The sequence below is a fragment of the Mugil cephalus genome, chromosome 1 (genome assembly GCF_022458985.1).
Source record: "Mugil cephalus isolate CIBA_MC_2020 chromosome 1, CIBA_Mcephalus_1.1, whole genome shotgun sequence".
Classification (NCBI taxonomy): domain Eukaryota; kingdom Metazoa; phylum Chordata; class Actinopteri; order Mugiliformes; family Mugilidae; genus Mugil; species Mugil cephalus.
In genome coordinates, this window is record NC_061770.1 from 13,591,275 (window position 1) to 13,735,453 (window position 144,179).

General features: G+C 41.2%; 3 protein-coding genes across 6 annotated transcripts; 2 read left to right on the forward strand and 1 right to left on the reverse strand.

The window, feature by feature from the left end:
* The first annotated feature begins 6,700 nt into the window (after nt 1-6,700).
* On the forward strand, nt 6,701-65,644 carry opn7b (opsin 7, group member b). The gene is made up of 6 exons (XM_047571132.1): nt 6,701-7,221; nt 49,165-49,252; nt 49,360-49,522; nt 50,968-51,095; nt 59,058-59,392; nt 59,484-65,644. The coding sequence occupies exons 2-6, from the start codon at nt 49,165-49,167 to the stop codon at nt 59,982-59,984; spliced, it is 1,215 nt and encodes a 404-aa protein (XP_047427088.1). The 5' UTR covers nt 6,701-7,221; the 3' UTR covers nt 59,985-65,644.
* A 44,149-nt stretch (nt 65,645-109,793) lies between these two features.
* On the reverse strand, nt 109,794-117,414 carry spata2 (spermatogenesis associated 2). Of its 2 annotated transcripts, none has more exons than XM_047605144.1 (3): nt 117,317-117,414; nt 115,472-116,310; nt 109,794-114,613 (listed from the first exon to the last, which is right to left on the reverse strand). In XM_047605144.1, exons 2-3 carry the CDS (start codon nt 115,820-115,822, stop codon nt 113,258-113,260), a joined length of 1,707 nt encoding a protein of 568 aa, XP_047461100.1. In that variant the 5' UTR covers nt 115,823-116,310; nt 117,317-117,414; the 3' UTR covers nt 109,794-113,257. The 2 variants fall into 2 exon arrangements, with proteins under 2 accessions (XP_047461100.1, XP_047461109.1); XM_047605153.1 differs by lacking the exon at nt 117,317-117,414 and adding an exon at nt 116,661-117,252.
* A 775-nt stretch (nt 117,415-118,189) lies between these two features.
* On the forward strand, nt 118,190-124,063 carry rnf114 (ring finger protein 114). Of its 3 annotated transcripts, XR_007110782.1 has the most exons (8): nt 118,190-118,380; nt 118,921-119,071; nt 119,281-119,387; nt 121,478-121,592; nt 121,969-122,076; nt 122,165-122,267; nt 122,336-122,437; nt 123,131-124,063. XR_007110782.1 is itself a non-coding variant. In XM_047568784.1 (7 exons), exons 1-6 carry the CDS (start codon nt 118,244-118,246, stop codon nt 122,228-122,230), a joined length of 684 nt encoding a protein of 227 aa, XP_047424740.1. In that variant the 5' UTR covers nt 118,190-118,243; the 3' UTR covers nt 122,231-122,273; nt 122,336-124,063. The 3 variants fall into 3 exon arrangements, 2 of the variants coding, with proteins under 2 accessions (XP_047424740.1, XP_047424731.1); XM_047568784.1 differs by having other exon boundaries at nt 122,165-122,273; nt 122,336-124,063; XM_047568775.1 differs by having other exon boundaries at nt 122,336-124,063.
* Nucleotides 124,064-144,179: the final 20,116 nt, after the last annotated feature.

Here is a 144,179-nt window from a genome sequence, read left to right on the forward strand (position 1 = left end):
TACATTGCCTGCACAATCTATTTTCCTTTTTTTGTTTTGATTTGAAACCCGAATGAATGAGGCCCTCAGGATGAATGTTTTCATCTTCCCCTTGATCTAATAAATACGTCAGATACTTTAGTTAATGAAGACTACAGTGGACCTGCTGTACATCAGCATGTTGTGAGAACGTCAGTCTTCTAATATTAACATCTAGTTCAAAGCACAGCTGTGCCTAAGAACATGTTAGCTAGTATTTGTGTGGATTTAATTGACCCTTGCTTCAAGTTAAGGTTTCATTAAAGGTATGTCTCCACATGGTTTCACAGTCAATTTGATGACAAAAGGCTGCTTCTATACTACTCTTGCCTTTGTGTCTGAAAGTTTTTTTTGCCTTTGTGTCTGAAAGCATTTTGTTTTCTGCTATTATCCATTAGCTTGTTGCTTGACTGAAACCCGTTTCCTTGTTTTGGTAACCTGCTACCTACCTGTTATTCCCTGCCTCATGCCTTTAGCTTTGCTTCTGTGGCTGTTGCTGGCTCTTCCTATTTTAGTGACAGTTGCTACAAGCAAACGGCCATGGGTCTGCGTTGTTAAATCCAGTGAGCTCCTGGTGAGATGTGACAGTTGCTGCTGTCTGTCAGATGAAAGTGAGGAATGTAAGAGTGAAGCAAAACACACTTCAGCCTCATCCTACATGACAGCCATCAGAACGGAGAGACAAACCTCTTGGGAACCTGCATTCATTTTTCATTAAATGCAAACTGTTCTTAAGTGTTAACCACTTCAGGTAGCTTAATCTTTCTGTGTTCTTTATTGAACACACATGTTTAACATTCACGCTAGAGGTGGACTTTTCTTTTTTCTAAAATAAAGCACTGACTGCACGTCACACCTACACTGCAGTCAGGAGGATGTTTGGACTGTTGTTTTTCATAAAGCATCAGTTCAGCCATATTCTTTGTGTAAATGTGTTAAGACATTGGGTAATGACACCAGGTCTCCTGGTGTCATTAGCCCTATTCACACGGGTTTAGTTTTACTTGAGGACGTCCTGTGTTTCATGTGGCGCATTCACATGGGATAAACAAACTGTGTTTTACTCAAACTCACGTTCCATTGTTATGGCTCTGCTACTTTCCATCTCACTCCACTCCGTGTCAGAGACAGTTTTAATTACTTTGCAAGTTATAATGGATGAGAAAAATATATTTATGATTGCACATTAATGATTGATTTAATGGTTTCATCCGTATAAACGGAGGAATAGTTAGGCGACATCTCGACTCAGCATCTCGCCAAACTTTAAATTATAGTGCATCCTTCATATTTCTTAAGTAATAAAAAAAAAGCCGCAAATCAAACAAAAGCCGCGAAAAAGTAAAAACTCACCCCTAAATCACAGAGATGTCATTTCACACTGGATTTGTATTATCTGAGGACCTCTGTGTCACAAGAATTATGGTAGGGAAGTTGCAGTGTAATTTTTACCTTACAAATCATGGACATGGACGATTCGCACACAATTAACATCACAGATGACCTCCGTGATTATTAGAAATCATTGAGGTCATCCCAGGTAAACTAATCCCGTGCAAATAAGGCTATTTCCTCAGGTCTACGGCTCTGACAGACTCCAAGCTATTATTTGCGAGAGAAACATCCCCTACAATAAACTCAATAAGTTAATCATGACAGTGGGTTCTGTCATGAAACATGCATCTTTAGTGGAGTTGTCAGAGAGGATGCTGAGGAAACTTATCAGTGTTATAGGTAATGTCTCTCATGCCTGTCACTGGGGTGCGTTACAGAGTAGCAGCCATCACTCTGTATATCCGTATACCTCCTCCTCAAGGACAACTGAAATATTGGACTTTTGGAACAATAATGATCATTTATTTGTTGACAGCAGTGACTTTGCTTCTTTTTAATATCATGTGCATTCATTTCTTTTTTTTATTGCTTTCAGTAACTTTGCCACATCACTGTTAATATCACATTCAGTATTACTTAAGACTTTTATATGTTGCTTTACATATAAATGTTATTTTACTGTGCTAGGTACAGATGTAATATCCACTATCATATCGTATCAACATACCCATAAAGCATTAATCATCCCATACAATGCAAGATTTGCTTTGTCATACTACAAAAAATATTTTCACAGCATGAGAATCAGAATCAGAAAAAAATGTATTTATCCCCGAGGGGCAATTAGGAGGGCAAAGAGCAGCACTTTAAATTACTAGTATTCATATAGTTGAGATGTAAAGTAGTATATATGATATATATATAAAAAAATGGAAAATAGCAGATTCAATACAGCAGTAAATAATGTGTAGCGCGGATTAAATTAAAAGCAAGCTAATTAAAAAAGCAAATATATTACAGCAGAATGAGCAGTAAATCTGTCAATGATACTGCAACATTGCCCATAAGGGCATTGTGATATTGCACACAAGACAATATTGCACAAAGCATAAATCAGTACGGTCTTTGGCAAACATCAGGTGCGCAATAATTGTTTTCTCTGTGGTTTCCCACCATGGACACAATGTCTTTTCAGTGGCTTGTCTTGGTTAAGCACACGAACGGAGGTCCACCAGGTTTGTTTTAGGCCTTTGGTTGTTGCTGGGCGAGCTCTTCTCAGGAGAGCATCCACAGCGAATAATCATCTGCTGAATGTCTTTCACATTTCTTTTTAGTGACATGCAAATCATCATCTGAGCTCTCCTTTTTTTTCCTTTTGTCTTGCTGACAGTATTTTGACACAAATGTATAGATAATTGCAGTGGATTTCCGTGCTTTTTTTTCCCCAGCACTGCATAATCTTTTTGTGAAATACGTGAACTACTGTATCTGCCGTTACGGCTCTACCATAAAATTATCCTGCATCTTTTTCAAATGCAACTTGATGCATCAGAGACCATGACTTGACGTGGCCTAGGGACGGATGAGACATGCACATCGTCACGGAGAAATGATGCATTATATGCATGCATATATGGAATACAGAAAATAAATAACCGAAGAATTCTCTACACTTGTACTATACTTTAAGCTGGTCAACGTCTGATGTCAATGTACTACTATCAAAGCTTTGATTTATTAGAAAGCGCAGATATGCATTCAGTCCTTGTGAGCACCTTTTCTTAGCTGTGAGGAACATTTGAAGTCACATGGGTTATTCACTAACCATCTCCTGACCACGTCGTAGGAAGTGCACCTACTGGAGAGACTACGAAAGAAACAAGGATTCTTTTATTGATTTGTTATAGTCCAACGTGAGCTGACACGTGACTACAATCTTCTTCTCATCTGCCAACAAAACACTCCCACTATTCTTTTGTCAGTGCTTTATTCTCCTGGCTTCCACAAAACAAAACACAGAGTCCTGACCTACACAGGGTTGCTTTTGATAGCGCAAGACAAAGCCAGAGAGAGAGAGTGGCGCAAAGAGAGACGAAGGCCGGAAATGGTGAGCATTCAGGTGCACGCAGCACTGGTGTGATAAAATAAAGAAAAAAAAAAGAAAGAAACACTACGTATGTGACAACAAAAGCGAATATATGAGAGGTTGTGCTGGCATGTTATAAGTGAAATGATCATTTATGTATTTAAGGGAGGATCGTCACGATGACGCAGGGTGTGGACATTAACGAATTATGACTATCGTAAATAAATATAGTGCACTTTGTTGTCTGTTTATTATTTTAAATCATTGTATAAATTTATTCTTAGTGTGTTGATGATTCTGGAGAAAATTGAATTTAGTCACAGTCCATGTCCATGTACTTTCCTTTGAAGTCAAAGTTAAAACACATGACAGCCTGGTGTGTCTCATGAGGTGGATAAAAAGTCCCCTCACGCCCCTGAAGTCCACTAATGATTTATAGTTTTGCTCAATGTATGTAGACATCATGGTTGATGGGGCGGCCTGCCCCAGTAGTCAGTTTCAGACTGCATGAACAGCTTTTAGTGATGGGTACATATTTCTAATCTAGTTCAAAGCTACCACACCGCGGACAAAGAGTCGATTTAAAAGAATTGTAATAATGTGTGTGTGTGTGTGTGTGTGTGTGTGTGTGTGTGTGTGTGTGTCCTTGTCACACAGAAGAGTTGCCCGTAGGAGCGCTCTATTTTTAAACGCATGTGTTTGCAAGTGCATTTCCGTGGGTTGTCATGTGGCTCAGAAGTTCAAAGTGACCACCGCAAATTTCACTGGTTTCATTACAGCGACGACAACTCTGTGCCACAGGACACAAAACGAGACCTGCAGAGAGGGGATGAGGGAAGGTGTCAGTTTAAGCTGAATTCCTCCTCCTAGTGCTAAAAGGCACACAGCATTGTCAGACGTCCTATCGAGCTGCAAAAGTAACTCAAGACGTGTATTATGCAGTGCCGGTTTAAATCAATACATCGCAATAAACTGGAGAATAAATTGTATGGTTCCTCTCGAGTGTTGGTAAAATGAAAGCGGTGTGCTGGAGTTGTGTAACACGATCCTCGTCCTTGTTTTGAAAGGGCTTAGATTGCTTCCGCTCGCAGTGGTTGCCTTGCCACCAGGGGCATTTCCAGCTTACAAAAAGATCAGTGGCTCAGTCTACTCTGGGACTTGTTTTTTTCTTCTTCTTCTTCTTTCATTTTAGGGAAGATCGGAATCTAATAAATTGTTGAGGTTGTCTTCTTTTAAAATATTTTGACATACATGCATTCAGCGGCTTTTATGGTACCCGTCTTTAACAGTGACTTCTACACTGCTCATCATTTTCACTTCTTCAATTTACTTCTCAGCAGCCATAACATATCCATCAAACACTACACAGACACACATGTTAAGCTACATTATCATACAGTCTTACAGCAATGCAAAGTCCCAGATGAATATGATCATCATATTTGGAAAATATACTGTATATTTTCTGTATATGTCACTGTTAATCTCAGTTATACTACATTATCCCCTGGATTAAATAATAGGACGTTTACCCCTCTGTAGCTGCCTATGTGAATGTGTTTTGCTCCTCATGTGTGTTAGCAATAATATGTCGTAATGGCTGTGTCAATATGAGGTTGAGGAATTATTTGATGAGCAATTTAACCATTTAATTCAATTTCACTTTCTATAACAACTACATCATATTCTAACTCTAAATTGCCGAATTTGCAACATAACATTTAATATTAGTTGTTATTATTATTTTTACTATTTTTAAGTCCTTTGTTTGCAGTTAGGACACATTCTCCTAGCTTCATAAATTTACTTACCATCTTTCCGACAACAGTGATTTCGATGAAAAAACGCCCGTTTAGATGATGCCTTCAGTAAAACTCGGATATTCTATATTCAAACTCGGAAATTTCAGACATATCCGTTTTTTTTTTTTTTTTTTTTTGACAACTCAGAGCTCCTTTTTTTCCCCGATGTGTCTTGAATGTAGCATCAGCCGCAGGTGGTTCTCAATCACGCTTTCCGAGACCCACCCCGACCCTACGTCTGATAGGCTAGTGATGTTAGTTTGGAGAGGGAAAGCTGCGTTACCACTCCATTGGTAGGTGAACTTAATCTTTTTTTTAATCAAACGCCACACGAGATCCGGTAAGGTGCCAAGATACTTTAAGCCCTGCATGTATATGTAGGTAGGGAGACACACGCAATACTGGTTAAAAACTGTTGACTGGTGAAAGAGGTGAAAACTGATCAGATAATTTTTTTTTTTGGGGGGGGGGGGGTTATAATTCTCTATTCTGTCATGTTCAAACCTTTATGTTGTTGTCTGATCATATTTTGTCACTTTGTTGACTTGTATATGAGATACGGGAGCCAACTGCCAGACAACTGTTCACCAGGTGTGTTTCCATTACGGCCGTCCACGCTCACTGCTGATTCAGGTAAGCGTAGCGGTATTGTACGGGCTGAGCAGATGGTTCTGTGACGCAGGGTGAGACACAAAGGAAACAGGCTGCACAGAATAGGGTGGATGAAATGAACACTGCACTGGTGTGTAATTCCCTTAAAATGATGTATAGAAATATAACTTTCACGCATTACTATTACAGCATAACAGCTGCAAAATGTGTTGGGATTACATGAATACTGATTGGGTGCTACTTCGCCGACTTTATCTCCCCCTCATTTATTCATCATGTGGCTCTGCAATAAATGATGATGTTGCCACTTTTATTATAAATGTATACATGTATACAACTACGTTCTCTACGGTCACGCATTCATGTGTTTCTATCGTGAGCGACCAAATGATTGAGGCCGATGTCTTTTGTTTGTTTTCTTTGTCTCTGTGAACACTGCTCCCAGTGGATCCTCCAGTGCTTCGTGAAATTGCATTCAAACAAACCGGAGAACAAGGGTACACGCGCGACCGTGCCTTTGCTGGTGGCAACAAACTGCACTCACTAGCACAAATTAAGCATGACATTTTGCTTTCACTTGCACTTCAAAGCCAAACCCGTGCCCCAGTCACAACCCCACCCTGCAGAACTCTCCACATCCAGATATCCATTTTGTATCATGCTATTAAACCTTGCTCTTATCTTTATCTTTCCCTCTCTTCAGTGCCTCTATCTTCTCCCTGAATCGCACACCCCAACTGCATGTAGTCCAATATTTAATATTCATAATATGTCCAGGGACTGGGACTAAAACGTGAGAGTAGAAATAATTGAAAGGCACATTTAAGAAAAAAAACATATTTAAGATATTAAACCCCTTTGCAAGACATTAAGCACATGGAAACGGCAACGGGAGAGAGAGGGATGTGAGGGAGAAAGATACAGAGAGAGAGGAGATGCAGTGTGGAGAATGCATGTGTGTACAGGAAGGAGATTTAAGTGGAGAGGGAGAGCAGGGCAATAGAGGGAGGACCGTGGAGTGAGTCGGAGCTGCAGGCTGAGAGAAAGATATAGAGAGAGAGGAGGAGGAGAGACCAACCACACAAAGCAGCAGCACGTCTGTCTCTATCTGTCGCCTCTTGGATCTCCCTGAGCACAGCTGCCGGGCTGCTGCCGACTTGTGAGTGGATCCTCACGCTCAACGGCTGTTGGAGGCAGCGCCTGAGTGTGTAGTACGCGCTAGAGTTTCCCAGTGGCCGCGCATAAGCCTTTGCTCAACTGTTCTGGTTATAGTACTGTCACACATGAGTGAAGGTTTGGCCAGCTTCGCTCTGGACTTGACTCAACACCCATGATCCCCAGCCAACTCTGGCATACCCTCTCACTAAGGTAAGCAGATTAAGTGTTTTGTTGGCTGTCTCTGGCGTTTTAGCAAGCTATTTCTGGCTTCTTAAATGACTTATATTTTATAGCTCCAAACTCACTTAGAATGCTTGGCAAATTTTGTGAAATATATATATATATATATACACACGCATATCACATTGCTCTACATAGGGCTCTTGTTTCACTGTTTATTATGTCTCGTCTGAGCTGCTTTCTTCTTGACTGACTTGCTTAAATCAAATACTCACCAGTATTTTGCCTCTTCCACACTATTACAGTGCCCAGCATTGTTACATATTCTGCCTATGCCAAAGTGATACAGCAGACAGTTTGGGTGATTGTTTTCATGCAGCTTTAACAGATTGTGGTGATGAGTTTTTATTAGGTGTTGTTAAGTCTCTGCATCTGTTAAACACACATTTTAGGTTGAGCTGAGGCGATGCTGTACTGTGTATATAGCACAGTTCATTGAGTCAAAGTTGCTGGGAGTCCGTCATGTGGACAGCGTTAGCTGTGACATAACCTTGCTCTCACATGAATATGCAGCAGACAGCGGACGGTATGTGTGTGTTTGAGTATCAGCTGTCAGAAGTGGGTTTCAATCTATCCCGACAGAATCAACAAATAATCCCAATCCCAATGAATGTGCGTCTCTTAAAGGGATAATCAGTGCTCACTCCCTGAGCAGCTTTCCAAAAATATACTCTGTAATGTGAGTTGTAGTTGTTGTATCAGAAGCCTTCCACGTCTCTGCAGAGTAGAGCCACTGTATGAACAAGAATGTGCTAAGGATAATGTTTTTATTAAAAAATAAATAAATAAAAAATACACTAATTGGTTAGGGAACTCAGCAATTGAGTTCCCTAACCAGTTTAATGTATTAGTGCTGAACTAAATAGCTAATTTGATTTGTCAAATCGATTATGCTCAGTTTCAAAACCTTCCCTAAACTGTTGTATAACACAAAATCACTACCTCAGATGACTTTTGTGTGTTTTTGTTGTCTAATTAAGACATGGCGGGAATACATTTTCATTTAGGGTACTTGTGATTTTGTGAAAACAAGAAAAGAGCAATAAAATCACTTGGGTGATTGCAATTCTGAGAGTCACAGCACAAATTAGGACTGAAGGAGCTGCTCTGCCTGACTATGGTGTACACCCTCTACATCAGTGATTCCCAACCACTGCACCGTGGCACATTAGTGTGCCATGAGAGAGCATCAGGTGTGCCATGGGAAATTATCCAATTTCACTTAATGGATGAGAAATTTATTATTTATTTACTGCTAATAATTAGTCTTTGTTCATCTCTGCCAGCGGCGTATAGACCCATTCATGTCCTACGTCACTGTTATGTCACAGCATTAGCTGGAGGCAAAACAGAGGGAAGCTTGAGGCAAACGCTGTCACTGTCAATCACGAAAGTATCACCTTGCTGTATTTTTGGGGGCCAAAACTGAGAAAAGCAAAAACGCAAACTTTTGACGTGATTAAAATAAAGGACTGGAGTGAGACAATCTCCCGTGTTTGCAGCGAACACTTGATATTAGGTCAGATTAATATGTAATGCATCATCAGTTTAAGGCTGGATAACATTATGGGTTACACTAAATTGTGAAGTTGAAGTGAAGAAGAATTTGGGCACTTCTTGTTACATGTTAATGCTAACCGCTAACTAACACAACCTTAGTTGTATGTTTCAGGGGTGTCCAAGCAGAAACTGCGTTCGCTACGTTACCCTCCAGAGTGGTTACGCATACAAATATCTTTTTAGGACAGGCTTCACTTGACAAAGACAGCCCAGACTTCGTCCCCTCTGTGTCCTCATTTGGTCAAATCGTCCACCAAAGGAGTGACTGTGTAGGGGTCAGTGTATGTAGTCCCATCAGTCAGAGTCAACTTTTTAAAATAACATTCACGGTCTCTGGGAGTGAGTGTATTAGTATATTCTCTAAAATGCGCGATTTACTTCATTCTTGTCCATTCTTGCCAAAACAGTTGAAATATACTAACCGGCATTTACAAGCTAGCGTTTTTGAGATGTTTTGCCTCCAATTAAGCCTGCCCATCTATCTATCTATCTATCTATCTATCTATCTATCTATCTATCTATCTATCTATCTATCTATCTATCTATCTATCTGTCTAACATGCTATGCTGATGATATTCTACACCGATGTTACTGGCCACAACAACAGTTAAGTAGCCCGCATCCGAGCTCGATAACAAGTAAACATTGCTTGAGGTGCATTGCTGCGTGCCAGATTCATCCCTGATTCACATGATGTTCAGGTCCACAAAAGCGCCCTGTAATAAATATCTGTGGGAGGAGAGACTGCGCTGAGCAACAGTATATCAAAGCAAAGGACAAAGTTGTGTATGTACCACAATACCACAATACTTGTGGGTTGCCTGTGGGTTTTCTTTTTATTATTGTATATACAACACTGCATATACATTAAATAACTCCATATAATTTTTCTCAGGGGAGGGCAAAGTGTAACAGGGGTCACTAGAAAGTTAAAGCCTCATTTGACATTCACTCACTGGGTTCAAATCACAAAGCAGATGAACCAAAAATTAATCCCCAACCATTTTTAAGTCATTTTACATTTGTCAAGGATAACTCCCAAATATCTGCTGCATCTGGCTTCTCGGATGTGAGGATACCATTTTGTGTCACTTAAAGCTGAACGTGTTGAAGAGTTTAGGACAATTAATGCATTAATCAGTGGACAGACCAGAAACTGCAACTTTTGCGATGACAGAATTGTGATTTGAATCAGTCACAAATGCTAAATATTTGTTCATTCCTACATTTAAAATGAGAGGACTGACATGCTCTGGCGTTTTTGGTACATATGAACCACTGACAAAATAGGACAAAATAGAAATTTACCTGGAAAACAATGATGTATATTTATTGACCTTATATTCTGAACTTCAAAGTATCAAATAATTAACTGATTAATTAGGAAAATAGTCACAATAGAGTAATTTTTAGCAGCAGCTTGAACGTGACAATACATTAGTTGAAGTGACGCTAGTTTAATTTGACTGAAAGTCGATAGGAGTGGCATGTAATAAACGTCACTGCAAAGCTCAAAATTACATTTCTGTCTTCATGCGCATAGTCAGTGGCTCAAGTAGCTAATGAACAGAAACTCAGTCACCAACAGTTTCTAAGTCGTTGCATTCGACATTTAAAAGGTGAAGGTTTAAAATATCTTTGGTGGGCACTTTAGTTTAACAGGCCAACGAATTAGCAGTTTGACTCAAGATGAAGTAATTATTAGTAGCATCTCAAATATATAATTTTGAGTTTCCCCAATGGGGATCAATAAAGTATTATCTTAGTATTGTGTTAAATATAAAAACATGGAGACATTCTTTGTGACTCTGGGAAACTTTAATTACTATTCCCTTTTCTTTCTTTCTTTTCTTTATTTTAATGACCAAGTATCTGACTGTAGCTCTACATATTTCGTACCCATGTGAGATACATGTATTTATGCGTCTGTATGTTAAACCTGTGATGTAACCCCTGCTTGTTCCACTGTGTGACAGTGTGGAGGTGTCAGCGGCCTCCACATCAATGTGGGAGGCAAGGTGTTTTGCAGTGAGTGTGGGTGAAAGGTTGATTCCAATTAATCAGGTTTGTGGAGCAGAACGAGGAGAGCTCCCATTTAGCTTTGAATCATAAAGAAGATATTTTATTGACCGCTGTCCATTGGTTGTGTGTGGCTGCATCATGTTTGCGTGCTGATGTTCCAGATAATACCCTTGCTTCCTGTCTTTGTTCCTGGTTATTGTTTGCTGTCATATATTCGTTAAAATGTTTAGTTATGTAGGGAGGGAGTGTAATCTCTATATTTAGTTCACTGAGGCTAACATCCTAGAACAACAGTCAAGGGTGCACCATGGATAATGTGTAGGGGTTGCTTACATTCACAGACAGAAAATGCCTTGTTATCCTTGTCATTGACATTAAGTGGCCACTTACATCATGTCAGCGTAATGAATGGACATAGAATATTCACAGTGAGCAGGCATTGACACAGAGTTGTTAGGCTCATAAATACCTTCTCAGAGAAGAACATCCACGCCTTGACTTAGGAAAGTGACCACTACCCATAGTGTGATTCTGGGTGAATCCAATCAGGTGCCAGTTTTTCGGAACAGTGAGCTAAATATAACATGCTGCATGAAGGTTGTAAATATTTGTTTAAACTGTATCAAGCTGTTGGTTCAACTGTGTGTTTACTATCGAGGTTTCTATTGCATTTACCAATAAACTTGCACTCAATGGCCGGGGAGCAACTATGTTGTACAACTGCATGAAAGGGAATAAATCTTCATATGAGCAGGTGGCAGCAGTCTGTTACTAATATTCAAAGGAGGAAACACAAACTTTAAGGAAACACTTTACTTTACATTATACATATGCCTGTGCTGAATCATGCTGGTCAGATGGTCTAGAGTTTATTCATTCTAGTGATCATGTAATATTCAGACGAGATGAAGATGCATGGTGTGTGTCCATTTCAGTTTGTCATTTTGCATGTGTCCAAGACTGACACTGGCCAATTGTCTGTTTGGTATGCCACAGGCTTCAAACTGCTTCATTATAAACTACATTCACAGCAATCATGACCAGCCGTTATTTGTTGTGTATCTCAGGGATGTTTGGTAAGGTTTGTGGGTGATACAAATATGAACCAATGAAAAAATTATACATATATATATATATTGCAGTATTTTTGACTCTGTGAGGCACAAATTATGGCTGCCTCACCCCCAATCATTTTCTGGTGTGGTTTAATGTTATATGAGCCCAACTAAATATTTTACCTGCATACATACATAAAAGACGTTGCCTAGGCTACGGAAAGTTAGGACATTTGATAAAAGTGTGTACAGACATATATTGGTGACAGAGAGAGATGTGCCAATGGCGTGGGCACAACCCAGTTTGTGAGAGACTGCACAATTTGAGGCTCAGCTCAGTGTTTTTCACCACAGAAATGGTCTAAGTGACTGGAATCATACTGAAGTTACACTGCCTGGCCTGCCTGATTAGAGCACCACTCCCTGCGGCATTTTTCCAATAAGATGCTTCTGCAATGTCACAATTTATTTCCATCCAGTGTTACGTTACCTGTGCTATCAGGGAATAAACATGGTCAAACCTGGTAATTCAGTATATTCAGGTAGTCAGCTGACCTCATACTTTGTGCATAATGTTGCTAAACCTGGGCCTGAGCAACTGCAGCAATGGACTCATCAGACCACATGACTTTCTTCCATCTTTATGCTCCCTAGCAAACTGAAGCCTTTTTTCTCGGTTAGCCTCACTGATTAGTGGTTTTCTTAAGGCTATGCAGCTCACCAGCCCCATTGATTTCACCAAACTTTTAACCGCTTGCAGATCACGATCAATCAGGATTTTTTTACAACCACATTTCTTCCTTGAAGACGATGGTTCTCCACTATCCTTCCAGTTTTTAATAATGTCTGGAAGGACATCCTTAGATGTTTTCTCTGCTTGATGCATCCCAATGATTTGACCCTTGTCAACATCACACACCACGGGAAATGACAAGTTACTCATTTCATCAGTTGGAATTAAATAACTTGTTGCCAGCTGAAAGATAATTGCCCATGAAGTAATTATCCAATAGGAGGCTTGTACATATTTACTTTTTTTTGGCCGGTCAGTATAGATTTATAGCACAGACCATTGGACAAATATTTATGTTTTATTATTGTTAAGTGTCATGACGTATCATGCCTCTGGTGTACATTAAACGGTTCTATCCTTGAAAGAGGCTTTGTTCAAACAGGAATCACATAACATGTATCAGGGATGATTTGACACTGAAGTCGGAGGAGTACAATGAACGCTTTATGTCTTACAAAGAACCATAATAATTCTCTTACATTTCTTTAAAGATATGAAGCTACATTAGTAATATGTTTTACACAAAGGAATTCAAAGAACCTATTAGCGTGATGACCTAGAAACAGTGTAGGGTGTGTGTTTGACAAAGTATTCAATATCTCTTTGTGTTTTCCATTAATGGTTTACTAACCATTCTCTATGAAACCAGGTCTAGTGAAGAGAAACAGTTAAAGCAATGATGAAGTTTTCTTGTAGAACCCTCAATAAACTGAAGAAATGGGGCAATCTGTCTTCTTTCCCTTTACAGCTCCGCACTAATAGTTAAATTCTCTAAGTCTACTTATACTGAACTGAATTTAAAATCTAAACAAATGTTAGAATAGCTTGGAATATATATGTATTTTTATTGTGTTTAGTTAGAAATTAATTGGAGGAACAGTAAGCTACAGTTCAGGATCAGTGCTGCTGTGATGAGGGGTTGTGGGACTGTCACAAATTGTTCTGTGCTCCTGGCGCTGCAAGCAGTCACATAAAATATGTTATACGTTAACATTCGGCACATATCAATTAAATAAATTCCTAACATTATACGCCTAAGGCAAACATGTTGTCATGCTGCTACAACTCAAGAAGACCCCTTGTGTACCTAAAGTTAGGAAAAAATATGCTTAACATTCTGAATGGTGAATAAATATTTAAACAGAGAAGCTGTTAATAGAGTCAGAGTCATGAGGCAAATACACAGTGTGAGCGAAAAGGGACAACGGTGTTTTAAAAACAACTGGAAGTGTGGCTTGGCTCACTGATTTGGCCTACTTACGAACACTGACAGCATTCGGAGCTGCAGCACCGGCTGTGAGACGATAGCAGCGGTAACAGTGATTCTTTAAAACGGTGAGTGAAAAATCGCACTCCTTCTCTGAGTCTTAACTCAGCAGAATCTGTACTCACACAGATGATTCACATGGCTCTTCTTCTGAGAAGATGGACAAAGGATGGATAAAGTTACTTTACTTAAAATGTAAAATCATGTTCATTCATTAGTCTCTTTGGAGACATTATCATTTACGATGAATAGTGTAGGTTGTCTCGCTGTAGTGATCATGCAGTTAATATAATTATGTAAAAAAAAAAAAATACACCTGGTGATGGAGCGTTTGTTTTCATCCACCTGACAGAGAACTGAGCTCATATAATAAACGGCTGTGGTCACAGCTTTTGCTCACATTAAATGATATGGGGAAAGAACATTTCATTAATTATTCAGTCAGTCAGAATTAAATTCTTTTAGTACCCAGTACCTTAGGTTTTCTGTGTTTAGGTCCATTGGCATTGGTTTCCCACAATTCAGCTGGGGATTGTGAGTCTACCAAAGGCGGAGGTTTCACTAAAGATTTCACTAAGGGTACGAGGGGTTATTCCAATTACGATGCTTCTTAGTCACCATAATCACCCGCTGCTTCCTAGGCCCCAATTAAAGCTTTTGACTCTCAGTCTTAAAGCTCACAACTGGGCCCAGATTTCTCTTAATTCCTCAGGCTTCAAATGTCCAAGTTTCTTTTTCCTTTTTCTTTCTTTTTCTTTTTGCCAATGCTGCACTTCTTACCAAGTAGGTCGGAGTGGAACAAGAGGTTCACTGCTCAGGTTTCGCTATTCAAGAAAATAAAGTCATCTTTAATGGTCTCCACCATGTCCTTACGTTGTCATGTAGTTGCTCCATTTCAAATAATGTATTAAATATCACACAGTTGCACTTTTGTCTGTTTAAAAATACACATGAAACATGGACTATCAATAAACATCACATCTCCAGCTCTCTCAGCTGTCTCTGCACTGACATTTAGCGGCTTTACACACTCATTAGTTACACATATTTATAAAGCTAAATGGATGCAAATTAAATACTGAAGTCTGAAGAATATGCAACAATATTGGCGCTGTCAGCAGCGCTGGTTAAATCTTCTCATTTTTTGCTAAATGTTGCAGTGTGAAAACGCTGGTTAAGACCAGGAATATTTCACTATACATCAACACGCAATATCAATATGACATGAAGAATGTGCTTTAATTGGTCCCACGCTGAGTACTTGAGTACTAGCTTATTGACTTATATTAAACTGAGGGGAAGCACAATATTTTCCCTTAGAAAGCACTGGTTTCAAATATTTTATGCTGACAAGTTCAGATAGGTTGGCCTCCTCTCACTGAACTGACACAAACAGGGAGTTTAAAAATAAAGGTGTGACTGACTGCATGAGTAAGCCCTGGACAAGCAGCTGCTTTCTGCATGACTCTCACTGTGTTATGTTATGTGTGTGTGTTTACTCTATGCATTATGTTTTTCAGTAGACAACGTGAATGTGCGCAGCAGGCTGGCTGTTTGCTAAATACTCCAGGGTAATGTTGCATGGTCATGTTCTGTGATGTGTTCGTGCTGTTCCTTCGGTGGATAAATGCCTGAATTTGACATTTGTCACAATGTACTGTGATTGTGTAATACATTAGGAGACGAACTACTGTTTAGTGATGTTACACAGGAGCAGGGTGAGTTAAGCCTTTCACTCTGGCAGAGACATCTGCCATTTACAGTGCCCTGCAGAGAAATTTACTTTTGTACAGTATGTGTGTGTGTGTGCGTGCATAAATACCCATGTGTAATCATCTGCTAGCGTGGACATTCCCCTGGGGAAGCTATATCCTGAATGACGGGCGAGCAAATGTCAGCTATCCTTATCCTCATGTACTTCATGCATTATGCGCGAGGCTGTAACTCCCAGCTTAGACTGTAAGGACAGCATGAACACGATTCTAAACAGGGACATCAACACACTAACAAATGCATCTATTTGCGCACTGAATTCCACTGGTGTTGCCATGTCCACCGCCGCAATAGGTTGTGTTCACTGTGACCAAATGTGTTCCTCTCGTCCTGTTTAAGTAATGGCCTCTGCAGCAGCAGAACACAGTTATGGCTTAACAAGTAGCCATGGAATAACTATATTACTGTGTGCCATGTAACTGCTGACGTGATTCTGTAATGTCATTAAAATGTGCCAAGTCCCTCACTGATTATCTGAAGAAATGTTCTTTTGACCTTTTCTGCTAGTATTCGTATCCACACACAGTTGCTGCATATATGCACACACACACACACTGTATATACTGGTGGGAAAAAGTCATTCCTGGTTTCTTATTTTTTTGAATGTTTGTCACACTTAAATGTCTCAGATGATCAAACAAATTGAGGGAAAAAAATCCTAACATGAACCGCTTTTTTAAGGTCATGCCACAGTCTTCATTTTAATTTTCTTCAGCCATTCAGAGGTGAACTTGCTGGTGTGTTGTGGATCATTGTTCTGCTGCAGAACCCAAGTTCTCTTTAGCTCAAGGTCACAAACAGATGACCGGACATCCTCCTTCAGGATTTTTTGGTAGACAGCAGAATACATGGTTCCCTTTATCACAGCAAGTCTTCCAGGTCCTGAAGCAGCAAAACAGCCCCCAGATCATCACACTACTACTATCACCAGATCTAACTGTTGGTACAATTTTCTGTTTCTGAAATGCCGTGTTACTTTTACGCCAGAATGGGACACACACTTTCAAAAAATTCAACCTTTGTCTCGTCAGTCCACAGAGTATTTTTCGCAAAAGTCTTGAGGATCATCAAGATGTTCTTTTTGCTCAGCAGGGGTTTTTGAACACTGACCTTAACTGAGGCCTGCAGTTCTTTGGATGTGGTTGTGGATGTTGTTGTACGGTCTTTTGTGACCTCTTGGATGAGTCATCGCTGATCTCCTGGGGTAATTTTGGTTGCCCGGCCACTCCTGGGAAGGTCCACCACTGTTCCATGTTTTCACCATTTGTGGATAATGGCTCTCTCTCTGTGGATCACTGGATTCCCTAAGCTTTACAAATGGCTTTATAACCATTTCTAGACTGATGGTTCTCAATTGCTTTCTTTCTCATTTGTTCCTGGATTTCTTTGGATCTCTGCATGATGTCTAGCTTAGTGGGATCTTTTGGTCTACTTCACTTCATCAGACAGGCCCTATTTAAGTAATTTTATTGATTGGTAACAGGTGTCGAAGTGATCAGGCCTGGGTGCGGCTACAGAAATTGAACTCAGGTGTGATAAGCCACAGTTGAGGTTTATAATAAAAACCTTGATTTAAAAACTGCATTTTGTGTTTACATGCGTTATCTTTGTCTTTTATTTAAATTGAAATTGTTGACCTGAAACATTAAAGTGTGACAAACATGAAAAAAAAAAAGAGAGACAGAAATCAGGAAGGGGGCCAACACTTTTTCCCCGCTACTGTACATTTTAATTTCAAGTATGTATTACACCAGGTGCTTTGCAATCCTTCAAGTAACTCTAATCACTCACACTAATCAATGTGCAATTATGAAACATGACAAACTTGCTCCCGAGTAGTGAGGACCACCTCTACGTATGCTACACAGTACAAACTCCCACGCGTGTTATGCGCACAAGCCTTCCGAACTCATTACCTTTGAAGTGACTCATTTGCTCATCTCTGTGGGTTTCCGTTTGAAGTTAGCAGGAGAGGCCACGTCTCTCGTTGTCTCCGCTCCTCGTCTCTTGCATGGCTTTCGCTGCCTGTTGAAAGATTACATCACATCTCTGTGTTACTCTCCCTCTGGCCCTCCACTTCTCATGTCTGCCTGACACAGAGGCGAAGCTCTCCTACCCACCTCCTTTCTCTCACCACCTGAGATTATGCCAGTGTGTCAGCTCTGAGGATGACACAATCTGAAGTCATTAAAAGAGCTGTTGCAGAATGGACACTCGGCACTTCCAGATGATTAAGTGAATTTCGAAACTGCGAGAGGAAAATGGAAGAGGAGGATGGAAGATAAAAAAATAAAGACAAGCAAGTCTTTTGTGTGCTGCTGATGGCAAAACCATCCGATTGGCAGCTGAACAGCAGAAGAGACATCGTCCAGAAAATTGAGACGAAGACTCACCTCGTGCCCCCTGATTTGAATAAACTGTTTATCAGTCTCCTCCAACCTGTGCACCACACCCTCCAAACAGCGTGAGCATGGCTTCCCACTGGTTGTTCCGCTCCCTTGAAAACAGGGAGCCGAATAAAAGAGAACAGAATGCGACACCGACGTGCACAAAATTAGGACAACTCCTAATATGCTGTCGGTACCCTGTGGCATCTTGTGCTGCCTGAAATTAAACTTGTTTGCCTGTGAATACAACATAAGAAGCTTTGAACACATATGGCCTACGTCGATTTTAAAAGCGTCATCAAATGAGCCAGAAATCTGAGCTTTTTTGGGGGGTATTTTTATGGATTCTTCATCTGAACACAGTAGACACAAACTCATATGACCTTAGGAGGCATGAAGTCTTGTTGCAAGTTACAGCTGTGGATCAGACGTGTTGCACACGCCAGAAGCATCGTGAATCAATCTCCTCTCAGGCCTTGTAAAGTATCTAAAGCATTGTCTTGGTTCGTACATCCCTACTGAAAGAATAATAATTAATGTGGCCAAAGTGACATACTGTACAAGGAGATATGGAAGCGCAACCTGTGCCTGCTGTATGAAGTCATACCTCATCGGCTTTTCTGGTGAATTGATGTGAGGGTCAGATCTGACGGCAGCAAAAATGAATTACTGTGCTCGGGAAAACGTAATAAATGTCATTACGCCGAGCGCCTGCGGAAAACTATAAATTCAGCGACGTAAGTACTAAAACCTTCTGCACAGAGAGATCCACATGTTGTCTGGTTAACAAATTCTGCCTTTGTTGTCCCACTTTTAATAGCTGAAAGAAATAGACCGGGAATGTGTGTTGCAAGGCTATGAATTATAAACATGATATGATAGACGGCAGAGTGTTTGTTTTGGCAGTCTCTTTACCTTTCACCCTAATTGGGATTATTTGGGAATATCGCCACAGCTGGATAGTGTTCGCTCAGTACTACACTGCTCATGTTTGTTTATAAATTCCCAAATGAGAAGATAGCCCGGGCTTCGTTCATTTCCGTTCCTCAGCATCATGTAAAAAAAACATGTAGCGGAGCGAAGTGGAGTGGAACTGGAAAGTCTGCAGTGTTGTAACAAATTGACGCATAGTTATGTGGACATCATGGCCCTGTGGAAGACATCAATCACTGACTAAAATTGCCGTCGGGTGCATTTGTATAAACTAGCTCCGCCTTGTCCGCGTCAAGATAACTTGTATGACCACGGGTCATGACACAATCCATGAGACAGTGTGTTAGAAGAAGTCTGCTCCTGTAGAACTGGTGCAGAGGCATCTCCACCAAAAAGCATTGCAGGCTATTGTGCGATGCATACCTTTTGTTGCTGCAGATGTACAAGGTGAAAAAGGTAATTTCATAGGCACATTAAAGCCTAAGTAAAGGTTGTAGCTATTTTGCGAGTGACGTTGCCAGACAACAATTTGGCCATTTGGCCTTTACTGAAAGGAGGCCGTTAACAGTGGAGGCTGCAGGGGGAAATGTTAGGAGGCATCTGTTGATAAGATACAGGTGATGAATGAAGGAGTGAAAAGGTGCAGAAGGGTTTGACAGCAAAATAAGCAAAAAAGAAAGTCGGGGTGACCTCCAGCAAATTGCCTGGAGAGTGAAGTGCTTCAACGTTATCGACCCGAAAAAAAAAAAAAAGACCTGAGGCAGCCTAGATAAGAATACCGAAAGAAGTGTTGGTTAGACAATGAAATTGCAACCCATTTAGTATTATTATGTGTATGATAGATTTACATCTCATTACATTACATACAGTTGGAGGAAGATGAAATAATATTTCTTTAAAAAGAGTGGATGGGGGAAAAAAGAGGCTAAAAAATAGGTGAATGGCCTTGAATGATAATGAAGTTTACTCTGACTCTCACCAGCTCGCCAATTATCCTGTGGAAACCTTGTAACTCTGGGGGGCATTTCCACAGACATATTTTAAATAGTTTGGTCCGCGGTGAATACCTCAATTTTGCTGTAAGAAACGGTTTCAGAAAACTAATGAGTGACTCACTGTAAGCCTAAAAAGTTACCCTACACCGCCAGCTAACTCTGAGTTGAAAGCAATTTTACCATGGTAAATGTCAGTTATGCCTGCCGACCAGTGGCACAGACATAAAAGAGCAAAACACGGCTCTTGGGTGTGTGGTTTCCTAGCAATGTTGTGAAAGGACCGATGGGAAAGGAATGAGTTTTTTAAAGACCACAATAATCCAATTCTTGTCATTAGCCTGAGGACGCCATCCTGACGCCATCCAACTCTTGAGTTAGGAGAAGTGCAGAGCCCTGCCACAGCATCTCAGCTCTGCTGCATACAGTGTCTGCACTGCACTGAAATTTCTTTCTTTCTTGTATTTCTAAACTCTACGTTTGTAGAGCTTTATTTTTTGTTTGAGTAAACATACCTTATGCAGTAGAAAGTACATAAGAAGTCTACACCATAGGTCTTCAAAGGGGGGTCCGCGATCCCTAGGGGGTCCACGGAGGCACTGCAAGGGGGTCGCAAAATCTTTGGTTGATTCACATTTTTTATATATTTTAAAAGATTTTCCCCACAAATTAAAATTTCTTTAAATAGAACATGAATCCAACATATTTTAGTAAAGGGATAAAGGATAAGCTTAATCTTGAATGCAAAATGATAATAATAATGTTTATTAATAAATAGCATCAGACCGAGTTTAACATGGAACACATATAATAGGTAGGGGTCCCTACCTATTATACCCCTCGTCTACACAGAATTCATGTAACATTAGTGCTAAGTTAACATCATCAATAACTAATCAACCTCTGTTGAAACAACACCTTTTCAGCTTCCACCTGTGAGAAAACTTTTGCTCATCCTTTGGTCGTGGAGCAGATTGTGAGACATACACATATATCTCATTATCTCTCTGCTGCATTGCTGATGGATAAATTTCAGTTGGATTCAGAGAGACTATAGTGAAAAGAGCCCATGTTTAAGCATTTTGTCACGAACTTAATATTAAAAGACAAAAAAGAAGACTTGAGGGGTTAAATGTTCCCTTTGAATGAGTCATCCTGGTGCCTTTAATGCAGCAACATTAAAGTGAATGTTTGGGCTACTCCACCAGTTTTTTGTTTTTTAGACATCAAACATCACATCTTTCCCAAAGACTATGTCCACATGCACAGATGCTGTGTTTTTTATAGTATTTCAGAAAAATCCCACTAACATATGTTTACTGGCGGTCTTGTTTGACTGTGCTCACACAGCATCCCCCCCTCTCTCATTCCTTCGTTTGTAGTATTTGCACACTTCCAAATATCTGTTATCCAAGCCTTTCATGATGTTTAAAAGTTAGAAGCAGGGATTCGTATTCAACACAGCCTTACACACGGTTGGTCTGCGTGCCATTCTCCAGACTCTCTGGCCTGTGGGTGTTGAGCGGGTTGCAGCCAACACAGCAGGACAGCACACACACTCACACACTTTCAGTCCTCTGTTACATGCCCACAGGGAGATTGTCACACCTGTGATTGTCCCACTGTAAACCAAGACAAGTAAAAGTGCTCTCTCTCTCTGGCAAATGGGGTCACACGTGTAAATAAAGTGCAGGAGGTGTTTAAATATATATATATATATATATATATATATATATATATATATATATATATATATATATATATATATATATATCAGATATAAGTATACAGAAACTAATTTGTGCAATTACTGAGGTTAGTTTGTATACATGTACACCCCGCATGTCTAAGAGCTACATTCAGAAAAATACTAACCACTCTTTTGGCCATTCACATCTCAACAAAAGCAAACTTAACAATTTGTTCATGCTCATTTTCACTGACCTTCGCTTTCCAGTCACTGAATACACAAACAACTATTACTGGAGTGTGAGGGAAGCACTTTAAAATCCCCCACATTCCTCTGAAGTTTAAACACCTTACAACTCTGTCAGTGGTAAACTCAATTTAACGCGACACACTGATGGGCGCACCCCAGACAAGCTGAACAAATCAGCCGAGTGTCAGTTCTGCTCAACACTGACGTTAAAGGTCAATTTAATCTTTTAGCTTTAATCAAGTGACGACAGGCTGGTAATGGGGCTGCACGAGATGCTCCCTGGCTGAATACAAAGGCTGTGTCTTAACGTAATTATTTGTCAACGAGAGAACAATAAACAGGATGCGTCAAATCTAGGCTAACTGTGTTTCGTCATGCACTGAGGAAAGGTGGAAACGTGATGTCTTTCTCAAAGGTCTTAAGTGTCCTACGAAAGTGCATTTGAAGGACTGCAGCATTATCCAGCATTTATCTATTTTGTTTTAGTTTTTTTTCAAGAAACGACTCAGGATTAAGCTGTCAGTCAGAGTCATGCTTGTCCAGAGAAACTTGTTTCCCTGGACTGTCAAGCAGATGTGGTTGCATGCGGTTGACACCTTGGTGAGAGAGCATCTACTGACTGCTAGAAACAACCTACAGTGGCTAAAATTAGAGTCACGTCTAAATTGGAGAAACATCTATAAGACGTTCTGTTTGTTTTGTTTGGCCCTCACTTCATTTCAATTTAAATTAAATTAGTGGTCGAGCTTCACGTCAGAGTGAACATCTGCATCTTGCCAGCGCGTGTTTTTCTGCTCGCAGTCCATTACAGCAGCCCATTCAGTGGCATCGCAAATGAATGACATGTAGTTGTCCCTTGTGGAAATGAAAAAAAACAAGCAATGCTTTGTCTTTCATCTCCCTCACACTGGCCATATCTGATTAATCAACGTTATATTTAGATTCTTCAGTGCGAGCCTTGCTTAGCTGTATTTGATTTATCTTGTAATGCGGCTAAAGTATGGATGAAGTTCACCCACGTGAGGCGAAGGAAAGGCGCACCACATTTCCATTTTTCTGAGATGTAAAGAAGTATAAGGCAAGACGTCGCTGTAGCGGTGAGTTGACAGTTTGGCTCCTTGAATATATTTAAGTGACAGCTGAAATGATGATGGATTTTACAGATGTCATACAGAGTACATACTGTATCAATCACATCCGTTCAAAAACCACACCACTTCAAAAGGTCAGCATCAGCCACAGTAATTTCACAAAACACGGATGCATGATGAATAATTTGTGTTTGGCTTTGTAATCTCATACAACACTAAAAGTGGGATAAACCACATATTTTGAAAAAATTGGACCATGTACACTGGACCTTTAACGTAGATCCGACAAGTCTGAGCTTTAAGCCAACACGGGTGTTTTACTTAGTATTTTTACCCATGCTAGACGAATTCTACCAGGCAGTGCCGGTCCATTGGGCAACCAAATTCAGTGCCACATTTTGCATCTCGTTAACTATTTTATGAATTGTCATGGAAATGTGTAGAGACGTTAATTTCCAGATATTTTGCATATCCAGATATAAAGGTATGGTCTAGATTCCTGGTTTTCTTCAAGGTGGCCTGGGTTTGACTCCTGGTTTGGATTAGGTGCCTTGAACAACAAGCGCCTAACCCCTCATTTGCTCCCTGGGTGACTACTCCACACATGTGCTGAACGAATGGATGGGTCAAATGCAGAAAAATTATTTAATTAAAAATAATAAACTGTAAGTGAAAACGACTCTTTCTTATATGCAAAGCATCCCCTGTGGCTAAATTACAACTGCATTAACATTACATCTGAAAACATCAACTATGCCACTGTAATTTATCATGGTCAGCAAGTGAGCGTGCTAATGTGCATTCAGCTGAAGTGTAGCTTCACTGGGCTGCTACAGGAATTGCACAGTGTTCCAATAAAGCGTTGAATAAGGTCAGCTGGACTTGTAGAATTTCTTGAAGACGTTTCGCCACTCATCCGAGTAGCTTCTTCAGTTCTGATAAACTAGTGGGAAATTGAGGTTTAAATAGGAATAAACTCTGTGGGTAACACCCACCAGAAACTTGCTTGACCAGAAACTGGGGTCACTAATTACCATAATGGCTGATACTTACCTGTCCTTGAATGGGGGGAACTGTGTGCCTAGGCTAACTTATCCTATGAATAGGGCTCTAACGAGGCTATTGTCCATGGGAACCTGGAGGCTCAATGTGTGAATGTTGTTGAAACTTCTTGGGGACAGAAGTCAAAACTGAATTATAAATAGTTGGTAAATGAAATCTCAGTCCACCTCCTCTGTTTAGAGAAGGTTTCTCCACTTTGACATAGATGGCTTCCTTAACTCCTCTCTCAAACCACCTGTCCTCTCTGGCCAGGACTTTGACGTTGTTATCCTCAAAGGAGTGTCCTTTGTCCTTCAGGTGGAGGTGGACTGCTGAGTCGTTTCCTGATGAGCTGGCTCTCCTGTGTTGGGCCATGCGCTTGTGGATGGGTTGTTTTGTGTCCCCAATGTACAAGTCTGTACATTCCTCGCTACACTGAACCGCGTACACTACATTGCTCTGTTTCTGTCTAGGTGTTTTGTCTTTGGGGTGGACCAGTTTCTGTCTTAGCGTGTTTCCAGGTTTGAAATAAACTGGGATACGGTGTTTACCAAAAATTCTCCTTAGTTTCTCTGATACACCAGCTATGTAGGGGATGGTGATGTTCTTCCTTTTGTTGTGCTCCTCTTCCCTGTCCTTCCTGGGATATCTTTTTGAGCCTTTGACAAAGGCCCAGTTGGGATATCCACATGTCTTGAGGCACAGTGTTGTTTATTAATCATCAATTACAAACGACTGCATCTGGTAATGCTGCCCAATGTAACGTGGTTCACTGCTCTTGCCACATCCTCTCATTCAGTGTTTTTATCTGGTCTTTTGATGACAACTTTGCACGCTCTTGGCATCCTCTCCATCACCTTCTCGAGGTGGTCACCAGGAATGGGTTTTAAACAGTCTTGAAGGAGTTCCCAGAGGTGTTGAAAATGTGTTGGCTGCTTGGTCTTCATTCTGCGGTCCAGTGGATCCTAAATCATCTTGGGGGATTATGGAGGCCAGGTGATCTGATGCAACGCTCCATCACTCTCCTTCATGGTCATATAGCCATGTTGCAAGCTGGAGGTGTGTTGGGGTCAATTTCGTGTTGAAAAACCAATGATGGTCAGACTAAGAGCAAACCAGATGGGACGACGTGTCGCTGCAGACTTTTGTGGTAGCCTTTCTGGTCAAATGTTCCTTGAATATTGGATAAATCATCAGCAAAGCACCCCCAGTCCTTCACACCTCCTCTTCCATGTTTCATGGAAGGAGCCATATGTAGAAACCATCTGCTCACCTTCTCTGCATTTTGCAAATAAGTTATGTCAGTATTAATCTACAACATAGAAAAAATAAATGAAAAACATTGACTGAGAAGTTGTGTCCAACTGTGCTGTATGTTAATACCACCGACACAACACAGTTCAAAGTTCTCATTACTCCAGACCTGATATCAGCCACATGATGAAAAGTGAAACGGGTCAGTTGTGAGTCATTTACGCTCCAGCAACAAAGCAGCTCTTCAGTAAATGCATGCTACTGCAGCTGTGACAGTCATTAAAACCATACGGCAACACAAACATAACTGAGTTCCTTTGAAAGGAATACGAATAAGCTTGTTTTCTAGATTTGTGCTAGAACTCATTATTTTTGCTGAAAAGAAAGTTGCACTCATGCAGTTCAATTAGTCATCACTCCATTTGTTTTGTACTACTGCAGATCTTGGTGCTTTCAAATGCATGCGAACTATGAAGATAAGACTTTCATCTTCACATTAATGTATGTACAATGAAATACGGCTTTCCTTTTCAGCACAGAAAATAAAAGCATAGTAGCGCTGTAACTAATCCAAGTTTAACTATTTATTTTTAATGATATTTAGAAGTTCCTATTTGTGGTTAAAAGAGTGCAGTTTCCTCCATATGACATCCTAATTTTACATACATCAACTCTTCAAGATCATTTTCCCCTCTGCTCTCCATCTGTTGTTATGTTTTCTTGTTTTATTAAGAAGGTCATACCTGGCTTTTGCTTTACTTTTCCCCTTCGCCTCGTCCAGCTCACCCTGTCACCTCCCCTTGGTTTTTGCCCTTACCAACCTTGTAGCTCCTCCATTGTTCTCTTTGCGTGCTCATAGCTTTTTAGCGCACTAGTGTACACAATTTACTACTTCGACTAGTTTCTTGGGGCTCTGGATTGTTTGTGCTTCCTCATTTAGTGAAATTGTTTGCTTGTGTTGGACTAACCTGCTCCATATTGGGTTTTGGTTTTGGATTGGCGACTTGTGAGTTTCCTTCAAGTCCACTCATTACTTGGCTGTAAGTGGATTGGCAAGCCTTGTTGGACTTCCCGTATCCACCAAAAGATATTCACCTGCTTCAGTTTTACTGACACCTTTGTATAAATTGAAAACTGACATATGATGAAACAGTCACTGTATGACTCTAGGGATGTCTGGGGATGTCTTAGTTGGTTTGTATGTTAAATGGTTCATCATTTTGGTACCACCAAAGCACCAGGAGTTGGATAACTTTTTCTGATAATTTGCCACAGGTTTTGGCCAAAATTCACATGTTCCCTTGGAATAACTCTAGCCATCCTTTCAAATTAAATCGCTAATGCCCCCCACAAGCCTCAGCTGTAGTTTATAGTTTGTGATAAATTGCAAATGCATCATGAAAGCAAACATATTTACAAGTCACCGTTTTCATATTTGTATGTTTTGCCCCTTGCTTTTATCACAAGACCCTTCTGTGCCTATACAACCCGACAGAACTGCTCTGAAATGCTTTTTCTATTTTTTCTATTTTCTTGTTGCGTTGTGGTTATGACAGACTGCAGATAGATTCAATTATGGGCAAAATGATGACATACACAGTTCATGTCAATGCCAGCAAGCATCAGTATTTTCCTTTGACTCGGTTGTTGTAGCGTATTGTTCAGTTCCCCAGTGGACGGTAAACAATAGACCTGCTTTATGCATCTTTCATGTGGAACTTTTTTTTTTTATTTTATTTTTTTTACCATGGCCCTCCAGAGAGCCCCTGGGGGAACAGGTTTCAAATTACATTCTCTAGCAGGTGTGCATCTTTCTCTTAACACTCAATACAAAGGCAATAACTCGGAGCACTCCATCACAGTGAAGTAGTTTTCCCGGTTTGTAGTGCTCGTTTCAATTTCAAGTGGAAATTTCAGATTGTTTCCCTGTCTCTCTCTCCTAACCTCTTTCATGTTCTGTTTATATCTGTGTCAGTCTGCATTGTGTGGAAATCTCTGGATGGTATTTTACTGTCACACGTCAAAACCATTGTACGTGTTCAAGATCGGAATCCAAGCAAGCTAGGTGCTGCCTCTGTTACCTCAAGTATCTGAGTGTGGCAAATCATCTTTGAGAGGTACAATCAAGGCAGCATACACTTAGCTGTGCCTTCTGTTAAGATGAATGTCTTTAACAAATCAAGGACTGGAGAAGTCACAGTGCACTATTGTAATAATAAGCAGGGATTAAAGCAAACAATCATTATCACAGAGGTCGACAGATTTTGTAACCACTGTGCATAAATGCTTAAATATTTTTACATAATGAGAGTCTTCTCATTCAGTTTTTCTGAATGAGATAATTTCTGCTATTGCATGACTTATGAAAATTATGAACTGATTCTCTGTGTGGTAGACAATACCAGACTCTGTTATACAACTGATCGGGAAAAGGGCTGTGTGAGTTTACCCAGCCATATACAGTGTTATTAGATTAGATTAAATTAGATTAGATTCATCTTTATTGTCATTGCATATAGTGTGGGTACAGACACAACAAAATGCATCTAACCAGAAAAGCAAAATTTATTCAGTTATGGGTGACAGGCCATGACTGTCGTATTAAGTGAGTTAGTATTTTACAGTACAATGGTTCAAAAAGGTGTAATATTAATATGTAGATCAGTATATGAAGTATGATCAGTTATACCAGTTAGTGTTACAGCTTATTACTGGATACTGCTTGAAATTGCTTCTGATAACAAACAGAACCTCGACTCAAATTAGTCCTAGCGAGTGTTTTTTGCCCTTTAGTGGATAATGAATCATTATTATGGTAATGTGGGAAGAACTGAAATTCATCAAAGAGACATATTTACTTGTGACACCTGCTGAATGATGTTAAAGCTGACTAGCTGTACTGATTTAATAATTAATGAGACAAAGCCTTAGGATACTTTTTTAAGGTTAGTAATAAAACTTGAACCGATTAAAACCTGAAACAGAATACAGTGGTGGATGTGGTCATTGTATGGAGGTAACAGACTCTAAATAGAGGATAAAATAAAAAAAATGTGCGTGTCCTCGAGTCAAATCCCGACTATTCTTGTCATTTTTGTCTTGTGTTGCCATTTGGCCAGAATTATGAATCACTTCTAATCCCACATAAATATATGAGTTTAGGTCTGAAGCTTTCCCACGCATTACTGGCCATGTCATCTGAGGTTTTAAAGTTTTATAAATGGTTTGAATGAAACAGTTTGCCCTTTGCGATCAGTCTCACACAAGACTCGAGCGTTTACGCTAGGAGTTCATCAGTTCATCGGTGAAAACAGGAACAAAAATGTCATTGTCTTCATTGTCTGGATTCTTTCTATGACATCCTCGTGCCGAGCCCCAAGCAGGATGTTGTGTATTCTGCGAATTTGGCAAAAGGCATTGATCTGAGTTATTCAATCTCTATCATCTAACCAGATGACAAGACCTCTGGCTGTGCCGTGGGTAGCAAAAATAATGTTTGTGTTCCTTCTAAGAGTCATTCAATGTTTGTTTCTGTGTGTTCGCTCTTAATCATCAATGTCAAGCTGAATTACACTGATGCCGGTTTGCGAAAAAAGCTACACACATTTCTGTGTCATCTGAACAAACAGCTGTTCCATTGTTGTTCCCATAAATGGCTCGGCTTAGGTTTGGTTTGTGTGGTCACTGAATGAAACAGTGCAAAAGTGCAAAGCTTTATTTTTTTCTGTGACTCCTCGATGAACTGATGCCTTGCAAAGAAACACGATCCTGTTTTCATCTTTCTAGTTTTACCTCGAGCCAAACTGAAAAGTGAAGAAGGAAAGCTAGCTCTAATTGTAAGAGTGAATGTGAGGCGGTTTCCTTATAAGAGCAAGACTCATGCAGCAGGCCTCTTTGTTGAAATGTTTGCATACAAAGAGGTTTTATGGTCAAAAAGATGCAACATGCAGGCTTTTGTTTCTGAAACTGTCTTTAAATCTGTATTTTAGGCCGAAAATGTGTTGACGAGGAAGGAATAAGTAAACTGAACAGTCAGAGTGACGGGCAGCTGGTTCCTATATGAAGGTTAACTGAGAATTTTGCCTGTAATAGACTTAAGGCGCCTTGACTGTTTGATACTGTTTTGCACATATGAAAAATATTGGGATACAGATGTGTTAAGACGTAGTCTCAAAAGTGTCTCCAGAGGTTGTGACCCAAGCGTGAAGGTCCTACAGCGCACCAGTCATGCCTTTTTTATCTATCATTTCTCATTTCCTTCAGTTTATGCATCGTCATTCACAGCAGCTTTTGGCACAAGGTCATATTTTATCAAAGTCAAATCCGCCAAATCCTCTTATTAAATCGGAATCCTTTCAATTCCCTTATTGGAACTTATTATCTCTCAACATCCGCCACTAACTTAAGACTGTAATTGTTCAATTGATCAGTGGATTTTGATACAATCTTTCATTTTAGTCTTTAATTAACTCCGGCCGAAGACTGCCATTGTTAAGTTGGAATAGAAGCTGCACCCTGAACCTTTTTTAACTTGTTTTGCAAATAAAAGCGTGAAGCGAGATAAAAGGTTGGCGATTGCTTGCCGTCATATCTCAGTGAATTTAGGTATTTTGCCGAGCAGCAGTGAGAATCCGTTCCTCTGTTCGTTCCTCTGAATAAATCTCCAATTTAAACAATACAGAATCAATCCATGAAACTTTGAAGTGAGGGAGACCAGGGAGAATTTGACTTAAACAGTTCTGTGTATGGGGCAGCAGGTGACAGACACGGAAAGAAAACCGGGCCATCACTTACGCTCAGAGTCAGACCTTCAACCCCCTCTGTCATCCCATTTTTTTCTTCTTCTTTCATTGTTTGTTTTTTGCTGTTCTCTCCTTCACCCAGCTTCGCCACCCTGAATAAAACATCACCTGAGACTCGCTCCTGTACTACAAAAAAATAGATAGATAGATAGATAGATAGATAGATAGATAGATAGATAGATAGATAGATAGATAGATAGATAGATAGCAGGATAACTTTGTAAATGCTTTTTAATGAAACTGCGTAGACCAGTAAATTGTTTGAGTGGACAGAGATTAGATTTAGGCAACCTGATTTTCCATCCCCACAAAGCAGAGGACTTAAAAGACTCGGATTTAGCACATTTTCTTTGAAAATTAATCAATATCACATTTTGCATGCATGAAAAGTTGCGGGGGTTACATTTATTACCAAGATTGATCACAAGATTTGTTTATTTAATGGATTCACTTGAGCAAAAGCACTTTGTTGTGTTCCTGTGGCCAATAGGGTGTGACAGAATGCAGACAGACAGTGAGGAATAATGATGGAATTAATGCTAATGTGTGCGCAGTGCTTACAGTGGGCGTAATTAGAAGCAGAACCGCTGCAGGCACGAGAAAACAAAATTAACACAGCTGTGTTGTGTCCTGTGGGTTACACAATCAGATTAAGTTTGAAACAAGTGCTATGTGCTACCTCTTCTGCTTTATCTTTAATTGATTAAAAAATACTTAAATTAATTATTTAAAACAAATAGTTCAAGAAATTAGAAGGATTAATTAATCTGTCTTGAATTATGAACAGAATATGAGAAGGCAAAAACAAATGTTAGTAGTTTGGATACCAGGGAGAAAATCATAAAGCAACAAAAGAATAATCCCAAAATCTTCTTTACTGTCGGTTGAATTTTGGAGTTTTTCTCTCACTTTCTATTTTATTTTCAGACATTTTCAATTCTGTTCTGGTCAAAACATACCATTGGATTGCATAACCGCTGACTTTAGGAGACTGTGACAGTCTTTATTGTTTGCTTTTTGTTGTTGTTTCTTTTTAACAGTTTGTGGACTAATGTTCAACAGATTAACATACAACACATGACCTTGCAATCAATTAGTGAAATTATCGAACAGTTTGGAGGGGGTGCTCAAGGAATGTCCAAATATAAACCAGTTTAAAAATATATAGTTATAATACATTTTATTTAAGAAGCACATTTAAAAGGACAATTTACAGAAAGGTTTGTTTGATTATTATTATACTGACAGGGTATGAAGAATATCCACTATTAAACAGGATAAGATGTTACAATCCCTTGTAACAAGATCCGAGGCGAAACACATTTAGCAGTAGGCAGTAAGTAGTATATCATTGGGATTTTCAAGTGGTCACATCCCTGTTAAGTTAGGCCGACAAGAAGACTTCAGCTCCAGTGTCCTGGGGTCGTCCCCCCTTGATGCTGCCACCACACGACCGTGTGACTTTCAACCACCAAGAAATTAGCATAGCCCTACTACTAACTACTAAAACCACTCAGCTAGCCTTACCTTTGGCATGCTCCCCAGCTAGCATGTAGCATGTACAATATTGATCTTTTAAGAAGGGGTGGGATGAAATAAGTCTTTACTTCCTCCCTCTCCTATTTGGATTTGTAGAATCTGGAATATTCAGTTTTGTGTTATCCCTGTTCATTGTGTCCATTCCTGTATTTTGTTTGCTTTTTACAAACTAAACTAAAATGATGTACTGCATTTTCCAGTATCTACCTCAAAGTCTCCGTGTTTTGTGTTTTGTGTTTTGTGTTTGTGTGCTGTTTTCACCTCTCCATTGTTCACCCTCCAGATATTGCCTTCCCCCTTCTAGGCTGTTCTGTTGTGCGCCTCCGTTCTCACTTGCTCACCCAGGTTGTAAGTACAAAAAGAACTGCATGTCATTAGATATTTAATTGCATCTGAACAGCACGCCATCTCAGGCACAACATACACGTCGTTGCATCATATTTTTAAACTTTTTCCGTCTAATTTTGTAAATTATACACGTGATGGTTGGGGTTAGGGCTGAGGTCAGAGGCAGGTGTACTGATAACGAATTAGCATATTACTCAGGTGCTGTTTGGTAATATTAGACTAGGGAAAAGAGCCTAGTCTGCGGCCAAGGGGGCCCTGTTGGCAGCATTCAAGTTACCTGTGAGACATTTCTCTGCTAAGTTTAGCAGAGTAAGTTTGAGTTTTGTTATTTCAGTTTGAGCTATAGTAATAGATTATTTTATACTTTATTTCCCTGCTGCTGAATCAATCTCCTCAGGCATCTTTTTCCTTTTCCTTTCATCTACTAGCTTATTTCTGGGGAAAATAAAGAAAACTAGCAGACATGAAACATTAAAAACAAATAGTATGCAAGAACACCATCGCCCACGCTTTGGGCAACTATCATCTATCTATTTGTTCACATATGCTTAATTGCCAGTTCACAGGTCACTTGCAAATACAAATGCATTATAGTGACGAGAGTAATTATTTTAAACTTGTCGTCAGCATCTGTTTAAAATAATTACTATTAATTAATCTATTACTTTAGAAAAAAAATTGCGAGTGGGCTAAGTCAAATAACACTTTTCTCACTAGTGCTGTTCAGTTCAACAGCTTCACAAATTACATCTTTGATCATACAGTTGAAGAAACACTTTTTCAACATAAAGTCAACATTGTAACAATCATGAAGCTAAGATTTAGGGCAGGGCCGTTGTATTAGGAGTCCTTTTCACAAATGTATCCCATGTTGTGGCAAATAAGTGTACGCGTGTGTGTACTTGGCAAAGTGAACACTGCGGGGACGCTGGATTGCAACGCTGTCAGTGACATTTATACTCTTGCTCAGTATCGAATTGATCGATATCCTCCCTGCTGCTCTCTATATTAGTATACAGTGAATTGCAAGAGACCTCTAACTCAACTTCACTTCTTCCCGCTGGCTCCATGCTTCACGGTTGTCTTGAGGGAGATAGGGAGACACCTGGGAGTCTATGTAAAAGTCCCAGCTGCATGACCTGCAGGTTTTTGTGGCGCAACCGTATCTGAAACAAGCTATTCATTTAGTTCTGACCCACAGTAATCATCCATGGAAGATTTATGGCAGATTTCTGAGACTTGTAATGAGAAGAAAGACAGGGAACAAGCAAGAAACAAACTAAGAAACAAGGGCTCTAGTCTGCCTTATAGCATGGGAGCAACAAACAAAGCATTCAAAAACAGATCCACATTCTAAAGTAACAACTAGCATGACTTGTAGTAAAAAAAACCCAATAAGTCATGTTCACATGTCTGATTAGTAATAAGTCATGCTTTTTAAGTAACAAATCATCCTTTTCATGAATCCCAAGTTCTAAACGAGGACAATGGATACACTGATTATGCACGGTCTAAAGAGCAGAGAGTCTTTTATAATACATCAGAAGCACACATTTCCTGTCTAAGAGTGTGTAACAGCGTGTGTTTGTTTGTACAGGTCTTGTGCATGTCTCTTGACTTGGCTTGCTTTCGTCCAACTGTTGAACTTGCCAAGCTAATCTTTCTCTGGCAGGCTGTGCTATGGCAGTGTTGTTTGTATACTGTCAGCAGTGGGACACAGTTTAAGAAAGCTGTGTTTCCACGGACGTCTCAACGTGCCAGCTATGAGAAGGAGAGCTCTGGCCAAGCTACCATCAGCCACACGCCAGCAACAGGAAAACAGACACGCTGTCTTAACTTTCCTGCCTTTCTTTAATTCTTTTACTCTCCCCCTCTCCATGTGGCTCTTTCAAGAAAACTCAGTCATATATATCACATGAGCTGCAGGCCTCACTTCAACTTTCCACGCTGATATATATATCTGTGAAGGTTCTCAGTCATCCAGGCGACCGGACTAGTAGAGTTTCTTGAAGACGTTTTAGAAGCTTGAAGCTTCTAAAAAATATAATCTGCCATCAATTTACAATTCAGTCTTAACTTCTGTCCCAGAGAAGTCTCACTCCCATTCACACCTTGAGACCAGAGCCTCTGATAATGGGTCATTCGGGCACCATTCATTGGAGGGAGAGGACAAACAGTCCCCCCTTAACAATGGGTAAGTATCTAGCTGTTAACAGATGCTGTTCTACACCACAGACAGCATAATTGTAGATGGGTGGAACTGTAGAGCTCCCCCTGGTGGCTGTGTGTAGTATAAGCCATAAGCTCCACCTCTTCCATGTTAGTGGGTGGGACCAAACTAAAAAACTAAAAAACACAACAAATATTTTTTACAACAAATAAGGATGGTTTCTGTCATTTTAGGTAGTAAATATTATACTAAATTTTATGGATAACTTTTGTTTTAGTTATTTGACGCTATAGAAACAGGATACCAGTTGCCATGCCAACCTCTGCATAAAGCGGGAAAATAAATATATAAAAAAAAAAGTTCAGGGGCGACACAGTGCCCCTGTGGTTAGCACTGATGCCTCGAAGCGAGAAGGTCCGGGTTTCAGTCCAGCTCGGATTTGTATGTTCTCCCTGTGTCTGCGTGGGTTTTCTCTGGGTGCTGCAGTTTCCTCCCACCTCTAAAAACAAGCTTGTAAGGTTAATTGGTGATTCTAAGTGTGAATGGTTGTTAGTTTCTGTTTTGGCCCTGTGATAGACTGGAGACCTGTCCAGGTGTACCCTGCCTCTCGTCCTATGACAGCTGGGAGAGGCTCCAGCAACCCTCCGCAAAATGGTAGTAGAAGATGCAATGAGACGAAACAAGTTCAGTGTGTAATCCAACATTTCCTTGTAACTGGTGGAGGTAGAGCAGAGCTTCGTATTAATTAAATGAAAATGCGAGTGAGTGTGGAGGAAGTGTGGTCGGGTCATCGATATCGTGGCTCCATTCTTGGACTGTGCTGCTCAGACTCTGGCTTTGAAAACGCAAGATGGCGTCGCCCATAACCCCTGGACAGAAGTGGCGACACGTCATCCATATTTATATACAGTCTATGGGCTACACCCACAGATGTTCCTATTGAAGCCTCAACTGCCCACGAGTCCCCTAGAACTGATGAAGCTACTCAGATGAGATGCAAAATGTCTTCAAGAAACTCTACTACAAGCCCACCTGCCTTTCTGTAATGGTGTTGGATGTACTGGTCTATTTTGGTGTTTTGCTCTGTATGTTCCAGCTCAGTGCCCCGTCAAAGTACAGTCGCAGAAAAGCAGCTGATTGTGTCCATGTTCCTGCTGTATGACTGGTAGAACTCGTCTGAGGCCAGAAACTCTATCAGCAACAAAATGCAACGGCCTATGAAGACGATGCAGGGAAGGCTCCTATATTTCACGTTACTGCGCTCCATTTATTTCCATTCACCTTGACTGCAGTTTTCTGCATGAGAAACCTGATTTGTTTGACAGGATGATGAACGGAGGGAGACCCTGCAGGCTATAAATTGCTGTATGATAGTGGTTGTCGCCGAGATAGAGGTGGCTGTGAGGTGAGAAGTGGAGTCAGGGATCTGAAGCTGAAACTGGTGGGATGGGGAAGCAAAGAGTAATACTGGATTTATTCAAATGTAATTATACACTATGCACTCAATTAACACAGGTGCGCTGGTACAGCTGTTTCCTTGGGAAATGTTCCTTATTAAAATCGTACATCTAAAGAGACTGGATGTATTTTTTCTGTACTTTTTTTTGGTTTAATAAAATTAAGTTGGCTTTAACTAGATTGAAAAAAAAAATCTGTTTTTAGTTTGGTACTATCCTCAGTCTGCCAAATGCTTGAAGATTCCCTCCAGGCACATTTTATAATTTATTTAAAAATAATATTCTCGGGAAGATAATTTGAGTCAGATGTGGGAGTTTTTTCTCCTCCACAAAATATTCTGTACACACTTAAAAAGTCTTAAATTTATGTTGACTTCCTCTCCCTTATTGTAAAACTCAGCATGTGTGGGGCTGTTGGATGTCTCATGTGTGTGCCCCCTGACACAGGCTGAGTCTGAGGCAGGAAGGAAATGTGCATTTTGGTCAACTACTCACACAAAATCTCTGCTTCGCGTCTTGGATCTGACCTTGTTTAAGTTCCCCTAAGGATGACACCAGACTGAGAGCCTGTGTGTGCACGCCGCGGCAGAAGTGGGTCTTCTCAAAATGCTGACAGCTGTGGCAGCGAGCGCGAGCGCAGCTTTCAGGTGAGCAGTGTGAGCAGGCGTGCAGCGGACGACTGAGCGGCTTTGCGGGTTTAAGTAAGCTGCTGTGATTACAAGGGCAGGCTGGATATGTATTGCCGTGACAGGAGTCTTGTCGCATTAATGTTGCAGCGGACTGGAATTTTCGTTTGCCTGATCCAGCACACGGGCTTTGTTTCATTTATTCCTTTGTGTTCTACTCATGTCTAAGCAAACACCTTCACTTTCAATAAGTAGCAAGTGTCAGACGTGTAAAATGTGAACAAATCCCACTATGCATACAGTGTGACTGTGCTGTAGTGGTGACACAGTGTCTTATAAAACCATTTATTTTTGGAATACTGAAGGGCTGCAGTGGAGAATGGTGGCAGACTCAATAGAACTGTAAAAGGAATTTAGAAATAAGCGTCACACTGCTCTGAATGCTCGTTTTCAGCACTTCATCAGATAAATCAGACACTGATTGTGGTTTGGAGCTATGATCCCGATGCACAAAAGCTGAAGCATGCACAAAAGCTGAGTAGTGAATATTTAAGGGAAGATTTGAAGATTTCCAACAATCACGGCAACTGTTGCACATTAATAACCCCGGGCTGCTACGGCGCACATGATTGGTGCAAGCAGCTACCCAGGATTCAATAATAAATGAGGTTCTTCCAAATGATGAGTCTTTCGGAGTATTGTTTAGAACCACGGGACTGTCGCATTGTTGTTTTTGATCACAATAACCCTGATTTATGGGTCTGCCAACATATTATAATATATTTCTCTCGGTGACAGAGTATCCTCTTCAACTGGGACTGATTTGCTTCTCCTCGGCGTTCACTCATTGCACATCTTTCAGCATGTAATAAGATTCCCGTTTGTGATTCTCTATTTACCAAACACCTGCTTGTTGTTTCTGACACGTTCTGCAGCGGTGCTCAGATGGTTGTGGAATTGCCCATCAAAATGAAATGCTTTCTCCTCTCCGTGCAACGCAATTACCATATTTATATTACTAAATTTAAATGTAAGTGCAGTGTATTATTCATATGTCTATACCCTTGCTATCGCCAAACATATCCTATTAACGGAGAGGCTGAAAAGAATGGGGAGAGGCTAGAAGAGCAAATTGAAAGGATAAGCCTGCCACATTAGCGGCGGAGACGGTGATATATGGAGGGTCACGCAAGGTTTGTACTCCCTTAGCCCCAAACTCTTTAGCACACATTGCAGCACTTGCGAGTGCTGAACGTTGTTGCTTGAACCCTGGTGTACTGAAATAATTTGATGGTAAACAATCAAGCACTTTTACCCCTAATCCCTTTTGAGGAACGGGGCCCTCCTGTTTGTCTTCGCACCTCTGCCTAGATCAGATTGTTCGTCGAAAAGAAAAATCATCCTCTGAAATGTGTAAATATCTGAGACCTGCTTTGCTCACCAGCTTGACTAGAGGTGAGCAGATGGGAGAGCGAGGGATCGGTTACTGGAGTCACTCGTGACACTAAGGAAAAATAAAGGCACCGAGGGAGAATGCCAGCGTTCAAGCGTCGTGCTGTTTGTCAGAGAGGTGAACAGATGGATGCGTAAATGATGGAGGGACAGGGTAGGAGACAACTGGAAAACATGTAATCCACATGCACACGGATAAAGGGCTGGGTTAAAAGGGGAATCAATGGATGACTAAGATGGAGTGCTCAGAGGGGGAGGGAAAGAGACAGGGTCAAGATGAACGGAAAACAAAATGTTCCAACTGGCTCGAAGGGAGCTGAAGTCACAAACAATTATCATGCGCAACTGAACTGTGAGATGCAAAGTGTACATTTGGTGGCATGCGATGCACAAAATGCACCTTTGGGCCGCACGTGTCACCAAGTGCTTCTTGTGCCACGAAACTTAAGCCAAACATTTTTATTTTTCGACAGTTCATGCTGAATCTGTTGCTCTTCTGTTAGTCTGAGGAGAGGAATTAAGCATAAATCAGAGATTTGTCAGTGTTCCTTGTATGTATACACACAGCTTACAGCGCTTTGTGTGATCATTCTCGCCTCCAATCTTCAGTCGTTTAAGGACTACTTTTCCATGTCATTTCCCACCTGTTGAACATTGACGGCGAGGCTTGATTTCAATACAGTTACCTTTATGAGACTGACAGCCCCCCCTCGTCATCTATGTGTGAATTACAGAACGTGTCAATCACAGCAATTGTTCACTATCCCAAGGGAGCAGGTGACTGTCGGGTCATCCCCTGGGAATCATAATCCTAATCTATAACTGAGCACACAAGTCCTGAAATTAGACAAATAAAACCCAATCAGGGAAACGAAAGGAAAATACTATAGCTGTGTTTTTATTTATAATTTATTTGTGAGTTCGAAGAGTAAGCACACCAGTGGAATTATTTGTTCATTTAAAAATAGAGAGATTTTTTTACAGCTCGATCTTCACAACACACATGGACAAAGGAGCTTTCTGAAGACCTCAGAAAAAGTTGTTGTTCAGTTGTTGTTGCACATCAAGCTGGAAAAGATGACTGGAAATCCATCTCTAAAGAGTTTGGATTTCACAAATACACCGGAAAGCAAATGGAGGAGATGTAAGAGGAACAGGTCACAGAGGAACCCAGGTTAACTTCTGAGCAACAAAAGGCCTCTCTCACATTGGTCCATGTTCATGAATCCACCAGGAAAACACTGAACAGCGATGGTGTGCATGACAGAAGTGGCAAAGACAAAGACGCTCCTCTATGAAAAGAATATCTGCTTTTGAGGACAAGCCAGAAGATTGTTGGGAAAATAATTTGTGGCCAGATGAGACCAAAGTAGAATTGTTTGTTTTAAATGAGAGGCATCATGTTTGATGGTGAAAAAAAAAAAAAAGCCACTGCATTCCAGCTTAATTTCATCCTCCCCATGGTAATGTCCTTGTTTGGGCCTGTTTTGCTGCATCTGAGCCAGGACGGCATGTCATCTTTGATGATGGAATGAATTCTCAATTATACCAGCAAATTCTAAAAGAAAATGCCAAGACATCTGTCCATGAGCTGGATCTGAAGAGAAACTGGGTCATGCAGCAAGACAACAGGAACACAAGTTGTTCTGCAAAAGAAGGGTTAAAAAGGAACAAAGTCAATGTTTTGGTATGGCCAAGGCAAAATCCTGACTTTAATCCAGCAGAAATGTTGTTGAATGACCTGACACAAGACGTTCATGTGTGGAAACATCTCAGAACTGGAGAACTGAGCAGTGAACTTCGATGCTCCTATAGACAAATGATGAGCAATTGAAATGTTTAGTTGCTGATATCGTTGCACAGATGGATCACACCAGATACTGAAAACAAGGGTTCGCATACATTTGAATTTCTTCACAAGACAAGACTAGATCAGGTTTTATTTGTCACATGCACAGCTATACACAGTACAATGCACAGTGAAATGTATTTTAGAACCTGCAGCCAGGAGCAAAAAAGCAGCAAAAAGGGGGCAGCTATACATGAATTACAATATTGCATCTGTGTCAATAAAGTACAAGGTACAGTGATGCCTGAAAGTCCAGTTAAGGCTCGGAGTTGAGCAGACAGATGGCGTAAAAACTCCTGTTCAGCCTCTCATTCTTTATCCTCAGATAATCACCGACCTGATGGCAGTAGGGAGAAGAGCATCCAGAGTTACTGGGTTGTTTCAGGATCTGCTTGGTCCTTAACCTGCAACATTTTGCGTAAATGTCCATCAGGTTGGGGAGGAGGGTTCAGGATTTACACATGTGTTTTTCTGTGATTTAACACATACAAACACACCTGACGGTCATGTGCAAAGGAGGCGCACTCGTGTGTGACACCTTTCAAATGAGATTTTATCCACTCGTGTCCTGCTGCCCTCAGATAAGGACTAAATTGTGTCCCATCCAGAGGTTGAATCACGAGGATGAAAGCTGAAGATGACGGAACACAAGAAATGGTCTGGAACTAAAGGCATTCTGCCTTGCATTTCTTGTTGTTCCTTTACATCACAAAGAACCAAACCTCAAAACGAACGGACTAGAGAAATGGAAGGAAAGAGCCGCAGCGGGGGCTGTTTGTGACAGTTTGCACTACGCTTTTTAAAAAAAACAAAAATGGACACCTTATTGATGAAGAGACCCCGCTGGAGGTGATGTAGAGCAATTCTGAAAATACTGACACCAACTGGCCACATTACAAGTAAGAAAACTGCTCTTGCTGTGCTGTGACATTTGCTGTTAGTTATGGCATCCATTATGCTCGCACGTTAGTATTTCTGAAATTCTCCCAGGGATGTGTCTGGAGGGAGATAAGGTAGCATTACAAAACCTCTGTGCAGGGTGTTTGTCCTCCTGTGAAGGACTCGTCAGGAGTGGCGTCTCTTAAAAAAAAAAAAGCAAATTTTTTTTTTTTTATCTGGTGCAGGAAATACGCAGATCAACTGATGAGTTGGTATCACATAAGAGAAAGAGGCGAAACGCAGAGAAAGACGAAAAACAGAATGTGCGGTAGTTGCAAAGGGGTAAATCACTCATGTCCTGTTTACATAATCATGCTTATTTGTTTTAATTGGATCCTACTGTATCATATGTTTTGGGTCCAGACCATGCTCAGCTCTTGGAGCTGCATCTCTCTCTCTGTCTCTCTGCCTGTTTCTCTTCTCTTGTCCACACATTGGGTCTATATATCCATGTGAAAGGACTGGGTCTGGCCTCATCTCACAGCTTAGGTCACTGTAACAAGACTTCAAGTGAGTATTCACGAATTTAACTGTAATTGCTCCGCGACTGTGCCAAGTAAATGGCTCTTTGTTACTCTGTTTTATCTGTTTGTGACCTTGAAAATTGAATCCACAGCTTTATTTCTCCGCAGCTGGAATAATCCCAGAACTCGTGCCTCCGTCAGAAAACACTTGTCCTACTTCTAGCTGACATGAGTGCGTAGGTGTTCAGCTTTGTCAGAATCCAACAATCGTGATGACGCTGTACTCCGCCTATCCTTGCCTGCTTTGGAGGTCAGCTTATATTGTGGATTTGTCTCTTCCTAAAGAGACGTTTTTTATGCATGCACTGGTTTCTGGTGCTTATTTAAATGCGTATTTTAAATATTAGGAGAGTTTAAACATGTGAGCAGCCGCGTGGTTAAAGACTTTTACCCTCCACTTTGTTCCAACTTATACTGAAATATAATATTATATATAATATATACTGCCACTGTATGCCAACTGCATACTGAAGATGGGCCCTCTGAAGAATGACTGCAATGTGTGAACAGAGGGAGAAGTACGTAAAGATGAATTATGGTTTTAAATTGAGGAGGATATGTGCCAGATGGATGAGTCGTGCCTCATGGAAATGAATGAGATGATCAGCATTTAATCATGTGCAGGGTCTTGTCATTGGCATGGAGCGCAGAAGAGAAATTACGTGAGAGTGAAGAAAAAGTCAGAAATGTGTAGTATAGTATAGACTGTGTAGTAAAATGAATCCATCTCTGGTTCTGTGGTAAGTTTGGCCTTGTGTCACAGGGTGATGTGTGTGTGTGGTTTGGGGCGGTTAAATCCCAGATGTGTGTGGTGGCGGGGAGTCGTCTTAGTTCGCATGGCAGAGGTAGAAAGGACAGCAGGCACATCGGGACGTCCTGCCCCAGAGTCCCAGAGGGGAACGCTGCCGTTCGAGGATCCAGGCCGCCACCACGGTACAGATGCATGAGAGGGGGAAGCCCCCCCAAAGTGGAGGGGTGGGGAAAGGTTCCAGGTACTCCTGTATTTCTTTGAACACACGGAACCAAATGTAATTTAGTGACCTCTTTTGGTTTTGTTTGTGGCTGTTATTCACTGTCACCGTCTCTCCACTCGGTGACACGCTTGAAGCTGTGATTTCAAATGTCTGATCACAAATCTTTATTTTAGACCTGACATGGACTTACTGAGTTTATGCCCAGATCAGACTTGTAGTTAACTGCGGAGGGAGATGTTTGGTCGGTATATACACATACGCACAGTACGTGTATATGGTGGCTAACAACAGGAAACTGGCCCAAGTGGACCTTTCCCAGCACCTTTCCTTCTGTTCCGTAAGCAGTAAAATTGTATAACTAACAAATTTTTAAAAGTCAACACAATGTGGTGCTATTAGCAGAAATGCAGTATAATATTTACAGTGCCCCCCTTTATGGGAGTCATGGTGGTGTAGCGTTTCACACTTACGCCTCAAATTTGAAACTGGGGGCCTTTCTGTGTTGAATTTGCATGTTCTCTCTGTGCCTGAGGAGGTTTTCTCCAGATGCTCTGACTTTTGATCCAAAGACATTCGCATTTGGAACCATTTGTGATTCTAAATTGGGTGAATTGCATGTGAATGGTTGCCTTTTTGTGTTACCTCTGTGACAAACTGGCGGTCTGTCCGGGGTGTGCTTTGCCTCTCGCCCAATGACAGCTGAGGTGGGCGCCAGGCCTCCTGCCACCCTCCAGAGGACAAGCATCAGAATTACAGAATCAATGAATGAGCTCCTGACTACTGCGAAAACTCACTGGTACTCATTGTTGCAGGTAACAGTATTGTATACAGTGGAAACAGTGATGCTGTTGGATGGTTGGTTGGCAGGGCAGGAGTGAGCTTGGTGGTTTAGATGTGAAAGGATCTCACAGAGGTAGCTGTGAGGGTAATCTGCTTTCTGTAATGTAAAGCAACATAAACATCCCGATAAAAAATCATCAGCTGTTGAATCTCTGCTCTCATCAGATGCTATTGACAACCGTGTTTCCTTATTGCGCATGAATCCTGCCACTTTAGAGAGGCACTCTTTTAAGTAGTCACCATCTGAGAAGGGTTTCCTGTTTGGGGTTGAGGACCTCGGATCTGATATTACAGAGAACTGCATTTTCCTCTGTTTTGTTGCAGACTAGCTTCCATTTGCATGACTTTGTGCTCTCATTTCTGCACCAGTGCAGGTCAGCTTCCATAGTGTCGGCTTATATTATACTCTTACATTACAGCAATGGTTTCATTGTTGCATCTGAAATGTTCTGCACTCACTCGCTATCTTGGGTTTCTACCAGTCTGTGATTACTCTTGTTTTGCAGAGATGCTGCAGCCTTCAAGATGTTAGCTTCTGTTAAAACTAAACAGTACAATGCAGTCAAGTGGAAGTTATATGTGCAGGACATATTACAGTATATATTTAGAACTTGCTGGGGGCTTGCTGGGGCCCATAGTTTGGACACCACTGTTCTAGAGAAAAAGTAATAAAACATAAGTGAATAAATAACCGCCTTTTTATACAAATTTTGTTGTGCTTTTGCAATTGTGGAATAAGCCTTAACTTCATAGAAGCAGGTCCTCATCTGTGGAGTCCTTCATGTTGCGTTTCCGTGTTTGTAACATACGTGGAAATGGACACACCAAATACTTGGCAAGTGTGGAGGATTTGGCTTCACTCTGCAGCCTCACAGCTACATATGCCTCTAAATCCCACTGAAGCCTGCTGTCTGCTCTGAAAACCTTTTACTTTAAACTTCACTGGACAAAAAGGAAAGCTACTTACTTTGCTGGCAAACATAATTCAGGAAGTAATTTCCTCCAAAACATATTTTTGTAGAAGATAGGATTGTTGTTGCGCAGTGAATATCAATGTAACGTTTGGTTAAATCAAACTATACAACAACACAAATTATCACAAAATACAACATTGCCAATTTACACACATGACTGGTAGCGAGCTGGTAATTCTAAATTCTTTACCACCGTCTGTGTGGAGACCTGTAAATTGTTTTTATTCCATTGCAGTTCTCTGTAATATCAGATAATCTCCTGGACTCTGCATGGGAAAATAAGGAGCCAACTGCGTTTAGTGTAATAGAAGGTGTGAAGATGACGGTTTCCAGCTGGAAATACATGGCGTGCGTGAGGCTCTGGGGTTCAGTGTATGAGAAATATAGTAATCTGTTTCCCAGATGCATTCAGCAGAGAATTTGCTCTCTGTTCATTTCATCTCTCTTAATCACGTTGGTGTCTGCAAGGGTATTCAATGATATACGTGCACTGGATGGACGCTTTCAATACCACTAAATCATCCCATTGTCCTATTTTCTTTCTGTTGAGTAATCTCCAACCTCCTGCTTTCAGTCCTTCGCTACTGACAGTTTCAGTCATAGGATTTCTCTCATCCTTCACTTGTCTTCGCATATTTGTTCCAGCTCCCCATTCTTTCACTGTGCGCGTCCCACCTCTCTCACTTTTTCCCTCACGATTTTACCCTCTCTGTCTTTTTGGCACCGCACGTGCGTGTCTGTGTGTGCCAGTGCAGACTGTACATTTGTGAGACATCCAGGCTTAAGTTGTCACAGATGTCCTCTACAATGATTACCCTAAATTCCACTCTTCGGCTACAAGGCCGACAGCCGCTTTGTGTCTTCCCCTCACAATTTATCCCACTCTTCCCCTTCTCAAACCGACGGTGGTGAGCGCGGCTTCCTTTCCTGGCCCGCGCTGCTCTGCCACCCCTCTCATTTTGAGTGTCTCTCTCTTGACTTCATCCTCTCAGACTGTTAATCCTGTCTAGTCCCTTGCACCTCTGACACCGCTGACCCCTGACAAGTGTGGATTTAAAAACACGTTCCCAGCAGACCTGTGCAGCCTGCTCCTCATCACTGCTCGCAGCTATCCGCCCGAGGCTGCAGCAGCTTTCGCTTGCATCATACTTTCAAATGTCTGTCTGAACTGCTGACAGACAGAGCGCGGTTGCGCTGTGAGCGTTCGCCTGTTTTGTTTTTACAAATACAGAGAATGCACGGAATAAAAATAGGGTTGTTTGAGATGAAGCGCTGCGTTCATGGAAAACAGGAACAGCAAGAGGTGGCGGTGACAGGAAGCGGCAGTCACGACTGGCAGGTCTTGTGTTTGGCAGAGTAGCCTGCAGCTCATCATGACAGCGTTCACGGGTTTATGGCTTATGCACAGAATAAACGAGAGGTCTGCTGTATATAAATCTGCTACCCAAACAAAAGTGTTGTGTGTGTGTCTTTCTCTCGAGCTTCAAAAGACCAATCAATAGCTGGAATGCACAAAGAGAGGACAGAAACACCAAACAGTATTTTTTTTTTCATCATTGATCTATCAAATCACTAGACTGTCAGGGCCACACGTTAGTGAGAGATGTTACTTTACGAGTCCCCCACATTCCACATTGTGAAAGTTTTCTCACTTAATACTTTCTTAGATCAATAATTCTCATTGTTGACTACGACAGCATGCCACCTGGGGTAACAGTAAAAAAAAAGAAAAAAGGATTGTAATATTTGTGGGTTGTTTATGTCAGTTTTCTGATAAAAGTTGTTCTGAATAACCTTTAATCCAAACTAAAATCAAGATGAATTAAACATACATTTATAAAAAAAAAAAACAACCATGGCAACTCGCTCCAGAATATTCAGCAGCAATCTTCAACCCGTTAAGACATTATTTGCGGTCAAAGTCAGAAAGAGTTTGAGAAAAACCGACGAACTGTGCGGCGATCGCTGATAATCGATTCTGTTCGTGGCTGACTCACTGTGAACTCTATGGAAAAAGAGACGGGCTGGTGACGGGCTGAAAATGCTGTGCATGAGTGCATTTTTTATAATCTGATGAGACTTGCTGATTGTCCGTCCATTATGTGCGGCCTGAACAAAAATATACACTGAATATTCAATATGCATTCATTAAGGCACACAAAGCACTAATGCAAATTTGGCTCCCATTTACGCTCCCCTTCCTCCAAACACTCTGGAGTGAAGTCTGAAAGTCTGAGTGCACTACCCAGAAGTAATGTCATTCATCATTTATCAAAAGCTAACTCCTTTTCAATCTTTGTATCTCTTGGAAGTTGAAGTTTACTTTCAGCACCTGTCCTTTTCATAGTTTATATGTGATATCTGCTTGGAGCTGCTGAGATAATGATAGGAGAGCTAACGAAGTTGAGAAAAAGAAGGACTAGTTTGAAAGGTTGGATGAACTCGCAGGTAACATGAGACACAAGGACTACTGAAAGAGAACCATGATTTTTATTCTTTATGAACTGAAACTGATTGACAGGACCATGTCAGACTCCCTCTATTAGTAGGAAGCAAGCAAAGATAAGAGGATTTATACTTACTGGAAAGTAGTACAGATACAGTAGAGTGTTTTCTAAATATAAGGTAAACCGAAGCAGCAGCCTTCGAGGGCTGAGGAATGAAGCCATCACTCAATAAAGTTCCTTGATTGATCAAACCAGAGTGTGGCAGCCTTGAGCGACAGCTGGGCGCCGTCACAGGTCACAAACTATCTGCCTAAACGGCACCTGCTCTCCTCAGCTACACTCACGCTCTGCGTCTTGGCCCGTCTTTGAATTAGCAGAGAGTTAGATGGAGTCAGGCACTGCCAAGACGGTGACAGTTTGAAAAAAGCTCTTCAGAAATCGTAGAAATCGCAGCCTCAAACGTTGTTTGTCCATCTATTTACACAGTCAGTGTGCAAACCCATTTGTATTCACTCATTCAGGTGATTGATTTAGATTGATTTAGATTGATTACTGGGTTACATGTGGGCATGGGCATCATCTTTATTCGTTTACCTTTAACATTGTTTAACTTCTCGTTTTACTCCACTACTTGCCACTTTCTTAGGTACACCTGTTCAATTGCTTGTTAACACGAATAGCTAATCAGCCAATCACATGGCTGCAATTCAGTGCATGTAGAGGTGAGTTCAAACCGAGCATCAGAATGGGGAAGAAAGGGGATTTATGTGACTTTGAACGTGGTATGGTGCCAGACAGGCTGGTCTGAGCATTTCAGAAGCTGCTGATGTACTGATCTACCATCTCCAGGGTTTACAGAGAATGGTCCAAAAAAGAGAAAATATCCAGTGAGCAGCAGCTGTGTGGATGAAAATGTCTTGTTGATGTGAGAGGTCAGAGGAGAATGGGCAGACTGGTTGGAGATGATAGAAAGGCAACAGTAACTCAAAAGACCACTCGTTACAACCAAGGAATGCAGAATACCATCTCTGAACGCACAACACGTCCAACCTTGAAGAAGATGAGCTACAGCAGCAGAAGACCAGACCAGTGCCACTCCTGTCAGCTGAGAACAGGAAACTGACACTACAGTTCACACAGGCTCACCAAAATTGGACAATAAAGGATTGAAAAAACGTTGTTGACCTTGTCCATCCCTTTATAACCACAGTGTACCCATCTACTGACGGCTACCTCCAGCAGGATGACACCATGTCACAAAGCTCATATCATCTCAAACTGGTTTCATGAACGTGACAATGAGTTCACTGTACTCCAACGGCCTCCACAGTCACCACATCTCAATCCAATAGAGGAACCTTTGGGATGTGGTGGAACGGGAGATTCTCATCATAGATGTGCAGCCGAAAAATCTGCAGCAACTGTGTGATGCTATCATGTCAATATGAACCAAAATCTCTGAGGAATGTTTCCATCACCTTATTGAAAGTATGACACAAAGAATTAAGGCAGTTCTGAAGGAAAAAGGGGGTTCAACCTTTACTGAGTATGGTTGACACAAGCTCTTTTTTTGTGGTCTTGCTTTTGTATAGTGCTTTTTAACCTATTAGTACTCAAAGCACTTTTACAATTTTTAGGTTTATACCTGTGATTTTAAAGTGCTATGTATTCTTTCTGAATATGTGAAGATGTCTTTCATCATACAGGGTCACATCAATGTGCCGCTCACCTAAAATCTAAATTAGCTTCAGTTATTATAGCAACTACAGACCAAAGGCAAGAAAAGCCCTGTTTATAAACATTAAATCTAAGCGCTCATGTATTTTTTTCACTGAGCCTGCACACTGCGTGCAAACTGTTTCACTTTATGTGCCCTTTCTTCACAGTGTTGACACTTATATTACTACATGACTTATAGATGAGCACGCTGTTTATATTTTTGTGTAAAGTAAATGTATTCTTTATTCATTTCTGGAACTTATCACTGTACTCATCTCCGTGACATCTTGTGCTTCCCTCAGGGCTTAATAAAGCACAATCGCGTCTCATCCGTTTCCTCAACCTCTGACCACAACCTCTCTAGAGAGGAAACAACAAAAGTGAGAAGAGGCCGAGCATTTTGTGTCAGTACAAGACAAAGCTATCTACAAATAAATGCTGATAAAATCTATCAATGTGTTTGTCCAGAAATCACAGCCTATGAGAAAATGTGTATTAATTAAACAGCAAAGTGAGAAAATTGTCATCTACAATGACATTTCGACTGTAATCGGTTTAGGTTGTACTTCAGAGGTCCTCCAAGCAAGAGAAACACACTGCAAGTACATCTCCAAATACTATACGTACATTTCTGCACAAACCTGCACAGGACTGTATCTGCCTAGGAGCTTAGCTTGGCCACATAAAAGTGTAATAGAAGGTCGAGACAAAATACTATAGAAAAATCCCCCACCTCTGGTCCCCTTTGAAGATTATCTCCAGTATGTGTGGTAATAGGGATTCAACCACAAGCAGCACCTCTCGTAACCTCAGGTGATTTAACTTTACAGGTAAAGTCAATGAGTAAATAAAAAAGACTATGAATATATTTCCATGTTATCTCCACCCATAAATTCCTTTCAGAACGGCCGCCTCAGCAGCTTGTCTTGGCTGCAGTGAACACTGCATTGGCAGTGGCTCATATTGTGTATGCAAATTGTCGCCCAGTTTCCAAGACAAGAGTGATTTTAGAGTGAAGGATGGCGTTTCATTTCGACACCGTCCTCTCTTCCCTGCGCTTTGACAAGGCTTGGTGTTTTTTATACATTGTCTTACAGTGATCATCTCCCTCATTTTTCTCCTGCCTGTCTGTATTTTTCTCTTAGATGGGAAATGCCTCTGAAACATTTCTGATCGTGTCCAGAATATCGAAAGACAATGACTTACTCATGGGAACTCTCTACACAATTTTTGGTACGTTTTTTTTATTATTATTATTTATTTTATTTTATTTTTTTGACCTTTTAAGCATGTGATTCAAGTGCTACAGTTTTTGAATATTCTGCTACTCTGTCTCTCAGGTGTCTTGTCAGTGCTGGGGAACGGGATTCTGCTCTTCGTGGCCTATAGAAAGAAGTCCTCCCTGAAGCCAGCCGAGTTCTTCGTGGTCAACCTGGCAATCAGTGACCTGAGCATGACCATGAGTCTGTTTCCACTAGCAATCCCTTCAGCCTTCGCTCATATGTGAGTGTTCATCATTCTTTTTCCTTCTAAGTGTCCATCTTTGATGTCATATTCACATCCAAAGGGCAAGAAGGCAAAGAGGCCGACAAAAGATGAAAGTTGGAGATGTGGTAAGCAAGGTCGGGCTGGAGCTTCCATGTGCTGAAGATCATGTGTCCCCATATAGTTATAGCCCTATAAGCTTTAACAGCCTGAGCAGGAGTTTACACTGGAGACAATTTGATTTCAAAAGGGCTACATATTTCTCTATTGCAACACAAATAATAATTGGGCTGGATCTTTGGAGACACTCAGGAATAACTTATGGAGATTTGCACATGGAGTGTCTAAATATAACATCATGCTTTAGAGTCTTATTCCCCTTTTCAAGAACTTATTTTTGCACATACCACTTCTACAGCAACATTTACTTGCTAAAACCCTCATAAACACGGTCCTCTGACTGTTGGGCTGCCAGATGAAAGAAGGTAAACAGTCATGTTGATATTTCAATTTGAAACGCCTTTAGTTGTGACTCAGAGGCAAGTCTTCAAAACAGCAGCGAGTCATTTCTTGGTTTATTAAATTCCTCCTTGCAATTTTTTTTTTTTTTTGTTAACCTCTGAGGCGTCCTAAAATGTGCCTCACCTTGTGGGTGAAGTTTCTTGAGCCCATCTGCACCCTAAGAAGATAAATACAGATGCTACCCGGTGCTTAAAGATATGCTTCCTCTGCATGTAGCAATAGTATCATGCATTATTATTGGAAGTATCTTTTGCTGCATTTATGGAAATGGAGCAAATAGCATTTGCTTTTCTGATTTTAAATGTATTCATCTATTTTTTGTGACATATAACCTTTTTTGAAATTAAGTCGAAAAATGCTGGTGATTTTTGGGTGATATTTAGCTCACTCGGTAGCGCGCCCACCCCATGTGTTGAGGCTGCAGTTCTCTGCAGGCGGCCCTGGTTCTAATCCCACATCGGGTGCCCTTTCCTGCATGTCGTTCCTCCCCTCTCTTCCTCCTGTTTCCTGTCTATGTCGCCACTGAACTTTCAAATAAAGGCTAAAACGCCAAAAAAAAATAAATACTGGTGAATTGTCCAGAAATTCCCTTTTGGCTTCCTACCTCCATCACCTATAAAACATGCCATGGAAAAGATGTGTCACTGTAAAAAAGGGTCAATAACAATAATTTATCCCTTTGACCTTCCCTGTTTAATAGACGTTTAATAGAAGGATTTTGTAGACTAACAATTACTGAATGGGGAGGCGTGGGGTAGAGGTCAGAGAACCTCTTTGGTCACGGGTTGGATAAATAGATTGATAGATCGCCCACAGCCCACTGCTCCTAAAAAAAAATAACTTTGTGAGATCAATACAGTATAAATTATTATTATTAATAGTATCAGGATGTCAGTCGGTAACAAGTGTTTGTTTTTTTCTTTGTGTCTCTCTCCACTCAGGTGGTTGTTTAATAGGACAACCTGTATGGTCTATGCCTTCTGCGGTGTTCTGTTCGGCCTTTGCAGTCTGACCAACCTCACGGTGCTCTCTTGTGTCTGCTGGCTCAAGGTCTGCTGCCCAAACTACGGTAACCCAACCAGTTATTATGCTTTACTTCAGTATTCCATTACCACTCACTGAGCCATTTACGCATTGCATGATAACGTATGGATCCTAAGATCCCAAGATGCATTATTATAGTGAATTTATTTCATTCTTGCGTCCGTCAGAGTCACAATTTCACCCATCTACAAGGCTGAATTATCACAACTGTGACCCATTTAAGTTGCATTGAATATTTGACCCCAAAATTTACATTTAAAAAACATATTTTTTATCATTAATATTTATTAAGGGGACTTACCATTCAATCTAAAAACGCTGTCTCTCCCTATTCTGGACACTACATTGTTGATGCTCTTGCTTCTTGCTCTCCCCCGCAGGCAAAAACCTTGAATCCGAAAAGACCCACACAATAAATTAGTGAAGCCAGCAACCCAGGGGCTCATTACAAAGTAAAAGAGGCCACGCTGCAGTAATGTTAATGTTCAAGGCTATGGTTTAACCTCTTTAACAGCAGCATATGTTGTTTACAAGGGTTTTTAATATGATCCTTTTTAATGTATTCCCCCTATAAGATTGATAAATTTGTTTAAAAAACAAAAAACAAAAAAAAAAAAACACAAACCATCCAATTATTGACACTGCATGACTCCTTGGCTGCAAGTTTTGGCTACATTCATGGTTTTGGAGCTGAATAATGTAATTAAAGAAAAGCAAAGTGAATCGGTTTCTTTGACAAGTTTAGAAAAATGCTGTAACTTTTTTTTTTTTTTTTTTTTTTTTTTTAATCTGGGTCACTTTAATACATAGGTCTTCAACAGGGGGTCCGTGACCCCTAGGGGGTTCGTGGAGGTACTGCAGGTGGCAAAATCTTTGGTTGATAAGACATTTTTCATGTATTTTTCAACTTTCCCCCACATATTTAACATGAATCCAACCCATTTTAGTAAAGGGATAAGGAATAGCTTAATACTAAAAGCAAAATGATAACGTACATTAATGTACATTTATAAATAGCACTAGGCCATGTTTAATACAGAACACATATAATAGGTAGGGGGTCCCTACTTAAAGTCTCCATTATTTTTTATCGTCTATTATCTTTTATCTCATGCATTAAACCATTTATTAAATATGTATATAAACCATATATGAAAAATTATATACTGTATAGGAGGACTTACAGTTTAAGAGATATCCTCCGTTGAGATTGTAGCATTTGATTTCCCTGTTAAATGTGACATTTCACTTCATCCTTGGCTGTAAATGATCAGACGTCATTTCTCTCATCCTATCCTTTTATCTGAGAGATCTGTGTCAAGTATTTCTCCACTGGGAACTTAAAAAAACACTCTTCCTTTTTTTTTCCCATTGACATTCAAACATAAGGCCAGCCAAAGGTAACCATATAAAAAGCTTTTAATAACGTAGCGACTTTCATTTTATTATTATTTATTATTATTTTATTATTATCTAGTTGTGCTTCAGGGAAATTGATCCCAGTTACCAAAGAAAAATGAAAAGGTACCGTAAATGTCAAGGATGGCTGACCCCATTTTCATGCATTATATTGCATTTAACTCACCTTCATTTAAAGTCATTCGTGCACATGGATGCAGGATCACAAACGTGATTGTAATACATCTTGGCTGTCCAGAGGTTAAAGGACATGTCAGCGCACCTGCACGCTAAGTGTTAAAACGTGTCAAAAGAGGAAAACACCCACACCGAGGCAGTTTAGATTTAACGACGGCAACTCGCTGACAGCCATCCGTCATCTGACACATACACACGGATCAATCATATTTATCACGTTTACTGTTTTAACTCACTCCTCATTCATACAGATCAATGCTCTCCCCCCCACTACAATCAATAATTGAAGAGGGCTGGAATCAGAAAACAGAGACAACAGCTCTGAGTAGCACAGAAAGCCATAAATCGGTGAGAGTCACTTACAACCTGCCACTGTCATTATCATAATGAATGTAATCCCTGTGGAAGCTATTTCTACAGACTGATACAGTTACAAAGACTAGCAACGCAAACATTATATATGCAGCTACATCCCATTGTACTAACTCAAGTGACTCAAGTGTTTCTTGGATCCATGTCCACATTTTTCTCCAGCTCTTTGATTTCCCTCAGCCAACCGATGTAAGTAAAATGCACAAAGCAGAAATGATAAGTAAACTAAACTCAATCCAAAGTAAACTCAGCGTCCAATTAGGCCTAGTAGCTGCTTTCAGGGCTTTCAACTTTATCATCATCATCAGAAATTGTTTGCTCGGTTTTCAGGGAGATCTGTTGCCATGAGAAGCCAGACTGCGACAGAAGCCAAAACAGACAAGTGGTTTAACGAGTACGGCTGCAGGAACAAAATCTCGGGCTTCTCCATTATCTCCGTGACGACTGAGAAAACTCTGTGTACTAACAAGGAGCATGCGGTGTGGTGGGAAGCTCTTGGAAGCTTTTGAATTATTTTGTCAATCAGGAATTCCGATTTGAAGAATGAACGTCAATTCCTAAAATGAAAGCTCCAATCGTGTGATAAGATGTCAAGGTCTCCTCCAGGCGGCTGAGCAGTCAGTACCGTGGCCTGTTTTTGAACTCAAGTCTGTGAGGAGTTGTCATGCCTTTCAGGGCATTGCACTTGATTTTGTCCACATTTAAAAGAAAACATCTGCAAGCTAACTGGCTTTGATAAAATTCCCGGTGGGGGATCTGAAAAAAAGAAAAAAAAAAAAAGAAAAATGAAAACCTCATTTGTCACATTAAAACACAAAGCTTGTGTTTTAAGGAGGAGGCTTGGCAGCAAACACCATGATATTGTCAAAGCAATCCAAAACAAGTGACAAATCTCTAATGAGGCCAACCGAATGTGGTCAAAATGCAAATGGACTAATTACAAAAACAAAAAATGCACAATTATAAAGAGACGTCAACCAACGGAAACTCAACTGAAAGGGACAAGCAGTTTTGATATGAATGTTTCTTAGACTTTCTGGGGATTATCAGTCACATCCAGCAAATATTCCAAAGCTGTCACGCTAATGAATTCAAATGTTATTCAAGGACATTCATTTAAAGTGTCAGCTAATTACTGACAGACTAAACTTGCGTAATTCTCACTTTTATGGCAGCGCTCCGTTCTGTCTCTCTCTGAGATGAACACATTTCCAGATGAGGTGGCACTCTTCCCTCTCGAAACCATAGTAACCATAGTACAGGGAAATGAGCTGTGACATGGCCATCTTAAGATTTGAGACATTTACGCAACCAAGAGAAGCACAGCTGTGTCCGCCATAAAAATAAAGCTTTAAGTAAAAATACTTGGAGAGAAGTTGTGTCAACGTGTATAACGTGTCATACGTGGAAAAGATTTCGTTTTGTAATATTTGCCGCATGGTGATTAAACAGGCAGAGGATCGCTGCTCGCGGCCGCACTGTAGCCCCTCAGTGATCACGCAGTTTCACTTACTCGTCCTTCATTGCTAGAACGGCTGTTCAGGCAGCACTTCGTTAAGGATCGTAATTAAACTTGTTTCCTCACAGTAGCCATGGAGGATTTATTTACTGTACATGATTGCCTGTGTCTAATCCAACTATCCTCACCGCACAGTTGAGTCAGGGTTCATATCTATTTTTAAATACTCTCTCTCTGTACTCCCAAAGATTCTCCCATTAGCTATAGATTTATATATATATATATATCACTGAGATTAATTCAATTTCAGATTTGCTCAAGACTCATCATTCCCTTCTAATTTGCTCATTAAGCAATTCCCCATTGTTTTTTTTGTTGTTTATTTTTGTCATGAAAATGGCATAATTAGTCACAGTGCTGCTTAGCTATAACTCATAAATCTTGATTAATTTAGAAACACTGGACGTGCTATATGTTAAAACTGGTATTTAATTTAACATCACTCAGAAGCTGTTATAGTCACTCTGTGGACGGGTGTACATTAGCACTTTGCATTACAATCAAGGGATGGGCCCATTTATATGATTCACACACACACACACACACACACTTACAGTCTATGTGCCAATACACATTGATGACAACGGCGCTTGATGCACAAGATGAACAAGCCCTGAAGGAGTATAATTATTATAAAAGGAGGGCACATTTGTCAAGGTAGAAATCAGCACAACTCGAGACAGTAGCACGTACACTATGACGCAGGATATACTGTATAGGAGCATGGGTGATCTTTCAGACACAGCTGGACTGCACGGATCAGACAAGAGGCAAGCACGACTTGCATGTCACATTGCAACTAATTCCTTGTCTAAATCCCACTTCACTGAATGAGAATGAGAAATTATTTCTTCAGAAGGTTTAATGATTGCACCTAAACAGACACGCTATAATGGAAGGCTGTGTTTCTAAAGAGCTCCTCTTGTCTGTTTTCTTGAGGAGCGTCGATTATAATGCAGAGTGTAAAACCCAAAGGGGCAACGAGCTTTGGAAATAAAGGTGTTTGAAATGCAAATGAGCACAAATAATTACACTTTTATGAGACTTCCGTGCTAGGAACCTTGCACAAATGCACAAATGTACTTTTCTCGTGATTCTAAACTAGTTTATACCCTGTAACAGACAACCCTCCTCGTCAGATCTGGGATACAGCATCACTGATCCTCACAACCACTGCGGACATGAAAGCAGTTTCACATCAACAGAAAATCAAAATCATTGTTTTAACATATGATCAGATCTAGATTACAGTTACAAACATATCTATTTTAACTAATAACATGCTAATAATTCCTCAATACCAAATGAATTCTTCAACCATTGACAGTGTAAGATTGTTAAGAAGTGATCAACAAAAACAGGGACCTATTTTGAGTGTGTCACTCACAAGCACCATCGGCTGATGTGAACCACGCGTCTAACAACAAGATCTCAGGAGACAAAACAGTCTGGAACAGTTGTGTTACAGAGTTTTCTCAAAGCATTTCGACTGCATCTGAAGGGAATCTGAATGAAGACTAATAAACCTCTCAGCTGAGTAGCAGAATGTCAACACAATTAAATTACTACTTCAGAAAAATAGCCACCTTCGGTAGTATATAAAAAACATGTTTTCATTCGGTGTTGAAGATTATAACCAATTGTCATGTATAAATCTGAACCATTTCTTCCGATGTTTTCATTTATTCTCAATAAAATCCCATTACAATTAGGATAATTTGCCTATGCAGTGTGTTATACAGATTTTAAATTTTAGGAAAATTGTGAACAGGTGTCAGATCTATAGAGTGCAAATGGATGGTGTCTTTTATGCCAGTTTGGTTTATTTTTGTTTCAATTTCCTGCTTCACTTTCCACTTCCTGCTTCCCTTTCACAAATGGTGAATGAAACTTTCGCTAAAGTGGAAGCATACCACTACCAAGTGGTCCAATTGCAACTCTTGTGGTCTGTGTCTGCGGTTTAGGCTTTGATTGATTTGATTTGATTAAAGATGGCACACATTGAGCAAAGGTTAACTGAGGAGGTTTGGAGACACAAACATTTGTATGACTTATCTTCGGGGATGTGGCCAGACTTACGACTGCTCAAGTCTAAATGGCCACCACTGCTATTGGCTACGTAGGTTACAGCGTCCATCAGTACCCAAAATGAGCCTTAATTACAGGCTCACATCAGGTTCACGTCAGGCTACAGCGTTAGGTTCTGCATAGAGTCTGGGCTGATGCCATAGCTACAGTGTCAATTTGATACAGAAGTATAACCTGTGCAACACTCACTGTTCAGATTCTGGAATCAAGAGAGAAAAACGCTTTAACCCCTTTCACGTCGACCCAGATTATTTGTGCGATGTGAAAGGGTTGACCTGGGATTTTATCAGCTTGGCTCGGCTCAGAAGGGGGGTGCCGCATCGACCTAACGCTAATCTACACTATGACGTTGACATACCTGCCTGTCACATTGTGATTTTGTCACTAGACGGCCATTGTGTCATTGTAGAAGCTCCAGGGCTGTGAGCAGCTCAAAAACAGAGCAACGTTTTGGTCTACTCCCACTGACTTTTGTCCAATTTTTCAATCAGACAAATGTGTTAAATGTGTTGTCACACGATCATTAATGAAAGCGCACAGGTGAACGTCATGATCCTGAAATTGCACCGATCTGGGAATCCTGATGTGAGCTGTGCATGCTTTTCAATCATGGCAGCGCACTGGCAAGAGCGTGAGATCTGCATGCTGCTCTGCATCCGTGGAGAAGAGGAGATTTGGCGCACTTAAATCTTGTAATGATGACGTTGTCAACATTGACATATGAGAGGGTAGAAAAAACAGGCACACAGCTCTCACAGTGAGAGGTCAGACCCGGGACTTTTGCCAATGTGAAAGCGCACCAAAGGCGAGTCGACCCGGGTCTGAAAATCACGTGTCAACCCGGTATTTTCGATGTGAAAGCAATATTTAATGCATCTCTATTTAAAATATTTGAGTTCAGGTGAGATCCTTCATGTGCCACTTGTCTAGATGGAGTTTCTGATCAGTGAAAGTATGCTCTACTTGAGACAAAAGCCATACATAGTGGGTAACTACTCCCTTCCTCAGCACAGTTCAGTGAGAGCCACTGGGCGTAATCACCTCCCCACCCCCACCCCTCAGCTTGAACTATAAGAAGGGCTGACATCCTGCCGAATAGGCTGTGTGGTGCCACAGATAAGGCTGCATGTGTTCTCCTTCTCACTGATTGCACACCGAAGAAGCCTCTGCCTAAATCAATTATAGTTGACTGTGGCTGTTTCAGTGTTTCCCATGGACCCCATTATTCACACTCTGGCATGAGGGCAGTTAGCTCTAAGTGCTGCACCAATAGTTGTATACATAAATAGTAATGTGCCACAAAGGCAAGTTACACATATTTAGAAGGTCCTATTAACACACAATAACACTGTTTTCAGGATCTGTATTTCCTCACTTTTATAATCATGAATATCTGTGCAACTCCAGCGAATGACGTCAGAGGAAGTCAGTCGCATGGGAAGACATTGCTTCTATAACTATAACCAAAAAGATGAATGGCTAGCTTTGTGCTATTATGCACAGACCGCATACATACAGTATTTACATGTTTCTTGACCAAGGCCAAGGGAATAAATAATATGCATGCTGGGATAACAATATATGTTATTATTACTTACAAAGTGAATATGAAAAACAGCACAAGGACAGGGAGCATGATTAGCCTGCAGAGCGAAAATCTTACTTTACATTCTCATTTTATACTGCCTAGCATTGTCAGTGTCATCAAATTTCAGTTGATGATTAATTGCGAAAAAAAAAAAGAAAAGAAAAAGAAAACAAATATAATGCTCCCACTAATTAAGAAACACAATAACATCAATAAATGAGCACCAGTCAAACCTCATTCAGTGGAAAACGGTGATGGTGATGACAGTCAGTTTAAGTAATTGCAATCAAGCGGCCGTGTGATTAACAGGGTCAGGCCTACTGGTGACTGTGTTCCTTGGAGTCTATACGTCTGTGCCTATGGGGGAAATAACTCTGCCTCTGAAGTGTTTTTTTTTTTTTTTCTCACGTGTGTTAGCCCTAGGCAAACATGCAGCGCCAACAATACTGTTTATGTTTAAGTTCCTGAAATAACGAACTTTATTAACTTCACATGTGCATTCCTGTGTGGCATGTGAGTGAAACACACCTGAGGTAAAATATTATTATTATTATTATTATTTTTAAACTTTTTCCTCCGCATCACATATACATGTTCATCAAATGTCCTATTAAATCATTTCATCTGTCATTGGATGATTCACTTTCTCCTCCTTCTGTGCTTCTTTCTCTCTCCTCCTCACTCATTGCCTGTTATCAGCATCAGGTAAACCAGACTCGGTATGCTTTAGTAGCATATTGTTGATCTGCTGTTGCTTTATATCCTTCTTTTAAGTCCTCATCTGACTGTAATCATTCCCCAAACTCTCTTTCCACTGTAACAAGGTAACAAGTTCTCGTACTGCCACGCCTGCCTGCTTGTCGCTGGTGTCTGGTGCTACGCTGGAGTGTTTGCTGTGGGTCCTCTGTCGGGCTGGGGAGAGTACGGCGCCGAGCCTTATGGCACGGCATGCTGCATCAACTGGCATGCGCCCAGCCAAAGTTCCGCGGCCATGAGCTACATCGTCTGCCTCTTCTTCTTCTGCTACATGGTGCCGTGCACCGTCATCTTTCTGTCCTACACGTTCATCCTCCTGACTGTACGGGGCTCTCGCCAAGCTGTGCAGCAGCATATGTCTCCGCAGAACAAGATTACCAATGCACACACGCTTATCGTTAAGGTAAAGCCATCAGCTTTCTTATAGACTGAACATTCGTAAATGTGTGAATTCGTGAATCTTTTTTTGAGTGTGTTGTTATGTATCTTTTCAGCTTTCCGTGGCCGTTTGCATCGGTTTCCTGACAGCATGGAGTCCATATGCTATTGTGTCCATGTGGGCAGCGTTTGGTAACCCAGCATCTGTACCACCTATGTCTTTTGCTCTGGCAGCTATCTTTGCCAAGTCCTCCACCCTTTACAACCCCATTGTCTATTTGGTCTTCAAGCCCAATTTCCGTAAGTCCGTGTGCCGGGATGTCGCTCTGTGCAGAAGGTCACTCTGCGGATGCCTGTGCCAGAGCAGCTCTGTACAGAAGGGAACTTGCATGCAGCTTCATCACAAAGAAGAGTGCAACTCTACAAGGTTATCAAATGGACTACCGGAGAACCACGGCACCTGCAGACACTGTCCTTGCCCCGAAACAGTCACTGGTACGAGAGAAAATTGCACAGACTACAGCCCCCAGCAGACTGCCAGGATACTGAAAGGATCTCTGCACAGTGAGGTCGCTGTCAGTCAGCTCTCCAACGAGCTGCAGAGCGACTTCCTCTAGAGAAGCAAATGCAGCCAGGAAGAAAAAAAAAAGGAAAAAGATGGCAAGACTGCACACTGAAAGACATTAATCACAAGTTAGGGAAGAGGGAAAACGTAAGAAAAAAACAAAAAAGATCAAGACTGACTACAAGAAAAACTATATAACTTTACTCATGCCTCAAATATGTGATACTGCCAAAAAAAAAATATGAAGAGAATAAAACACACAGGAAAAAAAAAACACGACAATTGAGTGAAAAGCCAATGCAGGAGGATAAGCAAGCCAAACAGTCCACAGACGTGTGCATCAATATTACGTCAGGTCAAATTAATGAGCGACAACGAGCATCTGACCAACATCCAGCAACCAAGACATCAGGAGTCGCAATGCAAATCAGTGTACGCTGGATTTAGAGGGAGGAACTGATACTGAAACTTTATGCTCCCTCGACCACCTTTTGTGTGTTTATTACAAGTACTGTATTTGACAATGTCTTGGATTTGATATGTAATTTATTTATGCATGCCTCAAACCGAAGGACCACAGGGTTGCTGTTGTTATCTTGTGAGAAGTTAATGCTGTTTTCTCATTACCGAGGGTAGATTAACTAAACTACAGCGTGTCAGCCTCAGTACTAATCCTAATACAACCAGACCCCTTGAGGAGGTAAAGACCAACGCGCTGAGGAAGAACACCCCGACCTCTACCCCTCCAGCCCCCCACCGTTACCTGTGTAAAAATTTACATTTTTCCCTGAGGATGTTGTATTGACCACCCCTCTGCAGAACAGCAATGTTTTTGCAATGATATTTTGTCTAATATCACCTCTGTCCAGAACAGGAAGCATGACTCAATTACAGTGTAGAGGAAGAAGCTCTGGGGGCACGACTTAATATATTTACAACGCTCACAAAGCTACATTCTCTCCCAGTGTATATTCTGCTTGGAACGGTCAGTTTTACAGTTTCTGAAAACCACCAAATAAGCTTTGTCACAACAAAAAAAGTTTGTTACACAATATTTGTATGTAATGTGTTTATAATAATATGCTATCCATTTCTGACCTTATACCCGGCGAAAACATTAATAGTAATAATTGGATGTTAATGAAAGCTCATGACGATATTTATTGAGAAGAAGCATCACATTAATCTAGGATAATAAGACTGAAGGTATGTGGCTGTCTGGTTTTAAGTCCTGAGCTTGATGAGGACGTTGATGTTCACATACTAGGATCTTTGGTTCCCAATCAAGTAGCATCTCCACTCCTAAATAAAGACTGCAGCGGTGTGCACTTTGAAGGATAAATTATGGGTCTTATTTTCATCCGTTTGGTGACGTCTTTATTGGCCATGTGCTCACCAGACCTCAAACTACAATTAAGCCATGTGCGCCAACAAACGAGCTCTGTCAGCTGACGAGGCGACCCTGTGACAGCGTTAGCCAGGTCGGGGGGATGAGCTCTGCGTTCATTAAATTTGGCGGCCCCGAGGCTTTTGGAAAGAGGTCAAACCTTCACCTTTCATTCGACTGCTTTTAATAGATTATGCCGCATCCCTGAATTTCAGTTAACTTGGTTGATTACCAACGGCAATGTGGTCCATTCCTATGAAAATAAGACCCATAATAATAAAAAAACAAACAAACAAAAAAACAGAGCGACTAATCGGATAGGCCTGATTCTGTCTGTGCAAGAAGGGAGCGGGAAAAAAAATCATGTGGTTTATTTATACTGTATGTGAGTGTATTTTTTTTCTAGCGTGCCTCTGTGAGAATGGACTTCATGGGCAGAATTTAACAGCTCTTAGTAAATTCTTAGTAATTTCCTTAAGGAACAGGAAAAAAAAAAGAAACACTAAAATGTTCCTCGAGCCATTTTAGTGTTTACTGTTTTTAACAAAACAGGAGTCATTAACTTTATGTCTATGCATGAATATAGACCACTTGCCTTTAGTGCTCCCTTTACCTGTTGTTCGGTAAGAGTTTGTAATAATGGAAGGCATCAGCACCTGCCAACATTACTCCAATAGAAAATGCCCAGCAAGCATAGCTGAGCTTGTGCTGGTCCAACAAGTGATTTTCCCCTTGCAGCATAGGTCATCACATGCAATTACAAAAAAGACCTGCCATGGACAAGATTAATTAGATGTGCTGGGGTGCATGTTGTGGTTGACTGGCATGACTTTCATGCCATGACTCCTTTCTTTACTGGGCTGGCGGTGACTGCAGTCCTGTGCAGTTTTTCACTAAGCTTGCCCATGAAAGCGGTTCCCATTTTCTGTGTTCTCACTTTCAGACTGTCGTAAAATAATGCGCTTCAACTCGCACAAAAACAGCACGGTCAGCACATGTGCCACATTCTACCGCTTACTATTCTCCTCCAGTTAATGCTCCATCCTTAGTGATGACTACTTCTTGAAAAAGTTGATACCAACTCGGCATCGCCACTTGAAATAATGCCCCGCTGGGCTTTTTCACACGACACATAGCTCTGGGGTTAGGCACTTATTAGCTCAGGGCTTACTTCTCTATTACTTGTTCAGACTGATATTTGCGCTGCATGGAGTTGAAAAAAAAAAGTCTCCATGTTCATTTCAACGTAGCGTCAATGCAGGAGGCCCCAGTAAAACAAACACAGCGTCATCTGGCAAAAGAGTTTAAACCGGCTCAGTTTTTATTATCACACAGGGTACTGTACTGAACAATGATGCAAGTGGTCTTTATCTTGTCTCATGTTTTAAGCTGCTGTGCAGTGTCTCCAAATGTATTTTTCATTTTTATACTGTATATTATTGAGATCCATTAGTTGTTTGTTCAATGAACCCTGCTGTTAAATCATTGTTAAATGACGAACCTTTTGGTTCATTTACAATGTTTTTACCATCTAGAGCTGTTTAGAAGAACAATAAAAATATCCCTTTAATCCCCATTATTAGGTAATGACAATATGATTAAGATTATGTTTAAAATCAGGGTCATAATTTAAGTTAATTTCATGCTGAGGTGATGTAAACACCATATTGCATGTGTATCCCATTGTCACTTTTTGTATCACTGCATAACACACACACTCCCTCCTGTATCACTACTGGACATAAATCATTAGGTGCATTCAGTATGAATCTAAACTGACTAGGTGGCCCTTATTTATTTATTTTTTTTAATTGCAGTGCTGTTCTCAGTCTCAACACCCAGTTCAAGCTGTTTGACCCCTTGACTGAGGGATCTCTCTAGGCAGCCTTTATCACATTCTTCACCAAACACGCAATATGGGGATATTCAATGTGACATGAGAGAAAAGGCAGCCTACAGTCCAGTCAAATAAAACCAGTCACTCTGAGCATTCCTACAACTTCAATGTAGACTTGTGACGTTTAAGTTTCAAAGAGTTTATTTCGGCGGACACTTGTGCAAACCGTCCCGCTATTTAAAAAAGTAAATGAAAGAAAAGAAGCACCGTTCTCATTTCCATAGACACGCTGTTCACTTGTTCCTATCAGGATGTTACAGGCAATAACTGTCACCTCCAACTGTTCATCTATGTATACAACAGCTATACAAATATTTGGATGTGCAGGGTAGCAGCTCACCACCGTTTCTTGCTTTGTAACCTTCAGAATGAATTGAAAAGTACGGCACGGTTATTACTTTCCCAGAAAAAAACAACAACAAACAAACAAAAAAACAAAACAAAAACAGATCGATTGTACTGACTACTCTGACGTGTTGAGAATGTTGTTGGTGTTGTGTTGATAATGACATTTCAAAAAAGAGAGGAGAAAAAAAAATGGTGAAAAGGCTGAAGAAGGATCTTTGAAATGCAAGCAGAATCTGTGCTTGTTATTCTCTAACCAAAGGTTACGGTCTCGTTTATGCTCACCGTCAAAGCCAAAATGCTGTTTTTGGACACTCATATTTTTCTACCAATATGCAGGTTACCATGAGAAGAATATACATATCAAAGACTTGGCCTCAAAGTCCTGTGCTGGACAGGCGCTGATTGGCCCAACGTTTTGGGCAAAGATGGACACAAAAAAAAAAAAACAGGAATCATAACTGTGAAAACCGATTCTGATGTCTCTTTTTTCTATTCTGTTCTTCTCTAAGAACAAATACTGCAAGTACCTAGGCGCGTATTCTGTTTCACTAGCCATTCCCACCTGGGTCATCTACCTTACTTTTCAAGAAATATATACAGTATATATATATATATATTGCATGTGTGTAGATATGTGTTTGTACAGATGCCAAATTGAAATCTTACATAATTATGAATATCAGCCGAGGGGACAGAGAAGCCCCCCAGCAGTGTCTTGAAATTGGGATGATGGGTTTTATTTTTATGTTGTTCCAGCTTCTGACTGGAGCCGTTGAAGGTGTTTCCCATAAATGCTTCTTATTATGAAGCTTCAGTGCAAAGTAGCTGCCAGGTCTATGGCTTCCCCCGCTGCAGCTGGAATCCATTTTCCTTTAGCTCTTTTTATTGCTGTGTGTGTAAGAGAAGGATAGACTAAACCTTAATATTCTAACGGAGAGATCACCAGTATTAAACATCCATAAAGTAATGGTCGTCATGGCTGACCATTAATAATTTACAACCATTTTCCACCTTGTTGTTGCGGGCTTCTACGGACCCACAGCAATCCACATGGGAAATTGAATCTATTATGATGTTATTGTGTATACAGCTTCTATGAAGGCGTTTGTTTCTACCTCCCAGTTAATTACAGAATGTATTTGTTGCTGAATAGAAAGACTTCAGGCGCTTGGAAGAGGAGCATACTGCGAAGAAGCTTGCTTGCAGAGAAACTGAGGTGTGGACGGGATATTTCGGAGGTGTGCATGAAATAGCTCAAGCTGGATGCAGTTGTCATCTAACCCTTCGCATGTAAAAAAAAATCCTCTGTTGGCGCCAGTTCAGGCATCCTATCAGTATCAAAACCTTGGTTTAATGCATCCATCTTATCTTTGTAAATCTTACCTGTCAAGATGCAGCCTGGAAACATGACAAAGACTTTGTTAATCCCTTTCGGGACTTAAAACTCTGAATCAGGAGAAATACCATATGCAGAATTTATAGTTGTTTATATTTCACTTCCTGGATGCTCTAGTCCTACACAAGGTATGAATAATGGGATAAATCCTGTACGCACTGCTATTTATATATTCACACTAATCCGCTGTACATAAAGTGAAATGACATCAGAAAGATGCAAGTAGAATTTAGACTTGTGTTACTACAGCAGCAAAGTCTTTGCATGGATCCTTGTTTTCCTTTTGTCTTCTGCAAAGCAAATGCTCTGTCCTCAGGAGATTTGCAGGTTTGATCTGCACTGTATTATATACACACATCAGACGTTTAGGAGGCCCTCTCCCCCAGTTTCTAAGACACATACAAGGCTGAATGTGATGTGTTGTACATATATGTATGTTTGTATCTGGCAAGATTCTGTCTATCTATATCGGTTTTAAAATATTACGTCATAATTATTGAAATTATTATCATTGTTGTCAGTGAAGTTTCAGATGCACTGTGAAAATGTTTACAACTTTTTTTGCATTGTTTTGTTTAAAAAATATGAAGGATTGTATGAAAAGAGTTTAAGATGTCTACCTAAGGGCATATAATTTGTTCTGAAGTAAAATGGAATGATAAATAAATATAATTCAGGATTCAATTAATGAATGTTTCGGTGTTTTTAGATACAACAGGAATTTTACACTTCACTGCCCACTCATTCAGTGCCAGCCTGATGGCAGCTTAAGAGTAAAGGGCCACGGTTTCTGGGTTTGTATGTGCGAGTAATAGAAAAGTGATGTATCAGAGAGAATGATCATCACACCATCAAGTTGATTTAGCAACCAGGGAAGTTGTGGAGATGTTTCCTCCCGTCTCGTCTAATGTCTTCTTCTCTCTTGGGGAACGAGGAAATTGCAATAAAGCGCCAACAAAATATGGAAAATTGCATCAGAACAACAAGATAAATGTTTGATTAACCAGAGGAATTCTTACGACACAAACCTAAATGAATATTTACCATTTTTTAAAGAGCGAGGCCACAGTAGATGATGTTTTCTAAAAGACACAAAAGGAATAGTTAAAACCTCCAGATGTTCTCCATAAATTAGGGTAATAACTTCTTGCTTGTGTCACATGGACTTTTATTGTATTTACAGGAATGGACTGCTTATCTTGTTTCTTTGCACGTTTGCAGCTCATCTTGTCCTTGTAGCTCTCTCATCTTCCCAAAGCCTAATATCAGACACAGCACCAAGACATAAATAAAGGTAGCAGCATGCACCAAAAAACACTGACCTGTGCGTCAAGCAAACTATTTACAAATGCAGAAAAATAATCTCTCATAATCAAAATCTTCCACGTGAGTCTCTGTCCAGGGGTTTTGACAATGTACAGGGCAGCACCAAGGGATAAATAAAGATGACAGGATGCACAGAAAACACTGACTTGTGCCCGTATTGGTAATAAACTAATTAATAAATTTAAAATCCATGACAGTCAAGCAGAAAGTTCCGCGGAAGAAGCTTGAAATCCTCCTGAGAGGATTCAAACATGCAACTCATCAAACTCTAACTCCCTTTCTTGGTGGAGAAGGGCTTCTGCTGATGATGCTTCGACTTCGCCAGCTGGACTGAACACTTCATGAACTGACAGAGGGCAGGTGTGATGAGCTAGCCAGATGCATCGTAGTCGGTGACTATCCGCCGGTTTGTCAGTTCTGTCTCTTCCGATCGGTAAACAGGGGTTTCTCCGGCCCCTCTTCAGCACTTCTATATCCGTTTTTTCGGCAATAACTGGAGTGAATATCCTTCAATTGGGAGAACATGCAGCCGGCACCGACAGGAAGAAGGGAGATGGTGGGGTCTTCTTCCAGTTGTCTCGCTCCATCTCCTCATTAAAAGTTGTCGGTCTTGATCACAGGTAAGTCTTTGGATCCCCTCAGCAGACTATTGACATGGTCATAGAGTTAATGTTCTCAGTGCTCAGAGGACGGTTTCTCGTGTTGGTGAGGAAAATTTCAGGACAAAACAACCAGCCAAAACAACAACGACAAACTCATCGGACAGCCCACCAGAACGTAACTTACTTAGAAGTAACTTACAGTATGACTTCATATTATGATTATTATGATGCAAACTAATGTGGCTAATCTCCATGCTCAACTGTCACTTTTTGCCACTCAGTGGCCGTAACCACGGAGACTTCAGCTTGCTGTGGTCATGTACATACCCTGTATACAGGCTTTGACTCCACTATGTTCAAACAATAACAAACCCCAGGCTGACCACAGTGATGTTGTATCCATGGCGCTTGAATCCACTGTAAACTACAGTATGTGCTTGAAATTTTAGCATCATTCAAAAATGAGCCAGGTGCAATCTTGGCCCTTTACTTTTAATGTTAACCCTTTTAATATATATATATAAAGAACATTATGTATAGGTTGTATAACTTGTATATAGGCCTAATGCTAATTCTGTAAATTTTCTGATTACATTCTTTATTTTTATTTTTATTTAATTTGAACTCATTTGTTTTATTTTTCTTGTGTTTTTTGTGTTGTTTACTTTTATGTGCAACAAAGCTACGGTGACAAAGTAATTTCCCTCGTGGATCATTAAAGTCTGTCTGAGTCTAAGTCTAAATAGGTAGAGAAATGTATTATTATGTCAGGTTATCCCTGTGTTTTTACCATAACGTCCATCCAGAATATAGACGACGCCATAGCTGAGGAGTAAATTCTCGCGCCGTAAATCATTGGCTGCCATTTCTCAGACTTCGGTGAATGTCTAGTGAAGATATTCACGCTTGAGATGCGGTCTCTTTTGAATTTCAGACTTGTCTCGGGCTTCTCTGAGTTTGTTCAGCAACAATCTTGAAAACTTTCATTGAGGGTCAAACTAATTATCAATCCAGGACCATCACCATGACAATCAATTTCATATTTAAACCGCAGAGTAATTACATTGGAAAGGGTCATCATTTTGAAGTTTCTTTATATATTTGAATATTTTAAGTGTTATAGGGCAAAGATGTATAATTAGTCACTAATTAATCTGTTTATTAATAAAACATTACAGTGGGTTTATTTTCATTTAAATATGTGTTTATTTAAACCATATTGTTTCTTACAGATTTAAAATAGAAATGGTCATCAACTTTTTCATTATTATTATTATTATTATTTTCCAGATTTAAATATTTTAGGAGTGAAATTGTTTGGGCAATTATTAATTGGTTGTTATAAATAAATAAAATCAAGAACCACTGTAACAGTAGAGACTCTTTCATTGTTTATTTCATGGACAACACAGTAAATTGCTAAATAAAAAAATAAAACTGACATTTTCTTAACGTAGAAACAGTACTTATCAGCATCTTAGCATCTAGACCTTTGCCAATATTTATTTTAGTCAAGATTTTTATACTATTTATTCTACTATTTATTGTACTTTTGGTGAGGTGCTTAACTTCATTTTGTTGGTCTGTCATTTTGTTGACAATAAACTTGAATCTAATCTAATCTACTGAGAAAACTGTAAACTGAATAAAATCGTGAAATCACATGTAGAAGGATAATTGAAATCACATTTGAAATTAGAACAAACTGAACAAACGATGAATTAAACCTTCACAATGTGTCCATCATTTCTGTGTATAAAAGTAATAATTGGCCATGTAATTGTAACGGAGACTGACGGGCTGTGTGCATGAGGAAAACGTTGCGAGAGAGATGAAAAGTAAAGTAAAAAAAATACCCTAAATAGTTAAAAGTACAAATAAACTTGCTTCTGTCGATTCTTGATCATGTCTTTTAATTGTATTTGTGGAATAAATGAGCAAAGCAATTGATATTGCCAATGTTTTTAAGTTAAACAAGCTTGGTTTAAGGTGTATTGAACTGAAAATCACATTGTCATCCGCTAAAAATTTTAAGTCAAATGCACTCATGTTTTCAACGGACATTACTGGAATTTTTTTTAGGGCGTCTGGTTTCCTCAATTTTTTTTTTAAAGTAAACCCAATTCATCCGGGTTTACAGTGTAGGAGGCGTCAGGGTAACAACTAAAATAAGGTGCAAGAGGACCCCTGCTTTACCTAGAGCGAGGATTTCATCTGATATTACCACCACAACACAAAATAGTCGTAAACCAATCATCCCACAATGTATCCAATGTCCAGTAAATACCCCAGGCGTGTTGTTGCAGCAGGTTTGCGTCTGAGTGATTAAGTTCACATTTTTCAAAGTGCGCCTTGTTATTATTTCTAAGGATCCAATTTCACTTCAGAAAAGTTTAAGGCCTGGAGCACATCTTGAGGTGGAGATCAGACCGTTGTTGCTTATTCCACCGCTGCAGCCCTACGTGCCTATCCGTGTTTCCGGCATAATGTAATGCATATGAACAAACACACACACACACACAACGTCTTGCTGGGCTTTCTGAGCACACAGGCATGGATTTTTAGCTCTAATTGGTTTTGTCACACTGTTCTGCACCTCCAAAACAAGACTATTGATCAAGATTCATGAGTGTTTCCTGCTGCTTGAGAAAGCAGAAAGAGTCTTTCCAGCCATCGTTCTCTGAACACGACGCTACATTCATGTATAGGATGTGTGCATGTTGTGTGACACAACAAATTGAGAATATTAATAATGAGAATTAAAAAAGAAAATAAAGAAAATGTTATGGTTTTCACATTTCATTAATTAAGTACAATCCATAATTTAGCTGAAGCTAAAACCTTAATATTGCATACTAGGCTTTAGTGCAATATGAGCTAACGTACACATTTGTAAATCAGAGATTCAGCAACCTCCCTGACATTGAACCAACATTGGAGAGAAAACTTGCTTTCCTACTTCATTCCATTGAGCATGTATAGAAAAATGTATGTGCCGCTGGTGTGTCTCACCTTCCCCTCACACCTCCTCCTCGAACACCTGGCCTTTTGCATTAACCCCACGGACTTCGATATAGCTGAGAGCTGTTGCCCTGCTTGGGAAACAGATGGACATGATCCGGCTGCCTCACCTTATCAAGATGTCCCTGCTGAACACCATCTGCCAAAATATCTACTCTACTCTGTCAGGCCTGCATTAGAGCAGGTTGAAAAGGTGTGTGTGTGAAAGCGAAGCGACGACAGCAGCAGGAGCGTTGCATGCGCTGACCGATAACCAGTGCAAGAGTCAAAGCAGCTTTAGGGAAAACTCCCACACAAGGGGCATAATTTAAATCTATTATTTGCGTGATGCCACAAATGTCGACACTAAGCTTCTCAAGCAACAATGAAATAAAAGTTGCTATGTTTGCTGTTTTTCATTTTACTTACTTTTCTAGATTAAAGTGGGAATGTGTCACAGAGATTTTATAGCAGCTGCTTGAAATAACATTTCTCTTATGTTCCTTTTCCCCTCATATTGTACATCACTAGACCTGGAAAGAGAACATGGTGGCAGTGGTCCTCCCAAACAGCTGTTCTTCCTACTAACGACAGGCAATAAATAATGTCTTGGTAGTTTGATTATGTGTTTATAATAATGTGATCTTAGCAGACGTTTATGTGAGTGCTGATCAGGGGGGCTGGCTTTGTCATTGGCTGCACACAGGAAACTTTTGAGGTGGTGGTGGAGAGGAGGACCCTTAACAAATTGTTATCAATCAAGTATAATCCTGACCACCCTCTCCACCAGATGACAGATAACACTCTGTACATTATTTCTTTTCCCTCCTTGCATACACTTTTCGTTCCAATTCACTTATTTTTATAACTCTGTAAATTATGTGTATATAGTAGATTGTGTTTTTCCTGTTATATATATAGTATATATAGTGTTGAGTGCCTGTATTTTGCTGCTGCAATGGTGAAATTTCCCATGTTTAGTATTAATATAGGATCTATCTATCTATCTATCTATCTATCTATCTATCTATCTATCTATCTATCTATCTATCTATCTATCTATCTATCTATCTATCTATCTATCTATCTATTTTAACTAAATAATAAAATGTGTGTTATATATCAGAAATATCTGGTTTGTTGATCACGTGTGAGTATGCTCTGAACCTTAGACACATGTTCCAGACCTGTAAAAAAGCTTTTTACTTGTATTTTGTCAGCAATGGAAAGTGGAAGTTAAGGTGAGACTACAGGTGAATAGGGTAACATTTTTAACTAATAGATGTGACCATGGAACGTCTTCATCTGATTAATAACATAAATACAGTATTAACTTTGTATTACAAGTTTTCTGTGAATTTAGATTTAAATATACAAATGAGAAGTTATCTACTTAAATATATGCTAATCTGCATACTTTTTCAGATCAGAAATCTGAAACAGTCCAAAAAACTCACGGTTTTTAGGAGTAAAATGTTATACAAATCAGGCTTTAAATGATATATTAAAACTCCCCTCTGTAAATACCTGCAGGTTGTAGTTAGGAATAAATCTGGACAGTTTGGTACGTGTAAATGTTACTGAAGTGGAGATTTCTGGATCAAGTTTTACATTGCAAAGTCGTGTTTTTTTTATTGGAAACCACTATGCACCATCTACTCATATCCTTTAAACATATCATATAATCATATCATCTTACATAATATAAATACTCAAATGAATCTGACTTCCTCTCTCCTCTCCTTCAGGTTGTTTTTACTTTGAGTTTTCGTGCTAATTCGAGCTGTCATTTTCTTCTCAGAGAAGACTTTTAAAAGTAATTTTAAATGTCCCTCACGGAATATCCGGTCACGTGGCGCTTTTGAAGAATCACCTTGTCAGAAATCGACACCAACCAATGATAGTTCGAGTTTAGCTTCGGATGAGCCCTTGTTCTTTCATGATTGGTTGCCTATACAAAGGATATGACCATATTTGGACTCGACTGACTTCTACAGGAGAAAAAGCTTCACAGTGGTACCTCATAGGGTAGGATTTTGGATAGAGTGTAGTGAAATCAATACTTAAATGTGAATTTTTTTACTGCTTTTTTAAAACTGGTTTGATAGAAACAAAATATCTCAAAATTTATCAGTGTGTGAAAAAACTGTATTTTTGCTGCAGTGTCTCGCCTTAAAAGATATATTTAGTACGCATAAAAAACTGATAAATCCTTGATATTACACACAAATTATACAGTAATGAGGGAAAAACTTGCTTGATTGGGGCCACTGATGGTCTGATTAGGCATGAAAATTACTTGCCGCTGGATGATGAAGTGTGGAAATTAACTCCTCTACCTTAACCTTCATCCTTTGTGGACAAAGTGTTACTATGCCGCACAACATTCAGATTCCCCCTGGCTGCTGGAGACGTTTAGTGTTAACCATATGTCTTTAGCAGGTATCTGCAGAAACAGCTGATGCCACATTCTACACGTAGCCAGATAAGACAGATGGTCTGAAAGAGGAGCGAAGGGATCCATCTGTGTAAAACTGGAAAACAGGAAGGGTGGATTGAGACACTTCTTCTCAGTCAGTTACTAAACAGCACTGACATCGCTACAATTCGCACCCTGAGAATTATCTTACTGGGTAATCAGAGAACCATTAACCTTGCAAAGAAGATACCACCCAGGTTAATCTGATTAACATCCTCTAATGCCAGTGAGTATTGGGTCGTTAACCATCCTTGATTGTGTGTGTTTCAGGTAGACACCACCCACAAATGATCCAAATAAAGTGGTGGAACGTCTTCCAGTCACTGTTCAAGTCCAATTGTCTTTCTTTAACACTTTTGAAAATACAGTAACTCTTTGAGAAATGGCTGTACTCATGTGATGACATTATTTCCACTTTTTAACAGAACACCATAATTTGCTCTCTGTCCTTTCAACTTAAAGCTAGGGTACGTTGACTATGAACCGGGTCTTCAGAATCAGAAAAAAATCTATTCATCCCAGAGCCATTATACTTGTATGCTCGTCAGTCTGACTCACTCACATACAAATGTTTGTATCTCCAAACCTCCTCGTGTAATGATGTGTTCTATCTTTATTGATCCACAACAATCAACTTGAAATTTGAGGAGACGGAGAAGCAGCTGGAATTTTAAAAGCAAAAACACGCTGCTAAAGTGTAAAAATCACAGCTTTTGTGGTCTGCATCGCCGTGACGCATAGTTATATTTCTGGGGAGGTGCACGCCAGGCTACAGTCTTAGAGTCTGCGTAGGTTCTGGGCTGTTGCCGTAGCTACGGCATCAAATTGACGCAGAAGCCTAGATACACATTCCCTCAGTGACTTGACTTTAATGTAAACGTATTTGTTTTAATGGTTAATCTAGATAATAGCAGTAATAACATACAGACTGTCAATTTTTCCTCCATCTGTTCATAAAGCCCCTTTTTTAAATTCCTTTCCTTAGCTAGAGATTATGTAACGATAGTTAAGTAATTCCCTATTTACTGTTTTTCATTTACACCATTCACACTCCTTTACTGTATTTTACTTGTCATGCGACAATTTCTTTTACTTTTGAGGATCAGGTAGTGGTTAAAGGAGAAGTAAATTATTGTTGCTCATAAAAACAGGTTGTGCTTCAAAAATAAAATCATCTGGAGGGTGCTAAACTCAAAATGAGTTTCAATCTTTACAAATTAAAGGAAAAAATACTAACATGTCAGTTCACACACTACGTTATTTTTGTCCTCAAAGTAGTGCGAATAGCCAAGATAACGCTTGAGTGCACACCCTCTGAAGCGAAAAGCTGTCTATACAACATGCAATCTCCACATTTTTCAATTCTGACCCTGAGTTTGGGTAATCCTGTCACGTGTGGCCAGCTTTAAGAACCCGTGGTCACACCTGACATTAAAATGAGTCCCCAGCCGGAAACCTTTAGATCCAGTCACAGTTTTCATTTGGGACTTCATTTGGGAAGAATATTGTAACATCTGCTGTCCCTAATGGATCTGTACCTGCTACGGTATCAGAGCCATGAACAGCTGTTTGTTGTGTGAGCCAGTGAAACATAATCTGGAACAAGCTGTGAAGTCTCTTTCTCTTTCTCTCTCTGTTAAAGCAACTGTTTGTTTACCTCCACCCTGACTTTAGTAATTCTAGAGATCTGCATAAAACTAAAGCTAAAGACCTTCCTGTAATTTCACTGCTGTGCTGTTGTGTGTTGAAGCACTGGCAGAAAATCCCTGGTCAAAAATATAAATACTGGAGCTTGTTGAGAATATACATCATATAACCACACACAGATCCTGACAGCCGGCATCAGCATGATAAAAGGCTCTCATTGATAATGAACAGACCCCCACAAATTTAAATTTCTTCAAATACACATTAATATGAATCCAACATAATTTAGTAAAGGGATAAATGGAGGCAGAAGACGTTATCTTTCAGTAAACACTCCATTCATTCAGCGATGCAGGAGCTGCCTCCACACCGCATGGTTTCACACAGAGCTCCACACTAGACCTGTCAATCAAAGCCTCCCGTACGCAGTAGGCCCCGCCCCTACCGCTGCTGAGCCAATCACATTACACGCTGAATCGAGCCTTTTCAGTCCCCAAGTGAAATCCAGAGGCACGCAGAAGAGAAGATAAGAGTTCAGCTCCTTCCCATCAACATGCGTTTACCCATAATAGAAGATAAGTTGTGTGCTTCTCCTCGGGGTCAGACATCTCATTAAACGTATCTCAGGTATGTTTAAAGTTGAAAGTTGAATCTGTCAGTTTCTTTATCTGTCAATTATACACACGCACGCACACACATGCTGTTATGAATATTTGAACCTGTGTGTTACTTGAATAGCTTGTGTATTTTATATGTGTGTATTATATTGAATACAAAATTATGATAATAATGTGTATTTATAAATAGCACTAGGCGAGGTTTAATACACAATACATGCAGTCCTCTATCTTTTATGCTTTTTTTTCTAGTATTACTTTCATTTCAGTCTTCTTTGTAATTTGTTTCCATGTAACAATGTTCCATTTTTACTTGTTTATCGTTTTTGTTATAACCGACTGCCAAGTCCCCTTTTGCTCACAGTTAAATTTCTTTCACCCATCCCTGTGCGCATAGAGACCTCTGTCAGTGTGGCCATTGTTAGCAAGAACCAACGTCAGCTGTTTGCCTGCTGACAACTCTTTACCTTCAAGGTTTATCCTGCAAGGCTGCGGCTTGCCTGAACCTGCGTCATCAACACTGGCGGTAAATGCCAGAACTGCTCAAAGCAGCTGTTGATCCACCTGGTCTGCTCTTGGAAGAGCTGCACAACATGAGCCCAGTGCACTAGCTGTGGTTTGGAATTTTTTTAAAAGGCTGTACAGTCCTTTATAAACAAAGCCCCTCATGTATTACAAGGTCTGCTTTCTATGAGTTCCTTTAACAATGAGTGTGGATTCACTTAATTTCCGGTGCTACTCAAAAGATCCCTTTACATTTGTTTCAATCTTCTTTTAGATATAACGTGGCATGGAGGAAAACTCTTCATGGACAAGTTAGTACATGTCTCTCCTTTCTCTAATCACAAGTTGTTAATAAGAACAATGCATTAGAGACACTACTGTGCAACATCCGGAGAAGGATAGTGATGCCATTGTCCAATGTCAATGGCTTCTAACAGACCACTGATGTGTAAATGTACTCGGAACGAGGCTGACAATGGCAGAGCATTCGATAGTATCAGTTTCCTTGGATACACTTTCAGCTGACATCCTGCTGAAAAAATTAAAATAACAAGCTACTGTATGATATTTCCAATGAAATACAGTAAAGAACGTGGTTATTTTGATTTGTTTCAGCTGAAATTGCTGAAATTTTTTTAAATAACCAGCTACTTTATTTTATTTTCAATGAAATAGGATTTCAATAGAAATGATGTTCTTATTTATAATAAACATCCATCTCCAATGGCCACTTCTTGCAATATTTTTCATATTCTTCATTTTCTTTCTACACTTGCTCTATTTTTTTTTGTACTTGTTTATAATGCCCTCTGGATTCAGTGTTTTTTTTTTTGTTTGTTTTGTTTTTTTTATGGTCCTGCCTCCATGTCTCATAATGTGAAAATGTTTTTGTCGAGACCTAAGCCAAGCGTTGCCCGTGGGCAGACTCCCTGAAACAGTTAATATGAAATGACTCTTCTTGTCTCCGCTCTCACTGTCTGCATGGTATATCGGACCAAATTGCGGCACATTTGCCAGTAAAAAATATTTCCATCATTGTACACTGAGATCCAGTCTCCCACATGTGAACATGTCACCGACTAACACGGACATTAGTGTAATTCCTACCTGTCAGAGTGAACAGATTAGACAAAATTCAAATACACACTGTAACGTGGCACAGATACTATTTCTACATGTAAAAGGCATGTGTGAAAGTTGGATCGGGAATTTAAATGTTCTATTTCTCTTAGCTCTACCCCATCAAAATGAATATTTGGATTTTTAAAGCTAATAAACCCAGAGTCCTGCAAAATCATACTGACGATTAACCTGAAACCAAAGAAAACATGATTTTACCGTTGCACATTCTTTATTGAGCCCTTTGAACATCATCCAAGAGCAGCAGGTTTCCTCTTATCGCCCCTGTCGTAAGGTGATTTAAAATTATTAGCTCCTTTTTAAAGATTCCCCACCACGCTGAGAGCGACATGAAACAAAAACAAGCGGCGTGTGTCACCCTGCAGACACGATATATCAAATGTAAACGCAACATTTCACACGCCGTGCCTGCATACAAAGAAAACAACAGCAGTTACTGAGTTTTGGTTACAACCTATACCTGGGAATATGTATAGATATTGATTCTAATTAATTCTAAATACTCTGAGCTCATCATTGCGTGTGATTAATCCTTGCCTCCGAGCTAATTATGGATATTTCTCGTGCCTGCATGACACGCTGTGAGATACTGTCAGCTTTGAAGCATAACAGTGTGATGTAGTAAATGCTTTCCCTGCAGATTTTTCAAATCAATCCAGAGGTTCACTTGCTCTAACAAAGATAATAAGAGATAAAATGGCTGCTGATGGTAAATTGCTACTGTGACGGATGAACTGACATGAGATATCGTAATTCATAGATTTTAAAGACTGTGGAAAATATGCCTGCAGTTATGTAAAGTATGTGCGGTTTACAGTAAATCACTTAAAATATGTAGCAGTACGATGCTTTAAATTTAAGGTTGTAAGTGAACTACAGATAAGTGAACTAGTCTTGAGCTACAGCTGTGATAACAGCCCGGTGCTCCAGGCAATAAAGTAAAAGTGTACAGTGAATGTGTCAACGGCTGTAGTCCTCTGGAACCAACTTTTGCTTGTAACTACTATTCACAGTGACTTTCAAGTTGGGTTGTTAAAGCCAAACTACTAAACTGATGATAAACTGGTGTAAACCATATTCATCTTCTTGTTGATGCTATTAAACAAAAACAAGTCAGAGAATCACCAAAGTTATTGGGAACATTTGTACTAAATTTCATTCCAATCCATCTAGTAGTTGTTGAAAAATCTCATTGAAAAAAACCCCTCAAACCTCATTGTGGCTACATCTGGTTATTTTTGCCAAGTAGACATTAGTTAAGTGAATATGAGCAAAAAAAGTGCTTCCAGTTTTAGATCACAGTTTACGGATTTCAGGGATTTCTTGTATTGTAACATTACATTGAAACAGCTACTAGCTCACACTCGCTGATTAATTAAATTGGGGGAAAATTGGGGGAAGTGTTGGTTGAAAGTGTAGTTGCATGTCCCATCACTTCTTACCTGCTGTTGGCTAGGCTGGTTAGTTTGTGGCTTTTAGTGTTTTATTTTCGTTCTTAGGCAGAGGGAGAAGTGTTGGTTGAAGTGTAGTCGCATGTCCCATCACTTATAGAAAAACAAAGAATCAAAACTGACATAAAAAGCTAAAAGACGCAGCTACATGAATGCCCTACATGGACACAATATCCTGCATGCATTGGATGGAACCTATACATATATACTGTACATATAAACTTCATATACATGCACACATGCTTCAGTTTGTTACATTTCCAGTACCCGACCCATGTACAGACAGATGCATAAAAAACTAAATAGTCGACAAGGGGAGAGATGTGGAGAGCTCCTGATCTAAGGTGTTTGCATCACCCTAAAAAAGGCATGCCACGTTTTTGGGAACTTTTCACAGATTTTTTCTAACTTATGAAATGCCTTCACCTGGCGAACCCAACGTGAATGGGATGGAAGTGTGGTGGATCACCACTTAAATAGGATAAGTCTGTAGGGCCAGTAAGGTTGAGAATGCTATTAAATCTGAATGATGTTTGGATAGCTTGCTGTTACTAGAGGTAACCCCGAATACTGAGATAACTGGACCTGGGGCAATTCTTTTGTTTTTTTGGGGTTTTTTTTCACAAAAAAGTGTTGATCCCCTCCTTGATTTCTTACTAAACACCTAAATGTTTCAGGTCATGAAACAAATGTAAATATAAGACAAAGATAACATAAGTAAACACAAAATACAGTTTTTAAATGACGTTTTTTACGGGGAAAAAATATTTATTTGGTTCTTTAAAACATGATTTAGGTGAAGAAATGGGAACAATGGAATAAGCATAGAAACTTTGGCTGTTGACCAGCGGCTGGTGACCTTCCCAGCTTGGTCCATAAGTGGTCTAAAGTTAAGTTTGAGCAGGTCTGTCTTAGGAGGTCAGTTGTAACTGTATTCACCTGAATCTAAGGACATTGTCGATGCTTTTCTGTTAATGGGGAATAATATTATACTCTTTGCTAAATTGATTTCATAACCTAAGGCCAGACTTAATCGTGAGGTTGTGTCCAGGCACTTTGGAAATTAATTTTCAGGGTCCGACATAAAAAAGAAAAAAGGTTGTTCGGATATACAATGTACAGAATCCAAGGAGTCAAAGTCAGGTCAAGTCCAAATTTGCTACTCAAAGGGCTATTATTTTTGTATTTTATAATCACATGTAAGTAGGCCAATGATGATTCACTCTTGATTGAACCTTTATCTTTTTTTTGGCAGAACAGAAATTACGACCTGGTGCAACTCCGGATTTTGTACAACATTGTGACATGACAACAACAACTATATAGGGAGGAGTTTAATTTCGGGCCTAATTTATTCGTGCCATCAGTGGCTTAATTTCTGTAATATACTTGGCATTGTATTTATGTTTCTGTAGTATAATAATATAATTGTCATTCTGTGATATAATTGGCTGGTCGAGGCTCTGTATTGATTTTAAAAAAATCTTTACAGCCTGTTTAGAAGTAATGCGTGATCCTTTTTGATGGAGAGTCAGTCAAGCTGTGTATTCTGTTACTTCACCCCTTATATACTGTCGGTGTTTCGGTATCTGCAGCTGGTTAGTTTCAGGGGGAAAAGAAAATCACTAAATCTGAGCCGAGATGAAATCTTTAAAATACTTCTGCTAAGATTGAGTGAGGTGAGTTGATTTTTTTTAAATCTCCATAGGTTTACAACACCACTGGCAAAAAAGTCTTTATAGTATGAATAGATCTGGGGAAAGGGCCTGCTGGGATTTTAGAGCACAGGACAGTATTTTCAATATGTTAGCAAGATATTCACAATTCATAAAATAAAATAATACAATGCAATAAGGATGGGGTGAATTATTGTACAGTAGCATGTCTGTGTCAGAAGTGATTATCCAGATTGGACAAGCACATAAGGCATTTTTAGTCGTTCAAGTGAAAAGAGCTCCAGGGATGGCCATCTGTGTTGTCCCGTCATTGTGATCTGTGAATTACACACTTAAATCCTACTAGATGGAGTTTGTTGCGAGAAAGTGTGCGCTCCCCCTCTGCAGGATAGCAGGGATGTGTGCGCATGTGCTCATGTATTACTCAACATTGTGTTAAGTGGCTTTGTTCATTTTTTCACAAAAACGTGTGTTTCGCAGGGGGACACATTTAAAGTCTGTTTCTCCTGCTTGATAAATGTTCCCACTTTTTTTCCAGGTATCTCAAACAAAAGACAAACAGGATATGAACAAAATATATATATAAATGGTTTAGTATTTGTATAGCGCTTTTCCTACCTATTGTTCCTCAAAGCCCCGTACAGTCACAACGACACATCTACCCACTCAGGTTCACACACCACTGCCAAGCACCGGGAGCAACTCAGGGTTCAGTGACTAAAAATACTAAAATTCATGTGTCACATCAGTGCAGCAGACTGCACGGCGTGATGCGCAGCAGCCTTTGGGTTCGAAGTTTATCCTTCATTTTTAATCAATCCAGTTCGATGTGCACACACGCACAGCAAAACAAACAAACAAGCAAACAAACAAAAACTTGATAGACAGCCCTTGTTTCAGTTTTCTGCTGAGTCAGAATTAAGAGTGAGAGCGTGTTACTCTGTCTTTAAATAATAACTTTTTAAGTTTTGCTGACTTTGTAAACTCGAACACCCACCGTGACGTTCCTCACTGGGGATTTAATAATTTGAAAAGTACAAATGTAACCGGATTAAACCTTTAAGCCTTAGCACCATCTGAAAATGGAGACTGTTTAACACTTATATGTGTGTATGTGTACGTTTATCTTAACTCACTTACAATATATTACAATACGTTTGTGCAAAATGTCAGGTTGCTGAGACTCCACCTTCATTCTTCTGTGTGCTATAAATACTCTATGTCGATTTGTTCTATCTGCCACTAATGCGGATGATATTCAAATGAATATAGAATACTTCAAACTTTCACGTCTTGCTTTGATGTCATGTCAACAAGCCAGGCATCCCCATCAGTCTTCTACTAATTCCAATAGTTGGCACTGCTGTGAATTGCTTGAGTAAATTGCCTCCCTCCAACATTCAGATCTCCAATTTTTTTCTAGTTCCATCACTTGATTTGAAGATACACTTCTGCAACAGTTTGTTTGAGCATTCACCTAAAACGTTGCTCCAGCCCCCTGCTACCCTCCAGAGGACAAGTGCTTACTGTATGTATGCCAAAAGTCAAAGCACAATACACAACTGCAAGCTGCCTGACAATACCTAAATATCCACCTGTAATGGGAAAAACATGGTCAAACCATCCACACGTAATCTCACAACTCCAGCTATACATCAGGGTGCAGCAGCATTAATAACTCAACCTCTCATGGTACTGAGTACACCTGTTGGTGATATATTTATATTTTTAAACATAATAGACTGAAGCCAGTGTACACACAACAATTCTTCCACGGATTTAGGTGAACAAACCAGCGACATTGCAGATTGTGCTGCAGTGGTGTCACGTGGCTGCCTCAAATCCACTCGTATCCCACCTCTTTTGGCCATGTTTGGACAAACTGGGAGTGCTGCCCAGCTGGCAAAGATGGGTGAGCTGGCGTAAGTCGTGGCCATCATTATGTAAAATGCATTAAGGGTAAAAGGGAATATGATGTGAAGTAAGGAAATGTGAGCAATCAGCCTCAAAACACCTCATCAGAAACCATTTTGTGTTACTGCGTAACCATTATGATATTGCAGAGAAATCACTGTTAATCTTTTACAACTGCTTCAACCATTAGATGCTTTAACAGGTTTAGCCCTCAGACTCCTGTCTCCTCTACCCCATCACCCACTCCTCCTCATTGCCTCCCTACTCCTCCTCCTCCTGCGGTGACCATGGGAACACACCTCACTATATCTCGCCCCGCAGACACCGGGTGAGGAGACAGCTGGAGAGACTGAACCAACACAAGGCTGCAGGCCCTGATGGCATCAGCCCAAGGATGCTGAGGACCTGTGCCAGCCAGATGTCTGCTGTTCTCCAGCATCTCTTCAATCTGAGCCTCAGCCTGGAGAGAGTACCGCATCTCTGGAAACCTCCTGCCTAGTTCCTGTGCCCAAGAAGTCGTCTCCATCTGGCCTCAGTGATTACCGTCCTTTGGCCTTTACATCCCATGTGCTGGAGAGGTTGGTGCTGGCCCACCTGAGGCCGTGGGTGACATCATCTCCAAACCTGTTTGCCTACCAGCCGTGTCTGGGGTGGATGACACTGTCGTTTATCTACTGCCGGGAGCTCACTCACACCTGGATTCTTTGTTTCTCCAGTCCCTCCAACACCATCCAGCCTTTGTTGCTGGGTGGGAAGCTGCGGTCGAAGGGTGTCGGTGCATCTGCTGTCTCCTGGATCACTGACTGGCTGACAGACAGGCCGCAGTTTGTGCGTTTGGGTCGCATCCTGCCTGATGTGGGAGGCTCACAGGGCACTGCGCCGTCTCCGTTCCTGTCGACTGACTTTCAGCACAATTCGGAGTCATGTCACTTACAGAAATTTTCTGATGACTCTGCAGTGGTAGGGTGTATAGATGGCAGGATAGGAGAGTGAAAAAGCTGGTGGACCGATTTGTGGAGTGGGCTGGAAGGATTCAGCTGCTGCTTAACGCGGACAAGACCAACGAGATGGTGGTTGACTTCAGGAGGAGGGGAGCTCCTCGGCATCCTTGATACGGACTGCAGACTGTACACTAATTTACTCTTAAGTTATCTAGAAACAATGCAGTTTGCCTCCCGTTTATTAATGTCTGTGTCATTTCTATTGTGCATCATTTCTTAGAATACATTAGTTAATGTATTATTGTTATTTCTTAAACCCCCTGCAGTCAGCATTAACGCAAAAACATCCTGTTCCATTTTGTTGCCTCTTTATTCCAGCGCATCATAAAAACGTTGTAACGGCTTCAGTCTAAAGAGCTTGATTGAAACCATGTCACATCAATATGTGCGGATGCGTTGTTTAATCGTAGTCAGCCGTTTCATGTGCTCATTGTCTTACACACTTCCTGAAGGTTGACTAAATGTATTCAGATGTTTTTTTTCCTGGCGTGTCCCTTTGTGGTATAACAGAATGGAGCAGAAGTAATTTTCAGTGATTTCTAAAATGCCTTCTTGCGTTCCCTCGAGAATGGATTTGCTGTGTCGTACAGGAACTGGAGCCTAAATGCTGCAACAGAGAAATTCCCAGAAGCGAGAGCGAGAGAGCATGTTTTTGTGGTGAATGGGAAAAAACAACTACCACAGAAGACATTAGTTGGAGCCTCGAACTCACAATGCTACCCATTAAGTTGCATTGCAATGACAAAATTACTGTATCTACGATTTCCCCCGAGGGAACGTTGAAAATGCAAATAGAGCCCTTGTTCTTGGACTCCTAGGAACTAATAGAAAAACATGATAACAAAAATGATTAAATGGCAATATGATGACATCAATTATTTTGTGTGTTGTCAAGCAAGGGAACATTTTGAGATTTCTATACAGTGATTTATTGTCCCGTGGTTAGTGGATGCACACAGTGATCTTTATCGCTCCAGTGACTTCACAGATCCCATTTAATCTGCTTGGAATTGCACATGAGTGAAGTCTAGAAAGTACTTTTTTTTCTTGTCTTTTTTTTAAATCTCCTGGATCATAAATGTATTAGTTACGATTACGTGACAAGAGTAAGGAATCGCCCTTGTGGGTAGATTCAGCTCCCATTCGTGAACTTTTGTCATCCAAGCAGCCTTGTCTCGTACCACTTACATAAATGTGGTTAAAAAAAATGTCAACCAAATTTTGAATATTTTATGTGCAGTCTTTGCATCAGCATTTTAATTGTTTAGGTATGCAACCCTCGGTTTAGGACGGGGAAGAACTTTTTCAGTTTAACTCACTTTCAGCTTAACTGAAACCATTTCCCAAGGAGGTGTTTTTGTTGTCTGCATTTAACCACACTAGAGATTTAAGGTACCTCCCAAGATTTCCAGTGTCAAATCTTAGTGATTTACCATCCATATTTCATCCGTATTTACTGCCTCGTATATGCTTGACAAAGTACCTCCTACATGCTGTGCCTTTTACGCAAAAAGGGTGTTTCTAGTGCACATAATTCAAAGCAGCAAACTTGTTTCCATCACACTGAATTAGGCAAGTGTCATACTTTATATACATATAAACACGAGTGATCGGAGACAAGGCTGAGACAAGCCTCTCAGGAGGCGCACGACTAAATCTGGGGTGGTCTTTTGGTAAATTAATCTTTGCAGAACTAATTTCAGACATTTTGTTCTGCTGGATCAGACACATGATGGGGAATCATGTAACAGAGGACTCCTAGAGGTTGTTGTTCTGAGCTGGAAGACTGATAATGAATATAAAACCAGAGCATGGGGACATAAAGCTGTTAGTGACAGCAGCAGTTCTATTACAGGGGAGTTAGCCTCTATACTTATTGATTGAGAGGTATTAGAGGCAGGTCGGAGAATTGTGCATTCAGGATAAGGATCAGATGATGGGAAATCATAAGACAGAGGACTGCTGGAGGTTGTTCATTCTGAACTGGACCTCCTTCTGGGCCAGAGGATGCCAATAATCTCTAGCATCTCGTCTTTGGGTAAGTCAGACAAATCTAATGAACATGCTGAGGCGTTTTTCAGTTTCACCGTGAATGAGCTGCAGAGACATTGCATTCTGTGTCTATTCAACACCAAGATAACTCGGCTGCCTCTGCGGGGCTTTTTCTTTCATATAACTGATGGAAGTTAACAGACAGAAGCAAAGTTCCAGATTTGGCTCAATTTGCTTGCAGTGGAAAAGATATTAACACTAAAATAAATCAGGAGACAATTTACGGGCATGCTGAGAGAGTCGTGCAAAGATATTCTACGGTAATTCCTTCTTTTTGTAGTAATATGTTATCCTCAGTGGTCAACTTTCGTTCAAAGGAAATGAAGATGCCTGCTGAACCAAAATATTGTAATCTCAGTTAGTGCAAAGCGGATAAAAGTACAAGAAAACAGCTCTTTGTCGTGTTAAAATGTGCCAGGGGGATTTTTCTAGGAGAGAACGTCAGGCTACTTCTTCTCTACAACTTCTCAGAGTTTGCACAAAGAAGTTGTACGCCAGCTGGCATCTGTGCATTTGTGGCACTAGCAAACATAATGGACTATTACCTCATGCACCAAATTAAGCTCTGATCACATCTGCTGTAGTAGCAATAAATTATTTTAACCTTTATTATAGCAAATCTCTGTATTTTAGTTGAATACTTGTCTGAAAGTTTGGTTCTTTTGCGCATTGACAGAAGCGTACACAGAAAGCTATTTGGACCTAACTGACCACTTAAACTTTTATTATTTTATTAAGATTTAAGCCAATAAACTAACAGGATTTTGAGTTGCCTGATGCAATCTTCTGTTGAGCGGACTTGGACCTGTGCGATGCCTGATACCACAGGTGACATTTAAAGGCTGCCAAACTGAGAACGGCCTGAAGAATTTATCCACTTGTGTTACGAGGTCCAGATAAAGTCATGGCAATCAGGCTTCAGTCGACGAGTTGATTTGTGCATTGGGTAAATGCAATTTAGCTAAACTGACAGAATAAACCTTATTTGCATGCCAGGACGTAACACAAGACACTGCTTGAAGCTGGTGCAGTGCCTTGTGTTACGTTATTAGATGAGCAACTCGTGTTATTTCCATCCTCTGCAGGACATGGATGACTGCACATAATTCCTCTACGGCCACATCGGCCAACATCTTGCTGCTGAAGGTGCCTTCCAGAGAATCATGGCCGCTTCTCAGAACAGACCACTTGTTTTCCAGCTTCCAGTTCCAGCCAGTTAGTTTTATTCAGGTGAGGTTTTATTCCACTGCTTAATAGTCACATGTAGGCAGGCATAGACTCAGATGTGTGTTTTCATCTGCTGCACTAAGAAAACCATGACCGACCACTGCGGCTACGATCCTACAAAACCCCCTGAATTTGTGCAAGTGTATCTATAAGGATTGATGATGGTTTGAAGGCAAAGGGTAGTAACACCAAATACTGATGTGACTTAGATTTTTCTTTTGTTCAATTTACTTTGCATTTAGTAAATTGATAACAATAAAGACTGTGGAAATTTGGAGTGGAGACTGTGACATCTTTGGGGCTATTTGGAAACACAGCTCAAGCTTTGCCACAGAGACCTAAAATGTCTCTTTTCTCAGATCTCTGACCCGCCTTCATCCCTTTACTTTTAGCTAGCCTTGTGCACACATCATTTATTCTGATAGATCTTGAGGCTGCTTTTGGATGAGTTTAGATCACGTGTGCTAAACACTCGACTCGCCTCATACTTTTCAGGACCCACTCCACAAATACACACACACACACACACACACACACACACACACACACATTGATGAATGAGTATGAGTACATCGCTGATAGTACAAAATGTATGGGGCAATTTGGAAAAGATAATATTAATAGGTTTTTGCCAGTGTTATTGTCTCTTTCTATTACTTCTGTATAGAGGATCCTTGCACCGTGGTTTTTGAACTATAATTCTCATTATTTGGGGAAAATATAGATGTAAACAGAAAGTATAATACTATAACTATTACCGGATTATGTTGATACTAAAGAAAACTCAAAAACATGATTTTTCTTCAGTCAAATGCTACTTTTATAAAGGGAATATATTTTTTCAAAAGCAGTTTCTATGGATATTTATTCATGAAGATAAAATCATCCTCTGGAAGTGTAATGGAAACTGAATCTGTTTTGTCCAGATTTGACGTTTGAAGTCTAACTACTTTAGTATAATGATAGATGAGCCGCGTTTTATAAATGTAATCTCCCTGTCTACACTCTGACAGCACGGATTTTCATGTACATCATTTAAAAGGAGCTTTTTGTGTCTGAACCCAAACTGAAAACATGACGTTAATCCGGCACTTTTTTGCCCGTTTGAACTGGTACATCCTACAATAAGACAACAAGCATTGTGCCAAAGGATGCTGCTATACAAGTGAGATAATCCCGATCAATGAGAGCATGTTCTGTGCCGTCTGAATGAAGCAGCTTTACATAATCGCGTGTTTGTGTGCATCTAGTTGTGTGTGTTCTTATTTCTATCAAGTTGTGGGGGGAAATCTCTTGCAGAATACTAACTAAAGTTGTGAGTCCATGTTGTTTGTGTGGGTAAATTTCTCTGGGCCCCACAACATTTTAAAGAGTTGAAACCTGATCAGACTTTATTTTAACGTAAGGTTTTTTTCACGGTTACAGTTGGGTTAGGGTTACTTGAGATGGTTTGGGTGGTGGGTAATGGGTAGGAAATGCATTACGTAACCATTAAGGGTTAAGGTTTACGTTGTCTATCCAATATACATTCTAAATATAGAGAAGCGGGTTTGTGTGTGTCCATAGCTGACCCCGCATCCTTATTCCCATCCGCATGTTAGAGCCTGCCTACGTGCCTTCTACTACATGTTTCATTATCTGTTCCTCTCTTTTACTCCACATCTAATTTTACCCCACATTCCCAACTGCCATGATGACTCATAACCCAACACAACTGAATTTTGGTATGATATATATCTGCTGAGAACATGCGTCCCAGTATCGCAATTATGAGTCACATCCTGCTTTTGATCATATTTGAGAAATGGACTCTTATTTTATATGAAGTAAACCAGCCATTTATCATGTTGTTGTGTATGTGGTTGTAATGTTATTGGGGTTTGCGACCGTTCCGATTATTTCTGTACTGAACTGGCAGCTGATCTTAGCAGCTGGGCATAATGCTGTTTGGTTTATGGATGCCAGGTCACATCACTCTCCATTAAATGCAATGATGTCTGTTTAATCCCTGGCTCTTCTCCTTCTTCCTCTACATTGAAGTGAAGTGCCCCCGAGCAAAACATGAAACATCAATTGCCAGTAGTCCAGAGCCTTGTGTGGTGGTTTTATCGTCAGTTGTGTATCTGTGTATTAATAAGGAGCAAGTTATAAAGTTCTTCCAGTATAATACATTAATTCAAAATCTGGGCTGTCTATACTAACCAGAAAGAAAGCTTTCACTTTCAAGGCATTATTTCGAAACCTTGAATTACCACCTCGCATAATTCAGGTTTCAGTTTCTGTCTAAACTCAATCAGAGTGAAGACTCTAACCACCAATTTCTAAACACTTCATCCTTGAGTTCAAGTGGCCATTTATACAAAAATATGACGAAATTTCTTTAAGACGCCCCTGAGAAAACCTGTAGATGCACAACCTTCAACCACAAATCACAGTCACCAACACAGAGTCGTGACAAAACCTCAGCCTAATTGGGTTAGCTGTGCATTCCTACCTTTAAAACTGCCAAAAGGTCAGGAGATGAAGGGCTGATGTGTTCATACGTTCACGGTAAATACTCGGTCACAAGTGCATCTGCAGTTAAGGGGAATTTGCTGTTACAAATTGCAGAAACGAAACAGAGACGGTACAGACGTGGCAGACATTTGACTCTTGAAATATTTCATTTGCTGGCGACGGTCGCATCGTAGCATGACAGTAGTTGCTGTTTGTTGTAGACGTGTAGGGCACATTTTTATAGGAACATGCAGACGCTGGAGATAATTCTCAAATTCCCAAATGTCTCATTTGTGTCCGTAGACACAGTTGAAGCACTTCTGTGTTCTGGACTGGCATGAAACTCCCCCAGTTTATTCATTCTCAACTGAAAAAAACTAATGAGGACTCCATGAGAAAATACTGTATCTGGTTCTTTGGGGGGAAAAAATCACAGATGTAAGCCTTTGAGGCATACACTAGCTACGACCCGTGTGGTGCATTTCAGAAGGGAAAGCCTAATCAATATGCTTCAGATTATGCGCACACCTCATTCCAAAAACCTGTGCCATGCTACAAACGCCAAAAACAAATTAGGTGAAATGGTCTGATGCAAAGATACAGTTGTTGGTGATCAAAGTGAACTCGCAGACATTTTTTCCGTAACACAGTGTATGTAATCGACCTGCCCTTATACAGCCTGAAAGGTGCCCCCTTGTTATCATGCCATAGTGAACTGATAGAGCTTGCAGCTGTCAAATGGACTACGGCTTATCTCCCTAGCGGGAATCCTCTCACAGCCTGCCGTACGTGCAACTTTACCGTGGAGCGACTTCTGGTTCTAATCTCTCTGCCCGTTCATCAAGCTACAGTAATCAAGACTTTTTTCTTACATTTCACTGAACACATCCGTCCTCACGCTCACCTGACTTCCTCACCCTTGCAGGAGGTATGTAATTAGAAGAAAGGACAGGAACGGGAAAGACCTGTGGAGCAAGCAGCACTTTAATGGAATCTGCACAGTGTGCAAAGGACTATAGAGACATGATTAACGTTAATTAATGGCTAATGATCAATTCCACTTCTGCATCATTAGGAAAATTACATCTTGATGTTTTAATGCGTCTAACAATGACATGCAGCACTGTTTTCTCAGTTTATATGCACACAATGGTGTATTTGTGTTTCTGTCTTTAGTTGTTATGTTGCTGGGGAATTGTTAAATGTCATTAGTCATGGTGCTGCCCAGCACAGTGTGCATTGAGCCAATAAGTCAAACTGCCTGGAAATGTTCTTAAAGGCACCCTGTGGAGGTTTTGGAGCCACTGGCAGCAACAAAAAAGACAAAAACAATGTTTTGTTTTTGTTTTTTTTGTGGCAAGATCTCTGCTTTGTTTGCACTGTGCAAGCGACCGAGAACTCGCTTGCAAATAACAGAGACAAAGTACACATTTTATGATCAAATTCAAATTGAAAATAGACATGCAGCCATATGAATAAACGCAGCAATGAACCAAAACAAGTCCTTCGTACAATTATTGCAATGATTGTTTAATAGACGTTAATAAATATTTTCACGGTTACATACTAGATGTTGACATTCGTGGAAAAAAGGCCGCACCAAGCTCTTATATCTGGTTTTTATAGAGGCAGAATCTGAAATGGTTGCCAGATGATTGCCAGTGGGGTCCAAGATTGCTGCTAATGCAACCCGAACACTTCCTACTGCTGCTGCTTCATGTTAAAAGCTGGTAAAACGGGGGCCGACAGTGGATCAGTTTGAAATATTGCACAGTGAGCTTTACATGAAGAGTTATAGGCCGCACGACTTCTTTCAGCTTGCACTACTGTTGCACAGTCCCATGCCGTCTGTAGTATAGAATCGGATCAAGACTGCACACAGGAGGTTAGAAATAAAAACTGTCTGACATCTTTATTAAAATAACAGTTTGTTGTGTTGCTACGAGAATTCTGTAAGCTGTAGCATTAAATCAAATTAGCCTTTACAACCAGTAGCTACTATATTGTGTATACAATATATTACAGAAATAGAGTAATATGTTATTGGCTCAACTCAACTCAACTCAACTTTATTTATATAGCACTTTAAACAACAGCTACAGCCGAGACAAAGTGCTTTACATGGATAAAATAGGAGCATAAAACATAACACAATTAAAAGCAATAAAACAATAGAAGCATTAAAGCAATAGAGAATAATAATTATAGAAAGCACTAAAAGCACCAAGCGAGGGCAGACTCTCATGCTGGATTGAACGCCATGGAATAAAAATGGGTTTTAAGGCGAGTTGTTTTAAAAACGGACAGTGAGGGGGCTTGTCTGATGTGCAGTGGTGGATTGTTCCACAATTTAGGAGCAGCAACAGAAAAAGCTCTGTCCCCTCTGAGCTTCCGCTTGGACCTTGGTACCTCCAGGAACAACTGATCAGCTGACCTGAGATACCGAGCAGAAACTAGTGGTGTCATAAGTCTTGTTTTTTTTTTTTGCATAGTGGCCCATTGTAAACTGTGAATTGTGAAAACTGGACGATTTAGGGAAACTTCATAGTTTGCCATTTTTTGGGGTGGGGGGAGGGGGGGACACATGATCATCACCATGTTTCCAATAAAAACCACTTTGTTGTGTTTGGGGAAAAGTCGAGGTCACGCTTACGCGCTGATTGTTGATTGTAGGCATGAGCTGCACAAGTTTTACATTTTGTTGCTTTTCCTGCAGAAAGATGAAAAAGTAAATCTACTTTCAGATATTTTCTATATAGAGTATATCATACTGGTTATCAAGAAAAAAAACCCGCTGTGCTTCTATTCCTGCTTTTTCCCCCTTAATTACCTGTAGCTATTTGTCCAGATTGAGCCCGACACCTCATTAAACCAGATTCACAGGCAGTGTTCTCGCTGAGCCCCAACGACGGTCATGCAACACTGCTTCTGTACTGAATGCTAATAATGATGCTGAGGTGAGTCTCTAACCTGGAAGGAACACAGGTCTATTCCACCAGCACGTAACAACCATGACTGCTCATTGACAGTCACAAGGCATGTGGCTGTGACTTTAATAAATTGGGTCTGTTCCACTCTGGACAGTTGCGCGTAACTCTATCCTTTTATTCTACAAAATAATGTGCAGAGAGTCTGGGAAGCACAAGAACAGCTGGGGCTGATAAAAAAGACAAGAATATTCTTAATACTCGTGATCAATAAATAAAAATACAGACTTTCTTTTTTTTTTTTGTCAGGCAGCTGTTTGGTTAGTCAGTTTAAATGAGTTCGCACTAGATTAATCGCACATTTTGGAGAGGCCCCGCATTTCTATACAACAATAATAGTAATGTTAATGATAAATTACTTATTGATGCAGACATAGATTATTTACAGAGTCCCTGCAGCCATAGCTGCCGTTGCCAGAGACAGCATGGTTGTAATGTTACTCTTGACTGATAGTGTGTTTCATGTCTGGACTGTTTATTAGCTCTTTTCCTGACTGTGCTAAAACTAGAACAGCCATGTCTGATTTATTGATGCTGCTTTGTAAGCGTTTCAAATGCTGCAGTATACAGTGGATGCGTCTGGGTTAATGCTTCTGAAAGGAGATTTATGAGTTAAATAGACAGGAATCGTGAGCATAAAGATTAAAGACTCTTTGCTATCTTGAATTCATTAAATATATCTAAACCTTCTTAGGCCAAGACGTTGAAACAACTCTTTGTGGATTTTTATGCAACTAAAAGTAGTTTTTGGACTGAAAATACAACTGAAATGGACAGTTTGGACCCTTATCGATACAAAAGGGGCGTTTTTACCTGGATAATATTGATTGTTGTATCAATACGAGGCTTTTCCAGTGAGTTTATGCGCGTATTGGCTGTGTAGGTTGAATCCTATAGAAAATATCAATGAAATCAGAACAAAATGAACTTTCCAACGGCATATTGCATTTAGCATTTATGGAAACACAACTGGTGTACAGAGCTCCGACTTGTTCAAAAAACTACTGCCGTCCCATATACGACCGAGCAGAACATTAAGGGTTTTTTATTATTATTATTAACATTACTATTCGTAGTTATTTCAGAACATGGTGAAGGCATAGGCCTCTGGGTAAATGAAACACTTTTGATTGATTCTGACTCAGTGGTGTTCCAAGAACAACCTTATCCTGAAAATCAGCAAGACCAAGGAGGTCATAGTGGATTATCGGACATCCGGGAAGACTGAGCACGCTCCTCTCTGTGTAAATGGGGAGGCGGTGGAGCATGTGGACAGCATAAAGTTCCTGGGCATCCGCATCTCCTCTGACCTCTCCTGGACTGTGAACACTTCACATTTAGTGAAGAAGGCCCATCTACAGAGCCACGACGAAAGCATCCTCTGTTTCAGCGTTACCGCACAGCAGCTGTGCTGGTGAGGACTGCACAGGGGATTGTGGGCCACCGTCTACCAGATCTGGACTCAGTTTACGCTGCCTGAGTCCAGAAAAGGGCCAGACGCATTGCGACAGATCCGACCCACCCGGGCAACGCACTATTCGCACCGCTTCCATCAGGAAACCGGTACAGAAACATTAAAACAAGCACAAACAGACGCAGGGACAGCTTCTTCCCCAGAGCTGGGAAACACTCACATCCCATCCTCCTACAGAACTCTCACACATGCACCCTCCCCCCTCCAGCCACACACACTCACGCCTCCTCAGACACACACACAGACGCCCCTGCTGACAATCAAACAGACCATCAGTCCTCAGCAGTAAGGACTGGGCATAGATTGGGACTTGCACTAAGCTGCTTTATTTACATATTCTTTGTACATATCTGTTCCAATGAGTGATTTATATTTTTATTTAAATGTTTGTGTTAGTTACATGTGTGCATTTTAAGACGGGAGTCTCTGCAAAATTTTGGTATGTTCTCATGAATGAGAATAAGGGCCCTTGATTCTTGATTGACACCTGACTGAGTTTTGAGGAAAAATGTAAATAAAAAATGAAAAATGTAAATGAAACCACTGCAAGAAAACAACTTCAGCAGCAAATATTGTAGGCACTGTTATTTTTTTTTCACAAACTTAGAATACATTAAAATATATTGTCTGTGGGTCATTATTTAACACACTTTGAATTACAAGACAGCTATCTGGACACCTCCATGCACACCTCCTCTTCCGTGCTTCAGGGTGGGAATCACAGATGTAAAAACCCTCTGAAAACAGCACACTCCAACTCACACTTCTCCTTCTTCTTTTTTACAGCTTTTTTACTGCATAATTGTCATGCATAACTTCATAGTTTAGTTGTCTTCAGTGTTAATATACAATGTAGAAAATAATGCAAACAAATAAGAACCATTAAATGAGGAGGTGTGTCCAAACCTTTGACTGGTACTGTCAGTCTGTACATGGTGTAGCCAGACTCAATTTTCATCTGAATTTTAGCCTGGTAACACTCCATCTGGATTTATCATAGGGCATACTTCAGCCAGTACAGAAAAAAACAACCACTACATCAACAGGATAATCAGAGTCATTTTGTTTTAGCATGAAACGTCAACGGTGCCCAGGTGACATGTACGACTATGTTACTGTTACTTTTCTGTCCATTATTGCATGAAGGCTGCCCAAACTATTTATCGGCCTGGCAGATCTTTGTCAGAGCAAAACTGGAGGGTTTCCAGACCAAATTTCAGCCACCAAAAATTTTATGTGAGTTGGTCTGGCTTCCAGACTGGTACATCTAAACATTGGCCTGTTTTCTCTCTTGGTGCAGCTGGAGATACAAATAGAATAAAGTGCTCTTTTTTAACCTTATAAAAGTAACTTTATGAGCACAATGTATACCCCCTGCCAATACTTGTATATTTTTCATTCCATTTTATTTTTCAATCTTGTTATTTTTATCTTATTATTTATCTTTTAGTCCACTCTTTGTTCTTGTTATTTTTATACCCCTATGTATTCTGTTGCCAACTGCAATTCCCACATTGTGGGACAAATGAAGGTTTTCTAATTCAAATTGTACAATTAATACTTTTATGGCTGTCTGCATCCATGCTTTTTAATCCACTTAATCCACTTAATGTTCCGTGTATCACATTTACACAGATGCATGTATGAATTTATCTGATTCCTTTTGATGTTCTCTTTCTTGTTTCTATTCCACTCTGGTTGGACCGTCCTTATTTTTTCTGTCTACTGACTCAGCCTCAAGCAGTCTCAATATCAGTTGGGTTCTGCTCAAAGGTTTTCCTGCTTCCTGCTTTGGGGGTTTCAGGCTCTGGGTTCTGTAAAGTGTGTTGAGAAATTTTTTTATTTTTCTAGTTGAGCTAATTCTGGTAGCAATACCAAGACCATGACGAGCTGGCTTGCAAATATCCGGCCACTTCTGCAACCACTGTTCCATGTGAGAGACTGTTCTCAGTTGCAGACAACATAGTAAATAAGAAGCTCTCCTCTCGGACAATGTCAACAAGTTAGTTTGTCTCTGTAGCTGCTGAAAGAGGATGAACAGGGTCACATTAATGTGGATAAATGTTTGTTAAAAGATAGAGACAAAATGTTTTTTTGAAAAACAGTTTTGTTGAAACTGTTGAAAGTGCAGACAGGTTAAGTACATATGCGACTGCAAAATGCGACTAATATAGATTAAAAAAGAACAATATTTAATCGCGATTAATCGAAATTAAGATTAATAATTATCATTAGTCTGATTAGAATTTTTAATCGTTTGACAGCACTAATTTAAATAAAAATGTATTGAACTGAAATTGAGCTGCATGTGAATATTTAAGGTGTTTAAAGCCACGAATAAGGTTATTTAATAAAAACAGAACACAGTACTCAGAAGCTCATGACAGGCATCCTATCTACCACGAGGCTGATTTGATGAAGCTGTGGGGAGATCCAGGCTTCCTTTATATGTCTTCATGCTCCATGACTCATGTCCAGGTCTGACTGGACTCACAGCCGCAAGGTCGGATGCTCTTCCACGCTCTTGCCCTGCTTCCCTCATCCATCCACTTTTTATCCTGTCTACCCTCAATCTCTCAGTCACAGCCCCTCCCCACCTTGTCTCCAGCCCCTTCCGCTGTCAGTCCTCGTCTCATTCTCTGTCAACACATCTGTCTTTCAGTAACTCCATCTCCGCTCATCACTCAGTCCTTTTAGCTCTTCTGATGACTGCGTCAATTGATCTTCATCTCCTCTCCGTTATCTCTCTCACAATTGTGTCTCATTTTCCAGCATATTCCTCAAATTCTCCTTCCTCTGTGCTGCATCACTGCACTTCATCCATCTTATTATTTCTCATCACTTCATTTTATCAGCAAGTGTCTCCTAGTGCCCCCCCTCCCAACGCCCTCTCTGATTATAAACATATACACACAGGCACATGTGGACATGTGAAGACAGATTCTCACACACACATACTGATCCCTTAACACTTCAGGGCTTTCCACTGTGGTGTGTCCTCGAGGGATGGCACTAACATACAGCATGAATTCCCTCTCTCAGCACTTACATAATGCACATCTTATATAACAAATCACAAAACTGCTTTCTTGCATCTGTCACTGTATGAAGGCAAAATAACGCCACGCTGAAGTGTTACACATGTGCGTGTCTCTGCCACACTGAATGTACTAGAAAAGCTGTCATTCCCAGCATAAAGTAAATGGCAGCCTGGATTGCATGGGATGCATTGTGTGCTCCATGACTTTTTTATTATGTATGATGAGTATGATGACTGTAAATGCCCTTAACCAAGCTCAGAGCAAGGTTGAAGACAACATAATTTATAGAGATATAAACCCTCCCATTCTTTCATGAGCTGAATATAACCACATATAGGTTTCATTTTACCAGCACAGCATGTCGTACAGTCCCCTCCAAAAGTATTGGAACAGCAAGGAAAATTCCCTTGTTTTTGTTGTTCACTGAAGACATTTGGGTTTAAGATCAAAAGATGAGTATGAGGCAAGAGTTCAGAATGTCAGCTTTTATTTCCTGGTATTTACATCCAGATGTGTTAAACAACTCGGGGCATACCACGCTTTGTTTGAACCCAACCATTTTTCAAGTGAGCAAAAGTATTGGAACATGTGACTGACAGGTGTTTCTCGTTGACCAGGTGTTGCCTTCAAGGTTGATTGTTCAAACATTAAATAGCTCTGCATGACTAGTCTACTTTTTGGCCTGGGTTGAAACCTATAAAGTATGCATTCCTTGTTTAAGAGGATAAACCAACTTGAAGACCAGAGAGCTGTCTATGGGAGAAAAATAAGCCATTTTCAAGCTGAGAAAAGAAGAAAAATCAATCAGAGCCATTGGACAAACATTGGGCATAGCACGCACAATAATTTGGAATGTCCTGAATAAGAAAGAAGCTACTGGTGTACTGAGCAACAGACGTCCAACAGGTCAGCCAAGGAAAACACAGTGCAGGGGTGAAGGTATCACAATCCACTCTGAGAGCAGAAATATAGAGGCCATACCAAAAGATTGAAACCACTCATCAGCAGTAGAAGAATCAGAAGGCCAGATTGAAATTTGCAAAGAAGTACAGAGATGAGCCACAAAAGTTCTGGAACACAATCTTATGGACTGATGAGACCAAGATTAATCTCTCTAAAGGCCAAAATGTGGAGAAAGAAAGGAAATGCTTATGATCCGAAGCATACAAGCTCATCTGTGAAGCAAGGTGGAGGTAATGTCATGGCTTGGGTGTACATGGCCACTTTTGGAATAGGCCATGATGGATAGGCCATGATAGGATGATGTAACTGATGATGGTAACAGCAGAATGAATTCCGAAGTGTACGGAAACACTTTGTCTGCAAATGTACCAAACTAATTAGGAATTTTATCAAGCAGCAGGACAATGACCCAAAGCACACTGCCAACAAAACAAAGGACTTCATCAGGAGAAAAAAGAAGGTTTTAGACCAGTCAAGTCAATCACCTGACCTAACCCAATTGAGCAGCATTTTACCTCCTGAAGAGTAGACTGAAGGGAGAAACCCCCCGAAACAAACAAGAACTGAAAGAAAAGACTGAAATAGTATCACAAATGAAGAACGCAACAGTTTGGTGATGTCGATGGGTCGCAGGCATGAGGCAGTCATTGCAAGCAAGGGTTATGCCACCAAATATTAAATGTTATTTACTTTAAGATTATTTGTTCAATTACTTTTGCTCACATAAAATTGCGGTGGTGTAATACAAATGGTGTTTGTATTTTTATTTTTTTACTATATCAAGGTGTAAATACCAGGAAATAAAAGCTGACATTCTGAACTCCTATCTCATACGCATCTTTTGATCTTAAACCCAAATATCTTCAGTGAACAACAAAAACAAGGAAATTTTCCTTGCTGTTCCTGTACTTTTGGAGGGGACTGTAGTCTTCACAAAGTAAAAATCAGATCATCTTTAATGTCTTAAGCTAAATCTACTCATTTTGTACTTTAGAGTAAAAAATGTGTTGCAATTTCTCATCTATTTCTCTTTAATCACTGCTTAAGGCCTGAGAGCTTTGTGACACTGAAGTAAATCCACAGCAAGGAGCTGATCACACAACTTATCAGTTAGACAGAAAGATCAATGCCGTAGCAAGAATGATGAGGGAATTAAGGCTGAGCCCATCTGTGTATTGGCCATGTTTAGATGTGTGCATGCTGTTTTGTCTTTATTATTTGTCTTTTTTGTCTTTATACCATTTTTTCTGTTCTGTCCTGATTTACACAGTCAATATTTTTTTCTTTGCAATGTTTGATGGTCTTTTTTTTCTAAAGCAGATCTGTTTTTTGTTTTTTTTTTAGCATGGTTTTGTGGTTATGTTTCCTGCTGCAGGAGGACACTGAATACGCAGTTTACAGCAAACAAAGACTTGCTTTGAATAGAGTATGAGGGCAAAAATGGGAGGTATTCAAATGAGCTGCTGATTAAGCACCAGCCCTTCTGAGTAAGCAAAAAATAAATGAATAAATAAAAAAGTACAGAGATGTTGCTATGTAAATGTTGTTTTTCTAGTGAGCAATTTTATGTTTAATCTGATCCATGATGTGTGTTTTTTTGTCTTTTTTTTTAAAGTGTTCATCTGTGTCATCTGCTTGCTTTAATATGAAAAGTCTTGGTGTCAGTGTGAGAGGCATAAAAGTGTGATGGAGTCAATCTTACAAACATTTTGATTCCTAATTACAAATATATATTCTACTGTATGTTCGTAATCTGGAGTTAAGGTTGTTTTTGGTTATTTTTTAATGAATTGTGGCGTGTTCACTTTTGTGCATGTCTTGTGTAACACCAAAGTTTAAATAACATCTAGAATATAACTTAATTATTAAGGTACCACAAACCCAAATGAGACAAGAATAAGCAGTTATTTTTACGTTTCATGCATCTCTGAGTCTCAGTTTTAAACTCTGTTGTTCTTCCAGAAACCAGTGATGTCATTGACTCTCATAAGAACTATCACCTTTGAGCTTGCAGTTCTACTCCCTACCTCTTGGTATCCAGGAGGGTGCTTGAAATACTGTTCAAAATCAGCCCCTAGAACTTACTGCAAACTCTGACTACAAATTATCGATGAGGCTACCTTTAATGATGTATTAGCCAACTCAGCCAGGTTATTTGTTTTATGCTCCAAAGAGAGGAAGAGGCAGTTAGGCGGAGATAAGCTGAGGCTGCAGCTGCATTAGCCTAGTAGTCAGAGGAAAGAACAGATGGGGACCAGTGCAGCACATGGAAAGGAGTGTGCTGGAGACCTGCTTCAGGATCCCAAAGATAAACTGGCAGCATGATTAAAAGGGGAGATGTAGATGTAAGGGGAGTAAACTTATATTCTTGTCACATAATGCTATATTTAGCCAACAAATAATTATCAATAGTCTCCAAAAGAAGTGCAGGTTTTGGAAGGATGTAACTGTTGCACTGATGAGAAATGAAGACTTGAACACTGAAATATGTGATACTGTAAATAGTGTGTTCATATAAATATGCTTTATACACGTGTGCTAGAATAGGTCTCTTTACTTATTTTAACATAGTGAGAGGATTTTATGATGCTTTTAATTAATTAATTTACATGGAAAATTAACTTATCCATTCACATAAATATCTATCCTAGAAATGTAGCTGGTTAAGTCACTGTTACATGTATTTATTATTATCTTTAAATGGATAGCATTTGAAATGTTTGTGGTTGTTGCCATTGGAAGACATGACTGCTCAATATTCTGCACATGTGGGCAAACAGTAAATAATCTCAATTTTGGCAACATCACGTTGATTTTATGCCATTCCAGAGAGTAGTGTATACCAGAGTCCAGCTAAATAAGAAATTAGGTCAACAAAACTTGCAGACGCAGGAGGATCATTTTCTCTTTCTGCAGCTCATGGGTTAGTGTGAAAATATGTCAAAGTAGTCTGACAGTGTCATAAAGAAAGCCTCAGTGCCATGTCATAACTATGACATTTTTGCAGGACGGTTTCAAAAATAATTCCAACAGGTGCATGTTTAACTGGGATGTGCGTATTGATCCAGAAATATCGATACTTCAGACCTAGACTTGTGTTTTTTAGAATCGAGCTTCACATCAAAATAGTGAGTCTGCTTTCACATGAAATACTAATACTTTCATGACACTGAATCTGTAATCAATTCTAAAAAAAAAACCTGAAGACAACTCTGTCTGGGCCAAAAAGAATTACATCGAAGACAGAGCAGCTGTTCTTATTTTAATTTTGTTTGAGAGAGATTTTTTTGTGATTTGTGATTGTTTTTAATTGCTCTAATTAAAGAGAAGTCTGATTTTTGGAAGCTTGTTTAATTTTTATACAGAGGTATAAAATACATGTTTCATAACTACATTCACAAAGTCATCATTTTCATGTACTCCATTAGACATCTAAAAGTATCGATATCGGGATATTAGCCTTGGTATTACTTGGTATTGGATTGAAAGGACAAATAGTGATATCCCTATGTTTAACCCGAACAAGTACTTTGGTGGCTAGTCATGAACTTGGCATCGTGGAGGATAAGCAGGGAGGATCCTTCAGGTGTAGCAAAATTATGCAGCTTAATTCTGGTGCCAAGGATTAGTTTACTGCATGTGGCAATTTATTCTTTGACCTGCTGTCACCAAATTTTCAGACATTGGGTACCAATATTTAACAAATACTTCCCTCCTCCTCATGTCACAAAGTGTCATCACTGCTGCTTCCCCAATAAAAGCCAACAGTTGTAAGCATTATCAGTTCCCACTAACATGCCCACTCTCCTTATGAATAATTTTATTGACTGCAGTCAGGCAATTTATTTGTCATTTGTACAAAAACGTGTTTGTCCGCTGAGGGTCATAATGATCACTGGTCAATATACATGATTCAGATTCAGTGAAGAAAGGTCAGAGCAGATCAAAGGTCAAAGGAACGCTTGGCTACGCATGCCACAGTCATTATTGCATCTTGTGGTCAATACACTTGTCGGAGGACGCTTTAGTAAAGATATTTGATCAGTACATAAACAAAACAAATTTGCTGGTAAATCACAGTATAACATTGAGACCCAAGCTTTTGTTTGGTATGCATTTTTAATTTCTCAAAGGCATTTGGGATCATTAGGACTTAAGAAGTATACAAACTAAGCGTCATCCTTCAAGAGGAAGGTAGGTTTCGGAAAAAATGTCCTCATAGGGGGACACTGGGATTATTTTATTATTTATATTATGAAGTCACCGATGTGTGACAAGATATAAAACTGTTTATTTTAACTTGTACTTGTATCACTTGTACATGGCTGAACAAACATACTCAAACGAGTACCTGCTAATTAGCTAGGTTGTAGTTTTAATTGCATAATTTGATGGGGTTTTGTTCCTCGTCCACTTTTGTCCTGTGATCGTCTCTAGAATGAATCCGATGAAGTGCCCGCTATCATGTTTTTACAGACTAGTTTACTGACCCTTTGCTACCACTAGATGGCAGAGTAAAGCGTCCACTACCAAGTACAACTGGTTTAAATGAAGTAGAATAACCTCCAATAAAACCTAAAACTTAATGACGCAGGGTCTCAGGAGGTTAATTATTCTGTGTATATCGGTAATGGAGTTGAATACTCTGTTTTGAGACTTTAACTTTAAAAATACTTTAGTTTACTGACCGTCTTTAATAATAATTCCAAGGTACAGTGGAATTATTAATAGAAAAATAGGTGATACCAATATACTCGAATGTAATTATTTATTAGAAATACACTGTTCCTATTTTGGGTCGGAAGGGTGTTGAAATATATTAACTGTTATTAGAGAGTCTGTCTGCACGTTCCCCTCAGGGCTGAAGCACAGAAATCTGTACAATAAGAAACGACTACACAGACTGTACAATAAGTCAGTTTTGTGACATAGCTATGTCACATCACAACACTCAATTGGTGATAAGTACCTTACAACGCAAAGCTTCATTGAAAATTCTTTAAAAAAAACAGTCAGAGTTAACATTATTGAGCTGGGTAAAACAGGCTTCTCAAAGACTACCATGTCACAAAGAGAAACCTTATGAGACCAGCCTCAGAAGTCATTAAATACATATGAGCATGTCCTATTCATAGTGGCTTAAAAATGCATGATTTACTGTCGCCGATGCTCATTTCATTAATGATTCCAAAAGTAGTTGAATTACTGTGCACTTTAATTTGGTCAGACTAATATTAATAATAAATATACTCGAACTGCTGGTTCGCGTGCAGCAAAACCATCTTCACTTAAGAGCAAAGTCACTCATTTGATTTAATGGTGTATAAAATGGGATGGGAGAGTCAAGGCTGCTCTATCTGATGATTCAGTTGACCTTGGCAGGATGGTGCAGGTGAGAAAATGCAGACATTTACATGAGTTTACAAGAGTTTTGAATTCAAGCCAAGTTGCCACAGGCAGCTTATGTGCAAGTTCCATGGGGAAAGAAAAAAAAATGGTGACATGGGAAAATTGAATAGATCGAGCACAGGGTGTACTGCCTCGTTAAATCATAAAGCACTCACAGCATATGAAACAAGGGCTTGTGTCTGCAGCCAGCAAAGACAGGCTGCATTTAGGAGTAGACCAACTACTGTAATTACTACATAGTGAACATAAGGCGAACAGTTCCCTATAAATAAACTGTTTTTCTGGGAAATGTTATTATATGAAAATGTATCCTCTTTTCCACATTCTGGTGATGCACACTGGGGCAACTAGAACTTTTTTTTCTGACCAACTGCCCTAAGCCATGCAGGGAAACAGACAACCAGGACACTGGGGTTCCACAGGACTGTATACTAAGCCCTTTCCCGTATGCCTTTTTCTATCAACCTGCCCATATACAATGCACATCATAGACACCTTCACTGTCCTCAGTTGTCATCAGTACCGCAACTACTGCAAAACCTTCTTGTGAACTTTCACTCGTACACACTGGAAGATGCCTTGAGATCCTGCAGCAAATATGATGAGAAAAATCTGCAGAGATCAGTAAAAACAACAACAACAAAAAACGCCCAAAATATTACTAGGGCATCGCCAGCAGTCGAGGACCTATAGATAGATAGATAGATAGATAGATAGATAGATAGATAGATAGATAGATAGATAGATAGATAGATAGATAGATAGATAGATAGATAGATAGATAGATAGATAGAGTAAAAACAGCATGTCTCAAAATACAAATACAACTCTGTAATGAAAGTTAAATCCCAAAACATCTGACATTATTGGTCGCACCATCGTCTTTTTGTTTGTGTAACATTTGCTGCTTTTTCGAGGCTCTGTTCAAATCTTCCTGGGAGAGGGGCGGACAGCCAGTGATCCTCTGAGATGTGGTGACAACCCTCTGGAGTGCTTTCCTCTCAGCTACCTCTCAGCTAACACACCAAACAGAGATGCAGCACATTAATATGCTCTCAGTAGGACAGCAGTTGTAGGACACAAGCAATCTTTGAGTATAGAGTATGATGAGTATGATGTATAGATGGTCATATGATGGTATGTTTTTTTTTATATATAGTATGACCAGATGCTATTATTGTGTTTGGACTTCACAGTATACAGATTCATCTTGCCCACAGATGAGCCCCACCACTGTGGGGAACTGGTGCTGAGGCTCAGGACTGAGGAGTTGTGAGGCTACTTTGACCCTGTGTGGCAGATCTGACAGATGGGGCAGATGGAGTAAGATGGTCCCAGGTCTGTCTCTTTGGTCACCAGTCCCCAGTCCAGGGGGAGGATGGTATTGAAAGCAGTACCCTACTGTACTAGGTAAGTCAGAGAAATGTAGAGAGTAGTTATTATGCCGTCTTCTGTGGACCGGTTTGTAAGCATCAGCCCACTGATGTATATTAAACTGACTTGACAATGAAACAGTTTCTTGCAGCACTACATAATAATGGGTCTTAATGACACTAGACAGTAGTCACTGAGGCTGAGCTGTGGCTCCAGGTGAGTGGCATTCTGATAAATGACTTCTATACATTTAAATCAGAAGTTGACAATGAATTTTGAATGTCCAGGCACTCCACCCTCTACCTTCTAGATGACAGAAAGACATTTTTTTTAGTTTAAGGGAAATAACTGTTTCTGAGGTTTTAAAAAAACATTTAATCTCTGAAAAGCTCCAAGGCTAGAGATGTCTTCACGGTAACTTTATAAAACATCATAGAGAGGTTGTCGCACACTCAATTGCACATTTAACAAATCTGCCCATAAAACAGGGTTGAGTGCCATTCACCTGGAAGACTGCCAAGGTTACTCCACCTCTAAAGGCTAGTGACAAGACGAAAGTAGAGAATTATTGGCCGATAAGTATTTTGCCAGTCTTTTCAAAAGTGGCTGACAAATGGATTGCATTGCAGTTAACAGACCATCTTAACAATGAGCATAACCCATTTCATCCAATGCAGTTTGGATTTCATAATCACCATTCAACCCGAGACAGCAATTTGTTATTTTCACGAGAACATCAAAGGTTTATTGGATCAGGGTGGTTATGTAGGAGCTGTTTTCTTGGACTAGAAAAGGGCTTTTGACTCATTAAACCGTAATGTACTTCTTTTAAAATTGTCCCTTTTCAGTTTTTCTGATGGTGCGCTCTGCTGGATGAGATTATATCTGTTAAACAGAAAACAGACAGTGCAGATTGGAAACTGTCAATGTCAACTTACCTCAGCTGCTCAGCTGGTGTACCCCAAGGTTCCATCCTTGGACTGATTCTATTCAGTCTCTATGTCAATGAACTAACCAAAGTTTGTCCAAATGTTAATTTTCAGTTATATGCTCATGATACAGTACTATATGTCCATGTAAAAATAAAACGACAGCACTGCACCTGTTTCTCACCGACGTAATTAATCTTGTTTACATGATGTAGTTTGAATATTTTGGAGTGGTCTACACAAACTTATCATTTAAAGGAAATGTTAAAAATCCTAAATACCATTAAATTCAATCTGTCATATAAGACTATTTCTTACCTGGAAGTTTATATCCATGCCGTGTTATTTTTGCACATGCCTTATCATTTTAGAATTATTACACACATAAAAGAAAATGCATTAAAACATATCAAGCCTCTCTTTAAGAAGACTCTTTAAATTTTGGACAGGAATCCTCTACATTTTCACTATTGTAATATTGTAAACAAGTTTAATATTCCTGACCTAGACGGCTCTCAAATCTTAATGGATGTTTGCTTCGTTTTTAAAGTTTTAAATGCTCTTGCCCGCCCTGAATTAATTCATCCAGGGAAAAAACAGTGAAGGACGAAGAACAAGAGCTTTAACTTGAGGTGCTTGAACACAATAACACAGCCCTAGAACAAGTAACTACCTCACAACAGAAACTTTGATAACTACTTGCTTATACATTGGTTAAAAATAAATCAGACATGTACACGTAAAGCCTAAATGCTGTTCTTAATCTGATGCCTGTTCTCTGAGTTCTTGGTCCATTGATGTTTTTGTAATTGTGGGTCAAAAATTAATTAATATAATCATTTGTTTTGATATTGTCTGTCTGTATCTTTTTTTTGTTTTGCTGTGACATGTAATTGTCTATTGTATGATTTTGTATGAAATTTAGCATTCGCGCTAAGTCTGGTGCTTTTACACTGAAGCCTAATGAACCTGGACCAATGTTGATTGTTGTGCATTGTCTCAATTCAATAAATTAATAAATTAAATGAAATAATGTCTTAGCAGTAAGACTATAGACCCCTTCATGGTCAATGTGACAGTTTTTGAGGGGCAAAACATGTCAAACACTGTAGCCTGTAAATGGGGGTTAACATAATTCAATGGACTTTTGGCACGAATGGACGAGGCAAACGAATATTTTAGAGAATATATTAATACAGTCACTCCCTGAGCCTGTGAGTGTTATTTTAAAAAGTTGACTCTGACTGATGGGACTATATTCACCAACCTCTATGCTCTCACTCGTTGGTTGGACGATTTGACCAAAGGACGACACAGAGGGGGCGAAGTCTGGTCTGTCTTTATCAAGTGAAGCCTCTCCAACAATATTACAAGAGGTAGGCGGAAACACTGTGTAGTAAATGCAACTTCTGCTTGGACACCCCAGAAACGTTGTGTTACCTGGCAGTTAGCATTAGCATTAACATGTAACAAGAATCCCCCAAATAGTGATTAACTTAATGTAATTTCTGTCACTATTTAGTCTAACCCACAAGTTATCCAGGCTGAAACTGATGATACATTACATATTAATCTTATCTGACATGAAGTGTGTATATTATTGATTATCTCACTCCAATCCTTTCTTTTAATCGCCAAACCAAACCAAAGTTGTCTATGACTGGCAGTGGCTGGTATGTGATAAAACTTCAAGTTAGTGCTTTTGATTTTTTGGTTTTGTTACCAAAAAACTACAGAGGAAAGACCTTCAGCATATCCTTTGACCCAACTCATCCTGACCACCATCTCTTCACAGTACTCCCTTCTGGTGGCAATACAGGTCTACCCACGGATGTACCACAAGATGGAAAAATAGCTTTTTCATCAAAGATGTCAAACTGTTGAACATGGTGTGATAACCCTGAGACTACCCCCCATACACCGTACATGTTTGCCCTTTATTATATTGTTGTATATTGGCAGACTTTATGGCTGCTCTTTGTGTAATTCTTCTTCAACAGAAGAGTAAAATTGTTCATGCTGTTTTCTCTATGCATGTCATTGTGTCCATCCCAACACAACTTGTACTGGCAATGTTACAACAGAGCAGGATTTATGTTGAGGAAATTGATTCCGCATTGTAGGATTGGGGATGTGCTCAACCTTTTCTAGACTAACAATGGCCCGGGGCTGTATGAAGGTAATGAGAAACTGACTTGGTGAAAGATGCCGATAAGAAAAACATCAAGGCCGAGTGGCTGTTGCAGTCAGACCTCCCACCACTTTCCTCAGATGAATCTTCTGAGAGTACTAGGAATGAAAAAGACAGTAGGCACAGACAGACAATCATATGCACCACATTGCTTCGGTCACCACAGTAATTAACAAAAAGCAAACTGTGAATTACAATCTTGGCATTTCAAAGTAATTCAATTTACTTGCAGCCATTCAGTACAGAGAAGTCAAGAGTCCTGTTTAGCTGTGTCTGCCGACTTGAAAAACAAATAATATCCATGTCATTATATTCACAGCAGCTACCGTGGGACAGAAGTTTTTCAAATGTGCTTGGCGTCTCAGAAAGAAAATACAGAAAAAAAAACATTAAGGAAACTGTCAAAAGACCGAGCACAATTATGACTCCAGAAGAACGTGTTACCATTAAATTTTAATAAGTGTGTCATCCAATCATTGTTATCACTGAAACAAGGTTTTATCCCATGTTAACATTATAGAGAACCATTTATACTTAGAGCATTTGAATGAGCATACATCTAGTGGGAAGAGTTTAAATGAAGAGAACTCAAAAGCACATTATCATCATATAAGACTCCTGAAGTAAGGTCATTATTGATGCTGACCACAGTCTTGATCCAGATTTTATATCAAAACCAGACCTGAAGACATATGTACCCGCTTTTATAACACTCAGGACAGACTACAGGGACAACACACTGTTGGTTTAAAGCCCTTTACACTTTTTACTGCCTCCAGCATGGATTACACTTTACTTGCTTTTGCTTGTTTATAAAAGCACTGAATTACTTCGCTCCCCGGTTCATGATAGAAATGCTTTAAAAGCTTTAAACCACCTTGACCTCTCAGATCATCTGGCAGTGGCCAATTTCTTGTTCTGAGGGTCAGTTCAAAGCCCAGTAAACATGTCGTTAGTTTTTATGCTCCTTCTTTCTGAATAACCTTCTCGTGGACCTGGCTGAACATGCTTCTTTTAAAAGCAGCAACAACATGTGTGTGCTTGTTGTAACCAGGCGATTACAACACAGGACTCACACTGACTCACACGCCAAAAACATTTTGCAAGTGACAAATTGTAATACTCCAACCAACATGAGGAACCTGCTTCATGTAAATCATGACATAGGTTTTCAACAGGGGGTCCACGACCCCTAGGGGGTCCACGGAGGTCGCACGGAGGTCGCAAAATCATTGGGTGATGACATTTAAATATACATTTTTTAATTTTCTTGCAGTTTTCTCCCACAAATTGAAATTTCTTTAAATACACATTAACATGAACCTAACATACTTTATTAAAGGGATAAATGGAGGCAGAAGACGTTCAGTGATACAGGAGCTGTCTCAACAGCGCACCGTTTCACACAGAGTGCCACACTACACCTGTCAATCAAAGCCTCCTGTGGACGGTAGGCCCCGCCCCTATCGCTGCTGGGCCTGGCTTGATGTCTTTTTGCAGAATAAGTGAGGATTTTAGATAGCCGATAATGGCCTTTAAAAAACAATTACGTGAAACAGCGAATGTTTTGCATGGCCACCCTGCTGTTGCACATGTTTGAAATAAAAATTAATATTTGAACCTGTGTATTATTTGAATAGCTTAATATTTAATTCAAAATTATAATAATAATGTATATTTATCAATAGCACTAGGCAAAGTTTATTATGGAAGGCAGTGGGTCCCTACTTAATCTCTCCACTTCAGAAACAGTGAAATATTTAAAGAACACGAGGTGCATGCTTTCCACGGCAATCTATTTACTATGACTTATCAGCATGTCATCAGTCATAATCTTTCTGTCTTGCTGATCAGCGATGTTCTTTACTCAGTATGTCTTAAGTTCCCTCAGGCAGGTAAAGGCTGTTAGTCAGCACAGTGCTGATATATCTCAGAGGAGCCGAGCTTGACTCTCCGCATTTCAGTCACTGTAGAAGCCTCGCTGATGCCCATTATACTGTTGTGGATAACCTCAGCTACGGTTATTCCGTACATAACAGTAGTTTGTTGGAGACAAGCATTGATCCACATATCCAATTACTGTATGGAAGATTATTTAGAGGAGCAGTGGGCGCCAGACTGTGAGCCAAAACAAACGTCTGTACATTTATCCAAAGCAGGTGTTCGTTCCAGTATAAGACATAATACGTGTGACTGTTTGAGATTTTTGAGTAGGAATGCTTTTCTAATCGCATGAACTCATTCACTCTGAGACATGAAGAGGAGAACAGACATAACCGGAATGCTCACTTTTGATCAGCAGAAGATTTTGTTTGTCAGATGTAGATGTTAAATTCAGGCCAAATGCAAACTCCTTTTCGTTGTGTTTAGTTTACTTCCTCAGGAATTTATTGCAGACCGTCTTCCAGAAAGCAAAAGCTCTGTGCGGAGTTCCACTATTTTCTCATCTGTTTGTACAATTACACAAGTACTTAACCGAAGCAAAGATAGTTAGCAAATGACTGTTCTGTTCCCCCTAAACTACAAATTGTCTTACTGGGGGAAAATATTATGCCTTCATTGCAGTAAAACAGTGGACACAATGGCTGGCAATGACACATTGACTCTCTTTGCTTCGTTAAGCATTTCTAAGTTTTACTGTGACCCTCTACTATTTTAGTACACTATGCCTCGCAATATGAAATAGAAGAGAATGACATGCAGAAGAACAACGTCTCTTCAAAATGGTCAGCATCTCTATTCTAGTCTAAGATGAGAGAAACTTACTATGTGTCTACAGAGTACACTCATACCCGTCATTCTAAAACAATCTCACATATCACTAATATAACATTTAGCATAAGTAAGACCAAGATATGGAATTTAACCCACTTTGCGTTTGCATGAAGTTCAAAAGTCCTCATAAAATCATACTTACTCCATTTGTGGGTCTTTGTCACCATCTACTGGGCATATTGAGAAAAGTCAATAGATATAAAAGTGTGCAACCTAACAACCTGGAAGTTATGGAAATTGGATTGTGGGCATTAAAATACAAATGTGAAGTGAATTAATAATGCTTTTCATCGCCTCTACAGCTGTGATCAGAGCAACACAGCTTTGAACTGAGTGGAGATGATCCACCATAAACCGTTAAGGTGTAGGGAGACCGCGGTTCTCAATATTTGTAACAGGCCGCTTCCTTCAGTAAAACTGGTACAGAGTCCATCCAGTATGTGGCAGTTAAGCCCATCAAAACGGACTAAAGAATTAAATCTGTGCACATGCTTTGTTTGATGGATTACTAATGACACAAATTCATGGTCAGTCACTCACAAACACAAGGCAGGAAACTTGTTTTTTCAGAATTTTATTCTTGAAGTTATTTTATAAAATCTCATTTACGTTTCGTTTCATTTCATTGTCTTCATATATTCACCAATTAACAATTTTGGCTATTTTCCCTCCTCCCTCCCCCCCTCCCCCCCATGTTTGCCCACATACCGATCATAAGGTCCATACCCCTTCACATACACATTGTGCGATGATCCTCAGTGCCATGGTGGGTGGGGGTGGGAGGTTGAGGGTGGGGGGTATGGGCGTATGGGCCTTGTACGGAGCATGCCGAGATAAAGGTTAGGGAAACGGGGTAATGCTAAAGAGACCACCACTGTTAATATCAGCAAGATAACCACACAAAGAGGTAAAGGGAGTATTGACTTCCACAATGACTTGAGTGAGTCTGGTGCGGGTTAAACCAATCATGTTAAAATGGCTCCATGTAATCCATGACTGTTGTTTTCCCCAGCATCAGTAATTTTATCGCTCCACATCAGATATTTACCAATGACAAGTCAGCATCTCTTTAAAAACATTAAAACAGTGCCCGCAAACTTAGCAGCAGCCCTGAAGACTGTTTAGCCCTTAGTAGTGACCTACACAAATGATCAGTCCACTGTTAAGTCAAATCCACGTCCCGTGGTGTGTGAGTAGGTATCTATGTTGACGATGTTCGTTCTAGGCTTTTTAAAAGGCCGACATTTACGGAGACAAGGCTAGCAAAATCACACATTTGTTACATAACTGTACATCCAGGCAAGCCACAGGTTTTTTTTTGTTTTTTTTTTGTTCTCTACTCCAGTAAGATATTTGTTCTTCATTTGGCAACATGATCACTCTTGCAACATGGCTCAATACGTCATCTTTGCTGCTGGTATGAGTTGACTAACAACTGATATATATCTATGATAAATAACCAAACTACTCAGAAAGGCTTTGTTAGATGGAAATGGGAAAAAAAATAATAACAATAATTGCACTCCTCCCTTAAGGTCACTCAAGACTTTTTTTTTCTTTTGGATCCCCGGGTTCATTAAAGTTGACCCGAGACCCCGGTCAGTATCAAAACATCCCTTCTTAATGTTCAACATGATTAAGACACAAAACAGGTTTGAAAGGAAGGAATGAAAAGAAGTATGAAACCAATGTCTGACTTCCAACAGAAACATGGTAATCACTGCGGAAATCAACCCTTACGTCAGGGTCCAATGTGTGTGTCGCTGCATAATTCTGTTAAAACACATGGTAGGTATGCTCCGTGTAGGTGGTTCAAGATCAAATTCTTTCCTTAACTATCACAGAATTGAACTTACTTATCGCCGCCTGGTAAGCGCGTGTTAATGTCGAACCGACAGGCTGATAAAACACAAAACAGGGCAAATGGCAACATCACAAGCTTAAATAGTCTAGGATAAGACAGCTGAATGAGCTTAAGGCATTATTCCTGACAGAAAAGGCTACAGTAGCCTAAGCAGTCTGTCAAAATAACCCAGACATTTGTTTTGAATGAGAAGTGATTTAAAATTAGCCCTTGGTGACCACCGACAGAAACATAGCTTAATGCTCCTCATACGTGCAGAATGGAAGTCTAAACCCTAAATAATTAGCAGATTTAACCACGGTGAATGGCCTTTTGAATTAGAGTTTGATGACATTTTCACAGCAGTCGAGGAAGGACATGTTAACTATGAACTCAAATCAAAGACTTTAAGGAGGATTTATGGTCCGACACGACTCCCACTACCTCACACCACACAAAGGTGTGTTTTTAGTGTCATAAAATGTGTCATTAACTAGCTGAGGAGGGAAGGAATCCCTGTAAAATATAGTGTATTAGCCATGTGATAGGGTGTAAGAGAGGTGTGGAGTCGGACACGGTCGGTTGTACTTAACTGCAACATATTGTAAGTGGTTTCTGTAGAGAGAGAGACAGCCCACAGAACAATATGATCCAGCACATTATCACAAAATCCAGGCTCAAAATCACCATAAAACTATCTTAAATTTAACCATTTTAGTTTCTCAAGTATTTTAAAGCGGGGCTATTATACATGACTCCATCTGAAATTACAGGTATTCCAGTTTTTAAGTTCATCACCTGTACGTCCAGAAAAAGACAACAAAGCAGAACACCTTGCGAAATTGGAGTTCAAATGACAAAAATAATTATAATAATAATAATGATAAAACTACTACTAACCTTTAAAAGTGACAGCAGATTGTAAGAGGGGCTGTTTTCTGCTCAGCTAAGACACAAACTAACAAAGATTAAGGAAATAAATACGGCTTTTAGGGCTAGTTTGAAACCACAGTGACAAACTGGGTGTACGCGCTGGAGCCATTTGAGGTAGACAGAAACCATGTTAGAGTATATACCTTCATACTGCCTAAAATCAATCAACACACTTCCTGTGACCCCACCTGAGACTGACAGGGAACCACTGATCTGGTGAGGGGGCACGACAACATCATGACCAATGAAGGCTTAAGGAGTGTGATGAAAGGGGAAGGGGGGGAGGAGGGGTCGAGGGGGAGGCTTGGAACCGACACGACTACCAGAAAGAAATCAACGCCACACGTCCACAGCAGCATTTAAAACCTCAGTCATATAACCAGAAACAGTTGAGGGTTAATTTACAAGGCATTATTTTTTTCTTTTTAAATAGAATATATGGCATCTGACTGTTGTCTCAATATGTCCCTTTGAGATATCTCCCGCCCCGCACCCACGTGAGTTTATACCCGAAAATCCCAATGCCAGACCTCAAGCCCACTTAACAGTCTCACATTGTTCTAGAGAATAGAGATTAAAAATATATACTATTGACTTATTGACTTCCAGTGTAAGTTTTCTCTTTTTCCTCTACATTTTTTCAAGTTTAAAAAGACCCCCGTTATCACAATGCAAGCTCAGAGGTCTTTTCTATACACACTCTCACATACACGCACACATACACTCCCTCACACATATATACTGTATGTATATATATATATATATATATTTATATTTATATATTAGAGGAATTTTTAGCTGAGAAGTTAGGCAAAGTATACATGTTCATTTGGACGGAATTCATTCAAAATGAGAAGGACTTAAAAATCGCTTTTCTCCTGTTTCCCTTTTGGAGAGGACACAATTTGAGGAATTTGGGAAGCGCTACAACATCACATGACTACTCAAGAGCAGGTAGCAAGGTAAAAGGAAGAAGAAATAGATAAAAGGCCTGAACTTTTACAAGGCAGAGAGATGGGCAGACGATATGGCTCTCTGTTGCGTGTGCATTCCATGGCCCTACTGACGGGAAGAGAAAATGTACAAAGTTCAAGAGAGGGTTAGAGAAAAGACCATCAGATAAAGGGGAAGATGGCGAATGAATTGTTTAAGCAGGAAGAAAGCTAAAGCAATAGTACAGGACTACATTGCGGGTTGATGGAGGGGACTAGACGGGAGGGGGGAAAATAAAATCTGTCTGGCTGATTCATCGGTACACCAGGTGAGATATGGTGCCAGATTTGAAGTTGAGCTGATGATTGGGCACAAAGCTGTGCTGAGGATTCTTTCGCGTGCACACATCCTTTGCATACAAGCCCATGCACGAGTCACATGACACCTTAGAGCAGTTCACACAGGTGTGTGATGCACCTGGCTTGTTGCAAAACCCGCATCGCGATCCCCCCATGCTTATTCGGTCACTGCTGCCTCCCTTTGGTGTTGTCAAGGCAACGGACTTGCTTGGAAACAGCTTCGTGGACATGAGGGGTTTCTCCACCATCTGGGGGTGAGGGTGCGGATGGGAGTGTGAGTGGGTGAGCGTGAGAGGGTGGGGATGGAGATGGGAGTGCGAATGAGTGTTAGAGTAGACGGAGAGCTTTTCCTTGACAGGGATGTATCCATCAAGTGGCCGTGGGGATTTGGGATGATAGTCCTGGAGGCCACAGCAAGGGGAGGGGTCCACATCATGACAGGCAGAACAGAGGATCATGTCACACCTCTGGCAGGAGGCCATTGTGGAGCAGCTCAGCCCACAGCCCTGACACTTCACACTACCGTGCGCTTTGAGCAGCCACCCATCCCTCGCATCCCGAGGCTCCCTGGACGGAGGTCGGGAAGGAGTTTGCCTTCCTCCCGTCCCCGCACCACCTCTCTCCGTGTACAAGTCAATCTCATCCAAAGAGGACAGATGGTAGGATGAGTAGGGATCAGCAGGTGGAGGTGACTGAATTGGGAAGAAATCTGCAATGGGGCTATAGGAAGGTGGAGCTGCCACAGAGAAAAGAGATGCTGAGGTGCTCGGCCTGATGATCTCATCCTTCATATCCTCCTCTGTATCCACAAACAGCGGCTCCTTCCTTAGACTCAGCGAGGCCTTCAAAACAGGCTTGCTAACCGCCGGGTGCCAGTGACCAGCCCCATCTGTAACATCCACAGACTTAGACGGCCGGCTACCTCGCCTCAGATGGTGGCCATGAGGCCTCTCTATATCCATCGGCCGCACAGACAGACGCGCCATGTCTGCCCCAAGGCTGTCGCGTCTGCGGAGCGCCTCAGCACAGCCGGCTGCATCATCTCTGCAACCTCTGCGGAGCTCCAGGGCCTCCAGCTCGGAGGCCGAACCACGGGCCAAGGCCACTACTTCTCCCAGAAGACGACACTCTGCCTGCGCCAGGAAGAGCTCAAACGCCAACTGGCGGAGATGATTTGTGCCTCCTGAGTGCTCCTGTAAATGGAACTGCGAATCATGGTCACAGGCGTAGCCAATGGTGCGCATTAGAGTTCGGAGTTCAGCATCAGAGATGGCAGACTGCAGATGGTACACGTACGGGCCAGTGAAGGTCTAATAGAGAAATCAGCATTAATGTCTGTCATTTAAAACCGACAACATGGCAAAGCTTAACTCGGAAATACAAACTGCTACATGTTCTTGTTCACATACACATTTATCTAATGTTTTTAGAAAAAGATACACATCTTTGTATTACACAATACAAATCAACACCAGCGCAAACTACAACTTCAAATGACAATAAAGTTGAATGAAGCTTCTTCATCAGGCATCACTATTTTCTACAAAATCTTCAAATATATAACAGACATTACCAAACTATGTGTCTTGATCGGTCATGATTTATAACTTGTGTCATTTTTGCTTGTGATTTTTCTAAAACTACAGATGTAAACAAACTTTCAACAGGACCACGAATATTAAATTACTTTTTGATAAGACTGACTATTACGACAGGTTGAACGATTTAGGAGAAGAGGGAGGTTATAACTGTGTTTTAAACTTTGTATCGTGCCATATCAAACACTAAATCATTACGCAAGGATTGTGAGGAACATTTGTGTATACTGTATGATAATTATGTTGCAATCAAGTATGGAGAGAAAGAGCTGTAACTGTACTTAAAGAAAAACTAATTTGCAGCTCACGTATGACCAAGAATCTAAGATTGTGCATTGCCTTTCCACATAATTAGTGTGGTTTTGTACCAGTGGCACAGCTACTCCAGCAGATGATACAAACAAAAAAAATATATGAACAACTGTTTAATAACTGCAATAATATAATAATTGTCTCTGTTGTAAACCCGTGTGTCACCTTTTCCACGCACTAGGCAGTGTCAGCTAAATATTGGTTATTGTTAAACTCTTGAACTAATAACAACAGGAAAAGTGAACATACTAATCTTACCTTGATACATCTGAACTCCTTCTTCCAGGGGAACAGCAAGAGGTTGGTGCAGATGGTTTCCAGAGTGTGGAACGCTCTCTCCAGGCTCTTGATGTTGCCCCCTCTCTGGCAGCGAAGCGAGTTCTCCACCACCTCATAGAAACGCACCATGCGGAATCGCTGTCCCGGATCTGGCTGGTAGGCTCCTAGCAGAGCTGTGGCTGTGGAGAGAAGGGCCTCACTGTCTTTGTGTCTGCTTCTGTCCCCCTCCGGTGAAGATCCAGTCCCTGTGTATTCCCCTCCCTCCTCCAGACGCTTCTCCAGTGCTGTCACATACCTCCGAAATAGGTCCTCTTTTAACTTGGCATCCATTATTGGCAGCAGACTATCAGTCAGCTGTTATACTTTTCCCAGAGAGCCTCGCCCCTTTTAACATTCCCTGCACCAGGACGCCACATTCAAGCACCATTTTTGGTCACCATCGTTCTCTGTACACACTAGCACGCAATCGATGTTGATGCTTTGGTGAGGTGGACGCAGACTGAAATTTTGCATCCACTCAGCAGCACATCCTCTGGAACAAGAGATGCAGTTGTCCGGTTCTTTTAGTTGGCGAAGCTAGGCTGCAGCCTGTGGGGATGCCTTCGTACAAGCATCTCTGACGTTGGCTCAAAGCCTAACTTATTTCCAGACAAACAGGCTTATGTCATGCAAGATGAAATCAGGGAGTGCTTTTGTTCACGCTCTGTTAGTGCAGAGTTGTATTTCTTCCTTTCCTTGGTTTCAGCATGTGTAGAGTTCAAGGTCACTCATCTAGAAGACACATACATGATTGAGCGTTCTTCTCAGACATCTTCAAGCTGTAATGACACAGGAGATGATTATAACAACGGACATATCCCATTCCGACACTTACTGAAAGGTAGAAACATGCTTGTTTCTGTAGACTCGGCTTCTGTTTACATGGTCTGTAATAATGCATTTGTAACTACCATCGTAGGCTGTGAAAATCAGGTGGCTCAAACAAATGCTACGCTGTTGAAGCACTCCTACTCTCCACAGTATCAGTGATCTGAGTGGGATGATGCGAGGATGCACCGTGTGGGTTGTTCTAAGCTAAAAGGTTCAGCGTGTAATTTATTATTGCGACATTCGCAACCAAAAAATGGTTTAAGAAATTATAATGTAGAAAAACAGGACATGGACTCACCGCGCTCATCCATTGACATATTCCTTTTTTTCTTTGCGCCAATGAACATGTTGAGCCATCGGTACTAGTAGCACCTAGCTTTAGCTAGCTGTAACCCACAATGAAAATACAGCCACGCGAACATGGGTAAGATAACATTAAAATGTATGTTTAAAGCCACGACAGACCACGAGAGAAAGAAAGATTTTGCCCCTCGTTCCTTGACGAGCTGGCTGCCTTTTTTCCTGTTACCTCCCAACCTCAGTGAGGACCCGTTTAGCGAGCTAGCTGGCAGCAAGCCTCAGACATCCCCATCCCCATGCCTTACTACTGCGCACCAGCTATAATCAGCGGCACAAGTCAATACAAGGAAGTTATCTGACATCTTACACAGACATCAACCATGACTCTCAACCCGGACAGACGCGATTCAGTCACTGGCATAGCCCCCCCAGGTGAGCACAGGCTAAACAGTGAACGCCCATTTCAGCGCAGCTGGCTAGCTTTTAGCTAGCAGGGCGTTCCATCGCCGCACGGAAATCTGACGAGTTTACAGTGAACTGTCAGTACATATGCGTCAATAACGATTAGGTTCCTGTACGGCCACGTGTTATTACGCTTCAGCAAAGAGACCACGCTGGTATCTCACCAGAGACGCCACCATTCGCATATCTTACCTTTAACAAGTGCTAGCCGCGGCTAGCTGCGCCTCCTCAGCTGTTGGAAATTCCCATCGCCTCAACACGCATGCGCTAACTTCTGACAGCTCGTCAGCATCAACGGCCCACGTGCAAAAGAAGAGGGGATGCAGACCCCAACTACACTACATCACCACATAATATATATATACACGCGGCCGACTACATCACCACATAGAATATATACACAGTCAATCATCACAGTATAGTAATTATACAGTCATTGATAACCACCAGTTCTCACCTAACTGTCCATACATTTATGGGAGGTTCTGTTGTTTGTGGGGAAAACAAAAACACTTGCACAACTGTGCAGTTGGTCATTGTATTATCTCTTGCTACAATAAAACATAATATCATTCATCCAGCAGCAGGCAATGAGTGCTAAAATCTATTTTCTGTAGCTTTAAGGCACTGTATCTACCCTCCAGGTTTCCGTTTGCTTACCGCTTCTTCATTGTGACATTTTTGGAAAATAGTCGTGAAATATAAATAGTGCTTATAACCAAATATTATATAAATCGATTACAGCTATTTAGTCAAGTCCGATTCCAATCTTTGTTTGTTTTTTTTTTTTGTGCGTAAATACCTTTCGGTTTTGGACTGACTAACAGACAAAACAACACTGTATTGTCCCTTTTGTCGTGTCATAAATATAACATTTTATCCATTCAACTAGATATTCTTTTTTTTTATTAATAACAAGAAACTGCATCTTACAATGGATGATGCAGAGTGGGTCGTCTAAACTTTTTATACTATTAAAAATATATATATATAAATGTATTTAAGAACGTTATCGTGTGTTTCACTTTCAACGGTGGCTCCTCCCTCGCGCTGAATAAAAGAACCAGAGGAGGAGGCCGGTGACGTCGTTGGGGGAACGACTGACAGCGAAGAAAAGAAATGGCGATGCTCGGAGGGTTTAGCGCAGCACAGCTCAAGAAAAACGTCTCTGACGGGAGCACCGACGTGTCAGAATTTATCTGCCCAGTTTGTCTGGAGATTTACGACAGCCCCGTAACAACACAGTGCGGCCATACGTGAGTATTTCGCCTTATTTTCGACCACGTCTACCACCACTGATGCAATAATGCGAGGTAAACAATGGAGGAAAGGGCTTGATTTTAAACATGTCGCCGCACCAGAGTCGCCAAACATCTACCGTACCCGTGCCCGCTGGTGCCGCGACCCTTTAGTTGTATTTTGCTTACACGAATATGTGTCAAAACCAATTTGAGCTCGCTAAATCAGTTTCAGTTTTGTTTACATCAAAGAGGAGGCCTCGCTTGGGAGTTGTAGTTTGGATCTCTATCGCCTTAATCCTTGAAACCGCTTTAAAGGACTACAAGTCCCTGCGCCCTCTTGAGGTGGGGACTTTCCATCTGATTTACAGGAAGCTCTAGGCAGTGGGATCGGACGACAGGACAGTGTAATTTAATATCAGCCCATAACTAGTATGCGTGCCTAAAAAGCCTCTCTCTGAAGTTACCAGAGGCAAAATAAAAAAAAATGTTAGCGTGAGCAACTTGTTTCCCTTATCTTGTTCTCATCATAACATTCCTTCACCTATCTCCTGCCAGGTTCTGCCACAGTTGTTTGCAGGAATGTTTGCGTCCCCAGAAGCCTGTGTGTGCTGTATGTCGGGGCACTCCGGGCCGCTGGACTAAAGCTGTTGATCTAGAGGCCCTTATCCAATCGTCTGTGGCAGCTTGCAAGGGCTGTGGAGTTCAGGTGTGTTTTTATTAAAGTGCAAATGCGAAAATAGGACTTCAGACTCTACTGGTTTGCTGGATTTTGGAAACGGACCAGAAGGCAAACATAGAGGCTGAAGCTGCACCGAACACACGCACTGAGTTAAATGCATTCTCGGTCTAAGCTTCATATTGACACTGTAGCAAAACATGAGACAATTACATGATGTTTTTTTTTTTCCCCACAAGGTTGGTCTGTCTCTGATGAGAGGTCACACAGCTGGTTGTTCAAAATACCAGGAGTATATTGAGGAGGGAGTGAGGACTACTGCCCAGAGCCAGCCTGCCATCACCAGGTAAGAGACAGTGAGAGAAGGACAATAAAACCAGGACACTTGTTTGATATCCTGTACGTAATCAAAGCTCAGTTTTTTACACTGTAGTGCACGGTAAAGTGAGATTTTCTGTACAGGCGCTACTACTCCTACATTTGAAAATCAACACCAGCTTTTTCTGTGAAAACACAGTCCTGTCATTAATTTCAATGAGGTATCTTTGTTGCCACAGGAAGGGGAAGCATCAGCCATGTTGGTGCATTTAAAAGAAAAATCCATTGTTTTGTACAGTTTAGCACATGTGTATTCTAATAAAGGGTGGAACTGGTAACTCCCCTGTCCTGTCAAAACTGCTGTGTTACATAATACACTTCTTTCTGCCTCTTGATATCTGATTGTCCTTTAAACCCGTAAATCTATCGCTGCTCGGAATCATGTGTCTGTGGCCATAAATATAACCAGTATCACTTTAATTTTTAACAAGGCTGTTTTATATCTGGATAGTGACACCTCTATGAAAAAATCAGGCGCTGCATTGTGGGATTTAAAAAAAAAAAATCAAACGTAAAGAAACATGCATACTCTTTATGTGCTGGGCCTGGTGTTTTGTGGCTTGTCCTCACACTAGTCTAGACCTCTATCACACGCTGCAAACAGTGGCGTGGGGATTTTTTTGAGGAAGCCAAGTAAGTCAAAAACTCTTGAACTCTTGAAGAGGAAAGGGTGATGCAATAAATATGACCTGTGTCTAACTTTCACTTTAGATTTTTTTTTATATATATACTTTTTATGGTTTTGGCTGGATTTTCGGTAAAGGCCTTTAATGAGACAGACGGACAGACAGATATGTCCATAGCTCTCTGATTGGCTGGCCATCTTAAGCGTAATTTAGGCTTCTTCACTAAAGTGTTGCAAAGGTTCTGCCGTTAACGCACACCACTTCGGTAACAGTGTGCAGACCTGACGGTGTCGCTGACGTGCACCTGCCCTGACATTGAACTACTCGCTGTAGTGACGCAGAGCACAAGAGCTGTGATTGGTCTGCTTAGTTGTTACGTGTCTCTACTTGAGTATTTCCGGCTGCTTCTGCATCTCTGCAGTTTTGATTGATTTGGATCAAAAGGTCTGTAGATACAGACCTGCTTGATTTGTAAAACTTGTGTCTGCTGAAACTTAGGTTTGCCATTGATGAAAGTGAGGCAGGAAGTAGAAATTAACCTGACTGGCAAAAAAGACACAGCGTCGTCAAGGGTTTGGGTGTTGTTGTTACAGAGTGAGCAAGACTGACGAGCGCACAAGTATTAATGTCTCACACCGGCGTCGGCTACGTAGGTCAGGTCCTTGCGCGGCCGTGCTAAGAAGCATGTTTACGGCTTTAGAGAGACGGTTGCACAGAAATTGCACAAAAAAGGCGTTTCTCATTTTCCAGCTTCATCCGATCTCAGTGTAAAAATTCACAAATATTTTCACAATAGCTTCATTATCTAGAATGAATAAACAGACTTGTTCAGTTTGTAGCTCTTCCTAGCTTCCTAGCCACCCAGCTAATATTAGCCCGTCCTTCACAGGCTTTCACTGGATGTGTCATCTGGTCCGTTGGCTTTTTTCTTTGCAGTGTGGTTAACCGTAACCTTTTGATCCAGACACAGGTGACCTTAGGTCACATCACAGTCGCCCTTTGTTGTTGTTTTTTTTTTTTTTGGTCCCTACCCTAAGATAGAATAATGCTGCCCTGAAAAGCTTGTGGACGCACTCGGATATGGTCAAAGTCTAAACTATGTCTTTTAAAACCCCAATTGTGTATGCTCCATTTAAATCCCATCCACCCTCCCTTTTGTACAATCACCCTGCAGAGTGAAGCCTTAAGATAGTGAATAGTCAGTTGGTGTGTGTTCTTTGCAATTTGAATAAAATCATTATCATATAGTGATAAATGCGGTTACCTGTAAATACTGAAAATAAGTTTTCATTGACATCAAACAACCAACTGCCTTTCTGTCACATCTAAAGTACGATATTCTCATCACCTCTTTATAGAAAAAAAAAAAGACGTATAACAGTGTAACATGTGATCTTATTGTGCACATTTGGTTATTTCTGTTTTATAACAGTTCAGTGCCAAATCGCTACACCTTCACCTGCCCCTATTGCAACTGCCAGAACCTTGATCAGGACGGCCTGGTCGAACATTGCACTTCCCAACATGCTCGAGATACGCGCCAAGTGGTAAGAAATCCAGACTGACGCTGTGGAAGTGAACACTAATTAAGACTGAGAGCGTGTGGCTGAAATACTAGCTTGCATCATTGATGAGGATATATTAGAGATATTAGTGTGTTGTCAGGCTAGAATCAGCAGGCGCTGATCATTTATATATTACAGGTTAACCACAATTATTGTTACCATGTCACCAGGTCATATACAGAGAAATAAAGGTAATATGTATAATATAATATGTGACTAAGCTTAGGGCGAGTTATCTGAAAACATTTTGAGTTTGGATGAATGACACGTTATGATTCTACCAGTAGGTTCCAACATATTTTGGATTCAGTCATATTTAATGTGTTGACTGATGTTTCATCACTCTGACTCTGTGCAGGTGTGCCCTATCTGTGCCTCAATGCCTTGGGGGGACCCTAACTACAGGAGTGCTGACTTTTTCCAGCACCTGAAGATCAGACACACATTCTCCTATGACACATTTGTTGTAAGTAAAGCATTTAGTCAGTTGTTTATTCAACATGTTCATAAATGATCCGCTGACTTATTCTGTGTGTTTCCTTATTTCTTTGCAGGATTACTCCACAGATGAGCACACAATGATCCAGGAGGCTCTGCAGCGCTCCCTTTTGGACAACTGAAGTGTGAAGAACAATCCGCCGGGAGGAGGAGGAGGAGGAGGAGGAGGAGGAGGAGGAGGAGGAGGAGGAGGAGGAGGAGGAGGAGGAGGAGTACAGTCAGGGGAGTACAGTCAGGGGAAGGGGAGACGCCTCGGTCTTCAAAAGACAGAACATCACACTGTATCATCATTCATCTATAATGAGGATGGTGGTGCTCAATTGCTATGGGTAATTATTTTCATAGGGAACTGGTATTGTAACTATGAGTCTCTAGGTTTATTATTCAGAAAAATAAATCACGCAATATGATTAAAATAACATATTGTACCGTTTGATTTAGGAGTGATACTGTGTTTCTGGTGTGATAATCTCTTATCTTCCCCCACAGATTGCTCTGTAGACTTGATAGCTTGTTGAGTATCTCCTAAATTATGTATGCTGTTTGTTCATTAATGACTCGGTGTCATATAGCCAAAAACTTCCAAAGTTGTGATGAAATCCCCTGTTGTCAATACTTGATGTTATAAGAGGGTTTGACCACTAGGTGGCTGACTATCGCCAGAAAACAACAACAACAAGCTTCACTCAGTGAAGTCCTTGAGTAATGTTAACTATAATATAAAATATTCTCCAGGACTGACTCTGCATGTTCACTTTCAGGAGAGGAAAAAGGGGGATTTGTTTTTTTGTTTGTATGTTTCTGAGTTGTGTTTTTGGTGAAGACAATGGAGAGTCTGACCTTTTTTTAAAACTGTCTCTGGGTGAGGTGTGTGTGAAGAATGTGTGTCCATTCCTTTTTTTTTTTTTTTTTTTATTAGAGATCTACTGGAAAGAATAAATAATATGAGGGTCAAACAAAGCCAGAGATACAGTTTTCTTTATTGTAATGTTTCTCCCTTGTGTCTTTGTGCCTGCTTGTAGATCTTCTCTCTGACTTCCAAACCTCACAGGGCTAACAGTTCATCCACTGAATCAAGAGATGCAAAGAGAACAGTGAGAATTTATTTGCATGGTTATCGCCACAGGAGGGCAGTAGAGTTCTGCGTTTCACCCACCATCATGACTGGGCTCCCCACTAGCACGCTGACACAGCCGTTCAACACAGATATCATTCTACAAATGTGCTTTACTCAATTTTGTTGTTCTCCAGATTTGTTTTTACCATTTAGTTTTATTCAGCATAGGGGGAAAAAAACTGTCACTGGTAATTAGATGTTTTTGTGGGGCTATTTGTAAAAGTTGAAAAACATTAACCACAACTTTTAGGAAGTTAAAGAGGTGACAGGACTCGGTGTAACTTACTGTCGCGTGTTTCTCATGTCCATCTCACGGTCTTACGGCCCTGTCACTGGGAGAAAAAACAGGAAAAATCACTTCTCATTTGCGTGTTTCTAAACACTGACAGCACATACAAAGGAAATTCAGTTCGACTTGCTTGTTTCTGTTTTAAACTTTAGTGTGAAAATTTGTGAATCGTTATTTGAATGTTATTTTACATCAATGTCTTTTATTTTCCATTGATATGTCTCAGAACAGCTATACACAGTTGTGCAGATGTTCACACAGTTGCATTTGTGTTCGACCAACAGGCAAATAAAACTTCTTACACGCAGATTAAGTAGCTCTAAAGCAGAACCTCGATGCCTTCACTTCATCTTCGATTCCACTTTGGCCTCGATGTTCATTTCTCTCTCTCCAATAAAATGTGTAATAATTTTGTATATGTTTCCAATGTACAACAACCTTTTTTTTTTTTTTTCTTTTCAAATATATCTCTCGTCGTCTTTTGTCGGCCCGACTGTCAGGGGGTGCTAAATCCTGATAAATTAAAGCCCTTTAATTATTTAAACCCTGGCCCAAGAAATCAGGCGCAGTGATTTATACCTGTGTGTATGAGACGTGTGGGGGGAGAAACAACACCCGCTGCTGATGGATGACCAGTGTGTGTGTGTGTGTGTGTGTGTGTGTGTGTGTGTGTGTGAGAGAGAGGGAGAGAGAGAATGAGAGAGGGTTAAAAGGAAAACCAATGTGCGTCGAAAACTCTGGATTTACCCAGTTGTCAAAATCACGCGAGGGACCAGAGATGTGTGCGAGGGCGAATAATTAATAGTGGAATACATTAAAGACGGAAAGCTTTCTACAAACCTTTGTTCGTGTATTACAAATCAGGGCATTGTCGTGTCACACCAACCGTGATCTTGCAATGTGTTCTTGCATGCGTCTGTGCTAACTTCATGACGAAACTTAGGCCCTTCGGTGTACATTGTCCACAGGGAGAGAAAACCCTCTCATCTCTATTCTTTCCCTCTGTAATTACCGTAGCTAAATGGAATTACAGTTTTACACCTAGCTCTGCTGAGAATCTCGCCTACAAAACTTCTTGATGTCGCCCCCCCCAAACCCTTTCTTATCTTTTCTTCCCCCCTCCCTCCCAAACCAGGTTTTTGCTCCTGGCAGATAGAGGGAGTGATGTTAGCTGTGAGAGAACTAACGAGATACTCGAGTGCTCCTGGGCAGGAAGGAAGTGGAGCCGAAAAACATGGCAGAGCGAAGTCTTTCTTGTCTGTTTGGTGGCGCAGCTTAAAAGGCTTAAAAAGGAGGGGGGGGGGGGGGGCAAGGTGGGGAATAGGAATAGGAAGAAAGAGGGGCGAAAAAGGGAAGAGAAGTGAACACAATGAATAAAAATTTCATAAAGTTCAGCGCGTGGTTTCTTTGATGAGAGCGCTAGATGCCGCGCGGAGTCTGCGGGCTCTGTGGAGGCAGCAATTAATGCTACATGCGCCCCGGAGGCGCACTGCGAGAGGCGTGGGGACGGTGGCTTCCTTCAGAAGTGTGTCGTGCCGTCACTCCACCTTAGACACCTCTCTGCCGATCTTTTGTTTCCCCTTCAGTGTGTTATTAACCTCCTCTAGTCTCCTGTGATGCCAGGTGCTGGGATTAAAAGTCAGTATCACTGAACTTGTAAGTTCATGCCTCTGTACTGGGTGTCCCCAAGACATTTAAAGAGTCACAGATGAACACAACGTGGCGCTCAGTCAATACTTTTGCAGCATTATTGAAATTGCATGCATTTAAGTCAGAACCCACACTCTTAGAAAGAGGAAGATTTCCCCCTTTTTCTATATTATGGATTTTGACAGCATTTAGAATATGTTTAATTTTCAACCAGGTCTAAAAAGCTGTATGCTTCCTCGTTTAGGTTCAACATCACCACTGTGAATTACTGTGGCAGAGATAAAGAAGTAATATGTCAGGTATGAATCAGAACACACGACTCATCAATCATCCAGAGTGTTGAGTATCTTAATAGCTAAATGCATCTGTGAGCTGAAAAGTAGTTTTGTAACAAATTTCTGGGTGACACCAGACAGGAACTCCCGAAAAGCCTGGAAAGTTCTGTCTCTCTCTCTTTTTCTCTCTCTTTCGGTCTATTCCTCTCTAGTTCTGCTGAGCCAGGTATCTGCGATGAGGTGCGGGGCGCGTGAGGAGAGCGCTGGGAGTTTGTTCACCGAAAAATTCCTCAAAGTCAGGAGAAACAGGAAGAGCGGGAATCCTGCCACCCGGGCGCTGCAGCTCGGCGGGTCGGTCCTCTCAAACAGAAAGTGCCAGTGGGCTTCCCCGACATCAATACTGGTTCTACACCAGCTCCTCTTCCGCTTTTAAACTCTTAACAACCGACCCCCTACCTCAAGCACGCACACACACACACACGCTTCTAGTGCTGGAAGCCTAAGAGCACCGAGTCTTAGCTTTGATTTAATAACGCCTGCAACCAGCTTGGCCCTGTATCAGCTGAAGTGAAACTTGCACCTCTTGCGTGTGTGCATCTATTTCTGGTGCCCTGACTCCTGCCAATATTATGCCAGGGGTACTCATAACTGGAAGAACATCAGAGTTTCTGTTTACTCTTGTCCTCTGTACTTTTACTGCATTAAAATCATCCCTTATAAATAAAAGCGACGTGAAAGAAACTCCTCACACCGGTTTGTTTTTTTTCCTCTAAAAGCTTGGAAAGTTCTCAAAATCCCTGTTTCTGCAGAAATACTCTCCTGCAAGTGAAAATGAATATGAAAACGCACCGACGCAGGCTAAGTGTCGGGAGGATTGCTAATCACCGCTTCCTCACTTATTTATTTATTTGAAATCCACGCAGCCACTGTACTAATATTTGAAAGTTGAGTCCTCTAAGGTGTAGAAGAAGGCGGGATGGGCAGAGTCCCTTGTGAATGCCTGTGTCACAATGGAATATATTGGGCCAAGTGAATTGATCTAAATCCCACCCCCCCCCCCTCCCTTTTTCTGCACCCCTGTAGACCAACTAAGATGTGTGTGGAAGAGAGCGAGGCCCAAGGCTATTATTCTCCCATTAATTTTTCCATTTGAAATCAAACCTCAGTGGGCGTGCATGAGGGAATCAGAGGAGGGGGAGAGGACTGGAACGGGGATAACCTTATCAGGGTGGGTGGTGGAGGGGAAAGGGGGGGTGGACGGGAGGCAAATGTTGGTCGTGGCGGCGTTAATGTCCAATAGGGGAGGCAATTTCACTTTCAAAGGAATATTCTCGTTATTTGCCGGACTGTCTCCCCCCAGCTTCCACTTTGGTCTCGTTAGTTCAGAATGTCCCAAGAGAAAACTACCTGGCGCTAAGACATGAAGCCACATACCTTCTGCTTTGGTTTCAGTGGCACAAAGACACTTAAGCTGTACACTCGCCTGCCTTTTCTACTCTAAAAAAAAAAAAACAAAAACATGCAAATCTTTCATTTCGCACATCACCTCAGCACAAGTACAATGGAGGAGACCTGTTAACCTTCATTCCTCCATCCCACCTACCCACACAAACACACACCTCCTCCACCTCACGCTTCCTCGCCGAGGCTCCTTCAATTCCAGTAACCGCTCTCCACCCTGTCCCCCCCCCCCCCCCCCCCCCCCCCCCCCCCCCCCCCCCGTCTTTCTTTGAAAAAGCGCCAGTGCTTGCTAATCTGTCAATCAGATGTTGTCCTGTTGTGGCGGTGAAGGGGGTCCGCGGCGGCGCGGGGCGCCATGCACCTCCAGCAGCTCGGAGCGGCTCGATGATTAACCAGGCAGGTAGTGACTCAAAGTGCTGACAGCAGAAACACACTGACAGCTGATTTGAAAGACAATGGTCCCACTCCCTCTACTTAACTTGTCACGGCAGTCAAAGCACCTTCTCAACTTGGGACGTATCTGGAAAAGACGGAGGGAAGCACGGGTTTGCGGCTTCGTACTGGTGGACCTCTGGACGCAGCTGCAGAACAATAACCTGATGAGTCGTTGGTTGATGTGCAAAAGGGAGCTGGTTAGAAAGTTTTTTTTTCTGAGAAGTTCTGATCTTTTTTTTTTTTTTTTTTTTGGAGCCTGTCAGAGATTTATGAAAGCAAACAACAGCGTATAGAGGCCTTTATTATTTATACTGTACTATTACATTATGCACGGTAGTTGTGGTTATCATCTGCATATAGGAAGCATATTGAGTACTGCAAGGCCTCGGTGTCACTGATCCAGCAGCCCACGAAGCCCAACATCGTCCTTCCCTCTCAGATTAATAGCCCAACACTTCCCAATTATTAACCGCCCCTGTAGTGTACCATTCATATTCAAAGCCATTTACCTCCCTCCACTTCCTGTGCTTTGTATCTCGTGTCTTTACAGGAGGGAATGGACGATGCAGGCAGATCTGTCAATCAAACAGCAGCCCCCCCTCCCCTCCTCCTCCTCCTCCTCTGCAACCACCAGTAGCTGCCCATAGACAGCCGTCCATACACCTCCACCGGCTCCGGTCCCTCCTCAGCTCAATGAGTAACTAACCTGCAGGTACTGAATCAAACTGCTGACAAGCACACGGAGGGGGAGTGGAGGGGTGGGGAGACGGGGGCTGAGTAGGTGGATGGATAGAAAGATGGAGAGGGAGGGGAGGATACAGATGACAATGGCATCAGTTTATAGCCCACCTTGGTGACGTAACCTTAATCTTTGCAGAAGAAACACGGGTCCTTTTCTTGCCGCCGGTCCAGCCTCACTTCTTTTTTTTTTGTTTCTTACACTACCCCCCCACCCCTCTCTCATTTCTTCCTCTCACTCTCTAAGTGGCGTCCTTTGATGGGCTGTCCCTCTCTCTCATCTCGTCTCCTTAGACAGATGAGTGCTGTCAGCGCTGTCATCACTGCCCAGCTAAACATTAATGACTCTCTTGCCTGACAAGTGTTGGCGGGGCACGCCAAAGGTGAAAGGGGGACGCCTCTGGACAAAGCCAGGCATGAAAAGGAGAAGTGATGGCTTTATCTGCTTGACAGATTCCCTTTTGTCTCCCCGAACTTGCGTATATGTATGTGTGCCATCAGCAGATTCTGGGCTTGACATGATGGTTTTATTGCCCTGTTTTTCTTCCCCTCTGAGGAGATGAACCTCTTTGTATTCCCATTGCCCCTCATCCTTCCTACTGGCATTGCTGACATTCCTTTGAGTATCTGTGCATGTGCGAGCATGTGTGTGTGTGTGTGTGTGTGTGTGTGTGTGTATAAATATATATGGAGGCTTGTGTGTCTGCGCCGCTGCTTATTTCGAGGTGTATGTGTGTTCCTTCCTTCATATCATGTGCTTTCTTGGAAAGAGCATCCTGGACTTTGATGCTGGCAACTGTGATGGTGGTGACGGCAGGTCACGGCGAAGGAGCATCCCAGAGGGACGGGGACGGAGAGGAGAAGGAGGTGGAGGGAGTAGAGGAGGGGAGGTGTGAATGGAGGGAAAGGTCTCTGCCGGTGGAGGGGACGGCGTGCATACCTTTGTGCCGCGTCACGCCTTCTCCAAAGTCACACAGAATATGGCTTCGGTTTTTCCAACTCTTTCCATACTTTCCCCGGTCTCCCTCTCAGTGTTGTCACTCAGGCCTCCTCTCCTCACTTGCCTTTGAATTATTAACTCCCCAGCTCAGAGAGGTGAATGGGTACTGCTGAGTAGACACAACACGGATCCGGCTTCTCGTTGCCCACGTACGGGGCCGTTAAGGGGATTACATAGCCGGTTCCATCAGCCTCCCACCACGACGCACGCAACACACGCATGTACATATGCGCCACCTATTGTTATTATTAACAGCTAATAGTCGGACGGATAAGCAGACAAGCGCTCATGTCTTCCTGCCAGAATTCCTTTACTGTCGAGCTGCAGGCCTCCCGCGGAGCAGCCGCCCACTCTCCCTGCTTACTTCTCCCCAGGCGGCCTCTATCTCTTCTGGGTTCCCGGAGCAATGATTAACCCTGGTTCTGATCAATGCTTCTGCTGACTCTGATACATCACTGGAGCCTTGCAGCTGCCATGTAAAGGAAGCGTCAACTCTGCGCTGCTCGTGACAGAGTGTATCCACTCCGTCACGCACAGGCACACGCATGCACGGAACACGGGGGTGGACGAAATAACGGGGACGCCTGACAGCATAAGAGCTCTGCTATTAATACTCTGATGCAGAGGTTTTATGTAAAATACTTAAGGCTACTGTCCATTATTAAGAAATAACAGGCAAAATGTAATTTGTGAATATGTTGACCCAACCTGAGACTGATTAATATATTGGATATTTTACGAAAATACTTTTTTTTTTCTGTGTGTGTAAGCTGTTTAAGAGGAAAAGAGAATGAGCAAAAGCATAAGAAGAAGAAAATAAAAGAAGGAATGGGACGGGATTGTCGCTCATCACCCGGCGGCCCTTTACCTCGACAGCAGGGGGAAGCCCCGATTTCCTGAAGATGACAGGAAGCACAATGGCAGAGTGTTCTGTCAGCACATCCTACTCAGGGAGCCAGGTTAATGATTCCGCAGCCACAGCTGAGCGGGAGAGAGGGATGAGCGGAGGGAGGAACGGGGAAGGGAAGGAGGTGGAGAGAGCTGGCATTCAGCTACACTTAAGCCGTCATTACGGCCGCATTAGGAAGGATGGTGTGTTTTTGTCATTTTAATTACCTTTAATCTGATCTCTTCATACTCGGGCCGTTCGTTAATGAGGCAGAACAAAACCTACACGTCACACGTGTTTAGCATGCAGCCACGCTACCAGCCTCCCAGCTAACACGGCGCGGTGTTCGCCGACTTCACCGAGACTTCTGGAAAGAAGAAAGTGTGTTACGCAGATTCAAAACGGTAATTTTCAGTCTATATTTCATGGAAGACTACAAATCACAATCAAAATATTTTACTACAGCAGAAGCAGCATCAGCTTCTGAGCTCTGTTTAAACCGCCCCGCACACAACGAGCAGCAAATCAGAGTTATTTGACTTTTCTAGCGTAATAACATTTTAATGAAAGTGTTTTGCAGTATTAAAGTTAGTAAATGTGGTAAAATATAATTCTTTATGGTCAACTCATTGGATAAAAGAGAGGATTACACCGTATATGTGATGTCATTTTGATTTAATCTCCCTCTCAGAGACAGTTTTAGAAGTGAATAAAAAATATCAGCGTCAACTACTGAAACTGGAGGGGGGGGGGGGGGGGGGGGGGGGGGGGGGGGAACCTCCTCCCCGAGTCTGCCCCGAGTCTCCAGGACTCAGTTAAACTATTAACCAACTGCTGCTGAACAATATTGCTGACTGGTGTGTGGAAACAGGAGGGATCAAAGTTATCATGTAGAAGAGAAAGGCGCCTGTCCACTCCATCTTGCCGGCTCATTCAGAGCGGCGCTTGAGACACTCCCATCCTCCCACTCCTCAGCGCGCTCATTCTCCCCTCATTTATTATTCCTCAGCCTTTATTTTTCACACTGCCTCCTCATACTTTTCCACGCTCATCATTACTTCATGGGCGTCGTATGAAATAATTATTTATTTCCGCCGGTGCTCCGGCCCTTCCTCCCAACCGCTGTCCGTCCATCTCCGCGCCGTCTGTCACCTGGTGAAGTAATCACATCCACATTTGATAAGGCTGGTTAGGTGGGTCATAAAAAGTTTATGCTTGTGATGCCAGAGTCTCATTTATTATCCCTGCTAATGTAGCAGCTGGGGGCGGGAGGGGAGGGGAGGGGAGGGAGTCAGAAAGAGTGCGAGTGGTGGAGCTCCACCACATTAAGGGATCATTACTCCTCCATAGGTTCTGTCCCTAGCTTTCAACGTTAGATAAGTCCTCTTTATGCTTTATGGCCTTGATGAAGCTAGTACTCTCTGTATTTAAGTGTTCCAGGAGGTAGTTACCATCTTCTGACCACAGGACTATTGGCTCAAGCCCTAATGCTTGTATGTCTTCCCCTTGCATTGACTTCATCAGTAAATGCACTGGCTTTTAATTGACGTGGATGCGTACTGATCTAAAACTGCAATCACACATAAGAGCACACGGTGAAGAAGCAGTGATGTTCGCTCATTAGACGTAAAAAAACTCCTGTCGTTTCTGAAGACGAAGAGTAACAGTGTTTACAAGTCGTGGAGTCCCTAGACAGGTTTAAAAGGCCACACAGGGAACTATTTCCTGCAGGGCACGACTTCTTCTTCCTTTTTTTTTTTTTGTGGACTCTGTGTATGCAAAGTCTGATTTAGCTCTGTCCTCTGTTTCACTGGCCTCCATTGTAGATTCTAATTATAAACATGTCAGCGAGCCACACCACGGCACTGGAAGCAGAGAGACGGCGACGACGTCGATTTTTCCGTCGTACACCGTCATGCTGCTGTAAATACTCGCTAGCGCACAGTCGTGGAAATTTGTCCACAACAACAGCAGCTACACATTTGTGACTTGTATTTATTTACAGATTTAGCTGCTTTTGTACGAAAAGTGGGTGTTGAAGGCCCATATTTTGGTTTTGGCATTCATCAACGTGGAGCGCAGAGAGAGAGACAGGGAGAGAATGAGAGGGGCTCTTGATTGCGGTGAAAAAGACAACAGCGCATAGGTTGAATGCTGATTGGATGAAGGTTTGCCATGAACCAAAAAGGAAACAACCACAGCAGGATTAACCGCTAATAGCACAAACTAGTTGGAGGCACAGACGAGTGCTATTACAGCTCACTACAAAGAGTTCTTTGTCCGGGCAAGGGCAAAACTAAAGGACTGAAAACAGCACAAACATGAGACGGGAGCCTCTTACATGAAAAGTCCACATTGTTTCACCAAGTAGTGAACATCTGCAAAGCTTTGTGTAGCATCCCAGTAGCACCGCCCTAACCCTAACCCTAACCCTAACCCTAACCCTACCAGCACACTTCAAGGGAATGGTTGACGATCACCTTTATCATTTAAACACAAACAAGCCTTTTCTCTGATGCTGCAATGCTGAGCTCATTGCACATTGCTTCGCCAAGCTCAGACAAAAGAAATAAAAATGTATTTTTTTTTGTTTCTTAAAAAAAAAAGAAAGAAAGAAAAAAAATGACATGCAGATGGGACGGCGAGGGAGTGTGGGTATGTATGAGTGCGTTAGCGTTGGGGGGGAGGCTACCCAGAGGCATAGATAGTGATAGATTGGCCTGGGAGAGCTGTGATGCAGATCCACTCATCAAGATTGATGTTCTGCCATTCTGCTTTAAGTGCAATTAAATTGGCCCCTGTGTTAAAAAGCCCAGCCGATAACGCGGCTGAGGCTGAGATTACGCTACATTTCCCTCGCGCTTTTCTTCCACCTGCACTCCTGCCACAGCCACTCAGAGGTTTAGTTTACATCCTCGGCCTCTGTTGGACAGAAACTTTCATCTGGGAACATCCTGACCTGTTCATCACCCCTCATTTGCAACTTCATGTGCAGCCTGTACATATATATATATATATATTTCTTTCTTTTTTCCACATACCCCGCAAAGTAGTTTTTAAATCAATGCTCCCTAAAAGTTTTTAATCACTTGCTGGTTGTTGTCTTACCACAGAATTGATCACTTGTACATTAGTGCATGTTTAATGTGTAATAATGCACGGTGATTACAGAGAGGAAGGAAGTTTAATGTCTTCATGAACAATTCTAACATAACTCATCCCGCGTTGACAAGCTTGTCTGTTTAGTCCTAACGCAAGACTCTGAGCTAAGGACGGGGTCACGAGGAGCTACGTCGCCGCTTGTTTGCCTTGTTGAACACTTCAGATGGACACAGTTTTGATCAAACTGTTCCCGTGCACTCTGTAAAAAAAAAAAAAAAAAAAAATCGCTCTCACTTGTCCAGCAGGACGCACACTTGATAGTGTTTTCATTTTTCCGCTAAATGGAACCATTTGCAATAATTCAAATTGAATGTCGATCACAGTCCAATCCATCTCTCTTTCTGTCTCCGTCTCCATTCCGCCACAGGCCTCACACACCTCTGTCAGTGTCAAGTTGTTAACCCCGTGTCAACAGTGGCGCAGGGCGTATTTGGACCCGGTTGATGGATGGGTCTTGGTGGACTTGTCCCACGCAAACATATTCTCAGAGTCAGCTGAGAGAGGTGCAGCACGCGTGTGTGTGTGTGTGTGTGTCAATCCCTCCACCACACACACACACACACACACACACACACACACACACACACACACACACACACACACACACACACACACACACACACACACACACACACACGTCCACCAGCGATCATGTCCCTGGACTCGGGCAGAACGGAGCCCCTCTCTGTCACCTACTGACACCCACAGTCTCCAGTTTAGACCCAGATTGGTGTAACTATGACCCCACTGTCACAGACAAGAGAGAAGTTTTTTTTTCTGCCCCTGCAAATGCTAAACTTGACCCATGTCCTTTGCGCCATTACATTTTCCTTGTGAGGGCTTGACATCCTGTTCCTTTAACAAACCAGTAAAATTAAGCTTGCCAGTTCACCCCAAGGGAAACTTGTAGTAATCAAGGGGAGGACCATTGCAAATTAGCATGATTTTTCCTTTTGTTGTCATCATGATCTGTCTCTAAATCATTCCACAGAGTTAAGTTTTCCTTTCTGTGTTTTCTAAGAGGTAAGAGCATCTTTTTGACCCTGATTTCTTTGCCATATTTAGTGATACTTTACCTCTTTTCGAATAATGTTTTCTGAGTTGTATAATCTACTAAATGTCACATTTATTATATCAGATTGGTGAGTTTGCTCCTGATGCATCTTTTTACTCACAAATAAAACTGGAAAAAATAATACTAATAAAAACAACAACAAAAAAAAAAACAAACAAAAAAAACAGCTGCAACATTACAACAGCCTGTTCTACTGAACACATGGTTTGGGGCAGAGATGGCATCGGTACATGACTGATCACTCGTCAATATCAGGAGTTCATCCAGCACCATTACTCATCTGCGCTGCGTCCTGTCAGTCCCCACAGCTGCTTGCCGTCTCTCTCTTCCATCTCTCATTTTTCTCTTTCTGCTCGACTTTCTCTGTTCTTTTTATACTCCTCGCCCGGCGCGCCCAGCTTCTAAGGCATTCCTGTCATGGCTTATGGGGGCTGGGGGTGAAAATAGGTTAAATAAAAACGGAAAAGGGGAGAGTGCTGCGGATCATGCGTAGGCGGGTGTGTTTAGTTACATGCCATGTGTTCTCTTTTTTTTTTTTGCTTTTTGAAAGAGGGGTGGGTGGGGAGGAGGGGGGGGGGGCTAGTTGTCATAATGTGTGGCGTTGTCCACTCTGGCTGAGAGGGTCAGATTAACCAGGAGCCTCTTTTTTGCAGTGGTCCCCTCCGAGGGTACAATGACAGGGGCGATCCATCACGTCTGTCCCTAACAGAGTGGGGGTCAGTGGGGGTGGGGGCCACAGGGCTGGGCCTGGCTCTGGCTGGCTGATGGAGGGTTGCGGAGAACAGGATGGGGCTGGTTAAACTTTAACCAGCTCCCTTCCTACACACTGAAGACCGCATTCAGACACCATTCTCTGCTGTGGGAGATTCTGATGTTTCGTCGACGCGAGATCCACGACCCGCCGCCCACTGGGACCCCCACCCTCTCGCCCACTCACGTCCCCGCACCCACCTGCCTCCATATGGACCTCTACTGCAAACCGCACAACATTTGGCCGTAGCGTGGGAAGAAAAGTGACTCTGAGGTCTCCCCTCCAGCTGTACGTGGGGCCAGTGGCTATATTAACCCAGCCCTCTGCACGTGCCACACAGCCCTCTAATATACTAACCACGGCTTCATATTCAAAACAGTCTCCCCTCTTCTGCCTGTGCCACTGTCGCATCATCCTGTGTCAAAAACATTTCCCCGGTGGATCAATAGCGGCAGTCAGGGGTTAGTCCTGGGGACACCGTGGTTATGCTGTGAAAAACGACGGCCGGCCCTTTGATAGTCATTTAATACACAGTTGCACACTTTGATAGAATTTGGCGAAAGCCTCTCCCCAGTGAGTTAACAATGCGTACTGAAAATCATATTTCCATGGCGGCCCATTCAATCTTATCCCCTGTTCCGGGAAAAATTGCAGTGACAAATGGGACGTGAGCGCGCTCCGGGTGGCGGCGGGTCACATCAGGTGCAGCGCAGGTTGGAGGTGTTATAACCCAATGTGTTCCTGTTCACTGGTCCAATCATCTTCATTGATTGAGCCGGTGATTGAGAGGGCCCTGCCTTGCTTTATGATGCCAACGGGAGGCGTTGAAGGCTGAAGTGGATAAACCATAAAGGAAAATGCCAAATATAGGAAAAGCGCCCTGCAATAACCTGCTGTCCGTGTGCATTTCTGACACACATGTCACAGTGAATGCACACTGTTGTCAGTGGGTTGTTTGAGCTGGGTAATTATATAAAACTAGCGTGTATAAACGGGTTAGGCTAATTCCCAGTAATTTAAGAGCATCATGTCCAGAGGAGTGGGTGTCATGCAACAGTGATTTAATTAGATCTGATGAGGTGACTCGGCCCTCAGCATACACTTAATAATGCAGTAATATCTGCCCATTTGACATGGGGAGAGTGAGGGAGTGACACTCTTAGAGGAAAGGGGTGAGGGCGAGACACTTGGAAGGGGGGGAGTCGAGGGTCTGAAGAAAAACATCAGGTGCAAAAAGGAAAAGAAGGTGGTGCAGGGCGCAGGAGAGGAGAGGTGAGAGGTTTGAAGGGAGAAGGAGGGGAGCTGGGGAGCTGGGGAGCTGTCCATTTGTACAAACCTAAGAATCTGTCATGTGTCGGTTCGTGTTTTCCTCACCGCGGCGTTGAGGTGGTTTTGACAGCCAGGACTTTCTCTCCTTCATCCATGCTGCAAATGACATTACGGAAATTGTGTTTGTGGCGTCGCCTAGGCTCGGGGACTCCTGGGAAACCGGCAGGGTCAGGGGGGGTCGTCAGGGTAGAGGGGGGAGAGAGAGCAGGAGGGAGAGAACAAGGGGAAGAGTGAGGAAGTCGGAATAAACAAAGAGGCAGACTAAATTTGTAATAATAGGGTATGATTATACAACCTGACGAATAATAAAGAGGTTAAAACATGACTTATGTCACAGTTATTTGAAAGTACTCGCGTGACTGAATGCAGGCCGCGTGTTGTCTAAAATTAACAAACATCCACTCACCCGACAGGGATGAGCAGGGATTACTCCTTCGTGTATATATACAGAGCTGTGTCTAAGATTTGCTACTTCTAGTCTCTTAGGGCACTCTTAAATATTTCAGCAGCAGAAATGAACTGCTCTCTCAGGGGGGCAATCCTGTGCCTGATTGCCCTGGCCTGGCGTTTACAGCCTGGGTGGGTTCAGGCCGACCCGGGCCAGGTGAGGGTCTCCACCGGGCAGGTCTGTACGCCGCCCCCCACCCCCTTTACATTCACTAACAAGGACCAGGGGAGCAGCGGGACCAAAGCTCCTCCATAAAGCACAATTACAAGCTAAAGGTACGATTTCGTGTGTGATTTTCCCTTTACAGTCCACAATCAATCTTTAATGACCCACTGAATATTAACTGGGTTTGTAGGAGCGAGTGTCAACTCCCATGAGTGTAAGCTGGAGGCCCGAGGTTTAGCAGACAGTGAAGATGGAGGAAAGAGGGGAGACGGCGGGCATTTGCAAGGTGGGGGTGGAATGTTTTACACGGGGTTTATATGCAAAAAGTGGATATAGTCAATTAGAATTACAATCACTCACCATGGGAAGGACAACCGGGGTAATTGTAGTCTTAGTACCCCCCTTGAAGCCAGTACAGTAACTGCATCACAATGGGACAAATGCTGGCACAAGAATGATGAGGACAAAAGTAATAAAACAAGAGTTCAGGAAATTTTAGAATACTGATAGATCTGTAAAATCACAGTTTGGTAACAACAGTAGCTGATTAATTACACCGACCACAACAGACCCCCTTGTCTTGTCGATCATGAAGCCATCCACAGGCCCGGAGCGCAGCCCGAGCCCCTGCAGCAGGAGCGGGGTAACTCCTCGGACTCTAACCCCTGCCAGGCACCCTCTTTGTCACGGTGCTGCCTGCTACTGATTAATGACGTAGTCCTGTGATCAGAAGACTCGGACGTGGCTGAGGTCCTGATCTCCCTGTTTCTCAGAGCTGGCGATAGGTCTAAGAGACTGAGACAGATGAGGCCTTGATGCTGAACCCTGTGGAGGGACCTCTGGGGGTGCAGGAGCAGGCCAGGGGGCCCGGGGATAATGGGACCCCTCTCTCACCTTTTAAAAGAGAACATGTTTATGGCTACTTAGAGGAAATTGATTTGATTGTGCCAGAAACGCATGTGTGAACACCCCTGGCACTTTTATTGGCTATTTGTCTTTTAAGTCACAGCTGGAGAAATTTATGCCCACGTTGGGCTTTAGGAGAGTGGGTGCTTGGCTGCGTGTTTGTGTGTTTAAGAGAGTAAATATTAATACGTGTGTGCACATACAAGCTCGTGTGCATGTACGTGCCGTGCGCGGGAGCGGGTCACGATTAGCGATGCACTGGGGGTGCACTTTAACTCAGTGTCCATCATTATGTATCAGCCCTAATGACTAAAAGCACATAATGGAGGCGGTGGCAGAAATAAAACAACAAGATTTGTTGGGTCACATTAATTCTCTGAATTGATGTCAACAGGCAGCTACTTTCCCCTGCTCATGTTTGCGTGCTCATGCATCTCGCCTCTATTAAATGACAAATGTTTGAGCCTGAATTTCGGTTTGTGATGTCACTGGCAACTAAAAGAACCAGAACGCGTCACTGTAACCCTTCTCTAATCTCGCTCTGTTTCTTCTTACGCGTATCTGTCACACAATCATTCTGCCCAACAAAGCACAGAGGAAAAATGACGGGCTCAGATGGAACTTATGACCCTTTGAGAGGCTCCAGCCCACAGGTTCCTCCAGAGCCCCGGGGATGTTGCAGTAAACCACAAGTCTATTGAGAGTGGCAGGGAGTGGCACGTTAGATTAATTCTATTCTAAAATCTGTGAATGCATGCAGGAATGGTTGTTTCTGTGTATCAGCTCCGTGGTTTATTGGCAACCTGTCCAGGATTTACCCCGCCTCTTGCTCACTAGACCTTTTTCACAGTGTGCATATCGACTGCCTCAGTTCCATTAAGTGTCCCGCTGAGCCATGACAGTGACCCAGCATTCACAAAAGCAGGACTTCCTCTAACTGGAACGCAGCCGTCGTTACCTTGAACAAAGTCTGCGTCTGTGCAGACCAGCTCCACGCGCCACTCGCCACTCATCATGACCCTTTAATGGGGCAAAGAACCATATTTGGTAACTTCTGCACACATTTCTAAAACGCATCCCTGTGCCTCTCTTAGAAGCATGTGGTATTCATTCAGCCAATCAAACCAAATCCTTGTCAGATATGCCTGAATTATCTCTTATGTTCTAATGATCTAAATACATGTTTACATGTGTTTACCACTTAAGGGCAAGAAGCATTTCAATGAGTGCCCTATAAAGAGTTAATAATACTGTTAATATAGGAATTTTCATATAATTTTGTTAATCTAGTAATTAAGTTATTCAACCCTTTCTCAGTCTAAAATTCATTCTGCAAAAGAAATAGAAAGCTAAAGGCCAGCAGAGGCACATTTTCCTGCTCCCTGTGCCCAGAGCATAATGCATTCTTTTGTAGGCGATGTCACATCAAAGCTGAGGAGCTTATGTGGAGAGATGGAGCAACGGTGAAAGGTGAGGAGCAATCTCCCAATCGGAGACAGACGAAACAAGACAGAGGACGGGAGGGTTACAGCTCAAAACGGCCTTATGCAAATTAAAGAACGGTCTCCGTTGGTAATTGATTTACTTTGAGGCAGCCATGACTGAAGTAGTAAAGCACTGACGTCGGGCCCTCGCCACCTCGGCCCGCATCGAGACAAATCAAATTCGTCCGTCTGTCTCTGGTGCCTCTGCTACCATCCATCAGCCTCATTGCATCACTGTTGACAAACCCGACATTTGTTGCCTTCCTGCGAGTCAATGTGTTGTCCACGAAAACTACGGAAACAAAAAGAGACACATGGCAACATAGAAATACTTTGTACTGCCGCTCACGAGTCTTTGTGAGCTAATGTCTTCCGGCAGCTTTATTATGGATCTATTTAGTTGCCATTTATTTACATGCAGTATTGATTCTATTATCTTGCTGGTAAAAGGGCTAGAAGCTTGCGTTCATGTTAATGATGTAGTGTCTTTGTGAGTACGCCTGCACACTGAAGCTCGAATCTATTTAAGCATTTAGAGTGTATGTTAATGTTTGTGTGTGCATGTGTGTGTGCGCGAGAGAGAGTTATTTGGCCATCCCCAGGGGGACAGGGCTTCTGCTCCTCTCTCTTAGGTAATGGAAGCAATGTGTCCATAATCCCAGTGAATGACTAATAAAAGAGAGTAGCGCCTTGGGCCTGTTCCCTCAGCAATATTATGGCTCGGTATTAAACTGAGTGCCTGTGTAATATTGTCAAGTCACTGTTTTCTCAAGCACATTCCACGTGCACTTCATTTATTCACCCTTGCATATCTTCGCGTATTTGCAAATGAAATCAAAAGCGTTCTTTATGAGGGCGGATTGTTCTCGTGGGCGTGAAAGCTGTTTATGAAGTCCCGACAGCGTGAATCGTCAAATCGCCGGATTCATCGAGACACCTGAGGCGCTTGTGAATTCCGCCTTAATGGAAACCAAACGCAGCTTGAATACTAATAAGTCATGACACCATAACCCGCAGCCCTCCACCCGATACCCCCGTACCCTCTTTAAACGCTCTTTAATGGCCGTGTTAGTGTTATACAAGACGCTCATTAGACACTTTAATTGGTTTGCTCGGTGTTGACAGTGGCGTCGATTGGCTGAGCCAGCCTGTGGAGTAAGGGGCGGCGGTTTGTGGGGGGTCAGCGGTAGTGTGCCGTTGGTGACTAATGTGGTCATAGTGGACCCAGAGTCCGGGCTGAGCAGTTGATTAGGCTGGGTGGTGGGCGGGGGGTCTCCCTGCGGCTACATGAGGTCATACCGTCCTGTTCCTAACTTGCGAGTTCTATGAGAATTAAAGCCAGGAGAGCTCGGTCCGTTCGCGCTAATTAAAGGACAGCTGAGTTTTAAAATGATCGGCCCTCTGGTTTGTATTGATCATGCCAGTTTTGTGGGGGTGATGTCACTTTGCCTGGATATGTTGTCACGGCTGGTATTAGTGATCAGAGAGGTGCAGCGTTGCAGCTTATGGACCTGAGTTAAAGGGGAACTCCCCCAATTGCACACATCAAAGTCAGTTTCCAGATCTTACAGGGGAATTCTCCCGCGATGTGGAAACAGTTGTACAGTCCAGACTGAGCTGACCAAGTTTTATGAATTGCCCGAAGCGATGTCAGCCAGCAGTGGTTGGTTGCTCTGCTTAGTGTTCACCCCGAGTCTGTCAGTGTTGTAATGTCTTAGTACAAGATTTGGAAAACACATGAACAAGAGCGATCTCAGTCGAGGCAGGGAGTTTGAGCATCCGAAAAAAGACTACTTTTTATTTTTATTTTTACACAAGCATTATAAAACTAAGAGAGTAATTCACTAAACGTGTGATGTGTGCAGAAGAACTGCAGAGCCAGGCAAAGTTGGCAAGGTGACCTAGAAATAGGTCCACGGAACGCAAAAGTCATGAAACAGCATTAAACAGAAGGTTGCGTAAGAACGAGGCTTGTTTATAGAAGTTTTATGGTAGTAAGTTAGTCAGAGAGTGTGTACGGCCTTTACAAGGAAATGACAAGTACAAATATATATACGGTAAAACACAGCTGCTCACAATGGTTATAGATGGAGCAACATGGAAGAAACGTGTATTTGCCTCAATAACACGAGCAGGTTTATGCCAAAGTAAGCCCCTAATGCCCCTCGCGGTCCAGTCCTGCACCAAGAGGACACAATAGTGAAGTAGGAAGTTATGGTGCATTCACATTACAGGCAACAAAAGACAAAAGCTACGATGTGGTCAGTGTTGTCGGCAACATTATCACTGAGTCTCTGGTGTAGGATCACTTATGTGATCGGGTTTGGAACGAACATTGACTTTGTGTAAAACATGGCAACAGACACATGGCAAGAGACACATCTGACGACCTGTCACAGTGTCAGAGGAACGACAAAAAAACTATTAAAAGCAGTTCAACTTTTGTGTCGGAGATTAGCCGTTCTCTCACTGTTAGTGTGTGCTTGCAATAAGTTTAATGGCTTTTTAACTGAGCTCTGAGAGGACTGAAGTGGGGAGACCTATTATCTTGACAGCAGCGTTGGTAAAATTTGATTTGATGGTTTCTGACAAACAGCATGTTGAAGAAACAGGTGGGCTGAACAATACGACACAACAGGGAGCCACAAGGAGTTTACAAATGGTTGAGGATTCTTTTGTTTAGCCAAAGGTGAGCTTACTTTTTTTTTGCTTTTCTGTAATTACAGTGAGGTTATTCTACTGACACTTCTGCACTGTACATGCTGGTAGCATTAAGATTCATTGGGACATTTGTTTTTGTCAAGTTTTACAAGCAAACCTGTGCTTTTTGCACTGGGAAAACTCAACTTGTGTTTTGTGAGAAAGGCCTCTGACCATGTTGAGAACATGTGAGTACGAAGCAGGCGCTCTCATTTATTGCTTCTCTGTGGCTGTTTGATGCAACGATATTCATCTTTGATCAAACCATAAAAAGGACTGAATGAAGGACTGGGGTCCAGTCATCCCTCCAGTCATTCATAGCACCGTCCAGCCTGTAATTATGATTGATTTGGGTCTGGGACATATATTGCTTGCATGGCGGGCCTATTCTGACTGTACTTCATCAAGAGGCATAGCTAAATGCTTTAAAAGCATTGATTTGCCTGAATTACAACACGGCATCAGACCTCTCACCTGTCTGTGGGAGGCTCTGCGTGCACGCACGTAAGTGAATGTGTGCGTGGGAGAGAGAAAGTCAAGACAGATCTCACCTCCACATATCATAACACCCGGCTCTCCCCTCCCTCCGCAGACCCCACCCCCTCCCCCCATCATCTCCGTCTCATCGATTTGCCCCATAAAAGGTGTTTAATTCAATCAAGAGGAAAGTGAGTGCCTGTTTTTCTGGGTCCCTGTCGATAGCGGTATAATCAATTAGAGTGGGCTTACACCTCCTTCTCTCCCTCACACACACACATTTGCTCGTGCACTATCTCAGTTTCTAAAAACTAGTGTACGCCGCCTATTTCTGTTCTGACTGTCCTACATGATCAACATCTCTCACTGCGCGTCCACCTGCACATGCACCGAACCACAATGCAGGACGTGACGTTTTAACAATCTAGTGGTGGGAAAGATGTGAGTTAACTGAGCTACAATTAATTACAACAACAACAACAACAATAATAATCATCTATGCTGTTTAGTTTGATTCACATAATTACAAAAGAATGCGTTCAATGATAAATGCCTTGTGGTTTCCAATATTGGCATCAAAAGGAAGTGAACCAACTCCAAAACAACCCAGGATTCATTTTAATACCATAGCAACATATAGTGGGAAACACTATGCACAAGTTACAGTAATAATATACTGAAAGTGCAGGGTCAGCTTTGATTTGAAGGTTTCACATGTTCATTTGAATGTATTTATTTATAGTTGTACACAGTCCCCTATTAACTTAATCACAAATGAAATGTAGGTGTATCTATATACACTTCTGTTTCTGTCCTCATATGTCACCTCATCAATATACTGTAATCGTCCACCATTGTTGTCTTGTGTGGATCTTCAGGCATTTTATTTTTTCTTCTGGCAACTTCGGCAATGTCCCTGCTATTTCTAAGCCTAAAGCCAGATGTATGCGGAGTGCATGTCATTATCTGCATCTTTGTGAGCATCTGTAGTTGTGCTTCCAAAAAAAATGGCTTATGCTGGAGTAGGAGCCAATAAATATTGAACACCAGTAACTTTAACAGAAATCACTGCAATGCACAAATGGGTGAATGCATCAGAATAGATTTTGGGAGGAGGAGGAGTTTCCAGCGCTGTGTGTGACACAGAGACATTTGGCAAGGTCACGCACATACATGTTACGTGCACCTATATTTCTAGAGAGAGGCTCATCAGGCTACAGCATAAGATACAGAGCTAGATTTGATGGAGAACCATTGTTAAATCTGGCTGGGTTACTTTCTATGAATATTAATTATATAATTAATTATATACTGTGTTGATACTCACTGCCCTGAAATGAGCTACATTATACACCGATCAGCCACAACATTAAAACCACCGACAGGAGAAGTAAATAATATCTTGTGACAACTCAGTGCTCTGCTGTGGAACTTTTGGACCTGGCGTTGGTGTGGATGTTACTCAGACATGTACCAGACACCTAGACCTGACCAGGGCAACCCCACCCCACAACAACGACACTTTCTGATGGCAGCAGCCTGACACAGACACACACAAAAAATGGATTGGGAACAACTCAAAAAACATGAAAAACATCACAAGGTGTTGAACTGGGCTCCAAATTTACTAGATCCCGAACTGATCAAATAACTGAGGGATCCACAGAGGCCCCTCCCCTCAACCAATAGGACCCAAAGACCCCCACCCACAACATCCTGT

Bases quoted from the DNA above. Each gene is read 5' to 3' on its own strand.
- spata2 (XM_047605144.1), bottom strand. From the start codon at position 115,822: ATGGATGCCAAGTTAAAAGAGGACCTATTTCGGAGGTATGTGACAGCA. The intron at 114,614-115,471 runs GTAAGATTAGTA...TTTCTCTATTAG, and splicing joins AGGAGTTCAGATGTATCAAG to ACCTTCACTGGCCCGTACGT.
- rnf114 (XM_047568784.1), top strand. From the start codon at position 118,244: ATGGCGATGCTCGGAGGGTTTAGCGCAGCACAGCTCAAGAAAAACGTC. The intron at 119,072-119,280 runs GTGTGTTTTTAT...TTTCCCCACAAG, and splicing joins GCAAGGGCTGTGGAGTTCAG to GTTGGTCTGTCTCTGATGAG. The intron at 119,388-121,477 runs GTAAGAGACAGT...GTTTTATAACAG, and splicing joins AGCCAGCCTGCCATCACCAG to TTCAGTGCCAAATCGCTACA.
- opn7b (XM_047571132.1), top strand. From the start codon at position 49,165: ATGGGAAATGCCTCTGAAACATTTCTGATCGTGTCCAGAATATCGAAA. The intron at 49,253-49,359 runs GTACGTTTTTTT...TCTGTCTCTCAG, and splicing joins AACTCTCTACACAATTTTTG to GTGTCTTGTCAGTGCTGGGG. The intron at 49,523-50,967 runs GTGAGTGTTCAT...CTCTCCACTCAG, and splicing joins CCTTCAGCCTTCGCTCATAT to GTGGTTGTTTAATAGGACAA.